The sequence below is a fragment of the Molothrus ater genome, chromosome 2, assembly GCF_012460135.2.
Source record: "Molothrus ater isolate BHLD 08-10-18 breed brown headed cowbird chromosome 2, BPBGC_Mater_1.1, whole genome shotgun sequence".
NCBI classification, from domain to species: Eukaryota; Metazoa; Chordata; class Aves; order Passeriformes; family Icteridae; genus Molothrus; species Molothrus ater.
This window is the reverse complement of record NC_050479.2, coordinates 92,104,312-92,248,490: the sequence shown is the minus strand read 5'-3', so window position 1 is coordinate 92,248,490 and position 144,179 is coordinate 92,104,312. Positions and strand designations below refer to the sequence as shown.

Here is a 144,179-nt window from a genome sequence, read left to right as displayed (position 1 = left end):
TCAGAAATCTCTGTGCCCTTTTGTTCCCATATTGTGCCAGCTATCATAATTTTTTTTATCCAAATACAGACTACAGAAGCAATCAGAGCTACTCTGTCCTCCTGCAGAGCACAGGTCATAATCTCCACCTGTAGTTCTTGTATCAGACTCACAACTTCTCTTCACACCATGCAGCCCATGTAGAAGCCTGACAGGATTGGACTGAAGACTTGAGTCCTGATGAAATTCCCTGCTTCTGACAGATCTCTTCCAAACAGCTCATTACTCTGCTGTGCTTTATTACCATCCCCAGTTTGTCTAGCTTCCATCTCCTGTTCTCAGTTCCCTTCACATGTTTCAGCACTAAAGAGCTGTCTTAGATCAGACAAATTTTTTCCCTGTTGGCTTTATTCCACAATCAAGATCCTTTGCTTTGATAAGCTAAATAGATAAAAATGTCAATGCCTTTTCTGCAGATGAGAATATTCCCAGCCCGGAATCTTTCTTGTAGCTGAAACCACAATTTTCAGCTTTTGATCTGTGGACCCCAAAACTGAAACAAGACCTGGAATAAGTACACCAATGTCCATCTCCTTAGTCCATTTTGCTGAGAGCTCTGCATCAAGACACAATCTACCATGTTCAGCTCTGCCAAGCCAGCCAGGAAACATATGCAAGCATCACACCTTGAAACAGAGTGAGAGACCAAAAACCAGATAAGAAATAGACTTATCCAAAGAATGTGAGAAATATATCTTTGATCTTGCAGGGGACCACAGGATGGGCTTGTAGCCAAGGTCCAGACAGGATTTTCCATTTGAAGGGTTCTACAAGAGTTCTCCTAATGTGACCCAGCTCCCTACAATCAGCAGCAAAACTTTACAAGGGGACCATGGTACTGAGAGTACCAAGGGCAGCTTTTGCAAACATGGTTATCCATCCACAGAGACGAAACACCTCTCAAAACAAAAGACACTGGGCAAATCTTCTACCTGATTCTTACTCTGAAGTCCCTGAGCAATATCCCAAATCCTCATGTCCAGCCCATTCATATCAGTCACCCAAAGTAATTTACCAAATCAGTGTGGCACAGCTCTCCAGCCAGTGCCTGTCCCACAGTCTCTATTTTGTGTGCTACCCCTGTGAAGTCAGGCAGCACGCCTTGCTAACACACTGCTCCATGGAACCAGCCTCATCCCGCCCGGAGTCACCCAGCAGCATCTGTCACGTGTAAGCTTTACAAGGAATGATTTTATCATCTCTTCCCCACAGAAACATATGTTTTGTTATTGTAGCAAGTGAACTTTTGTATTTCTTTTTGGAGGACGGGGAGGAGGTCTGCTACTTTTAGAATAAAAGAGTAGCTTGATTAACAGACCTTATAGCAAGGTACTGAAAGCACATGAGGGTGACAGGTAAGAAGACAAACCCATCAGTGAAGGAAGAAGTTGACAGAAGTGATCACTGAGGACAGATCAAGGGGAGAAAATGTAAAAGCAACCCAAACTGGAAACGTAAGCAGGAGCCATGAGATGTAGGGCCCTGAGAACAGAAGCTGATTTGGAAGCACAGCACAACGAAGAAGCCTTGAAATGACTTAAGGAGGCAACTGTACAGTTAAGAGATCTCCTGGCATCTTCTCAAAGAGGTCATGACTTGTGGTCAGGGTGAGGTTGCAGAACAGCAAAGCAATACTGCAGGGACTACCAGCTTGCTGATTCTCCCCCACACCAGTATCCAGAGCATCCATGTTATGCTGGAAAACTTCAAAAGTAAGAACACATAATTTTTTTCCCCTTATCCTTTTAAAGTTATTGTGCTCTTGCATCCTGGTACAAAGTTCTGTGGGAAGCTAAGTAGATAATGCAGAAGAAATACATCCATTGGATAGAGGCTATTTAAATATTTGATGGCTAATATATTAAATGTTAATTGAATACTACAATGATTTTCTCCCCTGGACAGCACACAATTAACATTTAATTTGTTATAAAATATTTAAAGTTATGAAATATCCGAGGGCAACTGAAATGTCTCTTCCACCAAATTGTCTTGGGACAATGTGTTGAGGGGACAAGAGGGCAGGTTAGCATTTCAAATTCTTCCAATGATCTATACAAGAGACGTGAGAAAATGTTCCAGAGCTGACACAGTTCAAGGACATAGTGAGAGGATATGAAGGGACACACACAGATATATGATCCTGTCCTCTCCAGGTTAAGCAAGATCAGGATCCTCATGGCTATAAGGAACCCAGCTTGTTTTGGTCACTATCCACTCCTCGGAGAGAAAGAAATTCTGGGCACTTAGACCAAACATATATTTTCATGTTATATTTTTCAGAGATGCCAGGGAGGGCTGGTCTCTTCACTGCTCTGCATTCATTCAATCCAGGGCATATTGACAAAAATAGGATTAGGATGATACAGAGCTACTACTTTGGCTGTGCTCAATGCTTCACTGAGAATCAAGGATGGCAGTCAGCTTGGGATATTAAAGTTAAGCCAGTTGTTTAGGACCTGAACACAAACCTATCTCATTAGCTGTAGCAGAGTTGAACATCCAAGCATTTCAGAAACTTACCTTACTCTAATGCCTGGTTTGGCAAGGGGGGTAGGAAAGCTTTGCTAAGACTTCAGTGTAGAAAGGAATCTTTTAATTAGTTCAAAAGTAAATCCTTCAGCAAGTTTAGGAAAGCTCAGACTCAATAGTCTCGATATTTTTGTAGTAAAATTCAAAGAGAAGGAAAAAACCATTAAAGTTCTACTCTGTGTCATTCAGGAGACAAAAGAAATCCATATACAAGCAAACCAAACCTCTTTTGCAGGTACCCTTAATTAAGAAGAAACTTTAATTGCTAAGAAATCCTGAATAAGCCCAGTGGTACAGAAGGCTCACCTACTTAACTCCATGTTGTTTAGCCTTGATTTACCTCAGCTTTAAGGGGAATTTATGCTTTGTAAAGCTCACTTCTCAATGCAGCTTCTTTTAAATTCCTAACTTTTCTGGTCTCAGACCTTCATTGACCATTTTCTAAAGATCTGCTAAAAAACCTCTAAGCGTGAGGCTTGTAATGATGGATTATTTCTACCTAGAAGACTTTCAGCCTCCAGAAACTCCTCTCATTTGCTACTTAAAGGTTTGACTAATATGGGGGGAAAACACATTCAGCTCTTGACTATGTAGAAATGGTATAGAGGAAAAACATCCTGGACTTTCTCAGACAGAAGTCTATGGCCTTCCTTCTACACACTGGCTCACTCCCTGCTTTGTGTTCCCTTGATAATATTTTGTCAATCAGCTTCTGTGGTGAATCATCATTACCTCATGCACAAGGATACAGCATCACAGAAAAATTGCATCCCACAAACTGCAAAACTTCTCTGTGGGAGTGAGGGACAGCTGGGACCAAGGATTCCTCTGGGCCAAAGATGCCAGCCCTAGGCACTGGCTGTAAGACAGAGGGGGAATCTTCTGCTTTATGGACTCTTTCTGCCTCTGTGTGGCAGAGAAAAGAGGGGTTTAAGGGTACATAGTGAAGGCAGGGGTGCTTGCACACTCAGAGTAGTAATTCTCACACAGTAATCATGGAGGATATAACACCACACAGCTGAGGTCATGCCATGGTTGGCTGCTGCAAGGGACAAGTCTAGCAGCCTGCTGGGTGTCACACAGACACCCCCAGGGAGCTGAAGGGATGCCCAAATGAGTAGATTTCTTCAAGTCCATACAAAACCACTGATTCTAAGAGACTTCAGAATTCACACACTTGATGGGTCAGCATGTTGAAACCTAGCATTTGGTCTGACCTCTTTGATAAAGTAATATTTTTTTCACTTTGTCATCCCTACTAGTACCATGGTAGGCCTAGGAGGATTTTTGCTGGATTTTTCTCCCTCTAAATGTTTCTAACATGTTGAATTATGTCCAAACAGAAGAGGTCAGCGGGAGACAACAAAGGCTTTGCAATGAATGTTTCCATAAAAATTAGATTTTGCCTGTGCAGAATGAGTCTGAACCTTTCTGTCACAAAAACTATCAAATAAACTCATAAACTTTTTGATCATGAATAGACAGGAAACAGGAGATGATAGAAGTACTAAAGTACAGAGCTTATATGTTTTTTAGAGCTGGCAGAGCAACTTCAGAACAGTTCTGTGAGGAAGAAATGGCTTTAGTACATAAGTGGTGGCCATGAGTAGACATAGTTGTCGAGAATACAGGACACAAGCTTGTGAGGTTTCTTTGTTCACACTATTTGCCAACCAGGTCTTTGGTCACACTTTGGGCTTCTTTCCTCCACCATATCAGATTGACCCCAGTTGTTTGACTCCACTCCCAGCCACAATTGGATGTGCCCAGGCAGGACCTGCTCTCCTGGTGTGGTGGCTGCCGCTGAGGTGTCCAGGGGATGCAGCCCTGTGGCAGCCCCCTGTGGCAGTACAGTCCATCAGTGTCACACCCAGCTACCGTTCTCTGAGGAGTGAGCCCATTAATGAGCTGCACTGAAACCACATCTGCATACTGATCAGGGAGCTGCCTTGGAGGATATTAATTAGGGGTGACACTTTCAGGGCAAGTTCTACTATTCTTCTTTGTATCCCATTTCAGACATGGCTGGGAAGTGTGAGCACAATACAAATAGAGACAAGATGGGGACAGCTTGTTGCTGTAACAGAAGACAAGAGTAGAAAAGTAGCTGTAATATTCCTCCCTAGGACTTGCTACTGTTTTAAGGAAAATTCTAGAAAGCCCCTAACCATATTTTCCTCTACCATTCTTCTAATCTAGAGAGGAAAGATGTGTTTCTTTGTCTCCACAGAGATAATCCCTATGCTCTCTTCATTTACACTCCTCTAGTCTCTAACACAGACATACAAGTCCAGCCACCTTGACAAACGGCTGGAGCACATGCAAGGGGCTCAAGAACTCAGTTCTTTGTCCTGGCCCTGGCAGTGACTGAATAGTGAGTACTTGTTCCTTGAGTTCTCACTTCTGTTTACCATCCTTAGTCTAGTACAGAGCCTTCCCCACAGAGCTGTGAGCACCGTTTAGCTTCATGGGCCCCCCATTCCCTTCTGCAGCACCACCCAGCATCCACAGCAGCCCTGAGGAGCCAGCAGAAGAGCAGGCTTGCAGCTTGCACCAGATCCTGGAGACAGGTTTCACAGCACTTTGCAGACTGCCAAATTTTATTGTTCAGTCTGGAGGTGGGAAACGAGCAGCAGGAGTGAGAACTCCACAGCAAAGAAGAACCTGTTTAGACGCACACATCACTTGTTTCTTTGCTGCACAACTTCATGCATTGTGTTTGTGTACAATTCACACATCTATCAACAGATCACAGCACAAATAATTTCACCTCCTACTAAACTGCTGCCGACTCACGACATTCTCAATGCAACCCCACCATTAGCCTCTGGTGTTTCACAAAAGCAGGAAACAAGGCACACAAGTGCTAGACTGGATCAAGTGGGAAGGTCATGCAGTTCAGGGGCCCGACTCCCTCTGGGATGTGCACAAGCAGCTGCAGAAGACAATGCGCCATCCTGCCAATTAACAACCCACCAGCAGGGGAAGTTTCTTCCTTGAAGCAGTCAGTTGTCAGGAAGCAGACACCCTCAAGCATGAAGGTTTGCACCCCATTTGCACTTTTCACCTGTCTAATGGAAATATGTATACACTCCCTGGCTATTTTAACACCCCTTCACCTCGTGAATTCTGCTGAGCTTCCAACCCCAAAGCTCTCGCACAGCAGTGAGTTACACAGGTTAGTGGCACTACAAAAATGTGCCAGCTTCTCATTCGCAGGAGCAAATGCAGATTAAGCAATGCAGATTTCCCACACATTTTAATACTCACATATATGCTTCATTTCAGCTTCTTTCTTTGAGAGGTCAGATGCTAGTTCCTGATTTGCAAGGCAGACTTGTTCAAGCTATTGGCACTAGAAACATTAGAAACAAGTGAATAAAGAAGAAAGCCTGACATTTCTTTTCCACATGGGAAAAATTGGAGATCTGTCTGTCATTTCCTTTTAGTGATCACTTTCTCTGAATTCCTTCATTTCCATAACAGAAGCAATAATGCATAGATACGTAGATAACTTTTTTTTGAGGGGGGATGGGGAGAGGTGGTCATCAGCTGCTGAGGAAGTTAGCAAAATACTTTTCCCACCCTTTTTCCTTGAGGTTGAGGTCACTCACCTAAAATCAGGAGACAACAAAAACACAACTACTCCACGAGTGAAGATGAGCCAAAAGCTGAAGATACCCACAGTGTCTTCTCAAATGAGAGGCACAGCCCCAAGCCAGGACTGAGAGTCTGGGCTGGAGCCTAAAAGCCCTGCCCAGTGGTGGAGGGTGCCTGAGTGGAGTCTCCAGGTGAGGCTGGTCCGAGTTTTTAAGCCACAGGAGTACACTCAAGGTCTCAATACACAACTGATCAGCACAGAGTCCCATCTGTATGTAAGCCTCTGTGGCAGAAGGCAAGACCTTCCTTCATTGCACCGATGCTCTGTAAGATATCCACAGGCCAAGAATCTTTTCTGATTTTATAAATGTTGTAAGTCTCAATGGATCCAAGGAAGTTGGGATGACCCTTAGACAGTGAGCAAAGTAGTTGCCTTGACTCTTAAATAGTTTTTTTCAGTTACTCTAATTACCACCAGAGCTGACAGTTTTCCAAGGATATGTAAAACACTGGGATTTACTTCTGGTTTATTCTTTTCTTCTTTGCATCTCCTGTTTCAACAGGGTTTGGGTGCAGTATTCTATTGCACTTCTTTTTGTGACAAGGAACTCTTGCTCTTTTGGGAGAGGTCAGTGAGCTGACAGACAAGCCTTAGTTCTGGTGGGAGTTCAGCTCATCTCAGACTAGCTCCTGAAAAGTGTTTGCTTCTTTCTGATAGAACCTTAGGCCTTGGAGTCCTGTCCAGCAGTGTGCACTGTCTGCACCTCCAGCCTTGGAGCACGGCTTGAAGGCTTGCCATGCCCACTTTCCACAGTGCAAGCTGTGCAGCCTCAGGCATAGGGGGAACCGTGATTCCCATCCTGTGAAGGACCACAGGAGCCCCCCATGCTCAACAGGATACCTTGCTGCCAGGTACAGCCTCCAAAGCAACCCCATGGCTGACTGGGAAGGAGCTGCAGAGCCCAAAGCCAGGCAGGATGCAAACCATTTGTGCTTCTTTGCACAACTTGCTCTCTCTGAGGAACAGGCAAATCCTCTGTCAGTCCTTGCTGCTGCCTTCATCCCATGGGAGCAAAGCAGCGATGTGTTCAAAGCAACATTGCTGGGCTCTATTCCTGGCATCATCTGTATGCTAGGGATGATTTCCCCAGTGGTTTTCTTATCCCATGCTGGTGAATCATCCCCCCAACAGAGATGACGTATCCCTATAGCTTCTAAACATATTTTGAAAGAGCTTATTTTCTGTCTTTGGATTTTGCCAGATGGCATCCAGTGATTAGTGGGTTTAATATACGAAGCTTCCCAGAGGAAGAAACTCCTGCATCTCACTAAAGGTTCTTCACCACCCTTCTGGTCTTCCCCGCCCAAATTTCAAATTACAGTAGCTGGACCCCTGCTGCAGAGTCCTATTCTACTCTATCAATATCCTCTGGATATTTTTCAAGAACAAAGTGGAAAGCATTTCCAGCAAATGCTTTTAATGTCACTTTGTTTGCCAAGAGATGCTGACTCCTGCTTTGGTTATCATTACGAGAAAGGATCTTTGTTTAAACAGGAAAACAAGTGATGATTTTTCCCCGAGTCACTCATCTCTCTAGCTAAGTAGCATCTGCATTCCCTGGCAAAGGGATATGGCCTGTTCTGAACAGAAGAAAATATTAGGAGCCTTCTTTTTAAAAAGCATCCCTTCCTAAACATCACCTCACTGCTTCAGAAAAAAACCTTTTGTCAAACATCTGCCTTCCCTGTCTGTCTCCCTTCTCTCAGATGAGATTGGATAGATTGTGTGACTGGTATTTTTGGGTTGTAATCCTTGCTAACATGCTGTGCACCTTGCCTCTCTCTTGTGCCCAGATTCCACCTATAAACAGATTATGGCTTCATATTTCAAGTCAGTAATTTTGGAAACATTTCAAGTGAGAGGTGCTGAAGGAAAGCACAGCTCCTCTCATAAGTTTACAGCAGATAGCCAGTAAGCTGCATATCTTTCCAAACAGTGATCCATGGCCTCCTAAGGAACAGTTTGAAGAGTGGTGCCCTTCACTTTCCCCGTTACGTCAGTGTCCTTGAGGGAACAATAGCTCCCATAGCCCAGTGCACTCCCACCTATGGTACCAGGCACTTCAGCAGTGGGTTCCTTCAGATTTTCTATTCCTGTCAGTTTTCTGAGCAGCTTTTGCTTCAGAGCAGCTTCTTTGCTCAAGTAGTAGCTGCTCACACCTTTAAGCCTTTGTTGCTCTTATCTTGAGGAAACATTTAAGCAAGGGCAAGCATCTTTCCTGTGAAGGAGCAAAGTCAGGACCTCACCTGCAGTAAGCAGCATCACCATTGCCACAACAGCTGGCAGCTCCCAGGGCAGCCTGGGTATGATAGTTATACATCATATAATTTTATACCATTCAGCTGTGGTACCTTTTCTTCAGTGGGGATTGTGACAACTGAAAATTGTGCCTTCTTCTTAAACAGTGTGACAGCACTCTTTCTTCCTTTCTCACAAGCTGCCTTGAGTGGTCAACTGTGAAACTGCTGGTGTGGACAGCCCACAACCCCACACGGTGCTGAGGAACAAAGATTTCAATATTGCTGGAATGCAGAAGCCAAATGATCACAAATTCATATTTATGGCACATCTGCAGAGATTTTCTCCTTTACTGCCACACTAGCAGCTCTTTAGTGATTGAGCCAACGCAGTCAAAGGAGATGGTAGTTCTGCTGTTTGTTACAGCCCTTCCCAGGAGAGGACTGCCCTCACAGCTGAGACCTAAAAGCACTCATCTAAGTATGCCTAAAGAGTTGTAACATTTTACACTGTTCCATCAAGATCTGCCAGAGACACTTACCTGGGCTCTCACCACAACTTCTCTCACATGCTACTAGTGCCAGTCGAGGATTTAATCATTCAAGGGTTTAATCATTCAAGGATTTAATCATTCAATACCTCACCTTTCCTTCCCTTCCCAAGTTACAATCACAAATGTTCATGCAAGTGCCTAGATTTGCCCTCTGTAACTTAAATGGAGAACGTGGCATCTAAAATGGCTTCCAAAATAGCCACTGAACAAAGGGAAAAAATGAACATTGTATATAGTAACCTTGAAGGACAGATCATCCCTGAAATGAAACAATCCTGGAGACACAGCCCATAATCTATATATATAAAAGGCACAACAAGGGTATCTAGTCTACAACTTCTCCTTGCACATACCTCTGTCCATGTAAGCATCTCCACTAGTCTAGATGTACTATGACACTCTGTGGTGTTTGTGAGGGTCCCCAGGACAAGGTGAGAGATGAGAATCTGACTCCATGTATATCATATATTATATTATATTATATTATATTATATTATATTATATTATATTATATTATATTATATTATATTATATTATATTATATTATATTATATTATATTATATTATATTACATTATATTGCTATACTAAAACTATACTAAAGAAAGAGAAAGGATACATCAGAAGGCTTAACAAGAATGAATAATAAAAACTCATGACTGGCTCAGAGAGAACAACACAGCTGGCTGTGATTGATCATTAAGTTAAAACAATTCACATGGACAATCAAATATGCACCTGTTGGTAAACTATCTCCAGACCACATTCCAAAGCAATCAGATAATTATTGTTTTCATTCCTCTCTGAGGCTTCTCAGCTTCCCAGGAGAAAATCCTGGGCAAAGAGATTTTTCAGAAAATATCATGGTGACAACACCATACATCTAAACATCAAATCTCCTGCAATGCTACTTAACCACAGTTCCAGCCAAATCCTACATGAAGCTTAGGCCTGGCCCAAGGGATGGTCTGTGGCTGGGGCTAGGACTAGATCTTAAGGCCTCTGGTCTTCTTTTTTCTGTTTGACTAAAAGCTGTAACAGTATTGTAACAATACATAAATGCTATTGCTGAGTGTCATGGCCAAATTGCTCCTCAGTAATGTTCCTGCTCCTCAGCTCTGCTCTGAACTTTCCTACTTCCCTGACCTCCTTCCTTGATGTTACCCTTAACTAATTCTTCTCTCCAGCCTGGCTCCTAATCACTCATGGCCTTGTGCTCACCCTCCTGTTCCCCACTGCCTGCATATCTTGTGCACCTGCACTGTGCAGCCACTTCACCTTTCACTTCCCACCTCTCATTTCACCTCTCACCTCTCACTTCACCTGCTCCCAGCCTGCTGTGCAGAACAGCAGACTTCAGGCATGGGCCATGCTCTGTGAGCACCTACAGAGGGGAAGAAGTGGGGATTCCCCTCCTCTTCCTCAGTGTTCACATGGTGGTCCTCAGCTCTTTGTCCTAGCCCTCAGACCGTGGGTATTTGCCTGCAGCCCAGGGTACTTACAGACATCTGGGTAGCTTCAGAGTAAATAATAATTGAATAAGGTGTGGGTCTTAGCAGCTGCTAGAGCTGGAGAGTAGCTGTGACTACGTGGGAAAGTGACTTCATTCTAAATGAAAGACCAGAATTTCATCTCAGTCTAATTCTGGCCATCAGACAATGTGGACCAGAACATGGGTCTGAATAGCTCACTGAAGAAAAGTCCCTCCCCAAACTCTAAAAGAAGCCAAGCTCCTTCCCCTACAATTCATCTCCCCTGACACAAAAAGATGTTTGTAGTGTTCAGCCTGACACATTATCCAGCCTCACATCCATTGGCACATATTTGCCCTGTCTCTGCCACTGGCTGATGATGCCTCTCCAGCCAGGCAGACACATATCAGCCTTGATAGGATGCCTGGAGTAAGGAGGCTTGGAGTCAGCTCCTTACAGCTGGGCAGCCAGCAGTGTTTGCTCAACACTTCTGGCAAAGCAGAGCCACCCAGCTCTCAGCTGCTCTGTCTTCTCCCTCAGGTGCTGTCCAGGAGGGACCCACGTTCTGTGCACTGGCACCAGGAAGCTCACTGGCAGGAATGTGCTACCTTGTGCCCATGGTGTCCCACTTCAGTCCAAGTCACAGCGCCTGGAGACCACAGCTCTCACCTCAATGCTCTGTAATTTGATTAAGGTGAAATCTGATCTGTGGTTCTGAGGCCAAGAAATGCCAGGATGGCAGATGGCAGGGAAGAAAGTCAAGCAGAGCGCTTTGCTAGCATCCAAGATCCTGGGAGAAACCAAGCTGCTCCTGTAGGGGTCCAATACCAGGGAGAGTAAGGAGAAAAAGCTGCCAGTAAGAGTCTTGGTTCTGTTAGAAAACTCAACAGTGAAATATTACAGAGAGATTAAAACACAACATAATTACTTAATTTATTGAGAGTTAATGTGCTGGCTCCTCACTGACAAGGAAGAATCAGAGGGAGGTGAAATTGTTAAGCAACATAATTGCCCCCAACGTGAGCTTTAGCTGCCCTCCTTCCTTTGAGACTCACAGCTCAGACAGACATGAGCTGCACAGCAGAGAGGGACTCCAGGGAACACAAATGCATCTCTGCTGGTAAGTGGGTGTGTGAAGGAGGCTGGGCAGGGCTCTGCCTGAGAACCCCTCTCTCCATGCCAGCCACTCCTCCAGGCAGCAATAACAGCTGTGCACTTTTGTGTTTCTATCATGTTTGCACACGCAGGTCTCCAGGAACTTCACAGGAGAGGGAGCTGCTGTTGTCTCACCCAATGAGAAAAGTTCACCCAATGAAAAAAGCTGCAACAAGCAACTGATCTCTGAGATCAACCAGCAGCCTAAGGAGGCAGAGAATCATAGTCACAAAATGCCATTAGCTCAGTGTCACCCGCTTCACTAGATTGCCTCTCTGTTGGTAGAAAAAAGGGCAAAGATGAAACCTTACAGCTCATCAAAAGCCCAGAGATAAATGGGAACCAATGCAAAATACCAGCAACTGCACAGATTCAGAGAATAGCAGTAAACATTATTAAAGGGCTGGGGAAATTGATTCCTGGGGAGGAAAAGAGAGCTAGATATGTATAGCTGCCTAGCTATACCCAGAGGAGCATACTTAACCTGCTACAAGTATTTGATGGAAGAAAAATTGTCCTGGGAGGAATAAAGGTCTTACAGCTATGAAGAATAGGGTGAAATTAAAAGGGTGGAGATTTATCCTCTGATGGGCACACTGGATAATGGAGATGCTGACCTGTCTCCCTGAGGAATGCCTGTTGCTTTGCTCATGCAGAGGAGTCTGGGACACAGCCATTCTCTGGCACAGCAGTGGGCTCTAGAGGCATTCCCAGCTCTATTTACCTGCTTTCTGTGCACTAACAGAGGTTTCCCATCCCAGCAACCTGTCACTGGGGGTCATGTGGGGTTTTGTTTTATAAATTCTGATGACAGCTAAGGGAATCCTGGCAAATCTGTATCGCTGGGGAGTCTAACCAAACAACAGCCTCCAGAAACACAAAGCCTCAGTAATAAAATACAATGCCTGCAGCCCTCTGCTCCAGAGGAAGAAGCATTGTTACTCATGTCAGAAAACAGAGGGACTGAAATCTAGCATTTCTCATCATTAAGGAAATATTGCAGATGGGTGTTTGCTGTAAAATGTCACGATGGCAGAGCTCACAATGATGCTAACTGAAAGCAGGAAAAAGCACAGCTGCTGTGAGAAGAGGGCACTGCAGTACATAAACTTTACTACCCAAAGCTGGTGTGCACAGATAGGTTCTAGCCCACCCCAGTGGCCCAAACCCAGAGTGCTTTCTGCAAACCTTGGCAAGGGCTGTCATTATAAGCTGCTGTCTCCTCTCAAGTGCTCCCTGTCTCTGACTGGGAGATGTTATTTTCCCCCCATACCTAACCTTTGGACTCCTCTGCTTAGCTCCAAACAAAGGAACACAAGGAAAGAGGGAGCTGCCTGTTTTCTACACCTACTTTCTTCTCCTTTTGGGCTTGTTCTCATACTCAGAGGAAATCCACTCTAAGGCCATCTCTGTTTTTCATTTGCTTTACATACAATTTCCTGACACAAAGTGCATGTTCACTGCTTGTCAGGCTGACCTCATGCCATGTGGGGGGCTCCATATTCACTCTCATTACAATTCAAGCATTTTAAGGCAATTCTGCTCTGCTCTCTATCCTCTGGTATAATACAGACTGAGTTTCATGTCAGATATACAAGAAATATGGGGCCAAGGAGGGATTGAACTGATAAACTTCCAGTTTTCATCTCCTATGACATTGTGAATGTTTCCAGCACTATTGTTAAAATATTGTCTGATAAAATAGAGGCCACACAAATGGGTGCTGCCATCAGAAGACAGAATAGGGCTGTGATGGCATGCAAGCATGAGAAACCACGATGTGAGAAGATTTGGAGTTAGGTTTTCCTTAGGCTTTTAATACCACAGCAGTATGAGTGAGGAGCAGGACTCACTGTTTATTTACTTTGGCTAGACACTAACTGGGATCATATTTTCTTGGCAGAGCACTGCTTTTCAGCTGAAGTAATTATGACTAAGGCAGTAAGATGGCCCCACCAGGCATGGATGACCAGCTCTGTCTCCTCAGGAGGCATGGGGAAATTTCCCTTCAGAGCTCTCCCTGTGGGAGGAACTGCAACATATCTCACCTAGGCTGTTGATAGCTTTGCACAGAAGATGCCTAAAGACTGTGTAGAGACAGGCTAATGATTTTCTTTCCTTATTTTCTCTCCTTCACACATCAGGTAAAAATATTATTGGACTTACTTAAAATAATATCAAGCTCATAGCTCTTTTTGCCTGTGTTTGGTGACACTTCCACAGCCACAAATATCAGGGCTGCATGCCATGTCCTCTTCCAGCTGCAGCTAAGAAGACAGTGGTGCTTGGCCAGATCAGCTGCCTGAAATGCTGCTGAAAGCAATCCCATCCCCACTTCAGGCTGAAGGAGCTGGCTTAGCTCTAAGAACAGGTCATTGCTAACCTAGTTCAGGTGGCAAAATCAAGGTGTCAGGTCCTGCCAGCAAGAACACCTCAGCACACAGGAACCAAAGGAAACTTACCCCAGGCAGGGGGGCCATGCCAGAGGGCTGGGGCAGCAGCAGCCAGGAAGGTGTGTGGTTGTGCCTCAGTGTGAGGAGGCCTGGAAATCAAGGCTCATGATTTCAGGAGCATCGTGCACAGGGGCTGGTCTGCTGTAGCTTCAGCAAACTACCTGCTGTCCTCCTTCCCTCTTCCATCATTCTTCCTTGGGGTATAAGAAAGTCAGCCCACCTGGTTTCCAGAGCCTATCACCAGCCCTTCTGACTGGAGGAACAGGCATTTCCTTGTAGAATGTCAGCAGCACATGTTTCTGGGAGACTGAAGGGCAGGTGGCACTGCCTTATAAATCATCTAAGCATGCCTGGTGTGATAAATGCCTGCTGTATTTTGCATAACATCTGGGACAGCACAGGAGAGACCTTGGGGGCTGGGAAGGAGCAGAAAGTGAATATTTTCTGAACATCATGAATTGACAAAGACAGAGATGGTGTCACCATATGGTCAAAGAAGCAGTCAGAGATGCCCAGCCCTCCTCCTCTGAGGGGAAAGGCAATGACTGGGACATAAATGCACAGCAACCAAAGAGTATTTATTCTGTTTGGTTTTGTCAGGGTTTGACAGCGTTGAGGACAGTTGCAGTCTCTGAGGGGCAGGCTGAAAGAACAGAGGGAGGGTGAAGGAGGAGGAGGAGCTATGTGGCTTTAAGATGGACTGGTTGGTTAATTCCGCTGGGATTAAAAGGAGAAAGATCAGCAGCAGCATAAACCAGCATGGGGAAAAGGACTTTCAGGAATTACTAAAACTGTAACAGGGATCAGGACAAAGAAGGTTTAGAGAAAAAAATCTGAAAAACGTTTGAAGCATGAGCATGATTTTAACAGCTTAGTTTGACCAACTATTTTGAATCACCCTATCTATTTGTGAAAATAAATGTGACAGGACATCTCTTGTTGCAGAGGACACCTGTTGTTTCAACTGTCCATGATTCCAGCCCTCCTCCTAACACCTATATCCCACCATCACTGGAAGGGAACCCACTTGAGTGTGCTTTCAATAGGCATTTGAGAACATAGCACAGCACAAGGGAGCACAGAATCAGTGTTCTTATTGTGAGAAGATTTTCTTCTTACCTTTGACACCAGTTCTCCAACTTGTGTATGGAGCTGACTGAATGCCAGGCACATCTGGAACCACACAGTAGAAGGGCATGGAGGAACCTCAGGACACCATCTACCTTATCCTTCCATGAGGTAAGATGAACTAGGACTAAACCATGCATGGCAAATGCCCACCTAATCTGCTCCTAAAAAGCTTTTCAGTAATGGAATCTTCACACTCTCCCCAGGCAATAATTTTGGGTTTTCACTGCCTTGGCCATTTTATTTCTAGCCTGAATCTTCCTCGCTGCAATTTAAGCCCATTATTTCTTGTCCTATCCACAATGGATGAGAATAACAGTTTATTGCCTTTTTTCCTTGTAGCAGCCTTTAATAGACTGCTATCACCTTCCCCCTTCAGCTTTCTTCTCTGTGGCTAATTAACCCAAATTCACTCAACATTTTTCCATAGTTCATATTTGTCAGAACACTGATTAAAATACTGCCCTCTGGACTCTCTGTCCAGGGTCCTGCTTTCTTTAAGGGTAGTACTACGGAAAAACAAAACTTAAAGAAACCCTGCCCACACTTCTGTGAATGGATCTTTGGGTTCACTGCGTTTCTACAGGTCCTCAGTCTGCACCATGTTTTCAGTGCATTGCTTTCTCTTGATTTCTCTTCTGTTGCTCCTTTGTCCCTTCCCAAAAGAGGTACATGGCAATTCTTGTCTGCTCACAATGCAGGAGCCTGTACTGTGAGGGCTTGCCAAGGCCCTGCTCCTTGCAGTAGAGGGTGGATTTCCTCACGACTTTACAGTGCCACACACAGGACAGCAGATGAAACAAGGGCTTGCCAGCCTGAGCTTAAATAAAGACAAAGCAGCCCAAAAAGGTTCCACTGTCTGAATGCGTGTCCTATTATTCAGAAATTTGCTTTATCACCAGGTAAGATTTAAGGATAACAGAAGACATTCACTTAGAAACATTGATTTGCAATAATGAAAGTGAGCCGTAAAAAGAGAGAACAATGTTATTAAGATCATTCTTAACTTGAGAATTCTCCATTATGGCTTCAGGATAGTTTCCTCCAGTTCCTATTCCTCTTGATGAATCAGAATTTGAAAAGAAGTATTTGCAAGATGGGCACTTCCAGGAAAGCTGCTTTGCTATGCATTGTTTGTACCAAAATAGAGTACTATCATTGCTGTGAGTTCTCTATTTTTGACATCTGAATCATGCCACAAAATTAATAGACTTTAACAGTAATTGTTCTAAAGTCAAATGCTTTAAAACCTCCATGCATTTGGAAATGTCTTCACAGTCAAATCTGAGCCATTTATTTCCTGAAATGTCAACATTACTAAAAGCAAAGAAGAACAAGAGTATGAGCCAATGTTCATTTGCTCTCACTGTCTGTGTTTCTATTTCTACTGCTACCATAAACAGGTCTGCTATGGAACATTCTGGATTAGTTAATGCCTACCTGAAGCCAGTATCTGGAGCAGCCCAGGGAGGAGATACAGCAACTGAGCCACAGGGGCTGGATGAAGGGATGGAAGACCAAGCAGGGAACAGCAACAGAAGTGGGATATGGAGCAACTATAGCCAGTGATTGTAAGAGAAGGGTGAGATCCATCTTTGATAATATCGTGAGAAACAGAGGAGCAGCACAAACTCACATCCATTGGATGAGGTTTACTCCCTGAAGACACTTGTCATGAAATGCCACACCAAACTCATTATTAATTTCCAATGGAATCCCATGCAAGCTGCTTCTATTGCTTCCCTTCATACAATGGCTTTGTGCATGGTGTATCTCCCCACAGCCAGACTCAGTTTAGAAGCTTTCAGTGCACTTCAGGGGAAAAAAAGCAGGATGGACTTAACAAACAGCTGGTCATCACACTACTTGAAAGTGCACAGAGAAGTGCTGTCCAGGATTTCCAACAGGAAATAGAAACATTTTCAGTTTTGTCCTGGAACAGCATTTTCTGAGTTACCTTGTTTCCACTGTCAGATGAGTTTCAGAAGTCACTTCCACTTCCAGCTTTGCCAAAGTGAAGCCAGTTCCTGCTGCTGCAAAGGAGAGGTATGGAGCAGCTCCTGTTGCCTGTGTCATGTAGAAGCATTGAGCTGGTCCCACTCCATACCACTCACCAGGGAAAACAGGTACTCAGGGCTGCTGGCAAGCATTTGGAGACATGGATAGGGCCCAGCCAAAGGGACACTGCAGCAGGAGAGGCCATGAACAGAAGGACAAGGCTGGTCTTGAAATGGGGCAATGCAGTGTGGAACAGAATCCAGAGGCCCACCAGAGAGGATAGTTAGGAACATTTCCACATGAACCTGAAAGCATATTTATTCAAGGTGCAGCCAGTGTTCTCCCAGCAGGACTTGTTAGCATTAGCAGCATTAAAATGCTATGGATTAAAGGCAAAGTCACGCTTTACCTACCTGCAAAGCACTTCCAGGCAGATGAGCATTTAGTACCTCCAATATATAAACACCCTTGTTAAATAACAAGGTTTGAGTTATGTTTCTTACAACCTTGGTGAAAATTGATCACAGCTCAGTGTCTCAGTGAATATCATTGCAGAAGCAAAATGACTCTCAAATGGCTCCCGCACACAGGTCACTGCCCCATTTTTGTTCTCAGTTACTGCAATCAGCAAGAACAACTGATTTCAAGCTTTAACTTCTCCTCTGAGAGCCCAGGGACACTGCTGGCACCCAAGTGTCCTTTCCCAAGCATGAGCTCTTTCCCAAGCTCCCTCTGCAGCAGGTGACATTAGCAGTTTTTCATATATTTGTTCTGAACAGAAAGGGTTTTTTTCACAGACTGTTCATTGACATATAGCTCCCACAGCTAATCCTAAAATGCTTTCTAACACCGTAAACTATACATGTTATAGAGATTAGAGCTGAACAAATATTTCACTGTAAATCATTTATTCAATAAGTTTCATATGGCAATTTTTTTACTATTTGTGAATTGTCTGCAAACTGCAAGCCAAATTCCCAAATTCATTCATTAGTCAAAATTGCCCATGAATTTCTGCTGCAGATAGTTTTTGCCCTGCAGGCCATTCATGGACAGTTTGTTATGAATAGTCTCAATTCAATGCTTGGTTGGTTTAGCTGCAGCAGTCATGTGGATGTGGCTCTGTTCTGAATGAAAATTCACTTTCAAATATGAACCAATATTCACAGTGAATTTCTCCCTCTGTTCCCTCAGCCCTTGGAGGAATCAGCCTCGTTAATCTGACTGGGTGGGTTAAGCTGTCCAGAGCAATGGACTGGGGAAAGAACTGAGGGATGTCCAGTTGATTTTGTTCTGTATAGAGTCAGGATGGGAGTACTCCACTGGATGGTTGTGAAGGGTCAGAACTGCTGTCCTCACTCCTTCCTGAAGGGTGACCACCAGACACAATGAGGAAAATGGCCACAGTGTTCACACATCTCCCTGTGTTCTGCTGTTACCCAAGAAAGATGGATAATTATTTCATACTTAACATACTCATAGTGAAGTAACATGGGTGAGTTCTGAGCTGCAGCCAGACCAGCTTCCTCTTGCCAAACAGCTTTCCAGTGGGTTAATCCATACAGCATGTTTCCAGGGTGTCCATAAGCACCCTTCACCCTTTCTGGAGAAGAAAGTAGATGAAGTAGAACACACTGTGTTGCAAACACTAGCTTGAAGATTGAGTTACCATTCAGTAAGGCTGCAGGATTCTCTTGTCCTGTTATCTGCCTTCAGCAGATGCTCCTCTCATCAAACCACTGCGCTGCAGGCTGGTGCCAGTGCTGTCAAATCCAGCTGCTCCTCACACAGGGGCTCCAAAGAGCCACCCAGCTGCACCTGCTGGCCCTGCTTCCTCATCAGCATGGCAGCAAGACCCTTAAAACCTCAGGCAGACAACAACAGGGGCTACGTGTGCCTCTCAGTACCACTGGTGCACTGAGATTTCAGTACACCAGTGGTTGATACAACAATGCTAATACAACAATGCTAATTGTAAGGCTTCTTTTCTCATTTCTAAGGTTTGAATTGCTCCATGTAGCTATCTTCACAGTGGAGAAGAAAATCCAGAGACCTTCTCAGTTGAGATATGTTAACAGCTAGGAGAGAATAGCAAATGTCCCACATGGAGAAAATGTTGACTTTATGTCAAGAAACTCAAAGCCAGAAGAAATAAAACAAGTTGATGGGGAGAAAGAGGAACAATAAAAAATAGCCTAACCCAATAAACAAATGCCAAAATTTAATTTTTTTTCTTTTTATGATGAAAAATATTTATGCTCCTTCCAATGAAAAGCACATATTTGCTGTGACAATATTGCATGGAAATGTCATACCAAATTTTTACCATCTTTCTTTTTTTGCCAATCAGTTTCAAAGAAGGTCTGCTACAGGCTGAATAATAGTTATACACATGTCCAAATTGCCACGGGAAAGGTATTTGCATTCATTGTATGAAAAAAGCCCTGATGCAGACCCCTCAGAATGTATACAAGATAACAAACCCATCTCTGGACCTGTGTTACCTTGAGCTTTGACCATGAAACACATGGAGCCTCAGTGTTTACAAGATGCTCTGCCATTATCCTCTCTCTCATCCTTATGCTCAAAACACCTCCAAAACCATTCTTCACCAGTTCTTTCCTCTCTGCAGTCCATCTGACATATTTTGCCCTTCCCTTGACAGCCCATCTTCCACCCACTTGTCTGCACCTCTGTCTTCACTCAGCTTTCTAGGAGCAGCTTTGCTGAAGCCTCCTGAGTAGTCTCTTGCCTCTTCCAAAAGGCTCCTGTGACCAAAGCCAATTTCCTGATCCCTTCTGCAAAGCTGTTTCTGCCATTCTGCAAGTCTCTCCTTCGATGAGAGGTTTGCCTTTCCAAGGTCTCCTCTCAGACACCTGCGAGCATTTCTCTGCTCCTCCAAACTCCCTGACATTACTGAATAGAAAACTACAAAGGAACACATGAAATGTGCCCTCCCATTCTTCTTACTGTCAGTCTTCTGGCATCCTTCAGAAGAGCAAGCTCTAAACTCCTTGCAAAAACTGCCATGGCCTTTTTCTATCTTTAAAAGTTCCTACCACTTTTATCATGATAAGAAACAAGCAAACAAAGAGAAAAAATATATTATAAAAAAAAACCAGTTCTTCACCTAGGATGAAAATTAAACTTTCCTTTGTATTGCAGCAGCAGCTGTTAAACACTAAACAGCAAAGCTGCATCTCAGCAGGGAAGAATGACAGGGAAAAACCTGTAGCTGGTTAAAACTACTTTGGTAGGAATTTATGGAGGTAAAATATTTTACCTTTCTAACTGTAAAATTTAATCAAATTTCATGGGTTTTACTTGCTGGGACACCATAGGCTGCTTCCCCTGCTCCCCAATAATAGCTGTGAGTATTGTCAAAAACAAACAAACTGAACTAATCTGCAAACAAAACACATGACATTTTTTAATAACTTGGAAGGAATTGTGCACTTCTTCAAAATCCCACTTGTTCCCTCTGTGCACTGCCTGCTGCCACCCCAGCCTGGAGCAGCTCAGGACAGCCCTTCAGTCAGGCAGGCCCTTCTCCCGACCAAAGCAGCACCGTGATGGATCCCAGCTGGAAGTACATCTGCCACTCAGTCTCCTTCACCCCTTTCCAGGAAACCTAGAGGATTTTTCCTCTCTGACATTGGCCCTAAAAGACATGAAGGTTGCACCCAAGGGTGCCAAGTCCTTCCTACGCAGCAAATGAATGATTACAAAGCTATTGTACTAGAAGGGGAAGGGAAAAAAGTGCACTGCCAGCACCTCTCTTATTTGATTTCATTTCCCCCCTCCCACCCTTTCCTTCGGAGCGATGCGAAACGATAAGAGCCGGGAGAGATTTCGCTTAAATTAGGTTTACAAATAGCCGGGCGGATAGGGAAATGGGATGCATATGCTGCATGTTAAGGCGTCACCGCGGCATCCCGATGCGATGGGGCCCGGGAGCGCAGCCGGGCCGTGGGGATCAGCTGCAGCTCGCCGCCAGCCGGGAGGGCTCCGGCCGCCGCTGCCAAGCGCTGGGCGCTGCTGCCCCCCGACGGTCCCGGCCCGCAAGCGGCCCCGGCGGCTCGCCCCGGACCGAACCGGACCGGGCTGCGGCTCCTGCGTCCTGCGGGATCCCGCGACTCGGACCGGGCTGGATCATCCGCTCTGCGGGACCCGAGGGGCTCGGACCGGGCCTGCGGCTCCTGTGCCCTGCGGGATCCCCCGGACTCGGACCGGGTCTGCAGCTCCTCCGCTCTGCGGGACCCCCTCAGCTCCGAGGGTCACGGCGGCCGGGCCAGGGGAAGCCTCTGCGGGGCTGCAGAGGTGACCCAGAGAGAAATCGTCATTTTCACGGTCTATTAAAGGTGACAACTCGGTGCCCTCCATTTATTTCCTGTCACTGAGATTTATTTTCTGTCCAAGGATATATATATATATAAATATTTCCCCCCCCAAAAAAAATAAACTTCATCTGGCAGCTGAACATCAAACTCTGGTTTTGATACCTTGCAGAAAGGATATGGGTTGATAGCTGAGGCTGATTGGCAGCCTTGGAGACCAAAGCTCCCTGTCCACAGGTAACCACGTAGCATAGACTGTCCATACAGTATCATGGCTAGCATCTTCCAAACACCAGCTCCTGCCCACTCAGCTCACTCCTTGTCTAGCACAAGCACCCTGTACCAGCTCATGAGGCCAGCTGGTCTCCACATCCTATCTGGCCTCCCTGCTAAGCCTTAGGGGAGGTCAGGAACAGGGCTGGCTGTTTTCATTACTTCTTTTATTTACTGTCCTTGGTGAACTACAGGTGACATGAAGGCTATTTGTAGCTCATGTACATCCCTCTAAGGAGGGGTGGATTTGGATGCAGATTTCATCATTTGGGACTTCAGTGGCTGTTATCAGCATTTGGTCAAGGGATGTGATTCTGCCCCTCTACTCTGCTGTTGCAAGACCCACCTGGAATACTGTGCCAAACTCTGAGGTCCCCAACATAGGGAAGATGTGGACCTGTTGGAACAAGTCCACAGGGAAAGGTCACAAAAAGGATCAGAGGGCTGGAACACCTCCCCTGTGAAGCCAGGATGAAAAAATTGGGGTTGTTCAGCCTGGAGAAGAGAAAGCTCCAGTGAGATCTTGTAGCAACCTTCCAGTACCTAAAGGGGGTCTACAAGTAAGATGAAGAAGGTCTTCTTACAATGGCATGCTAGGACAAGGGGGAATGGCTTTAAACTGAAAGAGGTTAGAATTAGATTGTATATTAGGAAGAAATTCTTCACTGTGAGCAGGGTGAGACACTAAAAGAGGTTGCCCAGAGAAGCTGTGGCTGCCCTTGGAAGTGTTCAAGGCCAGGCTGGATAGGGTTTTGAGCAACCTAGTTTAGTGGGAGGTGTCCCTGCCACAGGCAGAGAAGTTGGAACGAGATGATCTTTGAGGTCCCTTTCAACCCAATCATTCTGTGATGCTGTGATTCACACAGAAGCCCTGCACCTTGGAGGCAGGGCAAAGCCCAAGGGATAAACCTATTACACAGGCACCACCTTTGCTGCCAGCTGTGCTGCCACCACCATTGAATTACAGAGGTGTGGACAAGACTAAGCTGCCCTCTGCAGGGATGGAAAAACAAAGCCATTGAGTGCTGGTAAAATCACTGAAGTCACTACTGAACTCATCTTTGCAACTTGCCAGCCATCACCTGAGTGCCTACAGACTCACACAGGGCTAACTGGGCTTCACCACACAACTGGGAAAGTTGGGGGAGATGGAGATAATTGGTAGGAGACAGAAGATGGATGAACAGAGGAAGGAAGGGTGAAGTAAAAACCCACAGAGTTGAAAGCCAGAGTGAGGAAAAGGAAACTGAACCAGAGGCTTCAGCCACATGGACTGGAGAGGACAGGACTAAAGGTGGTAGGAGAGAGGGAAGAGAGAGAAGGATTGGAAGAGAGGGAATAGACTCCACAGAGAGGGAACACACTTTTCAGCAGTAGGAGAGGCAAAACTGAGGTGGGGAACAAAAGTTCTGTGTGAGGCAAACACCAAGAGAGGATAAAGGGATGGAAGAGAGGAAGAGATAGAGAAAACCAGAGAGGCCTAGGTCTGGGAGCAGGAGGCTGAGAGAGTAGGACACTGTGCCTTTGGGAAATGGCTTGAAAAGGCAGCTGTCTTGGGAATATGAGGAGGGACAGCACTGAGACAGATGCAGCTGCCCCTGTCTGTGCTGTGGCTGTCACTGTATTCACTGTGAAGGCTCTCAGCAGCTGCTTTCACCAGCTCACCCTGAGCACACTCCATGACTGCAAATAGCCAACACGGTGGGAATCCCTTAGTGCTGCTGCCACTGTCAGGAGCAGCCCAGGAAACATAGCTGATGCTTCTACCTGGCATCCTGAAAGAAAGCTGAGCCACCAGTGCAGCACTGATAAAGTTCTGACACCATTTTTCAGAGAAGACTGGGATTTCTGCCACTCCAAAGAGCAGCAGTGCTCCTTCTGTTAGCAGTGCAAGTCTTAAAATCTACCTGCTGCTCCCCAAAACCATTGGATGGTCACTCTTTCAAGGTCATGCAACATGAGAGAGCCAAACATGCAACAGAGAGCCAATGGTCTCTATTTTCTACAGAGAGCACCAGAAACCCTTTTTTTTTTTTTATGAAACCCATAACTTACTCTTTTTCTCCAATTAACAAAGCAAGTTTGTCCTTCCATTCAGGCTTGAGGAGGGCTCTGGGGTTAGCTGGGAGCCCAGAGCTCCCTGCCATACCTGAGAGTGATAAGACTGCTGGCCAGATGTACTCTAACCCCAGCCCTGCCTGTGGAGATACTACACAGCTCTCCTGTGCTCAGGGAACACCTTTGGGACTGGGTTTGCTTGGTGCTAAATAAAACCAGCCCCCTCCCCCACACCTCATAGCTTTCCTGTCCACTGGATGAAGCCACCACATATGCAAAGGTTACTACAACTGAAGTAAATCCTTTCTCCCATCTCCCAAGAGCAAAATCGAATGTGGCTGGTCACCTACTTTGAAGAGCTGCAATGCCAACAGAGGAGGTGAAAGAACTGGGCAGTTCCTTGAAAATACAGGCTAGGATTAAAGAAAATCCTAGTCTCTGAGTGCTAATCAATGAAAAATACAGAGTTCTGTGTATTCTTAGCATATCCTCTCTGCAGCTTCTGGCAAAGTTACCCTGGGAGCTGGCAATGTGCATATGAAGAAATATGTAGATTATTGTTCATATTTAAAACTCTTATGAGGCAGTCAGTCAAAACCAATGTTGGAAGCATTCCCTTTTATCCTTGTGCCTACTAAGACTGTGGACTCTCTGAGTTTAAGAGTAAGCTAACCATCCTTCAGCAGGGGATCAAATACTGTTAGACCTCTTAGGTCAGACCTTGGGGGGTTGTGTGTGCACATGCACACCTGCATGTGCGTGTAGATTATATGGGGGGTTTTTTTATAAGTCATTCTCATTCCTCCTCCTTATGATTATATTCATTTTCCAGCTGGGGAACAAAAGTCTCAGTGAGACCAGAGCTAAGATTTTCACTCTCAGGCTCCTACATCCAGATTAACCACCAGGTCTGCCTCTGACATGCACTCCAGGCATCCAGCTGTGGCCCCCCCAGGTTGGGTGCCTGCATTCCTACTTACCTCAGGTAATGCAGCAAGTCAAAGGCAAGCTGAGAGTGAAACCCAGATCTGACTAGAACCCCAGCAGCACGTTTGCTGATCACAAGCACCCGATGTATTTGTCTTCATTTAATGTACTATTTTTTCTATCCTCTTGAGTAATTCCTTCCCTTAAAGGATATAAATCACATACCTACAAAGTAAAGAATTATTTAAAGAACAGTTATATTTAAGCTTGGAAAAGGAGCTTGAATTTAACTCCCTAGTGGCTGAGATGTGACTGGCTGGTGAATATAACTTGGCTTAACTATATGAAGGTGTTTTATGGCTTCAGTACCACCTGGCCTGCAAACCAGTGTTCCATACACTGGGGTGCTACTGTGGGTAAATACTCTTGTTGCAAGTTAACTTAATGCTGCCTTCATTCATTTCCCCTAAAGTGACCTGCCCTGCTCTCAGCCCCAAATGCACGCCCACACACACATCAGGCTTTGCCCCAGGTTAACTCAATCAGTTTAACAGCTCCATTTCATTGTGTGCCACTCTCAGGTGGAGGTTTCTCTTTGCTTCTCTAAGTCACACCACAATTTCATTTTAACCCTGATCTTATTGTTGATAAAGACAGGAGGAAATGTAGGAATGGAGCGATTCCCAATGGAATAGCATTGGCTTCAATAGCAGCAGTAAGTGTTAAAGGTAATCTGTTAGTATGAAAAGGAATACTCTGCCTGCTTATTAAGTATGGCTTAGCAGCAGAAAACCCACCAAAAGCTTTAGATGAACAATGAAAAGGACATGAAAGAAATTAATACATTGGGAAGAATCACAGTGACCATGTTTGAAACAACTTCACAACTGTTCTCTCCCACAAATGCCTTGTGCAGCAGCTGTATTCGTGAGGTCTATTTCCTTTCCTCTGTGCTTCACTCTAACAAGCAATGGATTTGCTCTGAATAACAAAAGTCTAATGCTGAGACTTCTGTTTATGAGAACTGAAATACGATGCAAAAATATGTAGCCATTATATCTACAAGATAGACAGTCACAGATAACTTCCAAAAACCTTGGGAAAAGGAAAGAAAACACAAATCTACAGTCCAAGAATCCTTTGTGGCCAAAAAGAACCAATTTAAAACAGGCAGAGACTGATTTGATCAATTTTAATGCAGACCTTGAACTCTGTGCTTAGAAATATGACAGAGCCATCAGGAGTTGCAGCTCCCTCCCAGCCAGTGGACAAGGAACTTTATGTCACTTGAAGGAAAGGTCAGACCTCCTGTGGGTCTGGTGTGTGCTGGGGACAGATGGGGGCACAATGTTTATATTAAAACTCAGCTGAAAGGCTACCAGAAAAGCCCCATGGGCTGAATGTTCTTGTTTTGACCGACAAGAATAGAAATGAGGGCATGACATGGAAATCCTGATTATGAGCCATGTTTCAAGGAAAACAGTATTTGTTGAGTAGATAAACTTTCAAATGTGGTTTGGACTATTTCATACACCATCTTTAGTAAACAGAGATCTGGAAGAAAGTTTTGATTTCTAATATCCCGGGAGTCCTCTGCCTGGGGCTGGTGGTGGCTCTTTGTAAAGTAAAACACTTTGGAGTCTTAGTCACATCCAAAATCTATTAGGGTCATGTTTCCTTCTTTCCATCAACACATAGCTGAAAAGAAAATCAAACTTGGGAGGTTTGCATGTAATCACCTTGCCTTCTGAACCAAAGCCTCGCCAGACTTGCATGAGCAAGTACTTTGCTCGCATATCTGACCCCAAACTCTGCATGTCCTTGCTGTTGCAACTAATCTGGGCCCATTAATGAGCAGGGATATGGTTGCTGGTTTCACAAGGACAGTAAATCCTTGAATCCCCAGAGCTGGCTGACAGGGATATAAAAGTTAGTTTGCAGTGGTTCTTCCACTGGGTACTCTCCTAAGCTCTGAAGCATGGCCCCAGTGTGAAGGAGCTAGAAAAGTCAGCCAGGCAGCTCTTCTCAGCCTCAGCAGGGCAGCAGGACAAATCTAAGCCAGCTGTGAGCCTCTAAGAAGCCAGTTGCACTGGTGTATTCAGTTAAATGTGGGGGCAGCAGCTCTTTACACTGTGCCCCATCTGTTCCCTGGCACTGCCCCAGCACCAGCCCGTTCCCGTGCCTTTGAACCACGGACCATCATAACAAGAGCAGGAGCTGGGAAGCTAAAGGCAGGCTGTGCTCAAGACCATTTGCTCCTGGGACACAAAGTACTCAAGCCTCTTCATCCCAGCATAGCAGGTACCGCAGTAGTGAGAGCATATCCTGAGAGACAATCGCAGGAGAAAAAAGGAAGAGGTGTTCATACTCCAGGGGCAGAGCACTTTATTCTTTGCAGGATCACAGGGGGGAAAAGCCCGCCCGGGCGCTGGAAGGAGGTGCAGCCACGTGCAGGCGAGCTCAGCAGCGAACGGGAGTGGCTGAAGTTCTGCATCCCTCCAGAGGATGTCAGCGTAGAGCCACCAAAAAAGGCGATCTTTGTGACCCAAATCCGGCGGCGGTGAGGGAATTAGAATGTGCAGCCGCTCTGCGGACATCGCCCCGAAGCTCCCCGCCTGCTTTCCCAGAAGTAACCAACTTTCCCTGGCCAGTGTGCAACTGGTGGAATGACGGCAGGAGCGGCGGAAGGCACCGCGATTTGGGAGCTACGCAACAGGTTATCCTGGGAAACAAACGGGATGCGTGCCCTGGGTGACTGGGCTGAGCAAGAGCATGGGGAGTTCTCACCCTTTACCGTCGTGCTTCGACCTCCGGCCGTGTCCCCGAGCGTGGGTGAGCAAGTGGAGGATGCATTCACACCCCAGGAAGATGGGCAAACAAAACTGTGGAGATTGTGTTCGCAGATAGCAGGAACAGACTGCAGTCTGCAGCTATTGAGCTGTGCCCCCTGGAGAGAGCTGGTGGGAGATCGGTGTGCTTGTGCACCTATTTCTGTTGTTTGTGTCACCAAAAGTTAGTCTTTGATTTTATACAAATTAGTCCCAGCAGAAAACCACAGCCAAAAGAGCTGCTTTCTGTCCATGGCACATTTCTGTAATAGCTTCTATCCCTAAGAGTCTTAATTTTGAGGGTCTAAAGTCACACTGGATTTTCTATGGAGCTAATTCCAGCCCCTGCTGCCTTTGGTCCTTCATGTGGAGCACAGGGGCAAATGTGCCACAAGCCTCAATCTAAGAAGAGGGTAGAGGATCCCAGATGGAAAGGCTGTACCAGTGATGTCAAGCATTAAAAAAGTCTCTGGGCCATTCTGCAACCTTAGAAACTGCCACACTTAAAGAGTGCTGCTGCAACCCAGTTCTCACACCTTTTCCCTGTCTGAAATGTCCACATGGACAACAACCTGGTAATTGCTTGCCAGAGGGTCTTGTGATCATTCAAGAAAAATTAGCTACCTGAGAGAAATTCTGCAGATATTGATAGCATCCACGAAGGCAGACTCTACCAAACATAGTGGGTTTAAATACGAGCAAGAAACTACAGAGCCTCTGGGCTTTACTGTGTCCAGTCCCTGAGCCAATGTTTCTCTTTGAGCATGTACCACATCAGTTTTCCCATTAAAGCATATTGACTGGAAGCAAGTCATCATCCCTTCCCAAGTGTGATTTAATAAGTCCAAATCCAGGACCTGACCCAGGCTACATCCACTGCTAAAGCATCACTTGCCAGCCAACCACGCAAGCTGCGTCTTAATCTCTCTTCTTTACTGCGGTTTGTTTTCTGGGGTTGGGGGTTTTTTGCTTGTTTTTGCATGGATAGATTAAAATTCCTGCCAACCCAGTTTCTCATTCAAACATGCTACAGAGTAAGTGGGAGGAAGAAGGAAATCAGGAACAAACAACAAGCAGAAAATGGCATTAGAAGGCTTAGTGAGGAGTCTGATCCTCAGCCATGCACACTGCCCCATTCCTGCACATCAGCAGTGCTCTCTACTACAGGGAGAGGAAAAGTGCTTTTTTAGCTGTCGTTGTCCATGGAAACACATCAAAGAAAATATGCCAGAGCTCTAGAGTCAGGAAGTCTCAAGACTACCAAGTTTCTCCTCCCTAAAAAACAGCATTCACGTGTCCAAAGCTCTCCCACTCCCCCTCCATGGCTGTGTAGGTGACCTAAGGAAACCTTTCTCTGTGCTGTCCACCAGCCAACAAGAGCTCTGAGCTAGTGCCAAGGCTCAGAAAATGCCTTGCATGTGCCCTCCCTTGCTTAGGAGGTCACAGACCTGGTAATTCTCAGTAGCATCCTCCAGGCACATGCGATGCACAGAGGCAGACATGGAGGAAAGCAATGTGAAGAAAAAGAGCCACAGCATTTCACTCTCCCTGCTTTCAAGGCTTGCTTTGTCCCTGATGTCCATCTACTCCCCAGCCAAGAAGAGGCATGACTCAGTGAGCTCAGTGACACTGCATTCCCTCTCTCAACACCCATATTCCTGATCCTCACCAGCACTTCTTGCCTTTCTCATGGCAAGAGCAGACCTGTAACAAGGGCATAGTGGGTGAGCACTGCTTTGCTGGCATCAGGAAAACAAGCTGCAGGCAGAATAGCCAGCAGCCCTTGGAAAAAGCACAGAAAGAGAGGCAATTCAGTCATGGAGAAACCTGACAACAGCTCTGCTCCAGGCCTCTGTTGAACAGAGGTCATGAGTTAACGTAAGCGCTTGGGTTTGCTCAGAAGTGAGCACCATCATAAGAGAATCTGCTGAACCATTTTGGGTTCACCTGGTGCTGGCAGACACATGCACAGATTCATCCACCTGCTCATAAACCTGGTGCCATGGCTGTGAAGATCCGGGTTAGAGTGCAGACACAGAGAGACACTTGCATGCCTGAAGTGAATGAGGTTGGGATGCCAAATGTTGCTTTCAAGAAAAATCCAGTAACCTGCAAGAGCTTACCAGTGTACTTGATGAAACCATGATAATCATGAACATTCCTCCAATATAAAAATATCTGTTTGATTTCCTCTGCCCAGTACCATCAATCACCCAGTTACCTCCTGGGTGTCATCTGAGGCTACCCTGATTTGATGTCTTCTTAATGAGGGCCTAAGAAGAAAGACTGATGTCCTGAGCATCCCCCATCCTCATAGGGAAACCAGGCAGTTTTGGACAGGATACCATCTGTTCGACTGGTTTCCGCTGGAAACTCATCTGTGTTTCAGCAAGAGTGTGCTGAAGTGCATGCATCTGAATAATTTTAATTTTTTTTTAGTTCAGATGAATCAGCAGATATGAGTCCAAAAGCTGCGTAAGTTAAAAAAAACTTCTGGCAGTCTGCAGACCAGTTTTCCCAAATATTTTTAACTGTGCTCTCATCTACACCAGCCTCTAAAAAGATATCCACTTCTAAAGTGTGAAGCATCCTCTCATGGTTATTTCTGTCTCAGCACTCAAAAGTACAGTTAATCCTTGTTTCAGAACAAGTACCTCTCTGATATTCTTTGGTAGAAGGTGACATAGCCATAGGTACCAACATTTAAAGTAACATCCATGGTATGTGATGGACAATCCCTATGGCACATCTGGAACTGAAGGCTGTCAGCAAACTCAACCATTTCAATAGTGACTTTCACTTACTGCTGCAATAGCTTGAACCTCTTTTTGACTTTTAGTGATAAATTAAAACTCTGGAGCACTATCAAGTTATCTAACTGGTATTGTTTTCTTCAGTTATTTGTGTTGCAGCAACACTTCACTAGGCACAATTTACAAGTTAAAACTCCAGTATTCCAGGTGCTGCACAAACCTAGCAAACCATCCTGCATCCTAGGAAATCCTGCTCTGGATGAATGAGACATGCAGAAGGATGATGTAAGGAGCAAACCAGTGGCAAGGGATGGATAGTATAGCAGAATACTGACAGGGCTATCATGGGAATAAAATGTGAAGATGCTATTAATGTCACATCAAGATTGCACAATCAAAAGGTGATAAATGGAAACATTAAGATTCCTATGACAACTTCCTGAAAATGGCAATGCAGCTGTCTTATTTACAGTAAGGTCTATAGCTGAAAACACATTTACAAGAGCATTTGGAAGTAGGTTTTGAAAAATACCCAGGAATGAGAACATGATGCATGTGCAGCAGGGCTGAGTTACCACTGCTGTTGGATCTGCAGGTTTTTGGTTTTAATAATCACTCTCAGAATATCTGTGAGATTGTAGAGAAGGAATAGGGAAAATGAAACATGGAGAGAAAAATGCAAAATCCCTGACAAAACATCAGGTTGCCCTAACTAGTTATAACCTTCTGGTAGCAGCTGTTGATACAGTCTAAGAAGTGTATTCTTTGCAGTCCCCTAATGCTCTGAGAGTGTGAATGCTCAGACACCGAAACTTCACATGCTCTGTCTATGGGGATCAGCACTTCTGTTTATTTCCTAATATTTTCCCCCATCAAACTTATTCAAATGCCCAAGAAAATCAGTGACTGCCTTAGATTTTGAATCTGGGATAAACATGCCATGGTTTTGATTGGAAAACGAATACAAGAGCAAAATTTGGCAATTATAAAAAATATTTTCCCACATCACTCAAAGCAGCATAGGGTGTCCCCTGCCAAAAGACAGAAAATAAAACTCACCTTTGTCTAGAGAAGTAGCGACCTTGCAAGCCTGGGAAATTGTACATTCAAGGGCAACGTGTCAGACTATTATGAATGAGAAAAACATGGCTCTAGTACCAGAGCTCACTACCAAATAGGCTGGCCTAATAACATTCAGCTCTCGGTTGCATGGTCACTGCCTACTGCCAGTCACATCAAGGAGAAGTACTAATGGCCAAAGTCATTGTAGTTACAGAATTAGCTAGGAGGAAGAAAAAAGCAGCAGCAGGCAGGCAGAAATCCTTTTTTTATATGAATAAAATTTTATTGAATTTTATACAATTAGAAAGAACAAAGAAAGAGGAGCAAACAGTCTTATGGAGGGTAGGAACCAGAAGAGCTTTCCCAGTAGAGGAGGGCACCTGCTGAGGGCAGTGTTCCTGTAAATGTCACACAGGGGTTGTTACAAAAGCAGAGAGAATGTGTCTGGGCTTTTCTTTGATTGTTTTGGGTTTTTTCCTTCCCCCATTAGGGTTTCTAAAGCCACTCTTCTTCCCCCATCAATCCTACCACCCAGCAGCAAAGAGAGCAGACAGGCAGGAGGAAACAGGACTGCACCAGTGAAATGTGTGAACACACAGAGTAACCACCTGGGGGTCTTGCACACATTCTGGATGCAGTGCTGTAGAGGGGTAAAGAAGGGATTTTGGATTTTTCATCTCCTTTTTCTTTCATTTTTCCTTTTTTTTATTTTAAGAAAAGAAGGCACAAAATCTCAGCCAAGCTTCAAACCTAGTGCTGCTTGGGAGCTCCCAGTCTCCCAAAAAGCCACTGTGTCCACGTGGGAACCCAGCCCTCACCTCTCCCTCCTCTTCCTCAGAGTCTGTGCTTGCATTTGTACTACTCAGGTAGAAGGCCCTGCCCAAGGTTTGTGCACTGCTAGGGAAAGTAAAGCCGTGCTGGGACAAGGAAAGTGGGGATGAGGAAGAGTCTGTTGGCTTAAACAGACCCTTTTCCAATGTGAGAACTATGGAAGTCACCTGTGACTCCCCACATTGCTTTTCCAAGAGCAGACCTGGGAGGGCTCTGGTGCTTTTTTGAGGTGATTGCTGCCTTTGCCTGTGCAAGGCTTGGTGTTATGCAGGAGGGCCAAAACACCTATTCAGGCGTGGCCTCTTTGAACCAGTGCTCTCTAGGAGAGGAAATCCCAGCCCTCAGTCCAGCCCTCCAAATGGCATCAGATTCCTTCAGAGGTTTCAACTCTTGGCTTTGATTAAGGCTATTTAGTTGCAATAGAAAAAAGTAGAGGTGCCAGCCACAACCACCTGCCGGGCTGCAAGGAGATGGCAGGGCCACTGGCAGATGCCACCAGTACCCAGTCCCAGGACGTTGAGGGAAGTGGGGGAGGCAGAGAGATAGTGTGTTGGCTTTCATTAAGCCTCTGCATTCTAAAGCAGGAAACAAATCCTGCTAACATGTCTGTGCACGTGGGAGAGCAAGAATGAAAACTCTGATGCCTCTCTGTGAAGGCTTCAAGCCCTGCCATGCTGCTCAGCCCTGCATAGCCTGATGAATAAAATCCACCATGCAAACATCAAAGTTGTGGGGTTTGAAGTCACTTGCCCCAAATCAGAGCAGCCTAGGAGCAACAGATGCCTCATGAACCTGCCTGGTGCTCCATCACACCCCCTGCTTCTCTCTGCCTCCTGAATAATCCCAGCAACACCCCAAGAAAAGGAAAAAAGAGATCCAAGCCCTAGAGCAGCAGCAGCAGCAGCAACAGCAGCAGCAGCAGTGGTGCAGCCTTGCCCTGCACCGAGTGTCTCAGGGAAAGATGCTCAGACGGCTGCATCCTCCACAGCTATAAACAGGGCTCTGGTGGCACTCCAACCTAGTGCAGGAAAAACACCCAGTCTGAGGATCTGCTTGTGTATGTGTGTGTGTGTGCCTGTGTGTCTCTGTGTGTGCTGAGGTGGGGGGAAGAACTGCAAAAAATAAAGACAAATGCTTCCTGGCCCACACCCTCACCCAACCATCCCCTTGCCTGGGCTGGTGGCTGTGCCTTCATCTCGCCCTTCCAGCCTGTTCCATGCTTCCCCACAACCAGCCCCAGTGCACAGTACTCCCTAATCCAACAGTGGAGCCAAGGCCATGGGAAGCTGGGGCTGCGCAGCCTTCCCTGCCCCAACACAGGTCATCATCCTCTTGGAAACAAAACAGCAACAACAATGGAAAAAAAATAATATATATATATATCTCCCCAACCTCCCTGAAAGACCCAAATGGATGGAATCAGTCCCCAACAAAACCAACAGGAAATAAAAGCAAAAGTTCCCCCCAGGGTCAGGCCCCAGTGCATGTCCCAGCTGGGGCCCAGCAGCCCGGGAGCATGTCCCGACCTCCCTGCTCCTCTGGCCTTGGCACATCTGCGGCGTCCATTGGCACGAGGAGCTCCAGCAGCTGGGGGAAAAGTGGCTGGGCCAGGGCTGTCCCACCAGCTGGCAGCAGCCTCGAGAGGGGAGGGCAGGTGGAGAGGGAAGTGTGTGACCCCCCTACTGCCTCGCTGCCTTTCAGGAAGGAGGAGGGTCTCTTCGCCCCACCGGGGATGAGAGGCCCCTTGCTCAGCTCTCAGCCGCGCACACGGTCCTACACCAGGGAGCCAGCCCGGCTCTGGGCGGGCACCATGACGGGCACAGCCCCGATGCGCTCCAGTGTGGCCTGGCTGACTGCATAGGAACGGGTGTGCGGCAGCCGTGGCTTCCTGCTGACCGAGCCATTGCTCCGGATCACCTCCTGAGGCGATGGCGCCGTGCTGGCCGTCACCACCAGTGTCTTAGGGGGAGCCGGGGACGGGTGGCCGCCATTGGCATAGACGGGGCGGGCACTCGTGCTCCCTGAGCGGGAGAAGGGGGGCTGGTGAGCATCGTTGCTGTTGCTGAAGCGGGTGAAGGAGTCTGTGGCGTGGTTGGCTTTGGGGTCATTCCAGTAGCGGCTGTTGTAGGTGTTGGAGGAGGTGAGGGTGTCGTTCTCTGATGAGGACGCATCAGCGTGGAACGTCTTTGTGGCAGAGGAGCATTTGGGTGGCAGTTCATCCTCTCTGGGAAGAAGAAGGTGTGAGGGCATATGGAGGACACTGGCCCACTTGTCCAACACCCCCACCCCATTAACTACCATGCTGGGGTCATTGATCCAAGGAGAAGGACAGCACCAATGTGAATCAGCATTGCTCCTTGGCCTGTTCACTCGTCCTTCTCTGCAGGACCTACCTATGTGTAGGTCCTGTGTGCTCCCGGTGCCAAATTTGCCACTGAGGCAAATGACCCATGCTCAAAGAAAGTCAGGTAGTGCCAGACAGTGATAGCTGTGACTGTAACCTCTGTGACCGGAGAATATCACAGCTGTATCTCCAAAGCTTTTTAGCTATCACTGCTGGCAGTGATGGCACTATCTGGCATTGTGGGTCAGAATTCCCACCGCATCACTCTCCTACAGAGCTAACAACATGAAGTCCCATCCCTCTTGCTGGCAGAAGGATTAAAGACATTAAAGGCAATACTGAAAAGAAAATGTATTGTTACCATTTTTCATTTTCTCCCTCCATTTTCTGGATATATATGGACATCTGACCTGGGGGAACACACCCAGGATTAACAAAAATGAGGTTTCCAATTTCACTCCTGTCAGCTACAGCTTTTTCTTGGAGGTCCCCCATTACCAGCTTTCCCTGACCCTTACCTTATCTCATTGGGAATTTCCTCCTCTTCTTCTTCTTTGTGTTTATTTTTCCAGTAGAACAGTGCTACAGCCACCAAAACAATGCAAACAACGAGCACAACGGCACCTGTGGCCACCGCTCCTGCAATCAGGCCGATACTCCGTGGGTGAGCTGTGGAGATGATTGAACAGAGCATGAAGAAGAAATCAGGAATGGGCTGTGGCCATCTGTAAGCACATGAAACTGCGTGGCTTGGGAGGGGAGAAAGGCAATGTTCCCATTCCAGGGCATGATTGTCTTCTGATAGAGAAGCAAGTGGTGGCTCACAGGAAACATGGTTACACACCTTACTGTCACAAGACAGAAACAGGTGGCCAAGCCTCCCCTGGAAAAATACTTACGTGCAATGACTTGCAGGTCCAGAAGGCAAGTGCTGGTTCCAATGGCATTTGAAGCCACACATTGGTAAAGACCTGAGGACACAGTGCTGATATTTCGGAGAGTGACAGTGCCCTGGACTTGGTCTAGTCAGAGAGAAAAGAAGGATTTAAATCCCTCCCCCGCTTGAGGAAAACCATGAAAAGGCAAAGCCAGCAAATAGAGAATTTTGGTGTGAGACTATTAAGAGAGAAATAAATTAGGAAATAACCTTTAGATGGAAGCATTGTGCGTGCACATACACACACGGAGACAAGATTAGGCCTTAAGGAGCTTACACTACATGTTTCTTTCTCTTCTTATAGAGGAATTTCTGCAGATAAATGCTTGGGACTCTCAGCATTGTGTAAGAACGGGGAAGAAAGAGATGCAAAATTACCTATACCCAGATCTACTTGTTGAATTCAGTCTTGCTCTGCAGAACCCCTACTCTCCCATCTCTGGGCTCCCCATCTCCTGCTCTGCCAATATTCCTCATTCCTGAATTATATGAAACTGAAAGGTGGCATATTCTTAAAATACAGCAAGATACAGGGCAAAAGTACAGCTATCAGTGTTTGATCAGGACACCTAGGCTAAGAAAACCTAAGAGTGGGACTTGAGGCTTGGAAACACCAGTTTGATCAGAGCCCTGCTTCTCCATACATCTGAAAAGCAGCTCTGGCAGTAATTTATTGGAGAACTGTGACATCAGTTCCTCATGGAGAACTGTGAGAAGCTGGCTGTATTTTCCCAGGATGATTCTGCCTCTCTTTTCCCTGCTTCCATTCTATAAGTCTTTCATTTGGTTTAAAATGCAGGTGGGTTGGCAGCTGAAATTTCCAGCCACATGCCAACATCTAGAAATCACTCTCTCTCTCTTCTATTTGACCCAATCCTTGTTTTTCAATGAGGAACATGTCTCTGGACCCGAAAAACCCACAAAAATTGAAGTGGCCTCTGGAGGGTACCCCATCCACTGTGGGCTTTAGGAATCTTTGTTCCAATAAAGGGACCTTGCAAATGATGGCAGATGCTCAATGAGCCATGCCACCTCTGGCAGCTCAGACAAGGGACAGCCCAGGCTGCCACCTCAGAAATAAGAGGGTAATCAACAGAATGAGCACCTTGTGTGGCAGTTGGGGGCAACTTGGGGACATTGTCCAGTTTCTCCCAGAGGTATGTTGGCCGGGGGATGCCTTCTTCCGAGCTGCAGGTCAGTGTGATATCGCTGCCCACGTCCAGGGACCCCTGGATTCGGCAAAGCGGGGCAGAAGGAGGAACTGCGAGAGAAGAGGGGAAGGTGATAGCAAATCAGGAAATGTGACCAAACAGTGGAATGCAGGCTCACTCTGGACATGTGCTGCTGGGGAAAGCAAGGACAGTGGCATGAGCTGTCAAGCGGGCAAGAAGGAGGCAGCAGACAAGAACTCATTATGGTTTGGGGGGGAGACAATTCACACAAAGATTCCTGACCCACCAGCCCATCAGGGTTACAGATGACTGCTGACTTTCACAGGACCCAGTTCATTTAGATCCCTCCCTTGAAAAAAAGGTGAATATTTCTGTCTTTGAGATAGCAAGGGTGGTGAAAGTTAACAGAACTATAGACAAATTTACTGTGATTGGGTTTTGCTTTCATATCCCTATAATGGCATGCACTTTGGAGTATTTAGCATCAATTGGAGCACCTAGAACTAACAGTTTTCATGGAAAGGAAGCAAAGATATAAAGTCATTCTGTCCTCCTGTTGCTATGCACCAAACCCCTTAAGCTCCATTCAGCCCTCTGGGATACCCTCGTACTTCATTCCTGCTACTTTGCAACTCCATATCACAATACCACCACAAAAACTTTCTCTCCACCACATTTTAAAACTTCATTACACACTGCCTGCATATGAAGTCTATGTGCCCTACAAACTCTCACAGTATCCACAAGGCAGCCCATTTCTCACCACAGGTTGTCTGTGGGTTCAAAGGCACACAGTACCATGTTGCTCATGATGCAGTGTCATGCACAGAGGTCCCCTTGTCCCTGCCCCACTCCCCCCTCCCCACCCCATAATACCAATAAACACACCCAAGACAGTAAGTCCAATGACTCCAATATTCCTGACGCCTCGGTCGGGAAGATTGTTGACCAAACACTGGTAGGTGCCAGTATCCGACAGCTGAGTGTTGTTGATGAAGATGGAGGCACTGGTGGTTGGCATTGTCACAGCAAACCCCACTCGCCCATAGAACTGGGGTGCACCACCAAAGATCTGACCCCCTTGGTAGAGAATAACCTGGAAAAGAAAGGAAGGCTCAAACAACACTCTGCAGGAGCTGAGCAAGGAGGAAGAACAGCAAGCAAAACATGGGCTTCCAAAGCCAAAAGGACCAGTTACTAAAAGGTCTCTGAATAAGCAAACCTCATTATACATCCTAGCAATGGTGTTTTTTCCAAAACAGGAACACACTCTGTAGCCCATTTTATGTCGATAAAAATGTTCACAAAGGTAACAGACCAGAAAGATACTCAAATCTTCTGGTGTAGCTGGATTGGCAATACCAGCCTCCTTCATATGATAGTCATTACCTGCCTGGACAGGATCAATGTACAGAAGCAGAGGCTCTCTGCAGGTCACTGAATACTTTGAAGGAAAACATCTGTGGATAGTATCATTTTGAGTCTCCATCAGTAAGATCCTGCCATGATTTGACACTGCTTACTGAAGATCTTTGGGATGAGCTGAATGACAGGCAGTGCAACCTTTGAACCTGCACAGCCTCTGCCAGTCAGACTGCGCTCAGACCAAGTCCCTGAGGAGCAAGTATTCTTCAGTGCAGGTTCTCACACTGAATACAAAATGTGATCAGGGCAGTGTGACCCAAGAGGCATTTCAGAGAAATTGCATTCTTCTGTTGTCAGAGTATGTGGGCAAAAAACAGGCCAGCATATCTCAGGTTATGATTCGTGTGCCCACCATTATATACTCTCATTTGCTAGTATTCATATGAATGCACTTGCAAAAGCTACAGGCAGTGAAAAAATAAGAAGGGAAGTAAAAGGGACAATGAGTCTATGAGAAGTTATGTGTTAGAGGACATTTTACATAGATTTCACAAGTTAAAGCTGCAGCTACTCCCAGGCCCTCCAAATTCCACATCCAGTGCACCAAAACCTGGATTACATTTCCTGTGCTCTTTTGAACACACAAACCACCAGGGGCCCAGGGCAGCAAAACAGTATCACGTACACTTGCCCCAGCTGCACATCCGGACAAGGACACAATGTGCATCTGTTAACAAAACATTGAAGAAAACAGATTCATGTGATACCCAGAGAGCACGTTCAGCAGTGAAGGGACAATGAAGTTCTGGGACCACCGTGGACTCAGCATTGTAGAGGGCCTACATCCAGAATATGGTGGGGAACAGGAAAGCCCCAAGGAAGTACCTGCTCCTGTCAGAAAAGGCCTACCTGTTGAGGCTGGTTGGCGTTGGAAAGAGGAATGACCATCCAGATGACATTAAGGTTAGTGAGAGCAGCGTTAGTGGTGAAGGTGCAGGGCAAAACTGCTGTCTGGCCTCGGGCAACCTGGATACTCCCTGAACTGACTGACACCTCCAGGGGACACACCAGACCTGGAAAGAGAGGGACACACAAGTCAAGCATTTTAGGAGAAGGACACAGGTCAAAGCACTGCAGATGGTCCCATACACTTGCAGGTCACAACACAGTATCCCATTCCTACACAGCTGTACCATACTATATCAGTCTAAAAGGAATTATTTTCCTTCCTCATAGATCACTCTGCTCTCATGCAGACATTTTTTTACAGACAAATGTAGATATGTGGTCCTTTTAAATGTGGGCACTCTAGTTTCAGAGCCTCTGAGAACAGCAGTGATTTTTTTTTGGCAACAGGTAAAGGGTTATAAGAACAACCAAGTTGTCTCTAAGAGAAAGAGATGTTTTCAAACCCATGACTCTTAGTGATTCCCAACACCAGGGAATGAGAAAAAGAAACTGTAATATTAACCAAGAAACACAGTTCTCCTCCCACTTCTATGCCTCATAAAGTACAGCAAGACCAGAAGCATTTTAACAATATTTTTGATTTAAAGGGTTAAAAGTTGAAATATTTTCCAGTCCAATCATTTCTATTTAGGTGATGAAAAGTTACTATTGCTACTGGAGGATCTCATCAAATCTCATTTATTTTCCACCATTCACTTCTTTGCATTCCACATAGACTGCACAAAGATGAAAGCCTGATAAGCCCCAGCTTCCCAGTACAGCAGCTCAAGGCTGCCATTTTAAGACTCAAGTCACACAGGGAAATACCTCTGTTCCTACCACCAAAATCTTGTCAAATGAAACTAACCAAGGGGTCTCCACCATCACTTTAAGTAGCACTAAAATGCTTTAAACCATTTTTCTCCACAAAGTCAAAATACTGACTACAAAAAGCTATGTCTCTCTATGACAGCTCACCATTTTCTTGTTCAAAGCATATGGGAGGGTGCTGGAGAAGAAGGTAAGGAGTTTTCAAGCTCCAAGGCAGCAGCAGAATACTGCTAACATCCAGGTGCTGTCTGCAGACCACCCTATTCTCTTGATGAATCCAGGAAGGGCTGCCTGCAAAGTTTCTGTTTTCTGCCAAAAGACAGTGGTTTGCTGAAGGTGAAATGCTTCATGAGAAGAGTTTTCTATCTGAACTACCAAGATATCAAACAGGCTGATGTCTGAGGAAAAGGTGAGTGTCCCCACATGCTTGTCTGCTGAGATCCTTCCCAGACTGCCTAATGTAGGAGTGCAGCACCAGAGCGTGGAAGTGCTGAGCTTCAGACGCTACGAACACAAAGACTCTAGCACCTGAACAGCCTTCCATGTGTTCTGGTGTTTGAAGTGACTGCTCCAGAGTTGCACTACTCCAGGACTTGGCAAATACTCAGCTGCCTCTTCCAAACTTCCATTCCTCCATCCATATCTCCTACCTTTAAAAGCCCCACGTAGTTCAGGGAGGCTCAGAAATGCTTCAGAACACAGTCAGACAAAATTTCACTCTAACCTCTTCAAGTGAAGTTCACAAGTTTCTTACTTTGTGGGAAAAAAGCACCCCGAGTCTGACTTTCCTCATTGTCTTGGGACATACTTAAAAATATAGAATGTTTTGGAAACCCCTAGGGAAACAGATACTCTCCAGTGCTAACATCTCAGAGAATTAGGTGGCGGATAAGAAACAGCTGGTGGAAGCTTATTCCATCAATATCCTATGCAAGTCTGTCAGTAGCAAGCAGAAGTAAATAACTGGAAGAACCAGTAATAAGCATCACCTTTATCACAAGGCATCTGCCTTCCAGCTGTGTCTGAGGGCAACAGGCTGGGAATGGATTCGGACTCCTCATTTTCTTATGGCTGGCAAGGCAGTGGCAGTAGCCCAAAGCCCAGAAGTGATCCATGTCAACTTTGGAGATCTCTCTTGCTGAATGTGACTCCAACAAGGAATTGTCTTTTCTGCAGGCTGAAATTTGAAGGCTGTCTTGCCATGACTACTCATCCAGTCTAGCATCATGAATGTGCTAACCAGTGTGCAGGGAGTCACAATGATTTGAACATCTATTGGATTGACGTCTCTCTCCAACATGGTGCAGGAAGTTCTTCTGTTGTGTTGAGTGTAGATTTAATGAGATCCTCTCCATGATAAGAAAAGAAACTACTCATTCAATTTGGAACAGCACTGTGTGTTTTTCAGCCTCATTCCTTATCCCTTCCACTTTCCCTTCCATAAAAAACTCACACATTCAAATCCTTGTCATTCAGAAAAAGTAATACTTAAGTGTGAGTGTTCCAATTTACTGGAAAAGTCAGACTTTGCAGTTTGCTTTGCAGGATTGGTTACATCAATCACTCAGTCATCAAGATGATGAGGTTTTCTAATCACCCTCTTCCTACTCCTAATATTTATTATTAGTTGATTGTAAACATCCTGCAGAATAATAAAAACACAAAAATAGAACATGCATAATTTATTCACTGTAAAAATACTTTTTGCTACATTTGAGAACTTCGCAATGTACTCATGAGCAATTTTAAAGATGAAAGAAAGCACATATTCACTTTTCCCTGCCAGTACCCCACTCTTATGCTGCAACACCCTACAGCCCACACTGTCTCCTTTTCCTTTCAAGGCACCACAGCATCCCTTTTATTTGAATGTCATGGACCAGGGAAGCACTAAGGAGGAGCTGAGGTCTCCGTTCATTTCTCTTGTCAAGGGGAGCTGCTTTGAACCTGGCCTGCAAGATGAGCACCCCCCTACACACCCCACACTGTCCTATCTCTGCCTTGTTAAACCACCAGGCAAGCCAGGTCCTCAGGCTTGCCTTTACCTCAGGCAGCCCAGGGCATGCCAACTGCTCTTTGGCCCTTTTTTGGCTCTTTTGGTTTACAAGGCAGGTGGCACTCAGGACTCATTTTGTTAAGATGAGTGGCACCTGCAGGGCTACAGCTGGGGAAAACACACACAGCCACTTCTGACAAGGAAGATTGAACAAGGCAGGAGGGAAGGTAGGCAAACTCCTCCTCCAGCAGCATGAACAGGGAGGTAGGGTCGTGTGTTAGCACAGCACTGAGCAGGCTTTCCTTTCTCAGTGAGACAGCTGAAAGAGAAAAGACCAAACCCTCTTCAGAAGCTGCACCATCTCAAGACTACCAGAAAGTGTAACATTTACACATGCACTTGTCCATCCATGCAAGTATCTTTGTAACTGCATTCTTCCACACGTTTAACAGGCATGGCCAAAAACACAGATGGATGCACACAAAGTCACACACACTTAAAAACCTGTATGCCCAGGGTGACACCTGCTAGGAAAACTCAACCAAATGATTATTCGTGTTTAAACATTTCAAAATTGGGCATTGCAAAAATGTGGGTTTGTATTAATGCAAGAGGAGGGAGGCAGAGGAGAGAGGGGAAAAGAGATTTCAAATTTAGCATATCTATTGGGATAAGGATTTTTCAATGCAGCCTAAGGAATGAGGACTTCAATTCCCTTGAGTAGATATAAATGCAAATATAGATATATGCACACACATACAGACTACTAAGTCAAATTACACATAAGAGGTCAGAAAAATCAAACAAAGGATGCTGTAAGAAGTCTCCTTCTGCAAAGTTACACAATCCAGGTATTTTCTAAGCATTCAGAAGTTTAATGACTTCAGAGAGACAAAGAATCGATCACCACCAAATCATCTCTCAGAATTGGATTACAATGGCCATTACACCCTCTCTTGTGACTGCAGTCTCCTCCTTACTTAGTAATTAAGCAGCCCTGTAAGCAGCATGCCCAGAGGATGAGCAGGGTACACCACTGTCAGCAGAAAGAGGAATGGGCCCTTCCTGTACATAGGACACTTTGATCTTGGCTTGATTCAGCAAACAGTGTTCTCCTTTGATCCTGAGGCAGCAAGCTCCCATCACTAATTAGAAGGGATGCTCCATTTTTCTGTCCCCTATCAGCAAACCAGTCAGCAGAAGAATGTTTTGGCTGCAGAGGCTCTTTCAGAATTTCTTCACATTTTTAGGCTCAAGTAATTATTCTGGCAACAGAGCTGATTCCATTTTTGATGGCTTGCTGCTGCTGCTGCTTTTCCAAGTAGCTGCTTTTCCAGCTCCCTCCCTGCTAAGCATGAAGGAGTCAATGTAGGTAATTTATACATCATGACACAAGCACATAGGACACAGTCCCACAGCACACATTTCCCTCCCTGGTGGGTGTAAGGAGGAGTCAGATGCTGCCACATTTTCTAGCTGCCCTAGAAGGGTTGCAAGTTTCACAGAGCTTTCAGAATATACCAGATACAGTGAAGCTGAAAGATAAATCTAAGCACTTTGACTCATTCTAAGTTGTAAAAAAATGTTCCCAGCTCCCAGTCACTGCCACACCTTTCTTCCAGAGATCACCAGCAGAATCAGCAGCTTTTGGCACTCGCTAACAGCAAACTCCTGATACCCAAAGGTAGAAACCAGAGTACAGGTTCGCTCTGCAGTGCTGGCAAGGCAGGGAAGCAAATGGCCAGGGGAGGAAGGAGGGAAGAAGGTGTGAAAGGGATGAAAGAAACCCTCAACTGTGTGCATTCTGCATCTCCAGACCCCAAGGGAAAATGTGCAGGAATGTGTGTCGCTGTGGGGAAAATGAGAATAAAGCTTCAAGCTGATTCAGCTTGCATCCAAAACCCAGGGAATGGCTGGAATGGCTCCTGCCTGTCCCAGCGCAATTAGCAATCCTGCTGCCACATGCTGGGGAAGATACCTTTGGCAGTATGACATTTTGGGTCCCTTGTTAGAGAGGCAAAGATGAGGTCACACAGAAGTTTGCAGAATAGGGTAGAAGCACACTGTTCCATCTGGCAACCGCAGGCAATGGAGGGAGAAACTGCAGAGCAGTCTTTTTCCTGAGATGAAAGGAAAAGACAAGTTGCTGTGCCTTTTGCCTGCCTCACATCTCTGAGTCTGGGACCAAAGCTACCCCCTGTGCTAAAGAAGAGAAATGTCTTCCACCCTGAATGAGCTGAGGTACACTGCCAAGCCAACGCGCTGAGCAGCAGCAAAACCTACAGTCCAGGAAGGAGTGACTCACAGCAGGAGGGGACAGGAACAGAAGCAGGCAGTACACCTGCCACAGGACCTGCCTCTGCAGCAAACACTCAAAAGCCCCTGAAGGAGCCTGGCTTGCAGTTGCAAACACAGAAAACACTAAAGCCATCCAGCATGATGTGACAGCATCCAAACTGGCTGCTCAACAAGATGCTTGAATACCAGTCTTGCCCATTCTCACCAGGGACTGTGTATCCTGCTTCATTCTGGACGTGGTACACTTGCTAGTTCAGAGTCTATCTAACCAAACACAGTATTTACCCAGCCTAGTGTCTGGAGGCAGCTTGCAGTAGACTCCACCCTGCCTGAGGAACCAACATCACTAAGCACTGCAATGAAGCATAGATCTGAGTTTATGCCTAGCTAGACTATTTCCAGTTCATTAAGGAAATTCTACCCTGGAAAAATCTCCAGGTCCAAAGTCATTCTGCAGGGCAGGTATCTGGGACAGATTCACACTGTCATAGTAGACTGCATCCTGGCTCCAAGGTGCCCTAGCACAAATTTTCCTGGGAAGGATGCTTGGTAGAAACCTCCATGGAACAATAATAGTGGGAGAAATAGAGTGAGGAAGGAAGGGCTCCAGCAAACAATAGCCCCGCTGCCAGCTCACAGCAAGAGGACAAAGTTTGCTCCAGACATTCATAGGGGGATTGCTTCTGTGCCCCAGTTCGAGGGCACATGTTATGCAAGTGGCTGACAGGTCTAGCAATAGGATAGTAACCTGTGGGAGACAATGGAACAGTGTATAAGGCAAAATAATTTCCAACATTTTCCTTCCTATCTTTGCTGGCTCTGCAGGACAGACTGGAGGAAATAGCAGGAAAACCATCCCATCTAGCATGGTTTAGAGCAAGGTCTCTGTAAAACAGGTATTAAAACTATACTGATGCTAACTTTTCCTCTGAGATGTTTGTAGTGTTAGCATTCCTGTTAAATGCAGATCAATAGGCACCTTTATCCCTGGAGAAACCATCAGACACAGCTGGTGGTATCAAGTCATCCCCTCAGCATAGAGCCTCCCAAGTGAAAAGATCCATTTTACACTAGTAAGAGTAATCTCGGGATTGCTGCCCAACCTGTATGATATGCAGGCTAGCAGACACTAATCCAGGGAGAAAACACAGTGTTAGAGTCTTGAAGTTGAGCCCTGCAGTGTTTCTTGCCAAGAACTGGACTAGCTGTTCAGTACCTCTGGAACTGTGCTGATCACACTGACCCTTCTTGCTTGCCATTTATAACCTGAACTAGACAGAAAACTAACAGGGGAAAATTCCTGCTGACCCACTCCACTGTGGCCCCAGGTGCTGACTGGTGAGCAGCAGTCACTACCACCCCTGCCATCTTCTCTTTTGGAAATAAGTCTTTCTCTGCAGGCTAGCTGGGAGGAAGATTTCAAGCAACTGACTGATTGGGATGACATAGAGCATATCTCCCTGTGCTGACCTCCCCAATCTGCAGCCATAGACAGGATGAAGAATGGACCAAAATAAAAATGGCAGAAAAGCTTTCAGCTGCACATACTTCCAGAATTGTGTCTGTTCCCTTCCATGTCCTTGTCAGAGGAGCTGGATTAGCTAGTGCAGAGGTGGGAAAGGGGCTCTCATGACATACTGAGGAATTTGATTCTTTCCCTGTTTCTGGCACAGACCCCCTGGATCCTGCTGAGCAAGCTAGACAACTTCAGGTATCTTCAGAGGGTCCCCATTAGTGTGAGATCCTCATGTGCTCAGGTTTAGACCTCAAGAGTTTGATTTGCTGAACTGCTGAGTACTCGAACCTACTAGGGGAATCAAGAGGGGCTATGCTCTCCAGGTAGCAGAGTTCATGTGATGCTAAGCTCCCTGAGCACCTGAACTGTGCTTTTCCAATAGATCTTAATGCTTCTGTTTAATTAGTCACAGACTTGAAATGCAGAAGTTTTTGAACAGTGAGAAGAATATAGTGATAGAGCAGCTTGTTGGCATGTGCTCAGTGGGAACAAGAACTCAAATCTGGTTTAGAGACGCAGCCTCCATGGGGCCAATGACTCAAATGCTCCTCCCCAGTCCTGGATTCCTGCTGTGATCCCAGTACAGGCTTCTCTTATGTACTTCTATCAAGCCTTGCTGAAGCTGCCAGGAGAGCTGCCACCTTTGCAGCTCCAGCAAGCTGGGATGGATGCCTTGCATCTATCTCTGCTGCCTTGTATGCAATATGTGTGCAAGTTAGAGGCAGAAAAACAACTGCATTGTATTATAGCAAGATTATAAAAATACAAAGGAACATTGAGAGGAACAAAAATAGCGTCTACAATGACATTAGCTAGGATGAAACTAATCAATGGCTGTGCACAGGGCATGCGTTAATCCCCTTTCCATGGTGTAGTGTTGCACTATTAAGTACATTATGGGAAGTTTAACACTTCCCCCAGATGCATGCGGCACTGGCTGGAAACAGAAACTGCTGCCATCTGAGCTGGCAGTCCTTGAATTCACAGCATTTGCAGAGGACTCAAGGAGCAGCTGCACTTCAGAGGTTGGGGGTTTTTTGCTGTAGCAGATGAGCAAGGCCAGAGGGGACTCAGGGGGCAACAGGAACTCAAGAGCTCACTCATTTTTCCCCTAAATTGAGAGTGGAGGGGTGGGTAAGGCTAATTCAGCCCACTCTGTAGGACCATTTGGTGTCAATTTTGTCCATCCCTGGCTGTGTTTAGAATCAGAGTCATCAATGACTCGTACCCTGGTGCTCAGGTGGGCAAATCAGGAGCAGGCAGTCTGTCTACAGAAGACAGCTGAAGGCCACACAAGGCAGGATACCCAAGGTACAAACAGAGTGGTGCATCCTTGCAACAGGATGCCAGTCATTTCCCTCTCCTCAGGTCCTTCAAAGATGCCTGAAACACTATTATCCAAATAGCAGGCACAGACAAGGAGGAAAGCAAGAGTTTAACTGAGCACATAAAGTTATTTCTCTATCCTTTGTCTTTTACAAAACAAAAACTGGAAAACACAGTTCCTTTTCCTTCATCCCCCTACTCCTGTGATAAATCAGCTCTGGGGAATCCTGCTGCAGTAACTTAAGATGTCATCCTCTGCTATTTGCCTTGTTGCTCAACACAAAGTTATTGCCCCAAAGCCAGCAAAAGCTGAAAAGAAGCAGTTCCTCTACCTCACAGCTAGGAATTAAGCAGCATAACCTGCTGAGGAAGGTGTGGGCACATTCTAAGTTCCTTTGCCGTAAGGGGGGGAAGCTGCATTGCAGACGCACTGTCCTGTTCTGCTCACTGCTACAGCAGAGGCATCATCCTACAGTAATGGATGTCTAGGAATGGGAACATTTTAAATGACCACAGCCAGTTACTTTAGCTGAAGTGACTTGGGGATGAAAGCTTATCAAATGTTCCTATAAGTACATTTAAGGTAAGAAGCCCAGCTTGAGTTTGCAAAAAGCCTGCAGCAACAGCTCTGAGCTGCAGACTCACCCATTCATCTAGCTGGGATGCCAACATAAACCTCTCACATCCCTCCTCTTAATTATCTTACTGCTTGTCACAGCACATCAGAAATGAAAATTCACCTTTTACACAAAGATTGGTATCTATGTGTCCAGAAAGAGGGAAAATGCACGGAGCTGACTGAGAGCAGTGAAGGTACACATTGGCTTAATTTTCATGAAGCAGGTTGCAAAACCTCACTGAAGCCAGCTCTTAACATTTGGGAAGCTCCACCATGGGCAGCCCTTGTCCCTGAAAGCATCCTCAAGCATCCCTGTGGGTATTCTGTAACCACACCTGAGCCCACGCATGAAAACTACAGGTTGAGGCTGCATGGGATGAATTGAGAGCTGCATGTAACATGCTTACCCTAGAGTGGGCATCTAATTGGAGCTCTTGCCAGGCTCTAAAAGCAGAAATGGGCTTGAGTTCCCACCCTCCCTGATCCCATTTCTTTCCTGGTATTCTCCCAGCACAGCCCAGTCAGCAGAGATGTGTCACGCTGCGGATCAGTGCCAAGTGCAGGCACCAGCACGTGACGCTGCTGACACAGCAGCATTGTCTCCTTGTGGAGAAGGTATCCACTGGTGCCTCTACAAGAGAAATGGACCTGCTCCCAAGACTGGAGAACAGAGAATCAGGGTTAGGAACCTGAAATTAAAACAGGTCGGCAAAGCTTTACTAAGACACTCACTTCTATTTTCTGTTTGCCGAGACATAAAAAATACATTAACAGCCCAGCAGCTTTGTAAATGATTTATGGTCGAAAGAATAAATTTCTTCCTTCTCTCTTGGCTAAAAAAAAAATACAAAAAAGATTGCAACAGTGATAAACTGCTTAATAAGGGAAAACAACTCAAGGTTTAAATATATGCAATGGTATATTGAGTGGGAAGGACAGAGCCCATAAGGAATAAGATTAAAGTCCAGTGAAGGGAGCTGGCACAGGGGAAGGCAGGATGAATGGGTGGGCAGGCTGGAATATATAACTCATGGGGTGGGGAAAGGCAGCAGCAGCAGACAACCATCCTTAGGTCAAACTCCAGTACAAGCATCCCAGCCCATGGTTCATCCAACTGCTTTTACCCAAAGCATCAAGAGCTATGTCCACCCTCCTTCAAAAGGAGGAAGAGCAGAAGGTGATGAACAAAAAAGGCACAGGGCTTGCCCTATTAAACACAGGCTGGGTGAAGATCCAGGATGCTGCATCTTGTCTCCCTCCCTGCAGACACCACTGACATCATCCTGGAGTCCTCAAGGAAGTTCCCTGCAAGGGTGGGGTTAAGCTGGGCCAGACCAAGTTCAGGTTGGAGAGAGGGGATGAGGACAGCTTCAGGAAGGAGAGCTTTAGGGACAGGAGTGTGGGGCTGCAGTAGTAGAATGAAAGATGGTATTGGGGCTTAGGAAGTTCAGAGGACTGTGGGCAGTGGGGTTTGAGGATTGGAAATAGTTTCCAAGAAATAGCTTTGCTTCTCCAAGCCAAATGCAGGGGAGCTCCTCCAAATGTCTCTTAGGGCCATCTCACCAGTCTTCCCCTGTTACTGAAATATTCCAGCATCATCATCACCCCATGGTTGCATATGCTAGCCTGTGGGGGATTATGGTGGGGTCACCTCTTAACAAAGGGGTGCCTAAGACCCAACAAAATAAAATTAAATATTTTAAAATATTTGAAAAATAGAATTTAAAATATTTTAATATATTAAAATAAAAGCAACCCCCAAGGAATCAACCTCCCAAGCCCTTTCTGAGAGGAAAAGTTTTCATTAATAGACTGATCCCATTTTCCTTGAGGTCAGGAGGGACTGTCACCAGGGTGAGTATCAAATTCTTAAAGGATCTGGTCCAGAAAACCATAAGTTTTGGCTGAGCCCATGCCAACAAGTTGGCTATCTGCTTTCCACACCCATTTTGTGTCCTGTGTATGAAATGCTCTCAACCTGTGGAGTGCACAAGCTTTGCAAGTGGAAGGATACTTGGCCAAAGTTTGTTGCTCACCACAACTTTGAGCTGCCTTAACAGTTTTCCTGCTCTGTGACCTGACTGAGTCCTGCTTCACCAAAGCTGCCACCTGCATGGCCAGCAGGAGCCCATTTGGAGCCAGGGCTGCTCAACCAGACACTGATGCCTGGGTGCATTTGATATGTCCTAGAAATTCCACTAAAGGCAGGTAAGTCAGTGGAAATATATTTTTAAATATATGTTTAAAATTAGGCACATGTTTGAGTATCTTGCCAAACTGGGGTTTATAAAAAAACTCCTGTAGCTTGTTCATAGGTGAGAGAGCCTTTAAGGCTTAAGAATGTGGAAAATCACCATGAAACTTCCCTGTCTCCAAACAAGACTGATTAAAGCAAAGCAGTCGGATTGAAATTAGTTTACATGGGCATATTCAAAGACATTAGACTTCCATATCTTAAACTTCATTAATCCCAAACTACTTTGGATTTAAAATTATTAAAATCATTAAAAACAAGCAAACAGAAAGGAAACAAAAAAAAAGGCAAGGTCTTTTTCATTTAAATTGAAAGAAAGGAAAACTCAAATTTGTCTATTGCTCTGGCAAATGTCAGGTCAGTAATTGAATGTTTCAGATTATGAGTTGAGCTGTCTAAAAGAGGTTGTGAAAGGACCATTTTCCACTGGGAAAAGAAGAGTTTTCATTAAAATCAAAATAGATTGTAAGACTATCAACTTTGATGACATTTTCAGTGAGTGAAGACAAAATGAATTGCTTTGACTTCCTCATTTAATTATGGTAATATTGGGACACTTCAGTTCAATAAGGTAAGAACACTTTATTTCAATCCATTTAAACTTTTGCCATATATTTAGATATTACATAAATTCTGACTTTGCATAATTTTATGCAGTACCAGTGCAGTGAATACACACATGCATACTTAATATGCTATGGCCTTTCAACATCATGTGAAAAGTCTCTTTTCCCAGCGGAAATTTACCCTGATTTTTGGTCCTTCCATTACATGACCTGATCTCTCACTATGAGAAAATGAAATGAAACAGAGAGGGTACATTAGGACTTTCCTGCAATAAATGTCCAGTTTGTTACCTGCTTTAGCTACAAACAACTCCATCACAATCTTCTCATGGGAACACCAAGAGTGCTGGAGCTGTAGATGTTTCCATGTGAAGTTTGGTCCCCATGTGGTTTAAGGGAAGAGTGTCAGGCACAGAGACTTCCACACAAAAGCCACAGCAACATATCAATTTAAGCACTTTGCAGTCCTCTCCCAGAAGGAGAGTCACTCCATGCTCTTTGCCCTCTGGAAGTGCAATCTTTTCAACCTGTCTGCACCAAAACCCAAAGCTCTGGTGCAAGTGTTGCTGACTATAAATCAGTTCCCAACACTCCAGTCATTTGGGCTGATCATTCCCAGGATGTATGTTGGAAGCAGGACCAACAGATGAAATGTACACAGCCAGATTAATACAAATCTGCTATCCATCTGCTACGTGTCCTTTTGGCATGTGCCAGCACAGGGTGCAAAGAGAAACACATCCCAGAGCTGAGAGGCTCTCCCTGCTCATTGTGTACCTGGAGCTGAAGCATCTGCAGCTCTAAGCATCCAAGCCAAGATCACTGAGCCTGATTTTTTCCCAGATGCTGTGCACTTTCCCCTCCAGCCAGTGCCAGCCCTCCGGCACTCTAGTTGTGTACACAGCATCATGCTGAAAAACGCAAATGGCAGAAAGTTGCACTGGTAGCTCTAAAATATGCCAGGAAGAAATGCAGAGTCTCCATTCTGCAGTGAGGAAAACTAAGATGAAGTGAGGATATAACTCACCCAAACACCATGCAGCAGGTCAATGGCAAGACAGGAACAGGACTTTAGAATTTGATTCATGGGCCTTGCTCTGCCTATTAATCACTCTCTCCACCACTGTACTAAGTATTAGTATTGATTTCAAATTAACACACACACACACATCTTATCAAGGAGAAAAAAGAATAACCAAGAAGGTTCACTATGTTCAGCTCCATTGGAGGCCAACATGATTCTATAAGCAAACATTTTCTGCAAGCAGCCCTGGCCCAAAGCATTCCAGGCTAGGAGGAACAAAGCAGGCACCCTCACGGAACTATCAAATGCTCCAAACCCTTTGAGCAGCTTTTCAAAAAACACAGAGTACAATCATAACATGCTTGCAATGCAGAAAGGAGACTTTAGGAATGCAGACGCTGCTGTTACTGTACCTGACAATGCAGCTCCCTCCTTACCACTTTATTTTCTGATGCCAAGATCTGGAGTTAACCCCAGATGACCAAACCCCACAGTGCCATCTGATTTTATGCTTGCCCTCTCTTCTTCCCTTCCCATGATGTCCTGAATTCCCTTTTACAACAGCTGCTAACTTTTGCAGACATAAAACTGCTATGAGCTTCCCTTGTCTTTTAAAGTAAAAGTCTCAGGAAAACATTTTGCAAATTTTCCCTCTGTAACAGATGCAAGAAGTTGCTTATGCCCAAGCAGCACAGTACACAAATGCTCTGAACTAACATTTTTTTTCTGCACAGCTGGCTCAGTTTTTCACACAGATGTTGTTTCTCCTGCCAGGTCTAAAAGCACAGAGAGCAGCATTAATATGAAAGAGCCCGAGTGGACACTGGTTTAACAACAAGTTGAAAATTCCCCAACCACAGTTGGTGTGTTGGGTTTTCCCTTTCCTTTGTTTTTGGGGTTTTTTGTTTTGGTGGGTTTTTTTTGTTTTGGTTTGGTTTGGGTTTTTTTTTGCTGTTTGTTGGGGGGTTTTTGTTGGTTTGGGGTTTTTTAATCTATTTTTTTATATTTTATGCACCTAGCACGGAGAAAAAGGGAAAAAAAAAGTAAAACAGAACAAAATCCTAAGAAGACACTGAAGAAAGTCTTAGCCTTTCAGGGGTGAATTCCCTTTCTGAAATTTGAAACACGCGTTAATCTTTAATGTTAAACCATGGATTAAAAATTAATTCGAAAATCTCACAGTTTGGAACACTTACAAGTCCACTGCATTATTAAAATCTCAGATCAATGCTACTCTGCATAATGAAGTCTCCCCAAACTCTTTCTTTTCTCTTGAAGCCAAGAGCAGGTACTCACTGCTCTCCCCAGGTATCCTTAAAACTCAGAGAAACCTTCTTGTGGTTCCCAAGAGCTGGAAAAGGCTGAGCCCTGAATTTTACTTACTTTTTTGTGCTCCTTTTTGTTTGCCCAGAGGGTGAACCAAGGGACCAGGCAGCATGTGCAGAGGTGTTGCATTTTCCACAAGTATTTTTGGAGCCATGGCTCTCTTACCAGCTGCTGCCTTACAGCTCTGCAGGAAGCTGAGCAGGAGGTTTCCATCTCTAGAGTCTGTGCTACCACGTCATTTACCATAAGGGGTAAAACTTTCTCTTTAAGCATCACTGTTTTTAACAGCTGCCTCATCACAGTTATGCCAGCAATTACCATCACAAAACATCTCTCCTACACTCTTTTCTGCACTCTCAGGCTCGTTTCTGTCCAAATCCTCCACCTGAGACCATCCTCAGGAGGCTGCCTTCACCTGCAGCCAGCTGGGTCCAGGCCAGATGAACCACAGTGCCAGCTGAGGTGAGCGCTGCCCACGCACCTCCTGGGTGAGGAAGCTGCACGGGCAGCCAGCACAACTCTTGGAGGGGACTGTCCCCCTCAGGGAGGTGCTGATGCCTCTCTGACCCTCCAGATGCTGTCAGAGGAGAGACATCTCATCTGCAGTAAGGGCTGCTACCTGCTGTGTGATAGGTACAGTGTGAGAATGCATGGGCTGCACTGCCCCACATGTGGGCACCCCCAATATCACCAGGCTCTGGGTGAAAATGAAGCAATTTGTTCCTAGCTTTAAATCAGTGTTTGTATTCAGGGAGAAAAAGAAACAAATTAAAAAAAAATGCACAGAAGGGTTTAAACACCTACAAATCGCACTTATCTCTCCCTTGTTTATCATAACTTTTCCTGCCATAGTAGCTAATGGAAATAATAATAATCACTGTAGTAGAATCATGCTTTGGCTTCTTTCCCAGATTCTCCTCTTGCTCACCAGGCAGTAAAGTCATTGTATCACCAAAAGTTCACAGACACCTGGTTTCACAGGAGTGCCACCATGAAAGGTTTTGACAGCTTCCCATGGAAGCTGAGAAAGCAGAAGAGTAAAGGAGGAGAGCCCTTGACTTGGGGACAGGGGAGTGATAGGCAGGAGGATAAAAAATGGCAAATCTCCACTATATTTGCCAACAGTGTAAAGCAAGGAAAACAATAATTATGAATGAACAGACAATTCAGCACACAAACAGTCCTGCTCAGGATGCTGATGTGCTCTCCCAGCAGGATCTGAGCACCCCTGGGACCCAGCGGAGACAAGGATCAATGAGCCCAGGTGATGCCCATGCTTGGGCAGAGCCAGACATGAGCTCTCACTTTCTGGCTTGGTAATTCATCTTCCAAATCATCTCTCCTTCCATAAATTCAGTCTTCTACTTTTAAACTCATGTGCCCATCAAGTCAGATTACAATTAAAACTCTGCAAGTATGGCAAAATATATTCATGAACATCTGTTTGAATAATAAGCCTGAATTTGCTTCGACAGTATTCATCGACCTGCTTTCCTTGCCTTCTGCGAGTGCTCACACCACCTCTCTCCAGTTCAAAAATGACAACATGAGGCAGAGGCTGCTGAACACACTCACATAAACATGAAGATGATTTGCCTAGTGGAGGAGGGGTTTCCAGCCTTTGGTACACAGGCCCTTTCAAGGGTTGCAGGCTACTTCTCAGACTCCATAAAAACCAGCTAAGATAAATCAGCCTAAAGTCAGAAAGCTAAAAGTTACTTCGTTAAAGTCCAGCCTGCCACTGAAAAATGTGTATGTGGGCTTGAATGCTGGGCTCTGCAGTCTGTACCTGCTGGGAGAAGAGGGGTAGTGACTCCTGCTGAGGCCATATCTGCTCCTGTGTCTGGTGGCTCCCAGAGACGCAGAGAAGGATCCCTCTCACTCCTCATCCCTCTGCCTCCCACTCAGACTGCAAGTAGAACTGCTGGTGTAATAGCTCTCTCTCCCACACAGTTTGGGCAAAAAGATCCTGGTTAATGGGTAAGAGCAATTTCTTTTCTACCATAGGCCACACTGAGAGGATCAGAATGCAAGAATGCATTCATAAAGAACAAGAATGCAGGCAGCCACGCTGACACCCTGAACTGAGGGTAACCTCTGGCAGGGGAAGGGGAGTAGGCACAGCCTCTGACCTCTCCATCCATCTCAGCAGCTGTCCCAGCAGTACATCTGACTGCCTGACTCTTTTTGCCCGGCTGTGAATTGGGGCAGTGTCCCCTCAGCCCAAGAGTGCTTTGTGCTGCTTGGGCGTGTGGTATTGAGGGAAAGCAGGAGAAAAAGCAGAGAGACCAATGCAAGGAGCAGAGGCTTACTCTGAGGCCTAGATGCAGGTTGAACACAATAAATACTCCCAGAGATAGGTTGCAAGCTAGAATATGACCCTGGGGAAAACATTTGTTGAAGGGCAGAGAGGAATAAATGCAACAGTGTACACTTTATGGCTACTTATGGAGGTAAATCAGCATGGCTTAATATACACAGCCCACAGAGATACATGGAAAGGCTTCCCACCAGAGGCTTCTGCAAGAGCCCCATATCTCCACAGATAATTTGCTTATCTCTAAGCAGGATGTGGAATAGCTAAAGAACAATACAGCAGGACAAGAGTAGTCTCTGAGCAGGAAGAACCAAGAGTTTGAGAAAGACACTGGGTAAATCCTAGAACCACAGAAGCTCAGAAGGAGTCATCTGCTGTTGCTGCCACAGGAATGTTCTGTATGTTGACAGTAAACACAGGCCACAGGGAAGGAATTCAGCTCTAATGACAGGATGCTGTTGTGGGATGTTGTGCTGTACCGAGACTGGCACAAGGCTGTTGCCCATACAGGGATGACTTCCATCAAAGGAACAGCTTTTTAGAACTGCTTGCCTAGCTCTCAGTATAGGACAACCTACTGATATGTATTTCTGTACCCAAGTCATAAAAAGATGAAGTCTTTTCCAGGCTCTAGGAAGCAATACAACAATGGAGTAAAGCACTTCTGCTAGGCTGGAAGACAGCATTGCTCCAGAAAGCACATACAGCAATAATCCATAACCACAGAGGACAGATGGAGAAAATACAACTACCTTTGGAAATGGGAAATCTGTCATATGAAACCAAGCTTCTGTTAGTCTTTTGACAAGAACATTCCTGGCTCAACATAATTAAATGAGTTTTGTTCATACTTTTACTTTTAATCAATCAAGAAGAATGGTGGTGCTGCTGCTACATCCCCATTTCATCTAAAATGAAACACCAAGAATGGAGGTGTGGGATGGCAGTGGAGGGAGGGCACTGTGCAAGCTCCCTGCCATGACAGTACCTTCCTCCCCAGTGCACTAGAGCTGACAAGGCCATGCAGCACCAATTTGGTGTTTTGCATCCTCTGAGAAGTGAAAAACAGGAGGTGGCAGAGTGGCTTTCCCCCTGCTTTCTGGATGCTTGGGTTTCTGACAGATTTCTCTGTGAAGGGCTACCCAAAAGCTCCATGGAACTGGAGTGTCAAACGTGAACATTCAGCACTTAATTTGTGGTGCAAATCCTGTCAAACTCGATTGCGTCTCTTTGCCCCTGCAAGGCATCCCAGGCTCTCTCCAGTTCTGCAGGGGGATGAGGCTTTAAGGAATGACCAACTGTTAAAGCAAGCCTGCAAAGAGGCAGGATGCACAGCGTATGCTCCAGAGCCAGGCATGCCCTCTCCTCCCACCCGCCAGCTCTGCATACACGCACTGAGTGGTCAGCCAGGAATACACCCCAGGAGGCCTAATTAATGAACATATTTGAAAGCTCCAGGCGTCACTTCCATCCATCTTCCATCCATCAGGCTGGAAGAAATGAGTGATAACATTAGCATCTGAGCATGAGCTGTTAAGACTGAGCGAGGAAGGAGATGGGGCTGGAGGCACTACCTGGGAAGCATCCCAAAAGCACAAGACCCTCTGCAGGGCTCTGCCATACTCATCTGTACCAAGCACAAAGGTACCAGAGGGACAGGAGCCTTCTCATAATGGGAGTTCAGGCAGGATTAAGTGCGAACTCAAAAAGCACAGCAGATGCTTCTTTGTGCTCCCTGTGAAAGGAGAAAGTGATAATCATGGAAGAAGGAAGGTAGGAAATGAGATAGAGATGGGGAGATACATCAAAGGGACAGAAAAGAAACAGAAGAAAAATAGATAGAAAAATGCTAAAAGATAAATGTAGTACGCTTTTAATTTGCATGATAAAAATAGTTCTCTTTTCCCCACCAATCATCTTTATTAGCAACAAAATTTGCAGCGAGATCTCTGACTAGCTATCTAGCTGTGACAACAGCCAAGCTCTGTAACAAACTGCTCCATGGAGGCTGAAAACCCCATCTCAAGCAGTTTTAAATGCAGGGTATAGGGCTGACTGAGACTTAGCCTGCTACTTTGCTAAGCAGCACACAGACCAGAATCGTGGTGCCTGAACTTCTGGCCCCAAATCCGCTCTTATTTTTGGAGAGTGGCTGAATGAAATAACTGAGTTTCTATTTGTTAGAGTTTACCTACATAGTGCTCACCTGTGTCCCAGACCACAATCCACATATCACGGGCCTAAAAAGGTGCCCCAAGATCTCAAGCTTCTGCATGTTTCAACTGTAGGGACACTCTCCTGGAAATGTGAAGGAGGTCACAGAAAAAAAAAAAAATAGTTGTATAGGAAGTCCGCTTTCCCAGGGATCTGCAGCTTGTTCATCAATAGTGCATGTGTTGTATGCAGCCATGCTGGAAGGGACAAGCACCCCAGCGCTTCCAAAGTCCCTTCTCAACCCAGCAACACACATCCACACCAACATACAACACTGAGCCTGAGAAGAAGCTTATCAGACTGTGAACTCTGTCATATCAGGTCTTGGCTATGAGCAAGGAAGTCAATGGAACACCCTGGGCAGGGGAAGAGAATGGAGGCAACTCTTCTTTCCCACCTCCTTCACGACACTCCAGGGACAAGGTACATGGGAAAAGATTCCTCATTGAAAGACTTCTTTCTTGGAATATCTGCTGTAACCCAAATTCCAACCAGTAGCCCAATCACGGGGCCTGAGACAAGACCCAGCAAAGCCACTGCTTTTAAAAGGATGAAAAAAGCGGTGGATGAGACTGCTTTGTCAGACAGAGAAAAAGCATGGCAAAGAAAGTACCTGCCAAGAAAAAACATGTAGCAGCTCCCCACAACATTTTTGAGATATAGGCTAGCTCCAAACCCACAAGTATCTGTCCTCAGCAGACACAGCATGTGTCTTATGGAATATAAATCCCAATATTACCGGGTGGGACGTGCCTGGCCTCATCTGACCCTTGCTGCTGGACCAAAGGCGGCAGCTGTGATGTTTCACCTCAGAGATACCTTTGGCCGGCTGGGTGCTGCAGCTGGGCACTCGGAACAAATCCAGGCATAGTAGAAACTCAGTTTACCTCTGGTGGAAAAGGTTCAGGCGACAGTGAAGAGAAAAGGAGAGGATTCTATCGAAGAGTTTTAATCCAGAGTTTTATTCCAGGATGACAGACCTCTGAATCTTGTAACAGCTCCCAACAGAATCCTGACCGCATGGTCCCGTCTCCTTTTAAGTCCAGGGGACAGGGGGAGGGGAAGGCACAGGTGAGGCCCCAACCAGGTGGGAGGAGGGGAAGGCTCAAGGGATAAAGACACTTGGACAGGCCAATGAGCCCGGACCTGAGGGGCATCTTTTGAACTTCTGCCAACCACATGACACCTTTGCTGGAATGTTAAGATTGATGGACAGCTCTTAGCAGGAGGGCAAAGGGGAAAGGAGAGGTTGGCACACCTGAGGGGTTGGGATAGGTGAAACAGGAAATCACACTGCAACAGTGTCTGTACTAGGTTCAATCCAAGTAGCATGTTAAAACCAGCAAGAATGTCTTGCTGGAAAGGACATTGTGTGCTTTCCTGATGGCAGCTCACAGCGAGATCTGGGCTACTGCAGTCCCTCTGACTCTTACTCATGTTGAACAAACAGAAGCAGCAATGTTATCTCACCCTCTTTTGCCCATACAGACAAAATCCCTACACGCACTGGTTCAGGGCTATAATGTCAACCAGCAAGTATCAAAGCCCCAGCTCCCAACCAGAAGTAACAGAGCACCTCATGTGTGTGGGGCTGCTGTCCAAGGTACACATCTCTGACAGGTTTATTGGATCCTTATCTCCCACCTGCTGGCAGGAAGTCAAGGCACAAGAATTTGTGACCATGCTAATTCAGTATTTCTCCCTTACTGGCACAAGGTCTGGACACGGCAATCAGGAATATCTTATGACCACTTTTTGCTTCTAAGTCCAATGCTCAAGCCCAGATCTTTTGAAGGTGTTGTCCCAGAGAAACAACGGTTCACACTACAGTACAGGTCATGAGATCAGCACTACAAACGCATTGGGAAAAAGAGGCCTGCAAAGGACCTGCAGGACACAGCCAGCAGACATCACAACCCAGCCTGGCAGCCACAATAAGCTGGCAGGTGTGTCATGTTGGTGGGGGAATACAGGAGGCAAGCCAAGCAGAGATGGGCTGCACCAACTTTATTGTGGTTCACATGTCCTCAAGTACCTGAGTGCATCTCTTCATGGGTTTATATAAACAGCACTGTTTCCTTTGGATCTTCCTCTAAAACACACTGAACAGAACCAGAGATGAGTTCTCACCTTCTCTTCAGTGCAGTGTTCTAGCATGAGGGAACTGAGAAGGGGAACTGGCACAAGGACACATCTTCCTGTTGAACAGATAAAGCACTGAGATCTCTGTGGCCAAAACATTCTGTTCCTATTTGGGGCATGTACTGCTGCACCCTAAGGCAGCAGCCTCGTGTTCTCCTCATGCCTCCTTCCCTCTCAAAAATACCCCAATTCTCCTGTAAAAATATTTACCACCTCAATTTCCTTCTAAGACAGCTTTTACTTCGCCCATGAAAACACAAAAAGAAACTGAGCTCTGATAACCACTGCACCCTTCCCTTTACTCTCATCCTTTCCCTTAGCACAATTTGAAGAGTAATGACCTGAACCAACCCCAGCTTAAGACAATGGGTGTCTGTGTACTGGCTTCAATGGAATGTGGATTAACATGGGATTGCAAAATCTCCAAAATTAATGCAACTGTAATGCTGTTAAAATAATGGCTCAGAGGTCAGGAGATCCTTGAATTGAAATGTTTTCCTTGAAATTAAGCAAGCTACACCACATATCCTGCATTGCCTATGATTATACCTTCATACAGAGAATGAAATAGAGTGCTGCACATCTGAGAACAAAACCCAGGAATATAAAAGTCTGTGCAGAAAAAAACAAATACTAAGAGTAGATAGCAACTGCTAGCTACTTTCTTTCTTTATCTCCCAGTTGGTACTGATAGTTTGCTCACTGCAATGCCTTTTGTTCTTGTGCTTTTCTTGAAAAATTCATAAAATAAAAATGTTAGAAGAAAACAGTGCATGTAGAACAAAAACTCTTCTGACAACAGTAATTCTGCTACAAAAGAGCTCAGAAAGCAACAACTTTGGCCTCAGCCTTGGCTTCATGTAGTCATGGAATGCCACCTTTGAGCCTCCTTTCCAATTCCCCAGAGGCCAGGCAAAAGCAACAGGATGTTGAGCAATGTGCCACTGACAGTGACAACTCCTTTCAGAGCTCCTCTCCCTCTACAGGTAATGTCCTTGTGTGTATTATTGTCCCAACTGTCCAAAGAGAAACCGAACTGCCTGGCTCCAGTTTTAATCACAACACCCCCTAAATTCTGACTGCTGACAATTATGGATGCTCATCTTTGGACAAGAGATGACAGCCAGAGGCTGAGTACCTGCAGTTTCTGCTGAAGGCAGTGAGGGATGGAGTAGTCTTTTCTCCAGTCACTGTCATAATGCCATGATAATGTCATGTGGATGGAATCAAAAGGAAAAGCAGACAGACACAATTTCTACTAGTTGTTCATCTTTCGAAACCTGACTGTTTTCCTCAGAACTTCCCAGGGAAATCCTGGCTACATTTATTTTGGCTGGGGTACAAGGCTATTTTTAGGGAAATAAATAAACAGCTGAATACCCATTTTTAATTTTCATTTAGGTCTAGGATTTATATTTTATTTGTTAATTTTGTTTTAATCTCCTTGTCCTTCATTACTCCCTGGCATTCACAGCAGGGGAGATGAGAGTTGCAGGGAGGAGGGTGAGGAATAGGATCCAGTGGGAGCAGTGATGAGGAAGGTACTGAAAGGGGGAAGAGAGTGAGGGGAAAGAGTATTGTTGACAGCATCTGATCCTCCGATTAATGTATTTCTAAGCAGATTACCCAAATCCCAACTGCTCTGTGCCAGGTCTCTTCTCTAAGCTTCTCTCTCCCCCATGTAAACAAAAAGACATTTCCTCTGAGAAAATAACCAACATACTGACCAGAACTCCGGCAGGTTCCCCACCCTCGTGTAGCCCAACACTGTGGGGCACAGAAGAAGGGGGAAAGTATGGGTGTATGGGAAAAGTATGGGACTATGAGGGCAAACTCTGCTTTCAAGCATATTTGTGCTTTTTTCTCTTTTTTTCACCTCCTTGGGTCTCTGTGTGACTCCTGACTTGTCCATGTCTAGGAATGGTGCGAAGGATACCATGATTTGGGAAGATGAAGACAGAATGGCTTCTGTCTCAGAGTCACATGAGAACTCATGATCTCATTATATTCTGCTTGTGCATAGGTGCTCTCCATGGCATCCACGAAGGGAGGAAGTGAGAGAGAAATGTTGGTCAGAACACCCCAAAAGATGTGGTGGGAAACACTAAATACAATCCACTTCTTCCTGCCCTGCCCCACAAAAAGCTTCACTCTGACTCCCTTAAAGAAAGAAACACTTCCATTTCTACCCATTTTTTTGGAGCATTTCACAGTCAGGAGTTTGCCAAAGCCCTGTAAGCCTGCATCACTGTCCCTGTTTTAAGAGACTGGGAAACTGAACATGGGCAGAGACTTTTCTGAGGTCATAAGGCAGGTCAGTGGTACAGCCCCATTCTCATGAGCTGAGTTCCAGGCCTCTTTACAGGTCACAATATCAACCTTGGCTGAATAGTGGTCTTCTCTAATGAGCCTCTAAATTTAGCCTCCGGGTTTATTTTTTCCCAGATCTCGTGCAAAAAACTCTTTCACCAGACATTCTCCAGCTTTGCTGCCCAGGGCAGGTTTGCCATCTCTGGTGGCAGCAGTCACAGAGGTCATGGGACATTTCTGCCTGCCCAACATGCTGATGGACCTCACACACCACCACACCTGTTTTCAAACACAGCACTGTTGCCCGCCTGTCTTCAAGTGGAGCTTCTAAGGATGGAACGACCTCCTGCCTCTTCTCCCCTTTTACAGCCACTCAGTGTTTCAGCCAAGGTTTCCTCTTAGCTCTTTGCCTTCTCCTGAGCAGCAAGTGGCTGAAACACTCCCAGACCTCCACCACACACTTTGGGTTAGAAGGACTCCCCTTAGAAAGGGAGGTTTCTCTATATCTCCGACCAGGGAAGGAGAGCAGCTCTTGCAATGAGCAGTCAACACAGCACAGCGCATGAAACCACTCAGAAAGCAGAGGAATTCCCATTTGCTCTGCTGCCTGTCTTGCCTTGCTCAAGCCATGGTGAGCACTTTTAAATTTTAGCAAAGAAATTTTGCTTAAGCCAAAATGCTGGCTTTGCTATGCAATGACTGCAACATAAATTGACCCTGAGAAAGCTCCACAACACACAACTTTTAAATGAAACATTTCAGATCATATAGTAATGTACAGCATGGTGTTTTCCTATTGATGCTTTTTCATTAGGAAAATCACCAGAAATTCCTTTGCTGCAAATGGAAGTGGGGGTTGTGACTAAACAAGAATATCCACTGCCAGTTAAGGATGCAAGGAAGAGATAAGGGCAAGGAGGAAAAAAAAAAAGCAAATGGATTTATGTTGCCTAAGGCATTGAGGAGAATAAGAAGGGATTTACAAATTCATCAGGAGGAGAAGCAGCACCAGAAAGAAGGTGGGTTCATTAATAAGTGAGGATGAGGATGAAATGAATAGTTCAGAAATGGCTGAACAGCTTTTGTAAATCTGTCTCTAGCCATAAGAATAAAGAGAAGAATTTTGGACTAGAAAAGAGGGAGAAAAAGCAAGTTTTAAAAAAGCAAAAGCAAAAAGAACTTGAAGAATTATATGTCCACGAGTGAAATAAAGCAAGCAACATCCTAGAACTTAATCCAGAAAAGACAGAGACATTTTTAAAAGCATTTTTCACATCAACAGAACTAATATAGAGCTGAATGTTAGGCAATCTATACATATAAGCACCTGCATAAATGTATTCAGGATCAGGGGCCTAATTTGTTACGGTGAGGCATTGACAAACATATTATCCCAGTGACAAATAATCTGACAATTTACATTGAGCTAGGGAGGTTCCACAAAACCAGCCAAAAAGCAAACACAATAAAGATTTTCAATAAGGAATAAAGGCAGCAATATTTAATTTTAAGTCAATGTCTAGCTTTAGTGAAATAATGAAACAAATACATAGGGTCATTAAGAATCTAAAGAATAAAATCACATGAAATACACAAGTTAAAATCTTTTGCTTTTTAATACACATACACACTAGCACACAGAGGAAAGATAGTGAAGAGAATTTGAAGCTTTACGAATTTGAAGGATTAGACACTGCCCCACTGGAACCAAAAGCCCATGGATCAAAATACCAGCCAGTGGTACCAAAAGAAAATATGCTTTGTTGGACTGGAAAATGAAAAATGACATGCCAAGGGGTTTTCATCCATGGTGGCCTTATTAAAACAGTGTCACAGGAAAACAACACTAACTGTCCATGAAATTTGCAGCTGCCACCCTACAGAGAAATTACAAATATAATGGAAGACAAAGAAAGAGGGTCTCGATGAACACATAGCTCCTTAAAATTGAGCATGTGAGGGCAATGGTCTGAAAATTAAAGCAGAGAGTAGCATGAGTGGGACAGAGGATGATTGCATCTGGACTTACCAAAGCCACAAACTGAACCCATCAACACAGAAAAAAGGAAATCTTTAATGTCTCTGGAGAGCAGTAATCTAAAAGATAGATATGTAACAGAAGGGAGAAAGCACAGAAACTGTTTCACTGCCTGAAACTTGAGGTTACAGAAAACAAGAAAATTAAAAAAATCCTGATGTGCTTCCTTAGCAAATCAGGCTCTGGCAATTTTGAGTGGGAAGTAGAAGTGCATCTTAGCAAAGGAAAGAAGGGAGGGGAGAGTGTCCACACCATTTCAACACAACAGTCCAAGGATTCAATTTGGTTAATTCCATCATTTTTTCCTCATCACCAATAGATGAACAGCAAACTAGAAAAAAATCAGAGATGACTGATAAACAGACATGGAAGAATATGCACAGAAGTCTAAGCAGGGCTAAATACATACAGTTTATTAAGGAACAGCCCTAGGGCAGTAAACTGTAAGATGTACTTGATGCATGTGAACACTGCAGAGTGAGAGGAGGTAATAACTGGAAGTTATGAGACTAAACCAGGAAGAAAAAAGGTAGACCTTACACCAGGAAATAGGTTGGCCTTGTTCTGCTTCTGAATCAGTTTAAATCAGAAATAACTCAACAAAATGGAAAGAAGGAGCACAGAAAGAAAATTGATACTACTGCATCCAGAGAGAGCATTTTGGAGATCCTTTCTCTATCCCCCAGTCTTTGCACGGCCCCTGTAGGCAGGGCTTCGGAGGGGGTGTGTTGTTTGGCTGAGCCCTCCTCCTCTGTCCCTCATGGCAGTGCACCAAGGGGGGTGTTCTGTCTGAGATCCCAGCTCCCAAGCTACAACAGCACCCTCGGTTGTATCAATTTGTTCCTTCCTTCTAGGAAAAGCAGACACTTTACCCAGCACACAAGTACTGGGCAAAATTCAAACTGAGGCAAGCAGCCTTGCTGGGTGTTTGAGCAGCTCTGGCTAATCTAATGCCCATTAGCAACATGCATGGTTACATAAAAGAGATACTGAGGCTCTAATTCCACTATTCATTACCATTACTAGTACAGTGACATACAAATACATAGTAAAGACCTCCTGCCCCTAGGGAGTTCATGTTTCCAGATGCCTGCTGACCATAGGAAGGGCTGGGAGAGGGGCACAGTTCCTGAATTTCTCTAAACACTGCATAAATAGACCTGACCTCTTCTGGACATTGACAAAAATAAACATTTTCATCTCTCATAGAAATTTAAGTCAGCTCAAACTGCAGGAAGACCGACAGAGCACTTAATACATGAGAAACATCCTTGGGCTCGTAGGTATTTTCAAAAAGCCAAATCCAACCCCCATGTCAGATGTTACTTAAGAGCCAATGAAGGAGAAAACAAGAGTAATAGTGCTCAGCAGCCCTGAGGGCCTTCAGCTGAGCTGCTGCTAAAGGTCTGCACTACTGCAGGCACAGGGAAGGACAGAGTCCACTGGAGAAAAACGTGAGCTTGGTGGCAGCTTGTGACAAATTTGGCTGCATGTTATGCCCACTACTACAGAATGGAGTGCTTTGGGAAGTCTTTGCCCACTTAGTGGAACAAATAGGCATTGCCTGTTTGAGAGGTGTCTTCTGGAGGTTAATACACTCAACATCCTTATTAAATTTATTCCTCATTTTCTGATGGCTAAATCCTGGCTTGCCCTGCCTTCATATGCCACAGTGTCAAGCAGATGGGATGCACATATGTATTCACCACCATGTATTTTGGGCAGGGCCAGATGCAGCACAGCATTGCGTATTCCCAGGTCACCCGGTGGGAACAACACTCAGTTGCACCCCGTGGTCCCAGAGAAGCAAGCTCAGCTCTTGGGGGGCTAGGAGTGAAAATCTGCCTTCCTCTCAATGCCTGGCGGAAGCACTTGAGGAACTGCAACGCTTTCATCCAGCAGGCAGAAAAACTTCTATACGGCTCACTTGCCCCACCCAGAGGCATTTTGCTCTGCATCCTGCGAATACCGAAGTTCTGCAGCCTCCAAATTCCGCAGGAGAGGGGGCAGACAGCAGGCGTATCGCTGAATTAAACCCAAGCAACAGCAATGATGGTACTGAGGGACTCCTACAGATCTTGACAATTACCAAGTTCAGGCCCTCTGGAGCCTTCCTTCAGTGTCTCAGAGTTGTGGAATTGATCTGGAAACCACTTTATTAATGTTCATTCTTTTCCTCCCCTTCTCCCCAAGCAGCATCATCATTTATTAATTTATGATTAAATGAATTATTGATTCTCACTGCACCTGCAGTATTCGGCATTGTCCTTCTTCCCTAGAGACAGCTTTGACTGATGTGAGAATGGCAGGATGTCAGAGAGATAAAAAAAGGGAGAGAAGAAGCTCAGTGTGTGGAGGACCTCAGACAAGCGTGCTCCCCATCAAAGTGCCGAGCTGCAGATGAGGGGCACAATGCACCAGGGCACAGCAATGATGCCACCTTCTCAGACAGCAGTGAAAAAACCCAGAAAGCTCAAAGCCAAATTGCTTCTGATAAGGAGGGAATGAGTAGCAGAGCTATTCATAGGCATTCACCATGTGGGGAAGTATTAAAAAAGAAAAAAAAGGTCTGACCTAAAGCAGAAGCTTTTGTTTTTATTCAGAAAAGTCAAGCTGCAGTTCTTTGAATACATCATTGAAAAAACCTTCCAGGCTTTTGGCTTTTGCCTTGCAATTACAATCAACAGATGGTGATTATTTCACAGGCTGGGGCATCTGGTCAGCTCCCAGCCAAACATAAATAAAAGACCTTTGCATGATTGTATTGGGCATTCCGGTCCAGAAAAAAAAAAAAAAAAACCAAGGTTGAGAGTTAAAGGAAAAAGAAAGTGAAAGAGAAGAGTTAAGTTCCCTGATTTTGGAGGTATCTTCTTTCCAGGAGAAAAGATGGAGGGGGACAGGAGAGAAACAAATACAGTATCTTAATAGAAACATGCCCTTTGCACAGATGATCAGAGTCCAGCACTCCTGAAACCAATGGAAAGTTCTGAGCCAGAATCTCTCTGTCATGAGTTAAACCTCAATCTTGACCCTTTAACTGGATTTTGCAGGCCAGATAAAGCTTCACCGTCTTTGATAGCATATTTTACCCAAACATTGCAATGCAGCTTCCCCTAAAAAGCCAGGCAAGTTTTACTACATCTTAGAATGGAAGGAATACATCAAGGTACTGCTACTGCTTTTCATCAGGGAAAAAGGACAACGAAGCTACCACAGGAAAATATCCTCTCCTCACACATCTTTCCTGGCCAAAAGAGCTACAATATTCTCCTTGAACTAACCACACAGAAAACACGCCTCCAATTTTTCCCCTTCCTGCAGCCCTCACATCCACATGAACTGGGGCTGGCCCCAACACCAAGCAGTGCACGCTGGCTCTGTGTGCTCTGTATCCACAGCTCCAAGGGAAGACCTAATTGCAGCAGACAAAATGACCCCTTAGGTGGGAGGCACAAGGCTGTGTTTTGGTGACATGAATTCCAGGTTTACAGAGGCTTTGGCCATGAATGTGTGCAAACACCCCCAGAAAAAACCGCAATGACCACCTCTGCTGTTTCTGCACCCCAATTTTGCCTCTGTTTTGGTCTCTGTTATCCCATAGCTGTTCCATCCCAAGCATATGTGAAAGGATGACAGGTTTTATCCTTAAGCAGTGCAGGCACTACAAACCTCAGGCAGGTAAAGGAAGTTATTACCTGCATTTCTCTCTGCACCTTGACAGATTCCCTCAGTGTTTTGCTGCATGTGAAAGCAGCTTTTTTGCCACATCCCTGCTGTCCTCTTTGCTCTTGGTGGCACCGCAGGCCAGCCCCACCTGATCTGCAGAACAGCTTCAGAGCCCTCATCATTATTTTGTACTGCAGGGTGATGGCTGAAAGTCTGAAAGGCACATAGCCAGGGCACAATTTTGTTAGGAAAACAAGACAAACACTTTGTTTTCCTGCCTTACAGATGCCTCTGGGTTACTCAGCCATTATCTGCCAAATTAAGGCCAGCACGGCTGGCCTTAGGAGCCCGTCCTGTACCAAAGTCACGGCCAGCCATGGCTTCATAGCCATCGCCGCAGGGCACACGTGGCTGCCTTGAACTTTGCAGCAGCTTGCACAGAATCCTCGCCCATGGCTCGTGAACACACAAGCCCTGCTCCTATGGCAGCACAAGGAAGGAGATGAGGATCTCCTCCAGCATCCCAGCTTGCAGTACAACACACCGCTGGACTGTTGCTGACTCCCTCCCATGGAGAATCCACCAAACCTGGCCATTTCATTACACACTCGGCAGGACTGCAGGCTAGAGTAGAATTAAATGTCTGCTCTCTAGCTGAGGAGGAATGAGAGGGACATATTCCAGCCCAATTTATACAGCAGCACCAGAAGGCAATGTAAAACAGGCCCGGGGTGGAGGAGGCGGCATGGACAGGTAATAAAGGAGTGAAATCTCTGCAGAGAACATACAAACATCATGGGATGAGGAAGGAAATTACATTACACCTTGTGTGTGCAGGGAACAAGCTTGACCCCACAAGAGCAGCGTGCTGCCCCACCACCTCATTTTAAATTGGTGGGCTACATGGCTGTGCCTGGGGCTTCTCAAGATAAAAAGAGAACAAGGTTTTGATCTTCACCACCTTACCGGGCCTGTGCGCGTTTACCCATTTTAATTTCAGATTAGCATCTCTCATTTTCAGTACCTAGGGGATTACTGTTTTCGCCTGTGCAGCAAGCACAGTTCATAAAAGTATCGGTTACCCTCCCCCTTGTTCAGAAAATCAAGGCAGATCTGACCAGATGGCACATGCTCCTGCACTCTGTGTCAGGCTGCATTAATTCAGGGGAAATGAACTCTCCTCCAAAACTATATTTATTTCAGACGCCGCCATGCCCAGTTGCTGGGCTGTCCTCAGGAAAACCTAGAGCCAGCTATTTTCCGTGAGCTTAGCAGGAAAAAGCACAGCAAAGGCCTTGCTGGAAGTCTCGGATGCCAGGAAGGAGGAATACCCACAGGCTCCCAGGTAGCTGGAAATATTTCAGTGGCACTTCCCCAGGGCTTTGAGGCAGTAGCTGCTTCCCTAACACTCAAAGCATCATAAAGCAGAAGGTGCTCCCACACCTCATTGGACCAACCTGGTTAAATCTTAAGGCAGTACTAATGGAACAGCACAGCCTTTTTGGGAGGGTTGCATTCCACTGCCTTGCTAGGATCAGGAATGAGATCTCTCCAAGTGACAGAGGAAGGTGGAAGCTGTTCTGGAATGGTACAGGGTGTGCAACTTGAGTTACTATCTTGATCCAGTTCTTTGAAAGGCCCACTCCTGCAGGGCATAAGCAAGGCATTTCACCTATTTATAGCTCTGCCTATGCTGCCCATTTCCTTCACCTTCTGCCAAAATAATTCTGCCCATTGCTGGAGACAATACAGTGTGAGTGCTGGAAAGAGTCTGATTGGGTGAGAAATGCCTTTGATTCTCTCTATAAAATGTTATTTACCTTCTTACATGGCACATATAACAACACCTAAGTGCTATACTATAATTAGTAAAATCATGCAGAGAAACTGTTCATGTGGATAATGATACTTTTCATCCTCCCATGTGGGTAGTTCAAGGTTGAATTAATTCATGTTTGCCCAGCTTTGTGAGATCTGTGGAAGAAAGGCTATTGTTATGCAAATAATTATTAATAATCACTACTCCAGTGCTGCTCCCCATTAAGTGTGCTCAATTTATAAGTCAAAGGGTATTTTTCTTCTTGCTGCAAGAGTAACTAGGTTCCACAAATTGAAATGTTGGTGTCAGTGTTCCTGGAAACAGAGGATAACTCTGAAATTAGGGTATTTTTCTCAGACTGAAGGTTCATCTTCAGGTTCCTCCTTTCTGTCCTACAAGCAATATACATGACTCTGGAAGTCACTTGGAAGAGCAATCACACTGCCTTCCCAAGGAATCAAATCAGGCCCAGTTCAGAAGATCTCATCACAGAGGCAAGCCCATGCAGAGTGAAATTCAGACTAGCAAATACCCTATAATATGCCTAAAGATGAATAATTATCTTTATTTCACAGAGTGAAGCATGAAGCAATGAAGCACCTCTTAGGGGTGTGGTGAGTACAAATGCACCATACATACAGTGCTCAATAAAACACTAAATAAGGACGGGTATCTAAGAAAGGCAACTTTTAAGAACACTGGGGGTTCAATACAATGCAGGCACAAGGAATTTAATATCACACCCACCATTCTTTAGAGAAGATAAGCAAAACTGCTCCACAGTGGTTGCTATGGTCTCTGAGAGGTCTCCCATTCTGGAACTGAAGGACCACACAAAGTAAGTAGATAAGGAATTTCATTTTGGGTAAGCTTCTTTAAATTTTCAGAGTATATCATGATTCACACAGGGGTCATACCAACACACCACAGGACTGTTGCATGACCAGGTGCCCCTCAACGAATTCTTTCTTTTTTAATCCCCTAAAACCATGAGAGCAGAAAAAGAGAAATTAAGCTGTTATCATAGTCTTTTTAGAGCCCTGTGCAGGCACAGTCTGATGACTTATAAAAAAGAACAATTCTGTCCACGTGCTACACAAGGCTGCTTGCAGCTAGGACACATCAGCTTTACTGTGCTATTTCCACACAGAAACAGCCTAAATGCAGCCCATCTAACATACCCCAAGTCCTCATGCACACTTACTTTGGTGAGGGATTTATCAAACAAAAACAAAGAGAAGCAAGAATTAAGTTACAGCTGTGGCTCCCAAGGCAGCAGTTTGTGTGCACGGGGCTCCTGGGAAGGACAGAATGATGGAGGTTAATGGGACTACCCCAAGGATCACCCTCCATCACTGACAAACATTTTCACAGGTTTCCCACTGCACCGAAGTTAGGTGCCTTAGACAAGACACTGGGTAGTAAGGTTTGAGATGGATGTCTCCTGCATCTTCAGCAGCTGCAGACACTGGAGAATCTGCAGCCAGAACTTAGCTCAAAGAGCGTTTGAGGACCACAAGAGACAGAAGCGATGCCTGCTCATCTGCGTGCTGTTCTGCAGATGCAACCCAGCTAAGCATCAAGGAAAATTGATTTGTGCTACACGAATGAGCAAATATGAGGTGAAGGAACTCCTGGAGCTGTGGTAGAAAGAAGGTTCTTCTCCATTTTATTTATCTGCTACTCTGCTTTGATGGTAGCTGTGATAAACAGATACTAATCATTCCCACAGAGAGCCCAGTTCAGATGTGTGCCCTTCCCTGAGGCTCCTGGAAGAGCACATGTTGTTCACGTGAGAAATGCAGCCAGCCCCACTGCTTGCATAGGCCTGCAGGTTTGCTCTGTCAGTCATCAGTCTAAGGCACAAACCCTTGCAGTCCATCCACAAATACCTAAGACCTTCAAGAATCACAACAAGGTGTTGCAGTGTATGGGTGCTGGTGTTGCTGCCATGAAGAAAAGCGCTTGCCCTAAGCCCTGCAGAGCAGCATGTCTAGGATCTGATACTTAAGGGATTCCCTAGTGATTTCCACAGGCTGATAGTAACATCCTAGAACAATTATTTTCTGAACTGAAGCAAATTTCACCTAAGAAAACTCTCTGTCTTGTTTTCATTTGAGGGAAAGGCAGATCTCTGGGTAAAGTCTCCAGCCACCAAAACTTCTTGAACTCTGCCAGGCTTGGTGCTGTAACCACTTATTTGGGGAGTCTGTTCCAGTGCCCAAACACCTTCTGGGGAAAGAACCTTCTTCTAATATCCAGACTAAACCTCCCCAGACACAACTTCAGGCCATTCCCTTGGGTCCTGTCACTGGTCACCAGAGAGAAGAGATCAGCGTCTGCCCTCCTCTCACCCTCACAAGGAAGCTGTAACTGCAGTGAGCTCTACTCTCAGTCTCCTCTTCTCCAGGTTGAACAGCCCAAGTGACCTCAGCCCCTCCTCATACAGCTTCCCCTCAAGGCCCTTCTCCATCCTCATTGCCCTCCTTTGGACACTTTCTAACAGCTTAGCATCCTTCTTATATTGTGGTGCCCAAAATTGCACACAATATTCAAGGCAAGGCCATACCAGTTCAGAGTAGAACACACAGGGATTTTATTCCAGCCAAAACAGTTTTTCCTTAGGATGTTTCCCACAAACAATTTTGCCTTGCTGGGGTCTGCTGTAATAGCCCACTTTGGCCAGGATAAGACATCTTAGATTACAAAACACTTCTCTAAGGACCGAGATGATAGTGGGGACCTGGGAAAATGTTAAAATAGACTCTGAAATGTTAGGCTTTGTGTTGTACCTGGGTAAGCAGTATGATAAATGCTATAATTGTTAGATGTGATGATTGTTTAGTAACTAAATATAATTATTGTATAATCATAAGAAGAATCATGAGAAACTATGTTAGAAATTTAAGGGGGAACCATGAGAAGCCATGCTTGACTGAAATCCATGTATACAATAGAACAATATAAGTTTAATAATTAACATGAAAGTTATATAACGATAGAATATAAAAACATGTTCATCTCGGATGTATGGTCAGAGTCCGATTTGAGTTGAATACTCCTGACACCCAAAGCTCTTAATAAAAGCACCGACATATGATCATTTTCATGGTTATATGTTTCCAAACGCTAACAGAGAGACTCAGTCTTTCAAACATCACACCTGGTCTCTTCTATAGAAAGTAAAGATTATAGGACACTTTCAGTTGGCCAACAAGTGTCCTATGACTGGATGAAGAGTCCAACTAAAAATCTTTAAAGATCCAAACTTCTACTTTGTGTGAGCAAAGCATCCTGTTACTTACACAGCCACAATTCATTAGCTAGAAACTTGTGCCTCTTGAGGGCTTTAAAGGGTCTTTAGGTCTTTTTGTTGAGAAGAAAACATGAGACTGGTCCATGAGAGAACAGTTGGTAAAGTTGGTGAAAAAAAGTAAAGTTGGTAAAAAAAAAAAGTTGGTAAATCTAAGCAGGTCACAAAAATGAGAACTTCACTTTATTTCTTTTTCCTCTCTTGGACACATTTCTCTACAGCAGCAAAGAGCATATTTATTAATGACAAGAAATATAACTAATTCTTTGAAATGACAGATAAGAAGCCAAAACTCTGGTGCAATTAGCCTACAGGTAAATATCAAGGTTTTCAGAGTAACATCCCAGGTAAGGATGCACTGTGCTGATAAAGCACTGAAACAACACAATTGCCAGTGTCACAACAGGACATCTACTTTCTCAATGCTCTGGTAAACTTATTCTTCTAAAGAGGAACCAAAAGCTTCTTGAGCAGAATATCTGAAGTCTGGTTTCCTTTAACTGTCTAGTATGTGCCTGTCCAGGAACTCATGTGAGTTTCTACAGTAGCCATCATAGAACCAAACAGGACATTCCCACACATCTCCAACAACCTCAAATTCCCTGCCTTTCTTCAGCAAGTCACTCAGAAATGACTGATCCTCAGGAATGACTGATCCTCAGTGAATTTTTATTTAGTTCTTGCTTCTCCTGTAGAAAGCACCTCTTCTGCAGAGGCCTGTTCTGTCACTGGAGTTCATTTGCAACCCAGATCCCACTGGTTTCACTGGCAGGGAAGAGGCGTGCACACAGACACACTAGAGCATGGATCTGAACAGAAGCATCCAAGAAACAGAGCAGCAGCCTCTTTCCTGGACACAAGTAAGCTCTCTGATTGCTATCTTGTAAGACTGGCCCTGGGGGACAGTTGTGACATATTATTGCAGTGCAACCCTAAATTGGGGGTTGCTCAAGTCTAGTAAACTTTCATGTTACTGGTTATATATGAGCAGCATCAGGAGAAGAAACACTAATTAGATGACTTATGATCCCTGAAAAGACCAGGAAGAAGTGAAACAAAAGACTGCTTTCAGACATGGAGACCAGTTACTGACAAGTGAGCTGGCATCTGCCTTGGCACTTGTGTCTATCAGCTTTGCACGATGCAGTTTAAGGTTCATGACAAGCCCCTTCATGTAACAGACACTTCCAGCACATAAGAAGGCCAGAAATTTCCCACTACCATGTCTGCCAGGCCATGAGATGTGCCAACACTTTTGCTGTAGCAGAGGCACATCGAAGAGGAGGAAATCAGTTTCCAAATTTTACAGTTCAGTGATCCCTTAGACTTGCTCAAGAAGAACATCTCTGTTCTCCATAAGTTTTGAGGAAAAGAGAAAAGACCTAAAATATCCCCTGCTAGTCCATCTGTAGAGGAGATACCCCCACAGTCTGGTTACAGCATGCATCAGAAATGCAGGACTTAGAAGTATAGCCAGATGCTTTTCCAAGGAAGGAATGTGCAGTTGCATTTATTTACAGCGATGCTCCACAGTCTTTTCCTACTCTACTGGCAGCTCAAAAGACTCACAGCCAGTGTGAGACAGCTGTTCCAGGACTGGCTTTTGTCACAGAAATGATGCTGTGGATAAATCATAGTCTCGTGCATTACCATGGCCAACAGGATACCCCAGCATAATTAACCTCCCCATTTTACAGACTGTTCAATTGAGACATGAAGCATTGAGTTAACCTGCCATGATTCCACAGGCAAAGAATGACCAAGGCAGGGGCAGCAGCCTCCCATGGAGGCACACAGACAAGCAGGAATGAAGAAGGCGTGTCTGCTTTCTTGCTGCTCTGCATCATCTCCTTGAAATCCCTCTTTCTGAGAGCAGTCTTGCAATGCATTCTTGGCACTTGTGTCAGCCCCCCACATACAACATTGATCATGGACCAGGCTTCATAGGATGCTTCCTGCTTGTTTTTTCACTAATGGATATCATTTTTTAAAAGTAAAATGTTGGGGGGGAGGAAGGATGAGGGAACCCTGAGTGAAAGCTGCCACTGCGCTCAGTCTCTATGGAAATAATCCACAATGCTAATACGTCCTAAAATGGTAATAAAGCCTGTGTTCTCTTATGTAATCCCATAGTAAGAAAGAGCTCTGTTGGCTTGCCTGACAAATGATATCTCTGTAACCTTGGAGGGGATTATTACTAAAAAACACAGGGTGGAAAAACAAAGCATCACCCCCAGATGCACGCAAATCCATCGGATGCAGAAAAAGGACAGACAGCTCCAGCCGGCTCCTGTGCTTTGGCCCTGCAATATTATGTCTCTGCCATCAAATGAGGAAAGGATCTCCTGGCACAGCAGCAGCCCTGCTCTGGCTCCTCCTCTGCTTACAGCCCCTGCTCCCTCCCCAGGCACCTCAGTACCTGAAGCAGGCAGGGGGCAGGTTTTCCCCTTCCCTGTCCTCCCCTCTCTCTCTCCCTCCCTCTCTCTCTCTCTCTCCCTCCCTCCCTCCCTCCCCCAAAAAGAACATTCAAAGCCCTGGCAGCTGGCCAAATCCAGTTTGCCTGCGTCACCGATGCACGTGGATTCACATCTGTCCTGCCCAGCGGTGATGGAGCCAGGGCTACGTGCGTCCCTGAGAAGGATTCATGCCCCCAAATCCATCAAGTAGTGTGTCAGCAAGGGTGGGGACAGCATTTTCCAGACACAGCTGAGTGGCACTGTAAGGCTCAGAGCTTGCCTTAGAGGAGTAGGGAGAGTGGAGGTTTGGAGGTAGGGGACAGCTCACTTTGGAGCTGTCCCTAAGTTTGGCTGATGAACCACAAACCAAAGCCAGGCAGCTCTTTGTTCTTGAGCCTCAGGTGCAGAACAGAAATAAGGCAGCACCAGCTGCTTCACAAGATGAGACAGTGTACAGGTAGCTCTCTCATTGTCTCCCTCTACTCCTCTCTTCCCCTGGAGGCTGAGCCCCTCTGTGAACACAAAAAAAGGGTCCAGCAGGCCACTCTGGAAACTCCCAGAGGTGTAGGCTTGCTTGAGCAAACACATCAGTCCTCATGTGGAGCAGTCAGCCCCAAGCTCCATCCTCCAGGATGTGGCAGCCAGAAGTCTGGAGGTTGACCCCAGAACAGGACTCATATGCAATAACATGAGCAGCAAGCTCTTATCTCAGTGCCAATAAAGGATGGTGACTACCCTAGTATCTCTTTCCCACAGATCAAAGCATGGGAACACTTAGTGGAATGCCAGAAAACTTCTTTGGAGACAAGAGATGACATCAGGCAGGGTTTCCATGCCTGATTGAACATTCACCCTTTCATGTTGAGCTGTATTTGAAGGAACTTTTATGTTTTCTCAGACAGCAGAAGATGCATGAATAGAGACTCTTGAGTCAAAGAAGATTCCTCAAGGCTGGAAAATCACAATCCTGAAGAAAAAAACATCAATCCTAACACTTAAAAAGATGCTATAATGACATTTAAAACACATGTTTAATGGAGTAGAGCCTTTATCAGTCAGTGCATGTAGAGAGCTCTAATTCATTCAAAATGTGACTATCTGGAAAATAAAGGGTTACAATCATTATTCACAACAGTCACATTTTTTTAATTAATAACCTTGTAATTGGTATTGACTTAAACCAACTGATGACAGTCTTATGATGAGCCATTCCCAGCCAAGCTTCGTACCCAGTTGCCCTCAGGTCAGGAAAACAGTGAACTCCATTATTGGCAGAAGCTTTCTGCCCCACACCCTCTCCTTCCTGTGCCACAGGGAGGTCACCCCACACCACCCACCTCTGCAGCCTTCCTCCAGCCCTTCCTTTCCAGCACCATGGCTCCATGGAGCCTCTGCTGTGCTGCAGCCTGGATCCCACAGGCCAGCATCTAAAACAGCAGCACTTCCTGGTGCCTTGATTTCCCTGTGGCAAACTATGATTCCAAAAGGGGAGCCCACTGCCAGGACCACCGGAGCCTGTACCCAGTGGCACCCTGGCAAAGAAAGCAAAGGCAAACCCACCTCCAGGCACTCACTTCTAGGAAGCAGAAGGAGCAAATCCTGCTCCTCTGTTAAGACATAGGCTCAAAGGGATGGAAATCCCCTCCACAAGATCTGCAAGATACGGTAATTTTGGACATCTCTGACATAACTGCAGTGTGCAGCTTGGACATGCCTCTCTGGAGCAAAAAGGGCAGCACTGACAAAGGGCAGCCTTGCCTCTGCAGCAGCTCAAGCCATGGCCTTACCTAAGACAGGTCACAGCTATAAATAAAGCCCTGGGGCAACATTTCTGACCTGGAGCTCTTTTACAGCAAATTTTGTGAGAAGTTTACTTGCAGAAAGAAAAGCCCGTGTCAAGTAAGTACAGAAGGCACCACAGCAGCTTCTCCGCAAGGCAGGGCCAGCAGGCTCGCCAAGGGATTGAGAGTCTGACACCTCCGCTGGCCTCGGGGCGTCCCTCCAAACTATGCCCTGCTCGTCCCCGCTCCCCGCGGGACCGAAAACATCCGCTTCTCTCCCGAAGCCTGGGCAAGGCTCCCTCCCTCCCTCCCTCCCTCCAGCGGGCACCCTCCGGAGGCTTCTCTCCTCCACTACCGGGGAGCAGCGTTAGAGGGCAGTGCGCTGCCTTGCAAGCGGGATGATGCCTGCGTGTGTCCCAGCCCCGGGCCGGGCACCCCCTCGGGCACGGCGTCCCCCGGCTGTCCCGCAGCAGCGTGGCCGCAGGACGAGGCCACCCCCATCTCCAGGGACAGGCTGCCCCGAGCCCTGCCCGCCGCATCCCGCCTCGGGGCGGCAAGCGGGAAATCCTGCAGGGGCTGCGTTTTAATTAGAAAATGCCTCGGTTTAATTAAATAAATGTGGAGCTGAATAATACAATCAGGAGAATTGCCTGAGCTCTTTTATTTTGCAATTCAATTTGGTTTGTGCTGTACCCACACTTTTAGTTTTCTTGTGCCAAAATCTTTTGCATTGATCACTTGGAGCTGCATTGCAGAGTTTGCCAGGGACAAAGCTGGAAGCGCTGGCTGTTGAATAAAGGGCAGTTGGAACTTTTCACAGCTGGGGATGCATTGGAGGCAGCCTTTTGCAAATCCATTGCAGCAGAGGAACGGATTTTTCCAGATTTTTGAGCACCAAAGCTCTCACTGACTGCCTGTTTAAGCAGAGTTCAGCAACACTCGCAAATCAGGTACAAAAGAAGAGGACAAGAGAATACCCTGTCCCATCTATAACCAAGGAGAGCAAGCAGGTTAGCATGCACACACACAAGTGTGCAAGCAAGCCCATAAACCAATACAGCATCTTCATTCTGCAGCCCTGCAAACACTGCATTGATTTCCTGGGCACGCACTTCTTAAAGTTCCAGAAACCAAAATTACAAACAAAACCAATATTTTTGCTTTCAAAAAGCCAGTTCTGGTTGCTAAGTGACTACAATATACTTCTCTATCACAGCATTTGAAAAGCCCATGCATTAAGAGCAAGGGAATTGCTAGGTTAGGACATCAGGAATGTGCCCTAGCAGGATGATGAATTTTAAATATGTATTTGTACTACTGTAGCACTTAGAGACCCCGTGAAACCACTCTCTTTGGTAACATTAAGAGTAAAATATGATTCCAAGAGGTCTTAAACTAACACAGGGTACAAGAAGTTAGTGTAAGATGCCAGAGCACAGACTTGGAAAAAAAACGAGGGCAAGGAGGCAGCTCTATCAGGACTGAAAAGGAAACCCATTGCAAACAGACAAAACTTTAAAGGGAGATATCTAGAGGCAGAAATGGGGACTGAGACTGTAATAAAATGTGTTTGGATGAGGAACTGGTGGAGTATTTGAGGAAAAGAACACAAAAAGGTAAAAACATGAATGAGGGGCTAAAGTAGGAAAGCTTTAAAACCAACAACAGCAGTTTGAGAGAGCAGGAGACATCAGAGTAGCATCCTGTAGGGAAAAAAACCATCACGGGAGAACCACATAATGTCATAGGTAAAAAATCTGGAGGAAAAAATATGAAACTTTGATAGACTGCTGACAAAGAAGCAGTAAGAGCTGAACCTATCTCTTGAAACAGCACAATAAGTAATAGCTGCAAGACAGCAGCTCTAGTTCTGGTTACTGAGGCAATATATAAAAAATGCTCAGACTGAGAAAGTATGACTCCTCTGCACTTTATCAAGCATCACATAATGAATCATATGAAACAATTTTACTTCCTTTCACCAATAGCTCCGGAATTCTTAAAAAGGACTATTGATTTTATTTCCTAAATACTCTATTTTCAAGACTACTTGCTCATAAAAATTATTGTTAGTGAATAAATTAATCAGCTGACTGTGCTTGTGAATAGTCTTTCTGCTTGTGATTCTTAGGAATGCTGGCATCTCTGTCTGGTGTAAAGTCTGCATGTAGCCACAACAAACCCTGTTGTTTTGTAAATGTCTTTTTATTCATTAAACAGTGCTATGCTTTCCCATACAGCTCTTCTACATCCCTCTGAAATGGGAATTGCACGTGCTGTGCCAGGCAGGGAACAAGGACAAACAGGCACAGATATTTTGCCATGGGCTTTGGAGCACCCACACACAGGGTATGTGCCTGGGGAATGGGGGCTGGCCCACTGGGCCCCTAGCTAGGTAAGGATGTGATGTGTGGGGTCACCAAGCCAGAGGACCACAGCAGCAGTGAGACCAGAACACTGGTCCAAGCACAACTGCCCACTAAATATCCACCACAGAGAAGTTCAGAAAAGACCAAGTAATTTAGAAGGAAATTACAAGTAATTTAGAAGAAGTAATTTAATAATTTAATGCACAAGTAATTTAGAAAGAAAAATTACAAAACTTGATTGGTAGTCAAATTAGAGATGTGGTCTTGCTTTTAAGACAAAGAGCTATGATTGCTGTCTATATATATATAACACTTATGTCATTTCTTGAGATCACACCAAGAGTTTGTGTGGGTGTACATCAGTATTTTGTCACCCACACCGTTTTCAAACCTGCTGGTCAGAAAATTTAACAAAGCAGTAGACATCTCCAAGGTTTCTTTCCTGTAAGATTTGTGACATTGAGGAGATAGGTAAATTTGTGTTGTGACAAACTGTTGTAACAACTCAACAGATAGAGAAACCTGCCCGGTTTCTCCTGCCAGGGAGTCAACCACCACACACAGATCCCAAAGCCACACATTTGCCAGTACCTGGTCAAGTAAATAGGAAGGAAATGAGAAAGCAAAGGATATTTCTAAGGGTAAAAAGAGATGTAGGAAGAAGCTCAGTGTTAACAGTTTGGGCAGGGGTAGGGGTGGTCATGTGGAATCCTTTGGCAGGGCATGAGGTGCCTGAAGAAGTGTGCACTCTCTGCAAGTGCTGTGGTGCTTGATCCTGGGGATGTCAGCAGAAGATAGCATTGCAGGAGTGTGGGATGTAGGACAAGAACCTGCAGGCAGACAAGTTTCCCAAATGAGCTTTTTCTTTATGTGTCAGCAGGTGAAAAACCATTTTCTTTAAAGGTTTATAAAAGAAGGGTAAGTACCAGGAAGGTACAGATGCAAATTGATATAAGAAAGCTCCTTCTAGGCATGCCCACACACTGCACAGTGACATTAGACACACATCTAGGTGCAGCACTGTCCTCATTCACCCATATGTCACCAGCAAGCACAGAGAAATCAGAGCAAGCCCAAGCTGAGTACATTAACTCATCATATCCCTGCCTTGTGCCTTGCTCCTAGGGCCATGAAGTCTCTTTTTCCAAACTGAGCTTCTGTACCTGAAGGACTTATAAAGTGTGTCGAACAGCACTTTACATGTGAATGATGCCTTATCATTATCTGTAGATATCCAAAATACTGTATCTGCGAGCAATCTCTGCAACACACATTACCATCTAGCAGATAAGTTACAGATCTACCAGGCCATCTGTGACCCAGGCTTTGGTCATCCCTGTGCCACAAACCCCCCACATCCTCAGATGAGTCATTTCACCATGGCTATCCATGCAAAAAACAGATCTGTATCCTCTCCCTCACTGCCAAGGAAGCACAGTAGTGGGGAGTTCAGGAAAAGGAATAATTTAAGGTTAATAGATGAGTTGCTGTATGTTCCTTCAGTGCCACTGCTTCCTGGTCTTTGACACATTTAATCTCTGCAATCATCTGGGTAAAGAAAGATGGGTCCTGCAGCCTGGAAGCTCCTTGGCCATGCTGTCCTGCTCCCATGGTGCAGCTCCTGCCCCCTGCCCCAGTACCACACGTTCCCTGCCAGCTACACCCAAGCGTCTCTGGCATGCCATGTGCTGGAGTAGTAACCAAACCCAGCTCCTCAGAATAGACTCACTCCCCCCATGGCTCCCACCCCCCTCCATCTTCAGTAACCTTACCCCAACAGGGCAGGGGCTGGAGGCAGGAAACCAGGCGGGCCAGTAAAACAGGAGATGCTCAAGACTCCAGGGATTAACTCTATCCACCAGATGCAACTGTTACCCAAGTTCTCACCCCCACCCTATCCCCAAATCTTCGAAACAGGTGGAGAACGAGGGGGTGGCCACCACCCTCACAAGAATCCCTGCATGGATGCCAAAGGGCTGGATATAACCAGGTACAGCCAGAGGCGTCCTGGCAGAGGGAAGAAGACGGTGAGCCAAATAAAGACATGGAATTCAACATCAAAGTGGAGATAAAAATACATGGACATCATCCCTGTTCTGAGCAGAAGGAAGGGCTGAGAAGTCTCACTGCCAAACCCAACTGATTTCATTCGGCCCTTCCTGAAAGATTTCAAAAACCACAGCAAACACAGGCTGAACTGCTACACACAAGTCAGGCCAAGCATGCCAGGAGCCCTTTAGCAGCGCTGGCAGGCACTGCTCACACGTGGTGCCTACGGTGTGTTTGTGGGGTGGGCAACCTGGGCCTGCCACAGGGGCTGCAGGCCAGCAAAGCCAGCATTACTGCTGGAACACAGCTCACACAGGGCACCTGTGTTCCAGCCACATCCCAGGGAAAATGAAACTGAGCGTGCAAGCACTGCCAGGTCCACACAGACTCCGTGGCTGGGTATGTACACAGCACCTCAGGAGGCACTGCTGGGAGGGAAGAGTTGTTCAAGGCTCCTGGAGGGCAAGAGAGGTGAGGGCAGCCCTGGGCTGGCAGATGAACATGATGAAGCCTGGGAGATGGCCAGGCTCCTTGGACAGGTGTGGCTGAAAAAGGAGCCACTGTCCTTAAGCACCCTGCCCCAGACACTGGGTGAAGGCAGGTGACCAAGAGGACAGCATGTCTCTGTGTAAGCGCAGGGAGACACACGGAGGGAAGCAGTGGGAGAAAGCAGAAGCAAGAGTAAGGCCCCCTGATTATGCATGGCTTGGAGTGGGACAAACTGGGAGACCAGAGGAACACAGGGAAAGAATGAGACTCAGAGAAAACTAAAAAGAAGCAAGAGCCACCAGACAGAAAACACAGAATCCATTTTTCTGCACCACTGAACAGAGTCACTTAAGTCTTTTACAAGACCATTGATGTACTAGGAAAAAAAGATAAGCCTTCCCTCTGCCTGAGCAGATGAGGCATTTCTAGAGCAGAGCACAAGGAACAGGCCAGAGGGCTACCCTACCTGAGCAGCTCTTGCAGTGCAGCACAGCACCGTGACAAACAAGGCACACAGCACAGGCAGGATGGCAGAACAGTGTTCAAGGCAGCAGGATTACAGAGGTGATAAGACTGATCACATCTAACACACTGGGAAGAAATGGTGAAAGGGACAGTTTGGTGGTCTGGAGCCCTCCATCCAGGAACCTTGGGGGTGTTCAGCCTGATCTTGGTTTTGGTTCCTCACCTTTCTTGGGGAGCCCTGGCTATGGCATAACACCCTGTTATGGTTCAGACAAGAATCCCACATTACATCTGCTCTGCGAGAGACAGAGCTCGCCTGTAATTGCAGCCCTTTTGATGCAGCTGCTCTGCATTACCTTGGGACAGACCATGGATGCAGAAAAACCCAATGAGACCATGAACAAGAAAAAGGGGAAAAAAAAAAAAAAGGGAAAAAAGCTATAAAACTCTAGAGAGGTAACTCAGGGTATAATTTGTGTGTGATGTACCAGACCCAGCAGAGTGATGGATCAGCTCCACTACCTGGTGCAGGTCTAGCATAACAGAAGGCACATATATAACAGAGCAGCCAAGAAATACGAGGGAAGAGGAGAAGAAGAAAGAAGCTTGCCAATAACCTGGAAGAGGACAATCAAGGTATGACTTGTGCAATGCATCTCAGGCACAGAGAATGAGATGCATAATTCGGTAGGAGAGGGTACACTTTTAGGTAGAGCTCTTCAGGAAAAAAACAACCAACTTTTGTAATGTGGCAATAAGCGTAGATTACTGAAGCAATCAAGTTGTGTAGAGGATCCAGTACCAGTGGATATCATGATCAATAATGCAGGATTCTTTAAATACCTCAAGAACAACAAAGTTGAGTGCCTAGATTGAGCACCAGGATTTGCTGGCACTGCCTTCCATTGGAGAAACACAGTCCTTTTCATGGATAGGGTTACAGGAAGCAGGATTATGTCTAAATTTCACCAGACACTCTCCACAGGCAGCTTCCCTCCCCAGACAGCTTCAAAGCACCACCAGTGTTAGGGCTCAGAGGTGCCAAACTGGATCAGGCAGACCCAGTGTACTCTGCAGCAGCTGAGGGCCATGAGAGCAGGCTGACATGGCAGCAGCCGTGGCACCTAAATGCAAGACTTGAGCAAATGGAATGCAATGAGAATCACACACTCAGGATCGAGGTATCTATGTTCACTTATGCTTTTACATCAAATATGCTTTAGTTTGGTTCCTTCCTGTATTCTGCCCCTCCCTTCCATTGTAACTATCAATGACTTTACAAGAAGTCTCTGAAGCAAAGGAGCTGTCAGGATGCTGTAGCAGCAGAGCATGAGACAACAAGGCTCTTCACACTTCAGCAATACATTAGAGACAGTTAAGACTTGGTGCATTCACATATTTGCTGGATATTATTGATAGTGGTCAAGGAGTTAACTCCACCAGCAGTTACATTTCGGGGGCTAGGTCACCCCTCTATTTGTACAAATAGGTCTTCTTGCCCCCCTGACAGCAAACATTGCAAATGCCTTTTCCAACTCATTGCAGAAAACCTGCTGCAAACTCGGAGCCCCCACCACACCCTCAAGCACCCAGCTCTGTCTCTAATGTATGCTTTTCTCTCCTGTTTCTACCCTGTGACCTGCAGGCAAGTGGGGCTGGCAGTGGGGCCTTCCTACACAGTGTGAAGCAGTGGTCATTTTGCTTGGAGCAGGATCCCAATGCTCTCACATGAAGGAGCCTCTTTGTCTACTTAGTTCTGACTGTGAACTGTCCCCAGATAGGAAACAACCCAACCCCTTTCTTAGGAGAATATTGATAACCTTTTAGCAAAGCAAGCAGCCTGAGGATATGAATTCAAGAGGCAGAAGTGCAAGAAAGAAATCCTATAAAAGGATAGCAGCACAGGGCAAAGGGCTCATCCCATCACCAACATGCAGCATGTTGGACTCTCAGCTTTCTATTTCTCAGTGTCTCTGACTCAGTAACCCAGCTGCTTATGGGAGCCCAGAGCCCCTTACCTCCCTCCCAGACAAGTACCTTCACTGCAGAGTAATCCTTAGCTCTTCTGTGACTGTTGTCCCAGCCCCACACACATTTCGGACCTGGCATGTGAGCCTAGTCCTTGCTACCAGCCTGGGTTAAAGCCCAAGTGCTGGTTCCACTCCTGCACATAACCCAACACATTCAGCAGTGCAGGCAAGGCATCCTCCAGATCCTGCTCATAATTCTACTGACATTGCAACTCCCTGCCTTACCTACACATTCCCAGCATACCCATTATCCCCTAAAAACCTATCTTTCCCACATCCATCTTTAATGAACACATCTGGCAATGCTGTTCCCCACATTAACACTTTACTTCCAGAGCAGCAGGCAAGCTGATGGGAAATCATTCACTCCCTCTGCCACCACTCTACCAGGTGGAGGGGTCAGAGACCTGCTGGACACCTGGCCAGGAGGGTCCTGAGTTCAGAGATATGCAACTCAAATCTGCCACTCTGTGATGGCTTTATGCAAGCCAGGTTTCCAGAAGGATTTCAGGCCAGGAAAAAGTTAAAGCCCTCAAGCTATGTATCAAAAAGATGGAAGACCATATCCTTCATCCTCAGCATTTACAAAAATATGTAGCACGCTCATCAGCACCTTCCAGCTGAGAGACTGACTGATGACCTGCAGTGAGGACAAAGGCACCTGAGAAATCACACAGAGCACAAGTCACAACACACAACTATCTCTCAACTGCTGATGATTCAAGAACACCATCATTTGGGGTATGTAACCCTCACTTAAGTAAACTTCCTTGTACTATAGGAATTCCCCACAGCAGGACCCCAGCAGGTACTGCTTTACACAAGTTTTTACGGAAGTTCTTTGGAGAGAAATCCTGGTCTGCCATTCAGATCACATGTCTGTGAGGCTCTTCAGGAGCATGTGCATTGCACCGTGTGTGCAGCATGCACAGTGTGTAGGCAGGGTCTGTAAATGCAACCTCTTCTGCTGTTCTTACTTCTCTCAGTACAACACACAGCTGCCCTGCTGCCCATGCTGCTGACAGGCAATGGCAAAACCAGTAGATTTGCAGTCCTCCAAGTCCCAAGTGCCTGACAGAGCAACTCTATACCCTGTAGCAGGGAGACAGCAGTGCAGTAAGAAATGCCACAATGAAGAAGAGGTTATGAAGCCACCAAATATATCTGGGAGAAGGCACACATGCCCTTGAAGAGAAGGAGCAGAAGGCTGCAAGGTACGTGCAGGGCAAGAAGAGTGCTTACAAGGGTCAGCCTCCATCAGAGCACCAGTTCCTGCAGCACACAGCCACTGGGCTCAAGTTGTACAGGTGTTTTCCTCTGGCCATGGCTTTGAAGACTGCCCATTCATCTGATTTGTGAGTTATGTAATCACCAGAGGAAAATAGGGTTTGCTGCTTGTTTGCTTTTTGCTTTAATAGAAGTCATGTAATCACTTTAGGTTTAAGCTCCAGTCCAAATCGGACTATTTTTACATTTCAGGCTTGATCTCTCTGGAAAGAGGACAAGTTCTTTTTCCTGGCTTACAAAGAATGGGCCGTGATAACACAGTGACTACTGGAGGACTACATGAAGAGCAGCATGTCCCTTCTCATCCTGACCCCTGGGGCGCACTCACTGGTTGCTCACCTCACAGCTCCCAGGTAGACCTCTGTGGGAAATGGTGTTGGAACCTGAACTACATGGGCTGGGCAAACCTTGATTCATTTACTAATTCTTGCTCTAGCTTTCTTGCACCCATAGATCACATTTCTCCTGCTCCCCAGAAGCAATTAATTCTCTATTTCATCCCACATTTTGACCTCAGCACATTGTTCAGCATTTCTCTGTGAAATCCAGCAGCCATTGCTTTTATGACACTTCCCTTGGCAATAGCTGTCACTGTGCCTGCTACCTACCAGCTAAGGTTCCTTCAACCAGAGGAACAGACAGAAGATTTGCACACTTAAACAAATCATACCTTCCATTACACAGGTGCTATTTTGCACACAGACCAAGTCTGGAATAAAATGGGTTTCTTCACCTGTTCTCCACTACCAGTCCATTTGTCCCCATTTGCATCAGAGACTGCCTTCTGTTGAAGACAGTGCACACTTCAGAGATTTTTAGACCTTGGTCCAAGCCACCATACAAACAAAATCTGTGTACAGACCTTCCTCAAAGCAGAGTGTTTACAAACTGATTTGTTGCCTCAGGCCCCATCAGTAGCTGGTTTTGCTCCTTGTCAAACAATTTGGATTTCACTTGGTGCTTCTTCCCAGGCAGAAACGCCTGTCATGTTGGCAGCAGGATTAAAATGGCATGTGAGCCAGCCAGGGTGAAAATGTCCCCATTAATTTTTCATCTTTCCTCAGGCAACTCTGCCTATAGATCTACACAGGTATCAAGTAGGCTTTGTCAACAAAAACTGTTAGCTTCTCTTCCTCTCTGTCCCCAGCGTGCAGCCAGCAGAGCAGCGACAGCATTAGAAGGCAGTGACCCTTTCAGAGCAGCTGTGCCCCTGCCTTACCAGGGGGCCTGGGGCACCTGCTGAGGCTGAGGGCAGGTCCCCATGCACTGAACACGTGACTTCAGTCAACCTCCTTCCACAACAGCCCTCGGAATACCTGAGTTGGTGGTGGCCAGTGAGCATTTGTCATGGGGAGTCTGCTGCCAGGCAGCCCTTTGTACCAGCTGCCTTTGAGCAACCATCACTTGGAATCCAAAGTGCTTACACAGTCTAGAGCAGCCCTCCACCGCACTGCCTCACCTCCTTCAGCAGGGCCCACAGAGGTCAGACCACACCAGGCAATCCTGTCTCTCTGAACGGGCATCTCACCGACATGCACAAAGATGCTGTGACTGAAATCATCCCCTGCTCTGCCCCAGAGCTCCCAACAACAGTGACAATGGTGACATCACCTTCAAGTTCAGAGAACTGCTTTGCTCCAACCCACACTTAATCCTCTCTTCTCTGAGATCAGGTCTTCCTTCAGTCCTCCCCAAAGAGAGATGGACCAAAAGACATGTCAAAAACCATCATCCCTGTAAAAACAAGAAACCTGTAACCACCCTTTCTTAACAGCTTTCACAGAGTTAGGCTCCCACTGCTCCCACACTCACTGAGCCCAACCAGGCAAAAGTCCATAGCAAAGCAAGGAGACCTTCATGGGAAAAAATAAAATGCTGCCCAAGATGAGTTGCCAGCAAATTGTTTTCTCTGCAAGCCCAGGCTTCCCACAGAAGAGCCATGCTTTTGGAGACCTTGGCTTTCAGACCAGAGATAAAGCTGAGAACCAGATCACTTCTAGTCATTGGAGGTCCTGTTTTTTAATAATATTAAGAGTGATGAGCCAGAGCCAAGGCTAAATTCCAGCTCAGGTGCCTACATGCTCCCTATGTTAATCCCCCCACTGCCCTTCCACAGATCTGACTGTAGGAATAGTAAGCCAATACTTGCTCAGTAACTTATATTCACTTTACAGGGAGGCACAGCAAAAGCAGAAACCAAGCTCAGGGAAGATTCTGTTCAAATGTATTGGAAGCCAAAGAAATTTTGACAAATACCAATAAGGAAAAAATGTATTTGAACTCTCTACCAGGCACGATTCTCTCTTCAAAAGCTGATGAGAAATGTAGAGGTTTGTGTGCATTTGGTTGCATGTCTGGTCATACATCCTATTACTATAGATCCAGTCTTAAAATACTGCTAAGGATGCAGCCTTACAACACATACTTGATGTGAGGACCATTAGCAAGGAGAACTGTGTAAGTACTAGGCTTGACCAGATGGCTGAAAGTTTTTTTTGGATTTTGTCATCATACAGTTACCAATGGCTCTGCCTCATCATCATAATAGCTTTGTCCTCCAGCTGCATAGTCATAATTGCATTTTATTTTTGTATTTCTTTGCAATTTAATGCTAAGCACAGTTCTCAAAATGGCTGCTTTTGTCCCACATAGGACTCTTCCCTCTCTCTGCTGGCTGGCTTTGACTTCTATTTTGACAATATGTTTGTCTTCTCTAATATTTGTTTACCTTTTATTATTCCATCTATTTTCTTCGACATACATCTTTAATTAGCTGCACTCCTCTGCTTTCATTGCCTACTAAAACATTAATTTAGAAAGTGTGGTGCTCACTCCTGCTGGAAATCTCAGCTGTATGCTTAAAAGGTCAAGTCTATTTCTTGCAATAACCTTTCTCTGGCCAAGTAATCAGTCGTATATCAGAGATAAGGTGGCCCCTAAGGAGGCAACTTGTATTCAAAATGTATTGAAATATTTTTCCTTTGGCAACAAAGATTTGTAAACATGATAGGTAACTATCACACCGGTACAGTAATAATTATTTTTTACTTTCAGAGATAATACACTTTTCAAAAGAGATGCTCTTCCTTCTAGACTCATAAAACTTGAAATCTCTGGAGATTTTGTTCAACATGTTGCCTTTCTCCTGGAACTAACACCCACTGCTGAGCCTCTGAGCCTCCAACTTCCTATGGTACCAAGTTTGCCCACCCTCTGTATCCTCCTCTGGAATTTTTCAGAAAACTGGGAAGAACTGGAGCCACTTTGTTCAGTGCTCCACCACAGACACTTACCTATTAGTTTTCCCCAAGCTGGTGCCTGGGATGAAGGGCAGAAGAGAAAACAGCAGGGCTGAGAGATCCATGCTTGATCTTCATCTTCCTCCAGCCCTGCAAGTGGGACAGGGCACCACAGCATGGCTGGGGCATTCCAGAGGCAGCTTTAGCTTTGCAAAACAAGGCAAGCACCAGACTTTTCCAGACTACTGGAAAGCATCTGGGGATACCGTGAGCAAAACTGACCACAGCAGCAGTTTGTCCCTCTCTGCCCATAGCATGGAGAAGTGACCTGTCTTTGTCCACGTCAGTGGCAGAGCTAGAACCAGGACTTGGTATGGAACAGGAGTCAAAGCACACTGGATCATGCTTTGCTGACATCCCAACTTTGCCCACACCTTGTCACACTGCCTTCACATCAGCCCCAGAAATTGTGCAGCTCTCTAAAGGGTCAGTTCTGGGGTGTGATTTAAAATGCCATTAGAGGGGAAGCAGTGACAAGTCATGGATGGGGGGCAGAGTGTTGCAGATGGTCTCAATGCAGCTTACAGCACCCAGGCCCACCTCTTGAACAGCCCTGACTCTCAACCCTGTGCATTTGCAGCCTCCTCAGGTGTACAGCAGTTGGACTCTATCTTCAGCCAAGTAACTGAACCATTTCCAGCAGAAAGCCAGCCTCTCCTCAGCACTGCTTCAGCACTGTAATTAATTCACAAACCTTTCCCTTTCCCCTCCCTGTGCCAGGTCAGCAAATTCACTGTTATGCCAGTTACTAAAACTGTATCTCACCCTCTTTGGCAATTTATCAGTTTTATTGGCATGAATGTGTCTTCCCCAGCCAGGCAGTGAAGTAAAGGTATGGCAGAACAAAGAACTGAAGTGTGTGCAGGACAGACAGTGAAAAACTTGCATGATGCATGGGGCAAGAGGCTGCCAGGGTGAGCTGAGCCAGTGCACAAGGCGGGGAAGAAAGCACACCTGAGCAGACAGAGAAGTCACCTGTATCCAGAGAAGCTGTGACACTGCTCCTCAGGAATTAGGGGTGGGCAGGACTGCTGTTGCTTGTGGTCACAGCCACGTGGTGGTTCACAGGAACCCAGGGCAAGCTGTGCAGCCCAGGGCTGGTTTAAGCCAGCCTCTGCAATGCCTCTCAAAGCACACAGAGTTTTGCAGAAAGACTTTTCTTGTTCCTGGGATGCTGCAGGAAGCCTACTGCAAAACACAGCAAAAGAAGATGCATCCAGGCTGCCTGTGAGTTATCAGGTACCAGTAGCCCTCCTCTATGATGGAAAACAAGTTGCTGAAATAAAGATATCAGCTCTCCAGCTGTGTAACCAGGGGTCCTCACTGTGAAGGCACATGTATACCACCCTTCTCCACTGTCAAAACACTCCTCAGATTTCACTGTCATTTCAAAGCTGAATATATTTACCCTCCAGGTATTGTCTGCACTGTATTTTAATAATCTGCCCACCTGTTATTATTTTCTCTCTCAAATCTGGAGCACTTCAGCAGTGCTGTAATTTAACTCCAGCTGAAGGCTGCTTGGGTTTGGATGACAACATTTTCTCCATTAGTATCTGCCAGACACAAAGCTGAAACTCATCAAATGATAAATGATCATAACCACTTTCTGCTCTACAAGATTTATATAGATCACACTGCAGAGAAGAAATAAGCTGTTTGGCCATCATAGCTCCACTATGGGCAAATGCTGGTCCCCAGTCATGACATGACCACCAGTCAGGGATACCCACTGGCCTCAAAAGGTTCATAATGACAGCTGTGGCACCAGCATACATATCCACTGTGATATTACTCCCATCTCTTCCCTCTCAGGAGAAAGTGAAAACCAATACCAGATGCTGTTTTTCTGTCAGTATGGTAAAAAGAATCACCACATGATCTATCACACCCCCATGGCATCTAGGCTCTAATAAAAGAGGACTTCACCCTACCTTGTTACACCGAAGTCAGTCTGAAATCTGGTGAAAATACAAGACCCCTCCAATAACAAATATAAACTTACATGGGAGGAGGTGCTAGGGAAAACTTCTTCCTGGACTTTGTGGTTGACCAGCAGAAGCTCCAAAACTCTAAACTACCATGATTCCAGAAAGCCAAGGCTCTGCTGTCCTGAAAACTCACATTCAAACTAGTTTTTCTGTGCAGGACTCATATTTTATTTGGCCAACATCTCCTTGAAGTGTGCAACATGATATTTTACATACTCAGCAATACCAGTCAAAATCTGTAGCATCTCCTTGCTGAGAGAAAAGCAGAGGAAAAAAAATAATGAATCATTGCATTGAAGTAATTCTGATCTGGCCTGGGGGCATATTATGACGAGGCTTCACTCCCTGGTATGCTTCCAGAGGTTTCCATTTCCTTGCTGTCACTTCCTTTCACATAAGCCTTGTCTGCATTGTGTTCCCAGCTGTCAAGCACTCTGGAGATGCCAGGAGACTGACAGCCACTTGCACAAGTGCACTGTCCTACAACACAGCTCTGCACCCTGGCCCCACAGTCCCTGCCAGTGCTGCCAGCTCCCTCCAGCATCACCCAAGCCACCAACCTGCTCCCTGCAAGAAGGACTCAGGCAAGGAGGTGCCTCATTTCCTGGCAGGGAGCAGGTGAAAAGAAGAACTGTCTCTGTGCACAGCTTTGTTCCCTGGTGCAGAATCAGTCCAGGGTTGCTCCCTGCTGGCAGACACATCCTCACCAAAGCAGGCTGCTCAGGGTGGCCACACAGTGCTGAGGATGCTGAGCCAGTACCTCCCTGAGCTGATAAGTGATTGGACACAGAGGGGAAAGGCTACTCTTGTTCTGTACCCACACTGTCCCACAAGGTCATGTGGGTTTGGAAATGCCTTCAAGGAAGCATCTTTACCTTTGCCTTGGCAAGAAGTCCAGGTTTTTTCAGGGTTCCAGGATCCTTTGCTCTTTAGGCAATTACCTGCCTTCTCTCACAGACACAGGATGACAATGACATGATGACAATCAAGCAGCTTTTCACTAGACCTTGTCAGACAAGGAAGGCAAGACCCAGTAACAAGACCCAGCCAAATTTTATCCGGTCCAGTTGATTGAGAGGTTCATTAAGCATTGCTGGAGCCAGGACCAGCAGCTCAATCACATCTCCTGAAGCAAATTAGGACCAGGCAGCACCAGAAGTGGGCCATAACACAGAGATGGAGCCTCCCAGCACACCAGCCTAGCTGCAAGTCAGCAAACATTTTAGTGTGTAGCAAGTATGCATTGGCTATGAAATAGCTGATACAAGTCTGCCTGAGAGAAAGATCATTTTCTCAATACACCAGGTCTCAAAATTTGGTTCTCCATGTCAACATAATGCTACAGACCCTGATTTTCTACATGCTATCATAGACCACAGCTGTTCAGAGCTGCCTGCCTGTGGGGAGGAGGCAAAGGATCAGTCCTGCAGTTGCCATTGGTTGCCATTATCTGATTCTATAGTCAGTGCCTGCCAGTGGCAGGGTTCTCCTCTCTAGAGGTGTTTGGAAATTTTCCAGGCTGAAAGCTTCTACCTCTTAGCTGGTGCTGTTACCTCCCCAGAAAGACAAGGATGCACCCTTTGTTGGTGGTTCCTGAGGTGACAGCAGCTGACAGACCCCAACAGAGAAAATGGATTTAACAGCTGAAAGAAACTGGCTATTATTCTGTCAGGTAAAATGTCTACGTGGATGCTGAAACAGCTTGACTGCTCTCCTGTCAGTCTTGTTAGGAGCTTATTTTATTATGCTTTGTTATTGAAAGGCTGAGTTCATTTTGGGACCTCTTAATTACAATGCTGCCTGCCTTGGAAATAAAACCTGCAGTGCTGTCTGCAAGCAGTCACAGAGCAGAGAATTATACCAGGCAAGATAAAAAAAGATGTTGGAGGTAAACCTTCAGCTGTAAAGGTCTCCAATTTATGGCGAGGCAGGTTACTGCAGGGGCAGTGGAGCCGAGTCACTCTGTGTTAGGATGATGAAGATGGGGAGCAGCTGCCCCAGGTAAGAGCCATGGTAGACCACAGGCAGAATGTCAGCGTTTGCCATGCTAGTACCTGGTGTCACAGCCTTTGGGCAGCTGGTGTGAAAAACAGGAACACAGTTAGGGGATCATCCTGCAGGTTTGGAGAGAAAGGCAGGCAGGAGCAAGAGAACAGATCAGGTACAAGGTGAGGAATTTGTGTGCATTAGAGATAGCATGGGCAGCTAAAATGCATTATTTTGGAGATCATTGAGGTGAGATGCTTGCAATGGGAACCCATTCAAAGCTACATTTCCTGCCAACAAAAAGACTCTGCAAACTCTATGGAAAGCATGCAGGCAGCTGCAGAGGCAGGGCAGGGAAAGGGTGGGGGAGGTGGTGAATGCGTAAGCACATGGATCAACCATATGAAGTTTAAGAAGAGCAAGTGCCAGAGTCTGCACCTGGGAGGGGGCAGCCCTGGTTCTGCGTGCAGACTGGGGAATGAGTGGCTGGAGAGAAGCTCTGTGAAAAGGGACCTGGGGGTCCTGGCTGATGGAAAGTTGAATCTGAATGAGCAGTGCCCTGGCAGGAGGGCCAACTGTGCCCTGGGGGCCATCAGGCACAGTATCACAGCTGGGCAAGGGAGGGGATTGTCCCACTCTGCTCTGCACTGGGGCAGCCTCACCTGGAGTGCTAGGGGCAGTTTTGGGCACTGCAATATAAGTCATTAAGTTATTAGAGAGTGTCCCAAAGAGGGCCACAAGGATGGTGAGGGGTCTGGAGGGAAAGCCTTGTGGGGAGTGGCTGAGGTCACTTGGTTTGTTCAGCCTGGACAAGAAGAGACAAGACCTGATGGTGGTCTTTGGGATCCTCAGGAGAGGAAGCAGAAGGGAAGGTACAGATCTCTTCACTCTAGTGACCAGAGACAGGACTCAAGGAAATGGCATGAAGCTGAGTCAGGGCAGATTTAGTTTGGATATCAAGGAAAAGATTTTTCCCCCAGAGGGTGCTTGGGCACTGGAACAGCTCCCCAGGGAAGTGGGCACAGCACCCAGCCTCACATAATTCAAGAAGCATTTGGACAATGCTCAAAGGCACCGGGTGTGACTCTTGGGGTGTCCTGTCCAGGGCCAGGAGTTGGACTCAATGATCGTGATGGGTCCCTTCCAGCTCAGCATATCCTGTGAATCCATGATTCTGTAGACAGGAAGTAATCCCTAGTATAATGTATGTCCCAGGGTATAGGGAGGCTTTCTGGGAGGGGTGGTGGGGTATCATTTCAGCTAGTAAGAAAGCTGCAGCACAGCCATCACTAGAAACACTCAAGTAAATGCTTAACCTGTCTGTCAGGAGAGTGATCCTGCCTTTTCTGCATGGGCACAATCACAGGACAACAAAGGACAAACACATTAGGTGCCTGTCATTGTACTCCAACCACAGGTCCTCTAATGCTTCCAAGAGCACAGACAGGGTTTGCAAACCCCTCATAAGGAAACTCAAATCCTTCACAGCCAAGATAAGGGAGAGCCTCCCTGCACTGTGACTGGTCTCTGCCACCCAAAAAGATAGGTCTGCCAATTTTAGGCCTTAACTGAAAAGCAGAGCACAAGCCCAACAGCATGATGGGCACACTGATTTGCCATATCAAGCACTACGTACAAAATCAATACAGGCATGGTCTGAGGCTTTTCTATCTCCAAACCACTCAGCACCAGCAGGGCTCCCCCACCAGGGCTCCCCCCATTTCACCGAGGACAGCTGCTCTAAGCAGAGCCTGGGGGCGTTGGGTGCTGCTAATGTCCTCCAAATCCTTCCCAGACCTTATCAAAGAGACATGAGGACTGACACCACACTGCAGTTTGACAGCAGACAGATTTTACACTGACAGTGTGGGGTAAAGTGTTACTGGAAAATGTAACATTTGCAACATGTCTCCACTGAAAATCACAAGTGCTTGTGCTGTTTGTTTCCTCCTAGATATATATATTTGTAAAGAAGAAAAAAGATGTGGCGAAGGGACCAAACCATGTATGGACTCAGGCAGCCCAGCCCTTGCTGTTGCAGGATAATTTACTACTAGAGGGTCTCTCCTCCAGCATTTTTCTGTCTGTATATATGCATCTCAAAAAATCGTATCCTTACCATTGCCACTCATAAGCCAGACCAAAAAAATGTAATTAGGAGTTCACTTGACATTCTACCTACATTTCTTTCCCAGAGCTATATTACATCACTCCTACTTGTATACCTCCTGCTACCTTTCTGATCAGCTCCTCTATCTCAAGTTCAAACCCCTCAAATTACAGGAAGTTAGGTTTCCCCCCTTAATCACCAATTTTCCATGATAATCACTCTTGGTTGCTTTAATCTTTCTTCATACCTCGGCTCCCCTCCAGCACCTAATCATTGCAGTTATTCTTTGAACTCCTTCTAGCTTGCCTGCCCCTGTGCCAGTGAGATGTCTGCAGCTGAGCACCGAGGTGTGGGTGGGATCTGACCAAAGCTGCATGCTAATTTCACCATTAGGAAGATTAGGTGTCTCTGGCAGGATGCGGGTGTTCCTTCATTCACACATCTCATCGCTCCTGGCGGGGCTGTCCTCCAGCCGGCTGCAGTTTCCTACTCCCACTATCATTTGTTGGTTTTATTTAACCAAGGGATTAAAAGCTTGCAGAAGGGTAATTACAATGATCGTTCGAGTGGCATGTCCTCTGGCACGGGAAGTGCCCGCGGGGATGGGTCAGACAGCGCTCCCACACTCACAGCCTCTGCAAGGGATCCCCACCCACGGCCAGCTGAATCCAAGTGCCAAGGCACATGGCCTGAATGCCGTGGCCACGGGCAGGATCACCCCGGGGGTGTGTGGAGGGACTTGGTGCCCTTTGAAACTTGGGGCCCTGCAAAGGAAGGCTGCCTGAGCATAAGTCCGATAGCACTATCCACAAACGCAGCCTGAATCTAGGGCAGGAAAGGCAGCTAGGGATGCTCTGAAGTGGCAACTGCAATCTTTTACTGTCAAGGAAAATGTAGCATAAAAGCCACCCACACATGGCTGTAGAGTCACATTAGCTCTAGCATCCTAAGCCAGCATGAAGAGAGTTTCTGGTGATACATGATTGTAGAATGGAAGGATAGCCTGTCACTGAATCACTGAGCACAGGCTGGGAAGTGTCCCACTAGTACACGACAAAAATCACCTGGACAGAAACACGGGGATGTAATATTTTCAATTTGTTAGCTTTCTGCATGTGTTCAGGAACAAATTTCCATAAACAGAGGTAATGAGTCTTGCCTGGTTTGAGACACAGACCTGAAAAGCCCTCCACGTAGGGAACAGGCAGTATTAATAATATATTAGACTTCTCTTCAATACCTTTCTCATAGCTGAGAACATACAGGATCCTGCACAAGCTTCATCATCTCTCATCTCTGTGCCTTGGGGGCTTCAGAGTAATTTCAAACTTTGAAAGTCTTCCCCTCCACTTGCTCCAGTTTCTGTTGTTCCTCGAGAGCCATCTGAATTTCACAACATCACCTGAGCAGCAGATAAGCAAAAATTGCCTCAGCCGTAGAGGAGAAATCTAGGTTAATTATGTTGATAACTTAACCCCCAGGCTAATCTCTAGTCCATTAAGGTAAGCAGATGGTCAGCTCACTGCAGGGAAGAGGAAGGGAGGACAGAGTAGCATCTCTCATTCACAACATGCAGGATCAGCCGTGTCCCCAAGAGGATGGGCATTCCCAGCCTGCTCCCTTCCCCCACAGACAGGTTTTGCTTGTGCCATAGCTGGCAGAGCCATACGGAAAGGGGAGCACAAAACCACAAGCAGGATAACAAAAAGCCCAAACAAGGTAAGAGTTTCTATGATTCCAGTAAGCAGTGCACTGGCATAGTTTGAAAACAGGGAGGGATGGGGAATGCAAAGCGCATATGGATGGGTCTTGCAGGCTGACATAATAGAAATGGAGTGGTGAAACAAAATGTCTGTTAGAAATACAGGTCAGATGCAATGTCATTGCAAGAATGGAGGGGAAACACCTTCAAAATAGTCTCCTGACCAAAGTAGACACTGAAAGCCCTCCCAGGAGCACTGCTGCATGGGCTATGTCCCTCCCGAGGTGACAGGGAGAGAGGACCTTGTGGTCAGTGCTATGAATAGGTGTCCCAACTTCTGTCCTCAATTCTTTCAGTAATGAATGGATCAAGCAGCAGTGAGGCATTTTGTCTCAGTTTCTCTATCTGTAAAAAAATTCCTCCTACACCTTGCAGGGAGATTTTGTAAAGCTTAAATGCCTGTACAGTGTTTTTCATCCCTCGATGAAAAGGAACTGTGACATCTCACATCTCTCTTAGCAGTCAGCCCATTTCTTCAGCAGAGAGACAGGAATGCCAGTAGCTACTCTGCCTGTTTAAAAGCTCCCTGGCTTCCACTGAAATTGCAGAAGAATCATTATTTGTTCTCCTCCATATAAACAGCAAATCCCAGGAGGAGAATAGATGATAGGTTTGTGTGCAAACAACTGCAGTTTATAGAAGGGACTCTCCAAATCAGCAATTTTGGGGATCATTCCTCAGGGCAAACCCACCCTTTCTGAACTTAATCCTCCAACCACTGCAGCAAGTGACTTCCCAAACACTGACACTCTGCAGGCCATCTGTTAGGACAGCAAAGGTGTCCACAGCATGGGAACATTCAGCCTTGCAGAGAAACAGAAACTGGGATCTTCAGCCTAACTGTTCTTTTTAAAGGTGCAGTTCAGGAGAAACAGTCATGCTGCAATGTTGCATTGCGATATTTGGGATTCCTGTGTGAGCCACAGCACGACTGTCAAGTTGCTAAGCTGATGTACAACATGTACATTAAACAATTACATCTGAAGGTGATGGGACCAGCTGGTGCACATTAGAGCCATTTTACTTATTTAGGGGACAGCCTGAGTAGCCTTCCCTTAAACACACACTTGGTGGGCTCCAGGTGGGCTGCACTTTGGGAAAAGGGGGGGAGTTATAAGCAGATGGTGGCACCTGCAATGCCATGGGTATATTTACCTGGAGTATTGCAGGCAGAATCACTTGAAGGAGGAGCAGTGCTTTGGATTCAGCCAGGATGAAGCTGCACAGCTGTGGCTGGCATGCTGAGATGCAAGGAGCATGAGCCTATACCCAGTGCTGCACTGAAGCAATGTCGTGGCTTTCAGACCAGTGCTGGCTTTCATCCACAGGCTCAGATAGAAGGTCAAGTGAGCTTACTTCTGCCTGCAGTATCTCATGTAGACATTGTCCCCATCACCTCCCTGTGAGCCTGTAAATCCCCTGCTTCTCATCTTTCCTTTCCCCTCTCTGTTCCCTTTCCATAGTGCAGGTTCTTTTGGGAGGAAGGGACATATGACACTGAGTGGCAACTCAGCACCATTAACACAGGCACACACAGAGCAATGGTTCACAAAAGGAACTGCTGCTTCCCTGAGGAAACTGCACACAGCTTTGCCTCCCAGCAGCACCCTCCAGGCAGTCATCCTTTCTGCACTGCACCTCATGGAGAGGAAACAAAAGTGCAGCTTCTGTCAGAAAAATAATTGCTACCAAAGTACCCCTTCTCACTGCTGAGATGTGCTGTCTCTGTGTGCACCCAGCTTTGCTCACCCAGATACATTTTAATGGCTCCCTATTCCTTCTGGTACTGCATAACCAACTAAGCTGTTCCTCTTCTGGTTCAAATTTCAACATTAATAAAACACATTCTAAAATAATGCCTATAACCAGCTGCACCAGCCTTTTATACAATCCTGCTGGCTTATGACTGGCATGAGGAACCAGATATCTCCCTGGGTCCTCCAACTGAGACAGTTCACTGCCTCCTTCCCCACCATCCCAGCCAGCACACTGACTTCTCCAGACTGAAGGACCCTGGGCATGTGCTGTGCCCCTTGGTATGGCAGCACTTCTGTAGGTAGGCAGATGTCATACCCTCAGTGTCAATGACAGGTGCTTAAACCACAGGTCCCTAAATACTCTTCCAGATTAAAGATACAACTGGGAAACCTCAAGAAAAAGCTAGCAGCACTCGGTCTGCCAAAACTGGCAGTACCAGCAATGGGGTAGGAGCAGAAAAGCTGTCTTATTGTGTTCCAGAGTCCAGGATGCATTTGTGGCACAAAGGCACTAAGCCTGCTCCAGTGCCTGGGTGACACCAGCAGCATCCTGCACCAATCACTCTGTACTGAGCCTTACCACCCCATTTTGTGTTCCTTGTGAAAAGAATGCCTTTGGTGCTGAAAGAAGAGGCCGAATGTTTTAAGCAGCAAGGAAACATCTGACAAGGCAACACTGATAACATGGATGTTAGAAGGAAGGAAGGAAGCATTTTGTCTCACTCCTTGAAATATTTGGGCTTGTAAAAACACAGAGGAAAGATCAATTTCTCCTTTGATTCCAGAAAGACTGATAATGAGCAAGTGCAGGACTCAGAACTTCTTCCACATGTGTACCAGCATTGAGCATGTTATTTAGCAAAGGTCAGACTAGAGGAGAAATTAGTAGTTGTGTTCCTCCCCCAGCACTTGTCCTGCTAAATCACAAGTGCTATCCCCTCCACCCCTGCACATGGCATAGGAAGATATCAAAACACAAAGCATAAATCCAGCTCTACCATTCCAGGATGCTCCAAGATGGGCAGGTGTGACCCTGAAGGGCCCTGAGGAGGAGGGAAGATACACCACATTTCAGCGAGGCTTTCCTCTCCTCAATCACTTGAAGGAGGAACCCTGCTTTGGATTCAGCCCAGCACTGCATAGTGATAATTTCTAATCCAGCAGCTGAAAGATTACAGAAAGTTGAAGAAGACAGATGGTGTGGCAAAGATGGAGAAGTCTTATTGCTTGGCTACAGCCTGTCCTTGCCGAGGTTAGGTGCAGGATTTCAGAAAGCTCCACCCTCTTTGTAAGCCACCACTTGCCCGGAGCCAGCCAGCCCCAACATACCACTGAGCTGCTGGCTCAGAGGAGGAGCAGCAGAGGCTGCTGGCAGGAAGGATTGCAGATGGCCTGCAAGGAAGAGGGATCCCTCCTCTGCACAGCCTCACAGGGTTTTTGGTTTGGGACCAGACAGGGAATAAAGACATTTTACATCCATCCAGCACTTCACAGAGGCACAAGCACAACCCCCACCGATTCACACACTGCCTCCTTTCACTACGAGCAACAGTCACCCTTCCCAGTTTTATCTGCTGGAAAAGGAGACACTCAAATTTTGTAGCAAGTCAACATCAAAGCCTGGGACAAAGTGATGGGGGCTGCCTTGGCTCCCTGCAGCTGGCTCTGCTCTCCTCTCTGCAAGGAGCACCCACACCCACCTTGCTCTGCCCAGCTGGGGCACAGTGGTGGCACAGAGAAGGCTCATGTGCCAGCCAACACCAGTCTTGCTCCCAGAAGGGCTGCAGGAGAAGGATGCTTAGGTGTTGGATTTTTGGTTTTTTGGGTTGGCAATAGTCTGAGGCCTAAGTGAACATTAATGTATGGATGGGGTTTTTTTTACACCTGCTTCTTTGGTTGTTTTTAAGACACATTAGAAACATTGGATCTCAGCTTCTTAATTTTTGCCAAAGTCATCTCCTGTGAGCTAATGAAATAGTCACATCACAACCAACAGAATAGAAGCTTGAGAAAGGAAACTGAAAGGGACATTGAAAACTCACCTTCTGCTTTATATTAGCACTTAATTAAACCAGTTGCCTGACAAACACTGTGCAAAATATCTCTTTCCTGAAAGTCAGTGCAATTTTCTGACAAGGATGAAGAAACTTAATGATACGCCTTTTCAGTCTTCCAGGAACACTCCAGGAAAACCTGGGAGATGGCTTCCTGATATTTCTCAGGTGAGTAACAAGTAGAGAAAAAAAACAACAAATGTACTCCAGGAGATTTCAGGCACCCACAGATAATGAGACAGGCATCAGCAGCACTGCAGTAACCTCCACAAACCAGCAATAGATCAGTAAAACATGCAGAAGTTTGACAAAAGAAACTTCTCTGCTCCTGATGGCAGCATCTATTTCTTTTTATGGGACACCTTTTAAACAAGGCAAAGAAAATAAACCTGAGTCATGGCATCCAGTGCTCTTAGATCTCTGCAGGCTGCATGAACCTTGGCAAAACTTCTCCTATTCCTATCCCCTAGTCTTGCCTCCTTCCAAACAAGGATCTCAGGGACACTTTGGATGCCAAAAGAGGAACATTCATTTTGACAGATCCAGGAGGAATAAGTGGCACTCCCCAGATTTGCACTGGCATAGCCAGGACACAAGTCTCCCTTCCTGCCCTCTGAGTGAAGATGCCAGTCACATCTGGGACAAGGGTGACACAGGCTTCTTGCACATCTCTAACCATTGCAAACTGAATATGCACCCATGCCCTTGACTTAATAAATAAAACATTAGAAAGCCCACAGACAGCTCCCTGTCCCACTTCCAAAAGAATCAAATCAAAACAAAAACAACAACCCAAAACTACAAGCTCAGTGGACTAAGGTCCCATTGCTGAATGTGAGCGTGGTCTGAGGGCAGACAGTGCTTTATACCTCCATCTTCTGCTTCAGTGGAATGTGCTGAGGGCATTATTTACAGCAGAGGCATTGTTGCACACCAGTTACTCATTCTTTGGGAGCTGTGGAGGCTGCAGGAATAATGAGATAATTATCCCCATTTTTCCCAGCAATGGTGGGAATGAGACTGCCTTTGTCCCCTGCTCCAGACTGCACAAGCTTGGACGGTTTTGCTCTCCCAGCAGAGCCACCTCAGCAGAGGCTCCCAGGATGTTTCAGCTGAGGCAGCACCCGGTTGCTTGTGCGGGGGCACAAAGACCACAGCAGACCCTGGATTTCCCCACACAGCAGAAATTCTCTGACTGGGAAATGTCTGCCCACAGAGAGCCCAGCATGTCCCCACTACCCTCAAAACACACACTGTGCCCTACTTGGGCGAGGATCGTCGGGAAATGCAGACAGCAGATGGGAGGGAATTAAACTCAGATTGAGGAGAGACTCAGGCCCCCCAGAACTGAGACTTATTCCTGGCAACACACAGCTGAAAAGCACTTAGATATCAGCAGTCCTTGTTAATTCACCAGAGGGTATTATCCAAGCTTGTTACAAGATTGATGTTCAGTGTGCTACAATCATTTAAAAGTTACCCCCAGCACTTGGCCTGGACAGGCATGCAAAATCTAGTAGCCAGAAGTTGTTTCTCTTCCTTGCTTGATCATTTTGCTGATCTCTTGGCCTGAGCATAGTGGATCAGATTAGAAGGCTTTCTTTCTTTTTTTTTTTCTTTTGGCTTCTTAGTCTCCTTAAACTAGATTCACACTTCTGCGGGCCACTTGTCACCACTGCCAGGAGCATTAATTAGAGCTGATAAGAACCTGCATTACCTGCTGTGGCACAGAAATGGCATCGCGGAGGAGCAGCTTGAACCAGGATCTCAACAGAGCAGCCACTCTCCCTTACAACACAACACATTCAATGGCTCCACACACATTGAGGCAGTCTAGAGCTCACTGGGAAGCCAGAGAAAGGCAGTTCAGTCGCCAAACCTGACAGCAAAAGTGCAGCTGGAAGTCCTTAATGTAAAGTTACAGGCTGCACTGCTCTTGCCTGCAGGTGGACTAGATGGGCCCTTCCACCCTAATTCTTTTCACCAACCTGAATTTCAGAGAAGGCACAGAACTGCAGGCTTCATAGACTACAAAGCCACCATCATTAGGTAACACCTCGATGCAATATTCCTCTTATTTCAGCTAGCATGACAGCTCACTCCTCTCCTATGGCTGAGAAGCTCAGCAGCAGCCACAGCTACACCTCTCAGCTGCAAGGCTATTTGCAATGGATGGCAAATCACCATCCTTGTGGCAATTCTTTCCCACCATCACATCCTCTGGTTTTCACCAGCCCCCAGCTCAGAGGAGCCCCTGTGGGCCTGATGGCTGCTGGGGCACAAGCACAACAGAGCCACTCACTGATCCCAGGGCCGCACACAACAGCTGCATTGACAGGGACTGGGCCCGTGACTTGTTGAAGCTATTTCAGCTGGAAAACAAAACCCCTCTTTCCGCTCCCCCTTGTTTTTAAGTGGGCATCAGGCACAGGAGAATGATGCTGGCTTTGCACACAGCTGTGGCACCCACACCCTGTACCACTGGCAGCAGGAGAGCTGCTCGCTGCGGGACCCACTGCAGCCAGCACTGAGCTCTGCAGGCACACGGCCCTCTTACATCCTCAGCTCCCAGAAAAGGGCAACTCTCCCTGAGGGCTCCAGGGAGAGCTACCAGGCACCAGGGTCCTCTGCCTCCCTTTTCTGGGACAGCAGAGGCAGGCAAATGAGAAGGGACTCTGCAGGGCTGTGAAAGGGAAGAAGCTAAATATTTTTGGCAAATAGAGAACGCAAGCTGAAAAAAATTGGACACAATGTGTAGATGATTCTATGAAACTGATTTGAAAAGAAAAGTCAGGTCTAGTAGGTCAGAATTACTTCCCCCAATACACCTAGGTTTCTCTGTGTCTTCCAAAGTAACTGAAGAAGAAAATAAAATCAGGTCCTTATGATATCCAGGTGCTAATTAGCTCATGAAGGAAAGAGGTATAGATTTTATGGATGCCAGGGACAAAACAGGAGTTGAAACTCATAGCTTTGTTTCTATTCCTCTTTCCACTTCTGTCAGCAACCAAAGCCTAGGTAAAAGAAAAGCCCACACATCCCTCTCCCAGCCTGCCTTTTGTGTCTTTCAAACTAGGTGAGAGCCATCAGCCTTCCAGCTTGATTCCAGAAGGAAAATCCAGCCCCTGTGCCCAGGAGAGGGCTGGCTGGGATGTCTCTTCCCCACCAAAACTCTCAGCCACCCAGCCTACAGCTGTGCTAGCCCTGCAGAGCCAGGCTGCTGACCTTTTCCTGGCACAAGCCTCTCCAATATTTCATGAGAGGATTGTTGCTTTCTCATGGGTTCCTCATTTAAGAACATTATATTTGGAGCTCGGATAGAAAGGATCCATTTAACCAGATCTTTTATTCCCTGTCTCACCCACACATACACACGTGCTGCTCCCCCATGGCAGCTGTCTGTGCACACACACACACCACACATTCATTTTGGCTGCCTCCCATCACATTTGCTTTAATTAAACACCCTGGAGGCTTGTTTCTAAACACATATTATTGATAGATTTTTAGTTTTGTTTTTTTTTTTTTTTTAATACTCTGACTGCTGCAATTCTGAACTAAATAAGGTGAATGACAAAATTCACAGGGGGAAGAGAGAGGGAGGGAGGAGGAGGACAGCAGCCCTTAGATCTGAGCAGCTTGAGGAGACAGGCTACATTTGGAGTAGGATGCAGGAAAATTTGGAGGCAATCCCCAAGGAAGCTGGATCCCCACCACAGACTGTAAGCACCCTGCCAGTCCTTGGATGAATTGCATCCCAGTCCCTAGGAAGGAAGGACTGGAAACACCATATAATTTCTGGCAGCCTGGCAATGGGCATTTTCATATGAAAAGGTCCCACAAAGAGAAATTTTACCCTCCCCTTGGTGTCCTGTGCTGCTTTAACTGCAGAGTGCCCAGGGATAAGAATACACATAAAGCACTCCACTGACACCCTGCAATGTTCTCCCTTCACCATCAGCAGGAACTTTTTAGGCAAAAGTGCCCAGAAATTTGAAAAATAAAATGTGCCCTAAAGTACTGAGAAGGAAGAAAAACCCCACCAGATTGCAGCAGATCTGCCATATTGTTCAGAGAGAGAAATGCCCCCCTGACCCTACGGATGACTAACAGACAGTCTGAAACATGAGATTAAAGCATGTGCAAGAAAGGCTAAGCTTATGACCATTGTCCAGGTAAACTGAGAAAGCCTACAAGGAAATCCCTCCAGGGCTGCCAGCACTCAGGCTGGAAGGATCCTTTCAATTCCAGTTGGTGCAGGCTTGCCTGCCCAACTGAGGCTCTGGTTTCCAAGACATCTAGTGCAAATGACACAGTGAGATGAATTGGGTGTATTATTTACTCCAAAAACTCGCCCAGGTTTTATGCTGGCTGCTCATCTTCATGCTGGATCCAAATCCAATGCCCTTGCTGAGCCAACACTGAAAGAAGAAAAAGGTTTTACTTTGTGAGAAGGAAGAAAAAAGAAGCAACAATAAACCACATGTCGCTGCTGAATGTCTCTGGGAGAACTCACATGATCCCTGAAACGACAGAGGAACAAGGATACTGGGATGGGGGGGGGAATGGGAGAAACTCCAGACTAGTTTTGCAGTGCTGGATATTTGTGTAGCAGGCTGCTGCACAGGCCAGGAGGGCAGGTGAGGGAGAAGCTGCAGGTTGAAGTGATCAAACCATCATGCCATGAATGCTGAGTCTGAGTGCTGCAAAGAAAGGGAAACTGCCAGGAGTCTGCCCCTGCTCTGCCCATCCTGTGACTCCACAAGGGTGACTCCACATGCTCCCCCAGCCTGCCCTAGCTTGTAGCACACTTGGCCCACCTCCTGGGTTTGCTGCCAGGCTTAACTCAGCATCTGCAATGGCCCATGATGAAAAGCACTGTCAAAAGCAGTGCAAAGCACTGCATACACTGGTCTCTGACAACACTTACCAATTGTTTTGCTGCATCATAGGGCAGACAAAGGCTCACCACACACAGCATTGGGAGGCAGGCTCAGCCTGGTCCAGCACCCATGGCAACAAAAGCCCCACGCCTGAGCTGACACTGGCTTTAGTAGCACGCCACAACCTCCAGTTTATGCTTTTGCTAGGAAAATGACCCTGAGTACAGCTCTGTTGGTTAGAGCCTGGTGCTAAAATAACCCCAGAATGCAAAGGCTGCAGATTCAATCCCTGTATGGGTCATTCACTTAAGAGCTGGACTTGATGATCCTTGTGGGTCCCTTCCAACTCAGAATATTCTGTGATTCTCACACCAGATTGCACCTTATCCTCAGACAGCCTTCCTATTCCTCCCATTCCTCCTCTGCTATTCCAAGTTTTGTACCTTGAAATAAGGGGGATAGCTTTGAGGAGCACAGGCACAAGCCAGAAGCAGCACTGACCCGTGGTATGGCTGAGCAGCACCTGTGGGAGCTGTGCTAGAGGGAGCATCTCATCTTACTCCTCAAGGGAGGATCTCTCACTGCCACTGGGGCTGCCCAGGGGATTAGCCCGCAGTTGTTCCTTTTTGATGAGGGAGGAGGCAGGCATGTGAGCCCAGCTCAGTGTGCCTGGTACTCTCCATCAATCAAAGGGATGAAAGTTGCAGTAACCAAGGCGAGAAAGTGCCTCAGCTGAGCTATAACTGGCTACCACAAAACTCAGCAACATTCCTGCTCTGTAGTCCTGTACAAGCTCAGAGATATTCAGCTTTACACACCCACCCCCATCCCAAATACTCAAGGAATCCCTGAGTAGCAGCACTGAAGCCTAGATTCCTGCAGCCTGCTGGCTTAGATATTCTTATGCCTAATACTCTGCCTAAATCCACATTAGAGACATCCTTTCCCTCAGCAGAGCTTCCTTTCTTAATTCTGCTGTATGATTTGATGACTTCTGGCAAATGCAGTATTTTGGAGACTCATGTCAAACAGGGCTAAAAGTGACAACAAGGTACAAAGCTAAAAAGTTGAAGTAGACAGTGCAACTTCACAATTCTTTCCTCAAAGTAAAACTGGGGTAAAAAAGGATCCTGCAAGTTCACTGTTTAGGTACAGCACCAATAAAAGCCCTAGAGTCTCAAATCCTGTCTGCAAAGTTTGGGATAAATAGCAGTATCTATTCTGGGCCTAATTTGGGCAATAGATTTTTCATTACTTTGAAATACTTTACACATTTGAAGTGAATTGTGTAAGAGAATACTGACGTCCTTTTCTTCATCTGACTTAATTCCTTCCTGCCCATTCCAGGCTACACATGACCATTAGGAGGTGGGAGTGCAGGCAAAAATGAAAGTGCTGCAGTAGCAATCCAAAATACTGCTCCTCACCAAAGGGACAAGCCAAGACTGATGCCTGGGCTGTAATAAGAAGGTGAGAGATAGACACATCCATCCCTGATTCTACAGGGGTGGAGAGCAACCTCACACCATGGCACAGGGGCATCACCCCACGGGACACCAGTGGGGAAAATGGGACAACCTCCTGGAAAGGAGCTTCAGCCCAAGTTCTCCAACTGCCCTTCTCCCTTCTGGAGGTCAGGTCTTACAGCACAGGCACCCCAGTCCTGCTGCTGTGTAGGCACCGGAGGTGAAGGCAAAGACCAGAAACTATTTCAGGTTACGTGAACCCATCTCCACCAAATAGGATTACCAGACACAATCCAATTGGCCGAGGTGGGTCACAGAGCTCAAAATAGTTTTGTACTCTTGCCCTCTTAGCTGGTAAATAGCTTTCAGCCCCTAAAAGTGCTGAGTTGTGCTATGCATTGGTGGAAACAGCTTGCACAAAAGTGAGACGGCTTGAGGACAAGGAAGGGGAAACCTGGGCACTGGGTGAAACGCTGCTGTGGCATATTCAGGGTCAAAAGGACACCCTGGAAGGATGGGGGAAAAAAAAAAAAAAGAATAACCAAACGACAAAAACCAAAACAAAAAAACACACACCCCAAACAAATTAGTTTGAAGTTGCAAACCTCTCAGTTTAATCTATGATTTCTATTTATGCACATCTCATACAAAAGCTCGAATGGTTAATCTGGGACTAACTAGAAATACAGGAAGCAGCATAGAACAGAATTTACTGGCACACAGACCCTGGCCCTCTTAATACAATCCTCTTCACAGACAGATCAAGACTCCTCTTAAAGCCTGTCTGGGAGTTTTGTTCCAGTTGTTCTGTTTGGAAGCTGCTCTCCAAACTTCCACGACCTAACAGAATGAAACTGTGGTTTAATTCCTGGACTAGATTACCACAATTGATTTATTGGAGCCTGTACTGTTGCAAACACCTTCCCTTAGCCTTAAAAACTCTTCCTTTTTCACACTGTTTACCTGCTTACATATTTACAGAGCACTCTCATACTCCCCCTACCATTTTCCTCAGGCTAAACAGTCCCAGCTCTTCTAATCTCCCCTTGTAGGACAAGATTTCCATTGCCTCATCATCCTGACAGGCTTGCTTCAGCACAAGTGCAGCTTCTGCTTAGCAAGATGATCTAAGAGCAAGTCCCTCTGCTCAAAGGAGAAGTCAAGGTTTTGAGAGGCTTCTTCTTTGTTGCTGTTGATTAGTTTCTTTGTTGGTTGGTTGGTTGGTTGGTTGGTTGGTTGGTTGGTTGGTTGGTTGTTAAAAACAAACTTTCTCCCTTTGTTTTGGTCACTAGATTTTTCAGTGTCAACATTTTAGCCTTATCTGATCTCAGGGGATTTGCATTCTTCAAGCTTTTTAAAAGCTCCCTGCACTCAGCTATCAGGACAGCCCCAGTACAGCCCACCAGTTGACTGTCCTGACACCATGGCCATTGAGATGATGGGAAGGAGGGGCTGAGGTTGGAACAACTTAATTTTTGCCCTTGGGCACAGGCAATTCAAACAGGAATGACATCCCAGCTGTCAGGACAAGGCAAAAGAAAAACATGCTCACAGCAACCCTGAAGAAGAGCCTTTATCCCACCAAACTGACCAGGATGGAGAAGTGAGAAGCAGGGCTGTCTTCTTCCTCCTGTTCCTGCTCTGCCTAGCACTTACAGGATGCTCATGGCACAGGGTCACTCCCTCCTGCTCCATTTCCATTAGCATGGGATGATGCAACTAGACTTTTACTGCAATTTGCTGAGGAACACTGCTGTCCAAACTGATGAAACAGCAATTCAGCAGAGGACGCAGGAGGCACTTTAGAGAAGTGGCAGGGACACCAGACAAGCTTTCACCACATTTATCAAAGTGCCAGCAGTTTCATTTCAAGGCAGCAGCGACAGTTATAAATAATGAGAAGAGCTACTCTGCATCTAGAGCATTTTAATAAATAAAAATGTAAAAAAGAAGCCTAAACAGCACAGTTAGTCCTGCTTCTGCAACCTTTCAGGTTTTCCAGCAATGTATATATCAATGATTCTCTCCTTTGTAGTTCCTGACAGCACAACTCCCCGTGGATGATGGACCTTTAGCACAGAAATGATCTTTCATATGCAGAGTGCAGGTTACTACACTTTTACTGGCAAATGCAGAGCTCTGTGTTTGTGTGTGTGCACACAAGTGTGTGCATTTGTATATAATTTCACTCAGAGCTGCTTGCTCAGCCTTCAGGCACAGAACAAACCAGACCAGGCATTTTGCTGCACAATTTAAGTTATGCACACTCCCTTCCAATTGCTACTGGTTTTGAGGAGGGCACTTTTTGGGGAGGATCCATTTCCTGTTTTGTCATCCAGTTTTGACTGTTTGTGAGGAATGGCAAAGGAAAGGGCAGGAAAATACCTCCTGAAACACAGCTCAGCCAATGTCCCCCCTTCCTGCCCAGCAGTATCTCCACTGCCTTGCTCATGAGGCAATTTCAAGGACAGATGACACAATGTTTAGCAGCCTTCCAGCACAGGCTCAGTGGGCAACATGAAGCCCATTCAGAGCATCAAAGCAACCTTTCAAATACCACATTTCCTCACACACTGTTAAAACACAGCTTGACCTTGTAGGACAGCAGGACCACCACACAAGTGCACACAGCAGCACACACACTGCCCGCACCAGATGCAGCTCTAAGAGGATTCCAGAGCACTCACACACCTCTCTAGAGGTCCAGCACAGTTCTGGTGGTGCAGCCTGTGACCTCACTCACTGGAGGTGCACCACTACAAGTGCTGTGCTTCATTCAGCCTGTGCAAATCTTGGGGAGCTCAGTCTCTCTCTGCACACCCTGCAGCTCCTGCCCTTTTGTGCCCAGCTTGACTGATGCCCACCCTATGCATGGGAAGTATGCCCTCTCTGCTAATGTAATTCACAGCCCAACTAAACCCCTGCAGAAAGGAGGCATTTTCTCTGTGACTTGCTGCAAGTTGTCTGCACAGACTTACTGAGATGCAGCAGTGGCTGCTGCCACAGCATCCTCCCTGCAAGAGAGACAGGAAGGTGCTGTGGGGAAGGAAATGGCTTCTGATGGAAAAATTTACTTCACTGATGCAGACTTGGAAGTGCCAGCCCAGCTGGGGGAGCTTCCCAGTCCCCCCATCCAGCATGGCAGGCAGAGTGAGCTGGGAGCCAGCCTGCAGCATCTGCTGCCAGGGTCCTGGGTGTGCTGGAGAAATACACCTGCTGTGCCAGTGGAACCCACCTCTCCTTCCCTGGCTGTTCAAACATACCTGGATCTAAAAGAAGCAGCACACTGCTACCAAAATCATGAAACCCTAACAGGCATGAACTGTTTGTTCTCCCTCACCGCCTACTCTCAATGGCAGTCACTGCAGGTCGTGCAATAAAGGAAAAGAGGCACAACAAACAGCTCCCAGAGCTCTGCTTCTTTATGCATGTAAAAGACAAAAAAAAACCCCAAAACCCCAGGGAATGGAGCAAACTGGATGCCAATGTCACAAAAATAGTAATTAAAAAAAATTAAAAGGGAGGAAAAGTAAATAACCTTGAGCCAAAGTACCCAAGTGTCACCGTGCAGCTGAAGAGCCTGCTCATCTTGGGAAGGGTTTTTTTCTTAGAGAATGTGTCCTGCTGAACTGCACAGAGATGAGCATGAAGAGATACTCCTTTCCCAGCAGAGGAAGAGTAAATTCAGAATGCAGCTGTCAAGAGAAAACACTGAGCTGTTTCCAGAACCATATTTATAGCTGAATTTAGAGAAAGTATTGGGTTTGTGTTTTCTTGGGGGGTAAATTCTGCATTTCCTTTTACTTAATTGAGAGTCACTCAAGTCACCCAGGTGATAACCTTGTGTAGATTCATTCATAAAACTAAAATGCAACAAGCTGAGCTGAACTATCGTGACAGTCTCATAGCTAAAGACTCCTAATCTGGAAATGAAATGCTGAAGGTTCTCATAGCAACATCATCTCAGGGTTTTATATGCTCAATACCCAGCAAAACAGTCTTCTAAAAATAAATTTAAAAAACAAAAACACAAAGAAATATTCACACTGAAATTATAGTCTTCTCCAAGTGCAAAAAAGACAAGATATTATTTCCTAAATGTCACAATTTAGAAACCTATTCATCTGTGACATTTATATTACAGTAACACTAGCATCTGTATTTTTCTCTTGAGCTCCCAACAAATTCCACTGAGTTAAAAAAAAATAAAAGGAAGAAAAAATATCAGCTCAGTTACATATTATCTCTTACACATAACTGGAGCTGCTCTCTCTGAACAAGTTCCAGAAGCTGCACCAGAGCAAACTCTGTAAGAGAGAGTGCAGCATTCAAAAGCTATCTGGTAAGAAGGTCCCCTCATGCAGGATCTATGCACCCCAGAAAGTCTTCAACAATTTGTTGGCTGTGTTAAAACTTGCCTGAATTTTCCATACTGAAAATTGTCACAGGAGTCCAAGAATTCCAGTGGGACTCAAACTTATTTTTCTCTGGGCGCCTTGCGCTTCATCATTTGGTAATGTTGATAAAAGGTCTGATCCTGCAGAGCTCTGAGCATCCGTGGTGCTCCCTAGGGAAGCCTGTGGCTCCCTAGGGAAGTCTGTGGAGGCTGCCAGCTGAAGTGCTGAGCATAAGAGCACTCCAGCCCCTATAGCCTCAAAGAGCACCAAGTGCTGAGCTGCCTCAGAGCGTGCAGCCACTAACAGAATCTGGAAACATCCCTTTTTCTTCCTCACAGCAAAGAGCAAGAAGTGCTCTTCTAATAAAAAAGTTGTGACTGACTTTCCACAGTAATTTCCATCCTTTTATATCACAAATAACTCCTCCCAAAAGTTGGAAATAAAGGCAGCATCCTTCACACCACCACTCAGGGCACAAACCCCAGAGCCCAGGGAGTAGAGAATGCTGGATTTCCAGTGCTTCTGCTGGCAGCAGAGAAACAGTCTCTGACCTGCTCCAAGCCTCCACCACCAACCTGAATGAGCCCCACTCTGCTTGCAGGATTCAGTGCCACTCCTGCACCACCAGTCCCATCAGGCTGCCCAGATGGGATGGAAGATGAGGGGGTGAAGGCAAGACCTCCAGACCCCTGCATATGCTCCATCATTTATGTGCTGCAGAGAGGTGTAGCTCGCTTGAATCAAGGTCTTCTTCAAAAAAGGGAAATCACAACTGCAGGAACTCAGCACTCAAGCAACAAATGAACAGTACTCAGTGGAAGAACCAAAAAAGCTAAAAGGGTGCAGCTACATTAAAATTTGTGTTACCAGAAGCAATGATTACCTTTACTTCTGAGCAATTTACCCATACACACAGAAGAGAAAGGTTTCTCCTTCATGTCTGCTGTGAACTAGCGATTTAACACATCGTAACCGGTTTTAGTGGGCTTTGTTTGCTGCCAGCCTTGGCAGAGGTCTGCCTGGCCTCATCACTGTCCCCACGCTCCAGCTGGCTCTTCCTACAGCAGCAGAGAGGGAAGCCTGCTCTGCTGCTGCCCCTTCTGTGCCTGCTCCACTGAATTTAAATGTCATCAGTGTGACACTATCTGGGGAGGAACACAAACAAACCTGGAATCCCTTACCTCTGCCCACAGAGGGAAAAAAAAAACAACCAAAAACCAAAAACTGATTCACAAAAGCAGCACCCACAGTCAGCCTGGGACGTCTCAGTGTCTGGAGCTCCTTCATGGCTTGCCAGTTGGGGTTTCTCATGCCACCAAGGGCTCCTGGATGCTAAAAGCAGCAGGAGAAGTGGGCAAGTTATTCCACACCTTGCTGGGAAGTGGACTTCCCCATGGGGGAGGGTGGAGACCAATCCATCATGACGCCTGCACCAGCATCATCTAGAAGGAAAACTCAACAAAAATTAGCCAAAAACTCAAAAAAAAAAACCCCACTATTAGTTCACCGTGAAGACAGCCTTGACAAAGGCTCTGAGTGGTGGGATGGGGCAGGAGGCTTTGCCCACTCTCAGCAGTTCCAGGGCACGTCAGGTGTTGCTCCTTTGTCCTGCCTCTACCCCAAAACCTTAGAGTTGGGGAGGTGCACCTGCATGTCTGGAAACAAAAGCCAACCCAGAGACCTTGCTGCATGGCAGGATGTGGTTTTTAGAAGGGAACTTCAGGAGCAAGGCACAGGTCAGCTTTGACCTGAGGCATCAGCATGAGCTAAGGAGAGAGAAGCCCTGGCCAGGATATGGGCTCACCCCCACGCACATCCCGCTCATCCTTCAAGCCTTTGGCAAAGGACCCTGTCTCATCCTCTCCCCTGCTACCACTCCAGTCTGACTTATCCTTCCCTTTTTTCATTACCTCGGTGCCGCACGAAAACCAGCTGCAACCCCAACAAGCCTCGGCTAGACCATAAAGGCAGAAGTGGGAACAGGCTGGGACTGCTTAAAATGAGTGGCATGCTGCCCAGGGCCGGGAGCTGTCCCCCACCAGCCCGGCGCCCCGGGCTTCAGCGGAGGGGCTGAAAAGCCGCATTGAGGACAGCGGGGCCGTCAGGGCTGGCTGAACATCCCGTGTCCGGGAACAGTGGGCTCCTTGTTCGCTCGCCGGGGCGGTGGGGAAGCCTCAGCAAAAAGGCTGCTATTCAAATGGAAATCAGGGCCTTGCTCCCAGCCGGGAGGAGGAGGAGGAGGAGGAGGAGGAGGAGGGTTGCGGGCTCCTCACAAACAAGAAGATCGCTGGGAGACTTTGGATCGGGAAAAGGATGGAGGAGGGGGGAGGCGCTCTCCGGCACATACACGGCACAAGTGGATGCTGGAAGGGGGAGAACAAGGGAGAACAAAACCCTTTGCTGGTGAGCGCCCAGTGTAACTTACCCAATGAGAAGCACATGCAGTAAGGCTGGGTATCTGACATGCTCATGATCCCAAAACCACATCCCAAACTCAAATGAGCCACATTACACATGGAAGAATAGCAGCTGCAAGGAACAAGGCCTTGTGCCCATGGTCTTGTAGCAGACTGGCACAGAGACATGCTGATAACTCAATGCAAAAATGGTATCAAGTTCCAAGAAATGTCTTGCTCTTCTTTAAACATTAGAACCTGTGGATCCATTCCTTCCTCTTCAATTATTCTTCCCCTGGTGGAGGAGTGGAACAAGGTGAGAGGAGGGGGGCAGCATCATCAGGAATTTGTGTTTGATTATTACATTATAACACAACTTTCCAGTCTGTGCAAGGAAATGCAGCAGCTCTTCACACAAGCCATCTGAGTGAGCAATTCAGCAAGCGAATAAATCAAGGCAAACCCTCAATTAATTAAACCAGAATTAAATTAATTAAGAGGAGACATTATGACTTCAATCACAGGAAATTCTACAAGCCAACCTGTGGCTTTATTTTCACAGCTGTGCTTGTGCTACTCTGTACTGCTGTCAGTCAAAATTAATTCTAGGTAGAATCATAGAATGGTTTTGTTTGGAAGGCATATTAAAGAGCATCTAGTTCCAGTCCCCCTGCCATGGGCAGGGACACCTTTCACTAGACCAGGTTGCTCAAAGTCCCATCCAACCTGGCCTTGAACACTTCCAGGGATGGGGCATCCACAGCTTCTCTGGGCAGCCCGGGCCAGTGCCTCTCCACCCTCACAGTACAGAACTGCTTCCTAGAATCTAATCTACACCTACTTTCTTTCAGTTTGAAGCCATTACCTTTTATCCTACCACTACACACCCTTGTAAAAAATCCTTCCCCAGATCCCTTGTAGCCCATTTCAGGTACTAGAAAGTGCCCCTGGAGCCCTTTCTTCTCCAGGGTGAACAAATCCAACAAGAGCCTGGGAGACAGCAGCTGTCCTACAGAGCCAAACATCTCAGGTCAACTTGTCTCTCCTCATCCCAGTCTCCATCCTGGATCAGGCTTGACCAGGAAGGGAAAAATCTTCTCCCCAGTCTTGATGACATCCCTTTTCCATGCATGATTTGTCTAGCCAGGGCACTGGAAAAAGGTAGAACCTAAAAGTGGCCTTTAGTTGGCATATTCCTATTTTGGTCAAGAGCAAACACAAAAAATTAGGGTTTGGTGTTGTTTTTTGTCTTTGGTGTTGGAGTTTCAGAGTTATTCACTGGGACTTACTCCAAAGCTCAATTATCACAGGACAAGATCACAGGCCTCAAGAAAAAAGAAGTGATACACTGAACTCTGGTTTTTAATTGGGCTTGCAAGGAACCGCCTAGGTCATCCACAGGGCAGATATTCAAAATGGAACTGTGAAAAACAAGGATTAAAGAAACAAATATAACATGTTTGTCCTGCTCACCTTCTCCCTCTACTTTAGTAAGTAATTGCTCACTATGTTTCTCATTCACTCTGTTTCTTAGCTATCTAATGGACAACAGGAACATTCTTGGAAATAGGACTTTGGACAAATATAGGGAAGCTTCATTTTCCCAGAAGTCTGTCATTCTCCAACTCCACTAGTAGGTAAGAAAGTCTTTATCTAAACCATTAAAAAAAAAAGTATAAAATGTCATGGACAGACAGAACAAAAGTACATCTTTTCAAGGCTCACTGATGTGGGAGGGAGGTTGCTTTGGTTAAAAAGCTAAGCTTCCATACTGGGAGAAACTAATGTGTTCTGCAGAGAAATGAACACTCCTCCAGCTGTGTATTCCCCAAAGAATTAAGAGCCACACCAGCCATAGTAGTTACTTACATGAAGTAAAGCACCTGGAGATTAGAGGACAGGAAAGGAGAGGAGGATCTCTTGCTGCCGTTGATTCTTGTAGGAGAAAGCATTTCAGTTATCTCCAGGCAATGCCTGGTGTCCCTTTTACAATCTGTGACTGCTCCACAGCACACCTCAAAAAAAATTATTTACTCTCAATTCATGATCCATTTGAAAATAATTCACTCTTAATTCACAATCACTTGGTGAATGATTTAAGGAAAAAAATCCCTTTCCATCTGAGAGTTAGTCTGCCTGCACCTCCTCATGATGTGGTCAGTAATCTTGACCACAGAGTGCTGTGTCTTGTCAAAATCTGACACCAAGAAACCAGGAAAGTTAAATAGAAAATTTTCCTCCTTGCTCCCAGGAACGCCATGCAGCAAATAGACGTCTCCCAAATACTTCTGCAACTGACCTGCCTGTAAGAAGCTTTAGGAGCAGGCAGCCAAGGACAGCCAGACCCTACAGCTTCCCTGCACAGTAAAGAGTATTTACAGACCCCGCTGAGCAGCAGGATCCAGCTCACTGGAGCTGACAAAGCATGGTGATCTCAGCATATGTTTCACATGCCTTAGTGCCTTTTCTCCACAATGGATGAGTGGGAAGGGAGGGATAATGCCATGCCATCAACTGCTACTGGAGCAGCTTCACCTCTCTCCTCCAACCAACCTGCTGCAGCCCCAGGCACTGTGAGAGGCAGGAGGAAGGTGCTCTGGGAACTTCACTCTCCCTCATGCTGTACAGGTGGCACTCTGCCCAAACCCTGAAATACACCATCTATCTTGTCTCTGAACTATGGATTCTGAGCAAAGGCCTGCTAAGTTACTGTAGGTTGGGGGCCCAAGTTCAGGTACTTTGAGTCATTTCTATGCAAAAGGCTGGGTTAAACAGCTGCTACAAAATACACATCACATCCAGGCAAGAGATTGTTTTGTCCTCAGCTTCCACTCTTTTGAACAATAACAAAAGCAGGGAAGAGCGCTACTGCCCCAAAAGCATCTTGCCGGCCCTGCCAAGGTAAGCAGTGGCTCAGCACAGAAGGGACAGGAGACATTTCAGAAATATAATATACCTGGAGGGAAAGGATGAAAGTGGCAATCTACTTCACAGAAATTTAAACTATCCCAATTTTAAAAATTCATTGCTGCTTCTTGTTACTAATGTAGCAATCATTAATCATTATTACCTTCATATTATGTTAATTCAGCTCCTGTTTAACCTCTGTGGTGCAAGTACCAGCCTTCATCAAGGTAGTTTATAAACAAACTGTCTAATCACTCAAGTATCAACACAGCTCAGGTATTCAGCCCAGATGCTGCCAGAAAATCAACAGCAACAGCTGCCATATCCACTGGCACTGCTAAAATATAGCTGATTATGTACTAAAACAAAATAAATAAATAAATAAATCACATACTTTTGTTACTCCCTGATTGATTCTTTCAACCTCCAGGATAGACAGAAACTGAGCCTATATTTAATCATCTGGTTTACTGGCTTTACAATAAACGTGTGACTGTAGGTTATATTTGTGGTATACCCTCAAATCCCAGACTGAAGATAGAATTGCTGAGTCCCTAGGGAGGCTTTCAGGGTGTTCAGTTCTTCTAGTTTTTCAGTTCCTCTGGAATGTGACACAGCCAGGCCCAGGCTCATCCTGCCCCCGTGTCCTCTGAGCCTCATCAGGCCAAAGGATCTCTCATAAAGTCTCCCAGTTCCAATCCCTCTGGGTGATTGTTGTCTCCCCCAGGAGAAGCTGGGAGAGGTGACTTTCTGAAGCAGAAAAAGCTTGGGGGAGCAGCCCATTAATGTGACTCACTCCCAGGGAATCCTTCTCCATTGAGTCCCATATGGATCTGCTTCCTCCCTTCTTCCCCCCCACCCCTTCAGTGCATTCCCATTCTCACCATGTTCCTCAGGCTGCAGGCACCCCTGCCTTGGTCACCTTCCTGACCAGCTCCCTTTCTCCTTGGACATGAGGAAGGTGGCTTTCTTCTCCACCACCTCCAAGTATGACAAAGGAAGTCTCCCAAGCAGGTGAGGGAGATGTGGGTCCATTCCCTGCTCCTAGTGATAGCTGATGGCATCTGCAGGGGAGCTCTGGGTTTATCCCAGTTCACACAAAGAAGTTGCAAGGAGTGAAAACTCTGAGGCTTTTTCCTCAATGAATTCTGTGTTGCCTCTGCTGAGCACATGGACAATCACATTTGATTTTTCAAAGGCTCTTTATCTAACCTAATTCATGTGGATTGTCTCAAAGGTGACAAAAAGCACACAGATATCCTTCTGCTGCATTTCAAGGCCTGGCTACACAACATGGTGCAAGGCAGTGTACAAAACAAAACATTTCCCTTTTCATATATGTAGGAACCCATTTCTCCCCAAAACTTATTCTCAAAAATAGGAGAAAGAAGGGTAAAATTTTCCATCCAAAGCCAATCTGAGCTAGAATCCAAGGATAGGAAAGTTCCAGGCAATCTCTTTCAAACCTGGCAAAATAGTGAAGTGCCTTAAAGCAAAGATAGGATAACAATCATGAAAATCCTAGCTACTCAGGGGGCAACAACTGCAACCAGGGGGACTTTTAACAACATTTATTAAGAGTGAAACTAAGGCAAGAAAAGGCAAAAAACATAACTAAAAATAACCAGGCATCCTTAAACACAAGCAGCACAAGCCTCAGATTTCAGTACCATTATATTTTTAAATCCTAAAAATGCTGTTTGAGTCCCTAGGGAGGATCCAAGCTGGCTGTGGGTTACCCATGGCCTGGTGCAGAAATGTGGTGGTGGCTCCATGAGGGTTAGCACAGCCCCAAGTGCCCTGGCTGCAGCAGCACGGACGGGGCACAGCCACCACAAGGGACAGAGCCAGCGTGCAGGGCTGGGAGCCTGAGCGAGGCAGCTCTGCCAAGCAGGCAGGGTGCAGGGCCAGCATGGGTGTGCCTGCACCCCTGAGCTGCTGCTGCTGCTCAGGAGCACTCAAGTGCACAGCGTGGAGATGCTCGAGTGCCCCTGTGCTGTGCCAGCCAGGTCTGACAGAGCCACTCGTGAATCAGAGTGGAGAAATCCTGCCAAAGCTCCTCTGCTGCAAAGCCAGGTAGGTGCCTCTCACTGGGATCCCCTACATGCAGTAGCTGCAAGAGCTTATCCTGAGTCCTAAGCAAAGGTGTGGAAGCTAGCACAGGTCTGCCACTGCATCCAGGCTGCAAAGCCCTGTTCTGACCCAGGCTCTAGGGGACACAGTGCAAATATTGAGCACAGCCTCAGCTGGGCTTATTTTTAGTGGAATGATCACCACCATGTTAAAACAAACCGTTTCCAGGGAAGCTTTCAGATGTATTTATTTGCTTTCACCTCACTACCCAGTATCTGTAGCATCTGTGTGCTTCACAGTCCAGACAAGCCACTCTGCATGACCTCAGTGTAACAAGAGAAGCACTCTACCCTGAAGAGACATGGGCTAACAATCCCCTGCACTGCAACCTCAGGAAACCAGCAGCTTCATCCTTCTGCCCCAAGGCAGGATCTCCTGCAGTTCTGTCACCCTCCCAGCTGCTGGATCAATTTATTCTTAGAGACCTTCTTCAACAGTGCAAACTCCATGCTTTCCCCAGCCAGCCTCCTCTAAAAGCTGTTGACCTCTCCTGTATGTGGGAAGCCTCCAAGGATGATGCAAATCCTACAGAACCCAACGGTATGTATGGCACTCTGGCACCTGGGGTTAAGGTTGCAACTATTTGAGTTTCTGCAGGAGAGCATGAGCACACAAGCAAAATGAGCCCTGGGAGCTTTAATAAGCTGTGTGCTAGCCTTACATGGAGAGCAGCCCATAAGATAAAGAACCTCTTCACAGAGTCTCTGAAGTCTTACACACGGTCTATTTGTATATCTGCACTGATGGTAGCACAGATACATCCACAGAGCACAACACACCTTTGTACATAATGACAAGGGAAAAACATTGCAGTTCTGCTTGGCTGGGCCCCAAGTCAGGGCAGTTTTGTTCCTAACCTTTATCCCCATTATATATCTTGGTTCATGGTTACAGTGATAGCACTAATACAGCACCAACACAATGTTTTTCCCTGACAGCATCCTGAAAGGTCCAGAAACAAGCCCTTGTCATACATTCCCTTCCTAGAGGTGGGGAAAGCAAGACCCAGGTGTGTGCACTCTGCACCATGCAAGTGTAGAACAGGGCAGGGATCAGACACAGCCTCACACTCCTCTGCTATGCTGTGCAGGCAGCACCTCCTCCTGCCACCTGCTCTCCAAGACTGGTCAGGGATCAAAAGCCTGATAACAGGTACAAAATGCAGCCCCTGGGGCAAGAAAGAGCAAAAGTAATCTGAAAGATGAATGGAAAACACAGCATTGGTGAGGTGGTGTGTTTCCCCACTGGAAAAAAAAAAATCAGAGTTTTCCTATCCAAGTCCTCAGTACAGCAAAAGAAGTAAAAAAAAAAATCACGCAAAGCACTGCCCTGCTGTTGCTTTGCTGATGTCAACTACTGCAGAACAAAAAGGATGAGGTTGTTCAGGCACAACCAGCCTGCTGCCAGAAGACATCCCTCCAATCTCTCTGCAAGCTGCAAAAAAATGCGAGTTGGTACATGATAAAAAAGCAGATCCTGCACCTTTCTACCCCATATCTATCAGTGTGCTTGTGCAATGATAACCAAAATAGCTGTGAACTCCTCCAGTGACTTGAAGCACTGCTACCCCATCTACTCACCAAACCATCTGCAGGAGGAGGCAAGGACATGTAGTTCTTAACCATATTTTTTGGTGCTTATTTACTCTGTGTATTTGCATAAGTATTGACAGAATTTGAAATAAAAGCTTCTTCATGCACACACTCACATTCCCCCACCCCACAGACAGGACGGCTTCAGCCCCTATCATTCCCCACACTTCCAGTGGAAAAAAAATGTGTGTGGGCAGGGTGGGGGGATAGTCATGAGCAGAAGCCACGATCTGACTCTGTCAGCAGATGACTTCTATTTGCACTCGTTAGCACTGCCCTAGCGTGAGCTAACACCACCCCCTCGGGTAATTTAAATTTATAAAAAAATAGAAAAGAAGGAGAAAAAAAAAGCCTGTATTTCTATATTTAGGAGGTTAGGATAATCGGGGTGGAAGAGCCCATCTGTTTGGCGTTCACTCCAGCTGCTATGGATGCGGAAATTTGTCTATTTTCTTTCCTTTTGCCTGTTTTGACTTGTCCTGGCTGACTGTGAGAGAGACACAGAGAGCATGATGTATGGCCACAGCCGTTTAGGTCTGCAACTGTGCACCATCCCATTGGAGTCACAGCAGAACCACTTGGCATAAGCAGGGTCTTTCCCACGGGAGTGAAAAATAGTAAATAATAATTATTATTATTATTGTTGTTGTTGTTGTTATATTATATTTTTATTGATATTATTAATAAGTCTATGTTTATAACACTGAAGACAGAAGAACACAGAAAGGCACAAGACAAGATAAGACACATCTTAGACCTCTGTAAAAGTCAGCTTTAAGAAGGTAGCCTTGCATCTGCCACATGTTTCTTTTGGGAGATCGCCCCATATAAAACTGAATTTCTGTGGGAAGCCAACTCGTCATCATTGGCACTAGCCACTGGATGGAGACATAGCCACACTTCTTCTCAAACCAACCTCTTCTGCCATTTTTGTCCCAAGGCTCTACAAAAGTGAGCTAAATCCAGAAGTGGCCTTTGATCTCCCACCTTCCTGAGCTGGCCAGGCTCTGGTCCCAAAATACTGAGGATGCAATTACTTCAAGAAGTCCCTTGATGCCATTCCTATCATAGACATCAGTGTCACAGCCCTTGTGGGGTATAGCATCACTGCCCTTGTAAACATAATGCAGTGCTACTTCTTTTGCTGCTAAAGGCATCCCTGTGGTGTGTTAGGGCACGTGGCAGATTGGGACCTTTTGCTGTTTACCTTGTTTGGTACAGGTGACTGCTTTTTAATTTCAACATTTCAATCTTTTAACATTCATCACTGAGGTCATAAAAGGTGCCAAGGATGAGTAATAAGTTTGGATGTATTTCATGTGAATAATGTTCTGAAAGCCTTAGAAACAGGAGAGAAGACTGTTGGTGCAATATTCAGAATTTCACTGCCAGCTTTTCCTACAGAATCTTCTCCAGCCCTGGGGCTGGAATCACAGTGCAGTACATGGAGGAGGACAGGTGGGTGAGGAGCATGGATCACTAAACAGGGATATAGATTGGGGAATGCACAGCCCAGGCACACCCCAGCCCTCCCTGCAGCACACAGTCCTAGTCCAGATCTAGCCCTCGTTTCTGTTGCCTGACAAACATTCCCTCACCTTCCCAACCACAAGAAGCTGAAACTCTCCCACTGATTTCCATGTGTACAAGACTGGGATCCAGACCATCACCTAAAGGGAAAGCAAAGTGTATAGACGTCCAGAAACCCTCTCTTTGGAAGCAGCCCTTCTCTCATGGGTGCAAGTTCCTTACCTACAAGCACCAATGGACATGGATGACCACATTTGGCAGGCTTGTCTCCGTGGTATGCCTGGTCTGGGGGTTTGGCGCACAGACAGCATGGCTTGGGTGCATTTCTGATCACTGTCATGAGACACAACACTTTATTCCTTTGGCCCTCTGCTCCAAGGAGGTCATTTTAGCTCTCACAAGGGACAACCACTCTTCCTCACCCAAACTGCCTGTTTCTGCAGCTGCATCCCACACATCATCAATCACCCAGAGATGGCTCTTTCTCTTCCCAGCTTCCCAGACCACCCTCTCCTGAGCTGTCTGTGCTCTTCTGCTAGCTACTTCAACTCAGTAAGACCATGGGCCCTGTGGCCCAGAAGTATTTGTTCCCTTGGGAAACAAAGCCCCTGCACCCAAGCCCTCCTCTGATAGAAGAGCAAAGACCTTAAACATGTTAATTTCCTTTTCATAAGGTTCATGACATTAGGTGAGGTACTCACTGCCATGCTCCACCCTCTACTACACATAAGAGACCCCACACAGGTCAGCCCAAAGACATAAACAGGAAGAATATGAGGTCTCACTGGTCCACAGACCCGAAAAAACAACTGTTTAACTGTGCCTTCAGGTAGGCCAACAAAGCATCACCTGTGTTACAGAGCTGAAGGGTGTCTCACGCAACTTCAGAAGCTGCTTGCTCTCCACAATGTGCACAAAAGTTGCACACAAAAATGTGGACCTTCAGCAGCTGACAATGTTACAACTGTTCTTTAAGATGCTAAAGTAACTCACACCTATTCCTTGCAGACCAGGAGAAAGTTCTTCTTTCTGTGATGCACTATTTGCATTACTTTTGTCAGGCATTATTTAATATTACCACAATATTTTTTTCTTAGAGGGATGATAAACCAATAAAAGTACATGGAAAATATTCTGAAATCTGAGAAATCTTAAAAGATGAAGATATAAATAAAAAAACTGAAACTAATGGCTGAGGTTTTGTTTGTTTTTAATTCTTTATGCTATTTCATGCAATATTTAAGGGGGGAAAAAAGCACAGTGACATGTATGAGAAACTTCAAATAAACTGCCTTGTATTGGATGAAATCAGGAACTTAATTCAAAATTTACATCATCATTCCCCCACGCTCTGCATCTGAAAGATGCAGTGCCCTGTAATTGCAGATGAGGAAACAGAATCATCTTGTATGTTCACTTTCATGAAGGATAAATTTGCTTTGTTCTCTATTTTGGTCCCTAATTCAGAAAACCACTTAAACATATGCTGAAGTACATAATTTGCCACACTACCACTTTTGCATCTACTCAGGAATATGCCTAAAGTCAGGCATATGCACAGCACACTGCTGACTGTGGACCTTAGAGCATTCTGTTCATTTCCGCAGCTATTCTAATTTAGTGATGTAAATGTATAAGGAAGTAACAGATTTTGAGCAATTTTAGCACTCACTGGCAAAAGTGAGTTTTGAACTTGCCTATCCCCACAAACAGTCTGAAAAATTATTAAAAATTAGTAGCTAATTCTTTATACATTTCAGAAACTGCTTAATTCCAGCAATTACTTTGAGCTGTCAGGATAGTGAAATACTATGGCATGAACTTGCACTTTGTATCATTGCTGAGCAACCAAACCTGGAGCTAAAATGCTGCTCTCCCTCTTAGGAAACAGTTAAAAAAAACCACAACAAACCTTCTTATGAGCATGTGGCATGTCAAATATCATTTGTAGAAGCCATTCAGTAAGTAATTTCAAATAAGTAAAATGCAAAGAAACCGCAGGATGTTCACAAACAATTTTCAAATAGAAATGGAAGAGGAATTCATTAAATAAATTATTTGCTATAAATTATTCACCTACCTCTAATCTTACTACCACTTAGACTATAAAATTCATGCCATAAAAGATACAGGATTCGTGCCATAAATGATACAGGATACATAACAAGGCATCATTAACTTACGCATTTCCCAGTCATGCTTTGACTGTACAGTTATATGTGCATTATTATATATTATATATATACACACACATGCATTAAGACAGCCTTTTGGCTTTAATGGACTTTGAGTGTAATACATTTCTGGTTTTAAAGCTAAGCTAAGGAGACCTAGTCTGATTTTAGCCTCTAAGTTGATTTTGAGCTCCAAGGCTGAATAACTCTTCAAATCTGAGAGAATAATCCAAGTGAAGACAAAATGAATGGAAGCCTTACATAGTTCACTAATTTAATGAAATTTCCACAGCTTGGGCCCATTTCCCATAAATTCACAATGAGAGGTGGACACTCCTTTGTGTCCAACAAGCCACACAGTGAACATTTTCATAAAGGTGAAAGGGGTGAGGGGAAGCTGGAAGCAGATCACTGGCAAGAGACAACAGTGGCCTTCTGGGACCCTCTGGCCAGCACTGGATCACAGGGTCAGCAGCATCCCCACCTGAATCACTTTTCCTCTCCTGCAGCTGCAAGAGAAGCTGCCCGCTGTGCCCTGGCTATATGGCCAGAGGAGCAAATTCCAAAAAGAAACCTAAATTACACTATGAAATTAATTTTAGCCATGAAAACAAAATCCCAGGAAGGATTCTCACTCGTAACCAAGGATGAAGGCAGCTTTTTCTTCTTGTTTGTTCCTGATTTGTTCTAAGTGACAACTATATTCCACAGCTTGTTTGATCTCCAGCAGTTGTTTTATTATTTTATATCATAACTGTTTATTTTTAATTAAAAGTACAATGATTGTCACTGAATTTCCCCATTTGTGGAAAACGGATACAAGCTGTCATTCTTTGGTTGTGGAGAAAGAGAATAAAAAAGGATTCTTGCAGTTGTCAGAAGAATCTCTCAATTATCTCCTAAGCAAATTCTATTGCAGTGAGTTGCAATTAAATGCTACTCCTTAGCATCCATGCACGTTTTTACCCCTTGGAAAGGAAAGAAGAGTTGGTTTGGCAGAGTTTCATCATCCTGACTGGCTCATAGTAGGCTCAGTCCTTGGCCCAGTGGATGTCAGGTGCATTTGTCCAGCCCAGCCCAGCACAGTGGCCCAACACACGGTGTTATTACACACTGGTATTTCCACAGACCTTCTGGGTGCTTGAAAAGACCCCCAGAGGAGGCAAGGGCATGGGGTCCTCTCACATCAGAGACCTCTTGAAGGCTCCAGTGCCAGGTCCTGACACACGGACCTCAAAGCTAAATAAGCTTTACCACAGCAGTTTCTACATCAAACACAGGGAAAATAGCTGTGGCTCTGCTGACAGGACTGCTTCCACTCTTGCTTATTGCCAACATAAATGCACATCAGCTAGGCTGTTTAAAAAGAACCTGAGGGAATTGTGTGCTTAATTCCCATAGGTATCTTATAAAATCCCAATTGTAACAGACAATGCTCTATTTTTTTCTATTTTCAGGGTGAAGCCACACCATGGGTAGAGAGTGGATAAGGAAGAAGGGCTGCATTAGACCCAATGGAAACCAAGGTTCCCTTAAACAATGAAGAAAATACTTCACAATGCCTGAGGATCACTCACTCTTCTCTGTAGGAGTGCCCTGGCTAGCACATCTCCACCATGCAGGGCAAAACTTACACAGAAACAGAACTTGAAGGCAGGGCAGTCACGGCTCAGACCATCCTGGGCCTCCCAAATCATCCCTGATCTGATCCTGCTTAGCCCTGGCTGATCCTACAGCAGAACCCAATCGGGAAAGATTTCCTCCAAAGTGTCCTGAAGGCACAGATTATTTAAGATTGCCACCAGTGTCACACTGCACCCAGCATGTGAATAGGCAGCAAGCAGGAGGTGAGGAGGACAGATACCTTGCACACACAGTCCCCTCACCTGTGACCCCAGGGCCACCCTCTGGGGGTCCCAAGCAAAATATTCATCATGAAGATGGTCAAGACAAGGATGAGGGAAGAACTGCATTTGATTTAGTTGCTGCAGATTTTCTCTAGAGACTCAGAATAGATAATCACCCATGAGCCACTGCCATGAAAACTCAGGATGAAAAGTATCCAGCAGGCCACTGATTAAATCAGTGGCCCGGCAGCACTGTCCAGTGGAGAAGGCATGGGCTGGCAGTCAAGAGATGCAGGCTCCAACCCCAGATTGGCCATGGGAGTCCTGCATGACCATGGAAAAGGCACTTCCCATCTCAGGGCCTCAGTTTTCCCCATCAGCTGCATGGTGATCTAGATAACAACGCTGTTACCTGAGTCAGTGAAGAGAAAGATTATACAAAGATTAGCATTAAAAAAAGTGGGTGGGCAGAGCGCAGCATAGATAGGAAAGGTTCTGAAAAATACATGGGCCTCTGTCTTCATGCTCCTCATCACTTTCCACAAAGTGGTTACTAAAAGCAAAAATAGTATGCTCTCCCTACAAAGACAGCACACAGCAGACACATATATTTAGATCACTGTGAAACAAATACCGACTTTAGTCCAAGGTAGGAAAATGGTACCCGGTGCTACAGAGAGGGAGAAAGACAAAGATGACTGAAGTCACCCTGAAGCAAGAAAAAGGAAAGAATCCAGACCTCTGGGACAGATTCAGCTGAGGTATAAACATTGATGTTAGCCATATTCAAGAAGGTCAGGAATAAATGACAAAGCTCTCACGAGCCTGACCTGGAGGTCCATCAGGTGCTAGATGTGTACAGGACAAGCACTCATCTTCCTGCATATCAAACGAGTAATTTCAAATCCCCAAATAATTGGTAGGACACTGCAGAAGAAACAACCCTCAGGAAGGACAGGACAGAACACCTTTTCAGTAATTTTATTTTGCAGGTTTTTCGGCTTGCATAGCTATCCCCCTTGCCTAGCTGAGGATGTCACATGCTGCTTTTCCTCTCCCAGGAGACATCAATCTGTCACTAGGGCCACTCTCTCGACACTATCCCCCAACATGTGTTCTCTACCCCTTCTGCTTGCTCGGAGCACAGAAATGACAGCACAGAAACCCAGTGGCAGCAGGTGGGAATGGAGCCCACATCCCCTAATCCCAGTGCTCTCAGCCAAAAAAAAGAAAAAAAAGGGAAAAACAAAAAATAAAGAGCTCCCCCAATCCCCTGTTTTTTCCCTTACATGCATAGCATCACTGCTGCTGAATTGCAGCCTCAGAGAAAGGAAAGAAAGAGGCCCAAAAGGCAGCCAGGAAACCCACCGTCCATTGGCTTCCCTCCACACGAGGCGATCGGACTCCTTCTGCTGCAGTGCCTTGGCAAGCACACCTCGCTCTGACTCAGCACCTCGCCGGCACCTCCTGTCAATTATTCCCACAAACTGCTGACGCCGGAAGGGCTATTTGCAATTAGGATGCAACACAAGCCGGTGGCGGTGGGATGCCTCAGCTCCCCTCCTTCACCTGCAGCAGTGCCCTCGCTGTGAGCCCTCTGGCTCGGGGCTGGAGCTCCCAGCGAGGGTGAACCTGTGGGGGACGGGGCACGTAGTGCTGGAGGGCTGGAGGATGGGGACCGGGGGGTGGGGGAAGCCTGCCTGTGCTGTACCTATTCAGTGCATAAACAGACAACTGCTGTCAATGTGGCAGCTGAAATGAAGTCTTGCAAAAAAAAAAAAAAAAAAAAAAGGCAAAAAAAAAGGCAAAAAAAGAGGCAAAACAGCCACGGGGAATAAGGGCGAGAGCAGTGAGAACAGATGAAACTATGCAGAAAAGCTACAGGAGAGCTAGCACAGAGCATTCCCCAAAGAACAAGCAAAGCACAGCCTTGCTGCAGCTCTGTGCAGCTGAGATGCACAAGCCTGCTCTCTGTGTCCGAGGCATTTCCAGCACAGAGAGGGAGGCGCTGATTGCGGATGAGTCCTGTAATAAGGGCCCAGGGCGCAGCAGCTGTTTCAGGGGCCAAAGGAAGAGCTGCCCTTGACAAGCCAAGGACATGACGATTGTGCAGACAGACTGAGGCCATTCTGTCCCTCTGCCAAGTAGCCAAGGTCTTCCCAACCTCTCCGAGTCACTAGCTCACACAGCCAGAAAGCCAAGCAGGTCTGCACACGAGCAGCTCCACAACCCGGGGAGATGTTCAGACAACAAATCCCATCAAACAGTGAAGATCAACCACACAGTTAGGGAAGCAGCCCAGAAAACACACACACTCAGCGATGCCCTGCAGAAGCCCTCCATCATCTTCTGCTTCACTAAAGCAACCCATCTTCCACCCATCCCTGTCTCCTTCCCTGGTCATGGGGAGCACCAGGCCCCCTTCACTGGCACAGGCAGTGAGAGGCAGCAGAGTGAGTGATGCACTCCATGCAGGAAATCCCAGGGACCCTCTGACCAAGAAGAAGGGCTGCATTTGCTGAGATATCATCTCCAAACCAAACATTTTGGAGTGCAGCTAATGCTGATAGACCACATGGGAGCACAGGTCAGAGCAGGTGGTGTGGAGTTGGAGCAAAAACTCCAAGAAGCACTTCAGGTTCGATGCAGTGAACCAGCCCCTATAACATGATGCAACAACCTCTTTATACAGCCATACCAACCAACACAGTGTCCAACATGCCTTGCAGTCTGTGTGCCCACAGCTGCAGAATTCATCACAGACTCATACCCTGCCTCAAAATCCAGTGTGGGTAAAGAGGCAGAGGCATCAAACTGCAGAATGGGCGATATATAAATCTCATCTAGATAGCTAAGGCTGAAAAGGGAGAAAAGTTAACTAAAAAAAACTCTCACTAAATCAACCTGTATTTCCTAATGGCCTCCTGATCAGGTAAAGAATATCAACTGCACTGTGTGGAGTGAGAACAAAGGAACAAAGTCAAAGAAAACAGAAAAAAAATAGCGACTTCAGCAACACGTGCAGGAATTAGCTAAGAGTCACAGCAGGCTACAATTCTGCAGCGTCTAAAAGAGCATAGGTAGGACTTGGAACAACCTGTCCCAGCACACATAGAAGCTTAAACCCTGCAATTGATCTAAAGATACAAAGTAACAGTGACTGCTACACAATCAAATTTAACATCCCTGCGAAAAATACAGTAGCTGAATTTTGCATTGTGACTCTTACATGTTAGAAAAAACAATTAGAAGCAGAAAGGCTCAAAACAGCCTAACTCCAAAAGCAGCGGAACTGAAATTGTTACACTGTACAGTGGTGTGTGGAAGCAATCTCAGCATCATCACTGAGGAGGTACTCAGTGCTCTAAACAAAAAACTGCTGAGAAGCAAGAGAACACATTGTATGGCCAAACAACAGAAACAAGAAGTGATTCAGTCTAAATAGTTGACTCATAAAATGGTAGATAGGACTGAAAACAAAACTGAAGGCCAAGTGCAAAAGCCAAAACCCAATCACTTCAGTACATTTAAGAGACAAGTCCAGAAGTGCAGAACAGTTGAAGAAGAAATTTCTCAAGTGGCTGTAACTAGCAAAGACCAGCAAACTCTTGCTAGGTCAGGTGGTTCTTGAAGCTGGTGGGCTCTTCATAAGGGAGCTACAGGCTAACCTGGAAGTGTCAGCAGGGCTTGGTTAAAACAGCCCAGTACCCTAAGCCCATAAAAGTACACAATAAGGGACAAACCAAGCTCAGGGGAACTTGTGGCCCAGCAATCCACTCTAATTTTGGAAGGAAAAGGACAGTACTAAGTAATTAATTTTCTGTCACTTCAAAGTGCACCTGCTAAACTGTTCTGGGCAGGACGCCAGTCCACTGCCAGACCTGTACCCTGCTTGCCTGGCGTGAGAACTCCTCCCCTTGCCTTGCCCCCAGTGGGGTTCAGGCCAGCTGAGGTCAGGCTGAGTCCAGAGCTGCTGCCCCACTCCTCAGTGCCCAGGCTCAGAGGCATGGGAGCCCCTCTCCCCCTGCCCTCGCTCTGGCCCTGATTACAAGGGATTACCCCCAGGTTTCTAACCAGTTCTGGGGTGGTTTAATCTATTCCTTAATATCTGGAAGAGAGACAGGAAGCTGGCAAAGTGATTTGGGCTGGCTGAGACAAAAGAAGATTGAGAGAGACTTCCAAGGGATCTGACAAAGCTGAGCAAGTGGGCAGCATAATGCAGGATGAAATTCAACATTACCAAACAGACAGTAATAAGAACTTGAGAGAATAATCTGAACTACTCATATACCATGGGGCTCTAATTCAAATGTAATCGCTTGAGAAAAATATCTTGGTATCACTGTGAACAGCTCAATGAAAACATCTGTTCAACATACAACAGTGGTCAAAGAAGCAAGCAAGCTGTCAGGGTGTCTAAAGGCAGAGGCTGAAAAGAAGGATGCTGGAAGTACTCTAATGCCACCATGAACACTGAAAGTGCACCCTCAGCTGGAATTGCTGGGGTTACTTCTGTATGGCACATTTGAAAATGCCAAAGGCACAGAAAGGTTTCGTCATTCATCAATCAAAAACACTTAATGGTCAAACACTGTTAAAATTGGGACAATTTAACTTGGAGATGAGTTAAATAGAAAGAAATTATCAAATGGGAATGAAGAAGTGAAACAGGTACATCTCTGTGAGTTTTGTTTGCTTGTGGGCTTTTTGTGTTTGTTTGTTTTTTCAAGAGAAAAAAGGAAAGGTTGTTCAGCATAACTGAAGAGCAGGAAACATGACCAGACATAAGGAAAATATTGTCATTTTCCTTTTCTGGTTTTACTTTTTCTACTTCTTCTAAGCACAGACAATAATTAACTACCAGGAATTATTAGCCCATGCTATAGTCAAGTCAAGAGCTCAGTAGAAATCACAGAGGCCCATGCATTTATAAGGATACTGGGAACATCCACAGATACATCAGGTAGAACAAAAAAAAACCCAAAAATAGAATGAAAAAAGCATAACATCACTATACCCTCATGCTTCCAGGCACTAGCCAACCTCTAATTAGTGGGGATTAGGAAGTAATCCCCCCAGTGGGCCTGCAGAGAGGGTGTGCCAGCCCACTTGCTCCTGGCAGAGCTGTTAATGTTCTGGGCAGAGGGAGAGCTGAGCCTGCAGCCCACCCGCAGCCCCTCTGCTCGGGAGACAGGGGTTGGTGTGTCCTGGGCCACTGCACACCCACCCTGCCGGGCACCAGCTCAGGACACGGCCCAGGGGGCTCACTCAGCCCAGCTCAACCTGGCCCCTGGCAACGGGCAAGTTTTACATCTGCTGCTTTGCAAGCTGGGGGGCTTGCCTGAGGAAGGGGAGGAGATGGATTCTTTATTCACTCTGCATTGGTAGAAGGAATACATGACTTAATTCATTTTATGGCAAGGAAGTGGAGTGTGCTCATACCCTAAAATTAAGAGAAATTTGGGTTTTGTAGGCATTGAAGTCCAGAGCAATGGATACACCAGCCTATTCCTAGGGCAACCTGTAGTACAGACATGACACCAGACTCCTCTTTGCTAAATATTTGGCACCAGTTTCTCCTGAGGAGGTTTTGGCACCTCCCATTGGAATATCCAAATTTGGCCATGGCAGCAGAGACCAGTGGGCTGACCTGGCCCAGGACTGCTTAGACAGGCTGCTGCAGAAATGCACCACAGATTGCAAACAGGGTGTCTTTGCCTCCCCACAAACAACACTCCTGGCTTCAGCATTCCTGGTAAAATCAAAGCCCAGAGGTATCTGGAGTAAGTGGAGTTCACACATTGGCTTTCTCCTGCTGATGCTTGTGAAGCAGAAGCTCATGTTCTCATAGCTAGGTTGGCTCGTGAGAGTATGAGAAAATAACTGCACAAGTTTTTGTCCCCAAATAAGCAATCTGATCAGCATAATACCAAAATTACACTTGAAATTAGCTTCATGCAGAGATGCAAATGTACAAGTACTGCTATGCTGCCAGGAGGAGAGCTGTGGCTCTGCACATGCACAAATAATAAGGGACTGAGCTCAACCTGCTAGTCCTGTTCTGATTTCTCCAGTGACTGTTCCAAAAGGAGAAACAAATATTAACAAATATTTGCTGTATTTCTTAAATAGAAACTTGACTTTTTCAGTACAATACTTTTTCAGTATAATACTCTACAGCACAATGAATAAGGAAAGGACAAGAGCAGTGCACGTGTACATGGTGTTTGCATACATGTGTCAAGATGGCAAAAATAATGGGCAAAGACTGTGCGCAGGTACCACCAATTGCTGCAAGTTGGTTTTTATCTCTGTTCTTTTTAAATGCCCTGTAAGAATAAAAAAGCAGCAACCACTAAAGTTTTACTGAAGTTACTTCCACTAAACCAAAACTTATCAAACATGGGATGTTTTGTAAAATCATAACTTTGTTTCAAAAGAAAAACAGGGAGGAAAAAAGTCAAAAATACAGAAACATTCAATTTAAGCATGAAAAATTTTGACTTTTCACATCAAAATATCTTTTTGCTTAGGGTACTTCCTTGTATTATAACAATACAACTCCACAAAGAGACAAAATATCAGTGTCCTAAGATGAAATTTCTCTCAAAAACTTCCTTTCAAAACCACCAAAGCATTTGACTTCCACTTCCATTTAGAATGAAGCCAAATACCTCAATCCTGATGAAATAGAGCAGCCCAGCTCAAGCAGTGAAAAAAAAAGGCAGGAGCCAGGACACAAGTGACCTCCAAAACCAAAGAGATGAAAACTTTTAAGGAAAAAAAAAAAAAACCAACTTAAAAGTTCACTCTGCACAGTTAAAAATGTTGTGCTTTCTCCCTGGTGCACAAGGCATGAAACAGATGCAAGAATAAAGTAGGGAGGCATATGACCAGGAGCCCTGTAATTGTGACTTCTCTAAAGGAGAGGCTGGGCAAATGTCCTACCTGACAGCAAGAAAATCATTTCTTCTCTGCACACATCAGTTTTCCATGCTGTAAATCAAACTGACTTCCCTCACAAAGTAAGTTTGGAGACTCTCAATTAGGTAATGTTTATAAATAACTGTGCAAACACAGGGTAGTAATAACCAAAGAACTGTCTTTGCTACATTGCTGTCTGTTAAACAACCAGGAGCTAAATTTTTCTCTGAACACTTACAAAAGGGAAGGCAGCATTAATGCTCCACAAGGAGGAAACTACAAAGAACAGATTTTCAGTGCATGCACTTCTCCTTGAAATAAACTGTGTTAAAAGCACTTTACTTAAAAAGCACGATGATAGTAGCATCCTGCTAAATATAGATGACTCACCACAATTTAGTAGTGAACATCCCTAAAGAGGACCATTACATTATTGCTTAACCTGCTGCATAAATTTAAGCATCCTCCTGTGGTTACAGTTTGTTCCAAGACACTCAAGACTACTACCAGCATCCACTGACCTTCAGTGGGTCACAAGGTCTCTCTGAGTCTTGCTTTCTCCATCTATACTATTGGTATAAGAATAAAAACACTACTCCCCCAAGAAGGCAGGAAAAATAATTCCTAAGTTTCCTAAGTTAAGGAGTTGTTTATACCATACTTTGTATATCCATATTACTACTGAGCAACTAAATATAGCTGCTCCTGAGGCACTCTGAGATCCCTTGAGAACAGAATCTTATAAAAAGAAAATTGCAGTTTAGGCAATACTGAAGAAACAGAGATAAAGAATTGGTTTCCAAAATAAGGGAATGATGCCCACTTCAAAAAGAAGTAGTTAATGCATCTGTGCCTATTGCTGGGGACCAAGGTCAGGTCACGAGCAAAATGATTTATCTACACGTCACAAAACCACACAGCTTGACACAAATGGCAATCTGTTCCAAAAAAACACTGCAAAAGCATGGCAGGGCAAGGGACTGACACAGTACTCCCTTTCTAGGTCTGAGGACCTGGTGCAGGGCTGGGAAGCATAGGTGGGTAGGACAAGGGTGCTGCGAGGCCAAAAGAGTTTCAGCTGTGAGAACCTCAGACCGACAGGAGGGTGACTCCAAAAAGTCATGTGAGGAGTTGTAGACCTGCTGTTGCATTAATCCACTACAGCCAGGCACCCTCACCCCCTGCTCTTGCAAGATCCATCTGCAGTGGACTGTAACACACTGAAATCTCACCTGTTGCAGTTCTGTGTCACAGGATGCAAACACCATGCAGTTAAAAAACACGTCAGTTCTGCACTCTGACTGTACCCGATGTGTGATTTCTACCACATTCGACAATTTGCAGGATGCTATTTCTGGAGACATAGGAGGATTGATTAGCAATCCCAGGTTTGGTTTCAAAGCTCTAAAGAGAATTCCCTCCTATCTTTTCCTAGATTTCTCCTTGGAAAATATTATTTCCACAAAAAATTATTATGCTTATAATGTTTTAGAGGGAAAACATAGATGCTGCCTTTGGCCCAAGACATTAAACAGGGATATAATAGGCCCAGAAAATGGGCAACTAGCACCAGTTACAAAGGATAATTGTTATTCTACAAATTGCAAAGCAACATAAGAAAATGGCTCTATAATAATTGATTTAAGTCAATTATTCACTATGAAGTCTAATTTTATTTTATTGTAGGTATAAAGTGTGAGAATGATGAAATGACCTCCAAGGTCTTTTTTCCCCCCAACTTTCATTTTCTTGGCATTAAGTATTTTGCCTGATTATACACTCTTACAGTTTCAGATCCTTCTTCTTTTAAATCTTATTTTTAATTTAGAAAACACCTTGCATATGACCCCTCATTTTCTTCTATCTTCTAAACCAATCTAAAATCTCAAAAACATGGAAAAAAATTTAAAAATCACTCTTCCTAACCATACTTGGCAGCCCAGAGCAGAAACACACTTACTAATCTTCTGCAAATGTTGTTTAGAAAAAACTCTCCCAATTTAATTTCAGCTTTTCTGCGTGTATGTCTGTTCCTTATCCTTTACAGTGTTTTCTTTTCAAACTCAAGAACTACCAAAAAATATGGCCATGTTGTGTTCCACAAAAATAACTGTGTACCACAGCTATTTTCATCTACCACCATCTTCTAAAGACTTTTCCTAAGAAAAAATGAAAAAAAAAGCCAAGCTTGAGACATAGGTGTTTCATTCAGGTAACTATGAAGACTTAAAGGAAATTGCAAGAAAAACCATTACACTATTGCAGATAAATATTTCATGGAAAAGTGTGCTTTCACACCTAGTGCTGTCCAATGTCACTGTCCCCGTGTGCCCTCAACAAAAAAAAGAAAAGTAAATATTGAGTCAATGTTTAAAAGGATGATTAAATATCCCTTCAATTTTAGCCTTATATCTGATTACTGTTGTATGTTTTTGCAGTGACATCATGTCAACAGAAGGACTTCACCACTTATATGCCTTTAACTGGAGCAAGTCCAGTAACTCCATAGACATTTACACCTTTGCAATGACTGCAGGCAAAAAAACCTGTAGCACTGAGAACCTGAAAATAATTGAACTTCCTTTCCAAATTGGGAAAAGGAAAAAAAGCAAATCAATAGTGTGAAGTATGAAAGCTGAGATTATTTCTTTCAACTTAATGCTAGTAAACTTTATTCTTTTTCCATAACTCATCTCTTTGAAGTCAGCAGGTGCAATTTCCAGTTAATGCATGAGACTCAGACTCCCAAACATTTTCTGAGGACAGGAATGCAGGGTGCACTTGAGGCTGAGGCATTTGTGAAAAGTTCATTTATCCATCACAAGACTTGTTTCTAACCAAGTCCTGGGTAGAGGGGAAAGCCTGCTGTGCCTTGCAGGGCAGTGAGAGCTCGACACAGCCACCCAAGCAGCAGACTCCACCCCGATCCCGACTGTGAGGAGGTTTCATCTAGACCTTGCTGAGACATCTCTGGTCCTCTCATGGGACATCCCATCATTTCTTACTGTCCTCCCTCTGTCTCAGGGACCTCTTGCAGCAAGTTTCCCAGTTTCCCAGCAGTGAAGGTGGCCCAGCTGTTTCAAAGCTGTGGGCTGCTCACTGCTGAACTGACCTCTGCAGAACTGCTTAGCGAGTGTCTGCATTAAAGGCCAGACCTTATAACCGAGCAGGCTGCTCTAAAGTTTAGCATTACTTGAAAGGAGGCATTGCCACCTGATCAACAGATGAGCCTGAACATCTTGCACTTGGTAGTTTCTTCTGCTGCCCTTAATGCAGCACCTCCTGGTGCTCCCCGGCAATGCACTAAGTGATGTGAGTAGCATCTGTCATACGCAATTTGTTTCCTCTCCGCACAGAGACCGGGGAACACACCTTATTTCGGAAGGGCTATAGGGGGCGGGAGGTGCTGGAGTCTCCACGTCCCCGGGAGCAGGCACGTATCTTAGAGCTGAAGCGGTGCGCCGTGTGCCTGGAAGGAGGAGGCAGGGGAGAGGATGGGGGGGACACAGGGGGCTCCGAGCAGCCTGTCACCATCTCTGCGGAAAGTTCCCTGCTGCCTCAGGGCCTGAGGGATAGACCAGAGTTTTCCACACAGGTGAGCTTACCAAGGGGCTAGGCCCAGACAACTGAGCCTAACGTGAAGCCCAGTTTCAAGCAAGTTTTACGGCACGGTAAAAAATAGATCAAATAAAATATGTATATATAAGAATAGTAGGAAGGATGGTGCGGCAGAGGCAGCAGAAGGAGCCGAGCAGAGCAGCGCTCCTTCCCCACGCCTGCCTGCAAAAGCACTCGCCCGCCGCCGCATTCCCGAGCATCCCCGGCGGGACCGCAATCAAAACTTCCCCACGCGCGGGGCACCGCCGTGGCACCGGCGGCGGCGACCCCGCGGCCGCAGGGCGATGCCCCGTGCCGGGTGCCGCGCCCCGCTCCGCCCGTGCAGCACTCACCTCTCAGGGCCAGGAGCGCGGCCAGGGCTGCCGGCACCCACCTCCCGCCGCCGCCGGGGCGCCGCCGCGTCATGCCGGGCCGGGCGAGGGGCGCGGAGCGGGCCGCCGAGCCCTGCCGTTCCCCGCCGCCGCCGCAGGTGCCGCCGCCGGTGGTGCCGCCGCCGTCCCGGGACCGCCCGCTCGCGGCGAGGCTCCGCCGTGCCCCAAGCCCCGGTCGCCCGGGGAGGGCGGCAGGCGCGGCGGCCGGACCGAGAGCGCAGCCTGGCGGCCCCGAGCCGCCCCCGCAACCCGCCGGGCTGCGGCTGTCACCCCCCGCACGGCACCGTCCCGGCGCGCAGCGGCACGTCCCACCACCCTCCTCCTCTCTCCGCGCAAATTGGGGGTTCCCCCCTCCTCCCCTTCCCCGCCAACCCGGCGCCGCTGCATCCGTAGGGATGCTACACGGGCCAGGGTGTGGAGGTGCGGTCGAGCGCAGGGCTGGAGACTGCACCCCCACCGCTCCTCCGGATCATCGCGGCAGCGTGGGGGCTTCTTCTTTCCGGAACCTGCCTACAGCTGCATTGAAGACGACAGCAGCAGCGCACAGCAAAATATTTGGGATGGTCTGCATGGGACTGGTCACCGCTGCAGCGCACGGTATAAACACTGCAAAGGTATGAACCACCCTAACTCCGCCATGCAGGAGCCTGGGAAACACGAGCATTCCGCACTCCTGTAAAACCGACCAAGGTATCTCCAAAGGGTGTGAGGCAGTTCTCGGAGTTGGGGAACTGCAATACTGTGTAACGCAGGAATCGCCAACAAGTTGTGTCACAAGCTTAAGTCAGTGCAGTTCTTAAGGCTGCGCAGAAATATTAATCAGTTGAAAATCAGCACACATCAAGTGTGTATGTAGATGGTAGAAAAGGAGGAAAGGAACCCTTTATGAATTTAGGATGAGCTTGTGGGAAAGGATCAAGCAGAAGGCTTGCACAGAATGACACCTTGCGCACAGCCAGCTCCCTGTCCAAGTCTGATCATGGTAGTTTTGCTTTGTGAAAATAAGCAGTTTGACAAGGAAAACTCTCTAACAATTCTGTCAAATGTCCAATTATTTCATTCCCCCACTCAACGTTTCCTCCCCACCAAAGCACAGCTATGCAGCCTTTGCATCCTACAGGCAGCAAATCCATTTTGTCATGCTTCTCCCCACCCCCACCAGTCACAGTCCCTGGGAGCATCCCCCTGCCCAGACTACCCTATTGCTCAGCACTGTTCAGGTTTCTGCCTCCTCAGATGCCTCAAAAGGTGCTCTGACCCTTTACATGGCTCCACTACCCCTGTGAAGAGGGGTGGGGGAGAGCTGCACTCAGGAGTGAAGATGGCAAGGAAAAGTCTCAGGGGTAGAAAAACATAAATTTCTTTAAGAACCATGAAAAAAAAGCAAGCTGGTGCCCATAACAACAGTATGTGGAAAGCTAACTACCATCTCACCAGCCTTGGTTAGCCTAGGTTGAGCTCTGCCTTGGACAGCATCAAGCTTTGGCAAACTTCTATCAGGGGACTAGGTAAAAATGTCACCCTAGCAGTCCAGGTTTACCAGTTATCTTGGTTCTGAAATAAAACTACTAACTCTGTTTAGAAGGAGCAATGGTTGACCTACCCTTATCAGGCAGCAAAATTGCTCACTGCCACATGGGCTGGGATTTCATTCAGCAGGTGGGGGCTCAGAGAGGCGAGAAGGCATCACATGGTGACTCAGGGGATGTACCCTCTGGCCTCTTTTCAGGTTGGTCTGGTGCCTGCTGCATGTTCTCCAACATCAAACCTGCTGATACAGGCGTTCTGACAGCTCTAGCACTCTAGCAAAGCACCCTTCACATCAGCCCTGCCATGGGCAGGCAGACTTAAAGAGTGTTTTGCTCCATTATGGAGCCAGCTCTTGGCAAAGGCTCAAGCAGCTGAAGTATAACACTTCAGAAAAACATCGAAGGGAGAGCCATAGCCCAGCTGTTCCCCCATTCTGTGGCAATATGGGAATTGAAGTTTTCTCAGACTCTCTCAGATTGCTTCTCTTTTCTCCAGCTGACTTGCTGCATTTTTCATCAAGCAAAAGGACAAAGAAAAATGATGATTTTATGATCAGAAGCAGTTCCAGGAAACCTCCATCCTTGTGCATACACACAATGACCACCTTGAGGAATACAATGAGTATGTCCATACATTCACTTACAATGAAGGCCCACAAATGTTTCTTGCCAAACATAACCTCCTTCAGCAAACTCAAGGGCAGAGAGCACAGAGCATGTTTGGCACAGTGGCCTGTCACTGCCCTTACTCCTGCAGATCACTTCCAAGAATGAAAAGATGCAAAGACAAATCAAGTGAAAACAAGAAAAATTGCATATTCTCCCTAGGACTGCCGCACTGCCTTCCTGATCTGCCAAGACTTGGAAGCTGTCTTGACCTAATGGAAATAAGTGTGGTTTTTAGTATAAGGACACACTGCATTTAGCAAATGCCATCCCAGCTCACTTTGGACTGTTCCTTGCATCCTGCTGTGCATCAGCTGGCAGGTAAACAGCAAAGATCAGTTCACCCTCTACAGTAAATGAATTAATGTGCTTCCTAAAAAGTGCAGTGAGCATAATGTGAACTGAGAGCCTGGTGGTCAGAGGAAGCATTTCTGCCCAAAATGGACCCAAATTACTCCCTCCTGATACAAGCTGCTAGGATCAGGGAGCATTTTAATCAGCTTTCAGACCTGGTCACCACAGCAGATACTGTACCATACCTACAAACCACAGTGACACAGCAAGTGACTTTAGCTGCTTCTTGCAGCAACTGCAAGAACAATCTGTGGCTACACTCCAGAAGGATGGAGCAGCCACAGGGAATAATAATCTTCAGATGCACCAGTCAGTCCTCTCACTCTGGCTCCCTCTTCACCTTATCACCACTTCCAAAAATAGGTTGCAGATTGTACAGAAAGGACGTGGCCGAGGAGATACTGTTCCTGGAACTCTGAATTTCCACTTTAGCTGTCCTTGAGCCTTCCCCAAAATATTAGGCTTATGCCAACCATTTATCCAGTGAGTGCAGCACACTCCAGCCTGTTGGACACTAGAGCTATGAGCACAGATATTTACTGCTCTAGCAGTCCATTTTCCCACCAGTGAGCATCTATACCTCTTCCTCAGCATCGATGGAATAGTACATCATGGATAGAGGAGATGTGCTTTGCCATACCCCAGGCATCAGATGCTGGCAGATAACCACTGCAGGACTCAGTTGGGGCACATTGCTCAGAAGAACACGCACAGGATCCTTTAACTGAAGGGCTAAGATATTTCCAAGATTGTTCATGCTAGGCTGGGCAAGGATAGGAAAAAAAATAAAAGAAAAAGAAAAAAAAGAAAGAAAGAAAGAAACCACTCCCACCTTCTTCTTTTGAAAGAATTATGATAAGTAATGTAATTCTCATGTCTCAACGAAAAACATCTTTGTGAGTAAAATTTGAAAAGGAAGCTTTTTTCCAGGATGATGCTACTTTTTTTTTTTTCACTTTTGCATTAACATGGCTCTAAAAATCCAGTGGGGATGCGGTTGGGTTCAAGGGCTGCAATAGATGCCAGGTCTTACATCACCTTTGCTGTCTCCCAGCTTGTTACTGGGTTATCTATTGTCAGATGGGAATTTATTGAAGGTGACATTGCTTACAAATTGATCAAAATCAGCTTCAGTGAGGTGTCCTTCCAAGATATAAAAAGATGGATAAAATTCACTCAGTTGATCATTAATAACTTCAGTCTGTGAAATTGGTTATCTCCCTTTGACAGACGAAATAGAGTTTGCAGATTGAACTGTTTTAATCCTATCTGAGAAGAAATATGACAGCCCTTCAAATATATACACAATTAACTATGTCTGTACCTTTTCAATAAAACTAATTCAAACAAAACCCAGGATTTATTTTGCTGAACACCTGTGTATACAAAACAGAGGTCACTAAATAGAAGAAAAAACAGTGATAACCCTGTCAACTCATCTATCACAGTTTTTTTATTTCCTACTGGCCACAGGACTAGTTATGTGGGAATTCTGTCCCAAGTGTAAAAGTTTGTGCTTTTGAAAGCCTGCATAGTGGAACAAGAAGGAGCATCAGGAGGGAGATGTTCTCGCACTGTCCAGCACCAGGTGCAGTCCAGTGCAGGCGCTGTGTATCTAATGCATGGCCATCATAGGCTTTTGGGTGAGCCCTGTCCATGTGTTGGTCAGGATAACCTGATCCCTGGCACAGCAATGGCCTATCCTTGCATGTCAGCCACGCAGGGAGACCATAGGAATATCTAAGGGAAACCAGCCCTGAAACAGCAAGCAAATTTCCACACTCCTTCAATGCCAGATGGCAGGAGCGGATGTGTCCATGGAAACCCGGGTGGATTAGGCGTACCTTCAAACTTCTCAGCACTGAAGTAGGCCATTGCATTGTTTCTTTCTCCAAGGCCACTTTGACCCACACATCAAGAGCCATCTCTCTCTGCTGTCCCCACTTCATGGGCAGGGAGCCACATAGCAAAACTGCGGGAGCTGGGCTGAGACACTGCTTCCCCTAGATCTTTCTACCCTCATGGCCACACTGGTCTGGCTGGTTTCTTCATCCCAGGCTGGTAGTACCTGTGACATGCTGATTTTGCTCAGTGCACTGCAAGGTGCTCCCTTCCACACTAGTATGAGGAATAAATAAATTTCTATGCACCCCATTCATGCAATTTCTGCCTACCCTGGATTATCCCAATGCACTTTGAGATAATCAACAATCTAACAAATTCTTTGCATATTTTTACATCTCCTGAGTTTTCCTTGGCTGTTCCCACAGTAAAAGCAAACCTTTTCAACTACAAAATCCTCTTCTCTCCCCTCTTCTCCTGCCCAAATTCATCCAGTGTTCTGGTGTCTGCAAAACCAAAGCTTTTAATTTAACATTTTGAAATCCTTCATCTCCCACTCACTCCCCCAAATCCTGCCCATGCAGACATGCTTGAAAGAAATTGGTCCCCGAGGCTCTGACTAAATCTTTCTTTGGACATGCTGTTCTTGCTCTGGTTAACAACTGTCCATTGTACCCTGTCAGACACACGCTGCTACCCCTCTTAGGAAACAGGGGATGCTGCATCCACATAAAAGCATTTCATAATGCTGCCATTTACATAACAACTTTCTAAATTGTACATCGACACATTTCCCCAAATCATTACAGTAGGTGAATTAAATCTTCCACTAAACACCAGCAAATGGTGGTAATGACAACTCTTCTAAGTAGCACACCCCATAAAGCCCAGAAAATGGAAATCAATCACTCTTCCTTTTTTTCCTCAGAACTGCTGAAATTTATTACGCACAGCTGTGACAGAAAATAAATAGATGACAAAATTGAGAAGAAATACACTAAAGTTAGGACTCATGTGGATGTATTCCTGCAGTTGCGATACAAAATGGGTCTTTGAGAATCTTGTTTAGTAGCAGTGTTGCTATGGCTGTGATGGTCTAAAGATACATGAGGTGCAGTAACTTCTATGGAGAAGCAATAACTTTTACTAGATCAGCTGATGTTGCTGAAAATACCAACATGCTTTGGGGCACATTGACCTAAAGAAGAGCTTCCATGCTTGAAAACTAATCTGTTTTTTTCCTTATTACATCTGCTGGTCTAATAAAAGATATTGCAGTTTTCTGCATTTTTAACTCTCTGATGTTCATTAGCAACTAGTAACCACACATAATGTTTTTTCAGCCACTTACTTGCTTTTCCAATGAGGACTGAAAATGGATAAGGAATTCAGAAACACAAGAGGCTCAAATCCTTGTGCCAGTGGACATATGGCCACTTCTCTTAATTTTGATATCACTAATGGTGCCTGCATCCAAAACTTTCAAAAATAACTTTTAATCCACAAAGTTACCCACAAAGGCCAGAGATATCTCACATAGTGCTGAAAACCCTTGGGATATACAGGACAGTTTGAGAGAACAGGACAGGAAGATCCACATGCAGCAAACACCAGTTTTCCAAGCTCATAGAGCAGTGTAGGTATCTCTCTAACACCTTCAGGGCTGTTTCCAGTTCCAGATGGTTGCTTGGCTCAGGGACCACAGCAGTGTCTATGTTACTCTGCAGCTGAGCAAAGCATCTGTCTTGGACTGATGGAAGAGAGAGTTCAGATCTTTGGTATCCAGAGTGCGATGTACCCATGGATGAGACAGGTGATCTATGCAATGATGAGGGGGATACATGGTACTGGCCTAAATGTCAGTTTGGGCAAGGTTTCTCCCCTATGAAGCATGATGGTACTTCTTATTACCACCACACTGAAATGGCTGTTAAATACACCTCAACCCTCTCCTCAGTGTTTTCATGGGAGAAATGTTCAGCATCTTCTGAGTCTGACTTAGACCTTCAACACAGGGAGCCAATGGCATCCCAAGGGTGACTCCTACAAAATCTCAGCAGCCACATGGCAGCAGATGTTGTCTTCTGTTTAGAAGCAACATAAGAATGAAGTAATATCAGAACAAAACTAAGCTTGCACTTTGACACAGCCTGCTGGCTAACATTTCTGATTTCCCCTGCTCCACTTCGGACTCAAATCTCTCCTTGTTGCAGCATTTGCTGGGCTGCTGGGAAGCTGCTCAGAGCCCATGCCAGCTGGTCTTCCTTTCACCTGTCCTGCAAGAAGTCTAGACTATTCTCTGAATCACTGCTGACAGGAATGCAAGTTCCCAAGCTATTATTGACAGCATTTCTTGCTGTTGCTTAGTGCTAACACAGTATTTACTGAAAGTATAGAGCACCTGAAGAGTCAATAGTGTCCTGGATGTGCACAAAATTAGCTCTGCTGAATGTCCTGCACTGGCACAATATGACATGGATGCCTATGCAAGGCACGGTGTACATAATTCACGTTTGCCTGGGCCAGAAAGGATTTGTTTCACAGCAAAAAGACAAAGAGCAGAACTTCTCCGAGAGACCCTACCATTCTCTACATAATGAAATAGTCATCAGGTGAGTCCATCGGAGCCAGGATTTAAGCCAGAGGAAGAAGTCATCAGAGCTGACTTAAGGACAGCAGGAAGGATTAAACTCTGCCCTCACCAGTCTTAAGAGCCAGGATGTCTTATGGAACTGAATCAACAGCCACTGTTGGAGAGTTAGAAAATAGCTCCATGTATAACATAAGGCAGATCTGCACCTCCCACCACTGTCAGACAATGACAGAAGTGGAATTTTCAAGACATGTTCACCAATGCCCTTTCTAATGCTCATTTGGGGATTTTAACTCCAGGGTCAACACCAATTAACTAACATGGGTCAGAGTAAAGAGTCTCTCTCCGTTTTGCACTACAGTTTTTAAATAAGTTGGCAAGTAGGACTCTTAAGCACCATTTTGATGCTCACATAAGCAGCCCAGACACTGTGG

At 45.9% G+C, this 144,179-nt stretch overlaps 1 protein-coding gene and 1 long non-coding RNA gene across 3 annotated transcripts; one reads left to right on the top strand and one right to left on the bottom strand.

Moving 5' to 3' along the window:
* Positions 1 to 31,724: 31,724 nt before the first annotated feature.
* Positions 31,725 to 136,966, bottom strand: IGSF11 (immunoglobulin superfamily member 11). Of its 2 annotated transcripts, none has more exons than XM_036381954.2 (7): positions 136,723 to 136,966; positions 39,025 to 39,188; positions 37,639 to 37,846; positions 36,684 to 36,839; positions 35,541 to 35,663; positions 35,160 to 35,310; positions 31,725 to 34,521 (listed from the first exon to the last, which is right to left on the bottom strand). In XM_036381954.2, the coding sequence occupies exons 1-7, from the start codon at positions 136,793 to 136,795 to the stop codon at positions 34,071 to 34,073; spliced, it is 1,326 nt and encodes a 441-aa protein (XP_036237847.1). In that variant the 5' UTR covers positions 136,796 to 136,966; the 3' UTR covers positions 31,725 to 34,070. The 2 variants fall into 2 exon arrangements, with proteins under 2 accessions (XP_036237847.1, XP_054374593.1); XM_054518618.1 differs by lacking the exon at positions 136,723 to 136,966 and adding an exon at positions 127,217 to 127,241.
* Positions 136,967 to 137,088: 122 nt separating this feature from the next.
* On the top strand, positions 137,089 to 140,662 carry LOC118686026 (uncharacterized). The gene is made up of 2 exons (XR_004980089.1): positions 137,089 to 137,375; positions 138,491 to 140,662. It is a non-coding gene; the product is annotated as an uncharacterized LOC118686026 (long non-coding RNA).
* Positions 140,663 to 144,179: the final 3,517 nt, after the last annotated feature.

Excerpts from the sequence above, each read along its gene's own strand:
- IGSF11 (XM_036381954.2), bottom strand. The coding sequence starts at position 136,795 with ATGACGCGGCGGCGCCCCGGCGGCGGCGGGAGGTGGGTGCCGGCAGCC. Across the intron at positions 36,840-37,638 it reads CATTGGACTTACTGTCTTGG|TTCCTCCTTCTGCCCCGCTT; the intron begins GTGTGTTTATTG and ends CTTCTCTCGCAG. Across the intron at positions 35,664-36,683 it reads GCCCCCAACTGCCACACAAG|ACCAAGTCCAGGGCACTGTC; the intron begins GTGCTCATTCTG and ends CTCTCTGACTAG.